This window comes from Embiotoca jacksoni, unplaced genomic scaffold (genome assembly GCF_022577435.1).
Source record: "Embiotoca jacksoni isolate LCO1_2020_lvr unplaced genomic scaffold, fEmbJac1.0.p SCAF_11, whole genome shotgun sequence".
NCBI classification, from domain to species: domain Eukaryota; kingdom Metazoa; phylum Chordata; class Actinopteri; family Embiotocidae; genus Embiotoca; species Embiotoca jacksoni.
In genome coordinates, this window is record NW_027185241.1 from 2,595,890 (window position 1) to 2,740,068 (window position 144,179).

Genomic DNA, 144,179 nt, shown 5'->3' on the forward strand with positions numbered 1-144,179 from the left:
GAGCAAGAGCTGACAAGCACAGGCCAGATCTGATATTTTCATGCACAGTCAAACCGTATCAAAGCATCCTCTCTCTGTAATCTGTCTCCTCAGGCACCACTGAGAATTTATTTCTGTCATTCAAAATGTGGAGCTACTGAGTTCATGAACCGTTTGTTCAGATAGCAGCAGTCTGCAACACAGAAAGGTTCAAGAAAGATGATATATTTACAGGGATGCACAAAGCAGAGACTCAACTTCGAGGCTCATAACTTAACTTCAGTGATTTGTGAAATCTACAATTTGCTCAGGGCAGAGCTCAGAAGATTCAAATCTGCTGGGTGCCCTGCAAGAACAGCAAAAAAAAAACTAAAACCCTGACAGTCTCTGTCGAATGCTTTCCAGTCATTATTTTTTGGAAAGGCTCCCCTCGAGTCCACAAAATATATCGCCTGAGAGGTCAGAGAGTGGAGTAAGTGAACCCTGCCTGTATTAAAATGTGTGTCTATGAGCTTGTGCGTGTGCGCTCTGTGCATTCTTCATCTCTTCCATAACACGGGAATGCAAAAACATGACTCCCTCGCAGTGGAAACCATCTGCCTCTCACTTGTAATCAGCTTGTGGAGATTCAGGGTTGTTTACATTGAAGCTGCACGCTCGGAAGAAAAAGAAAAAAAAATGTAAAAGGGGTGAGACTTCATAAATCATTTTCCTGTTCAAACCCTCAGAGTTTACATACAGTCCCATTATAGTGTGATGCTTATCACTGTTGAACTGGGTGCCCTGCAATCTGGGAAAAAAAATGCTATGCCCACATACAAAAGCTGCACAATTTACAGTTCTCCTGTGTTGGTACGTCCCCCGGATGTTTGCTGGGGAAACTTGAAATGTTATCCCGGTAGTTGATAGGATGTTTAATTGCTGACCTTTTTAATTTGACTGATGTGTAAAAGATTACTAAAGAATGGCAGATGATTTCCTTCATATGGTTTTCATCTTTTTATATTGAACCTCACACCAGCCACACACATATCTCACTTTTTTGCTCCGTTGGGTGAAATATAATAAACATCTCCTCTGAGAGAATGAAATTCCTGGGCTGCAGCTGCCACGTTCGACTACAAAAGCAGAGCAGAGCAGGACTGCCTGATTCCCCTCCTCCTCCCCCCACCCCCCAGACAGTTCTCCTCTCACAGAGCATGTAGTCTCCTGCCATCACGTTTCAGACCCGAGCTCTCCTGGATCCAATCTGAAGAGCTGCAGCATTAGTTTGTAACATGAGCATATGGCTGGTGTATTAACAGGAAATTAAATAGACGGAGTGAAACATTCCTCCAACGTCCAAGAATAATGACTATAAGTTGAACGTTCCTCTGTGTGGACTCCAAGCCAAACACTTCTTCCTGATTAGGTTTCTTCACTGAGTGTTAATTAGACATAAAGATCTGTCATGTAAGACCGTGTTTGTAGAAAATCTCAGATTGCAGTTGCCTTTTTAACTTCCAAATGTTCTCCTTATGGACTCAAAAGTATTTCTTGTGCACGCTTTCAACTGAAGATGTGTTTTTGGTAAACACGGCTGTGTATTTTTTTTTTTGCATTTTCAGCTCAGGTTGACTCACGTTCCTGCTGTTTTCAGCGGCTCAGTTTGGCCGGAGAGTGCAGTATGGAGGCAAGTGTTTAGCCCAGAGACTCGGGGAGGCCAGACGTGCATTCTGGAGAGCTTGACTGCTGAGTTCATCACAGGACATACTGAGAAGAGAAAATAAACTATTACAGCCTCACAAGGTATTCACTGGAAGCAAGTGGACCGTTCTGTGTGTGTGTGTGTGTGTGTGTGTGTGTGTGTGTGTGTGTGTGTGTGTGTGTGTGTGTGTGTGTGTGTGTGTGTGTGTGTGTGTGTGTGTGTGTGTGAGAGAGAGAGAGAGATGATGCATGCAAGTGTGAACGGGGAACAATAAACACAGCTTGAAGCCCTGGACTCTAAACCGTGGGTTGTTGTGCCAATTTTGATACACATTTAAGCAAAAACACGTCAGACACCTCGTCAAAGTAGAAAGAAAATCTACTGAGTTGCAGCACAATACGTGTGAATGTAAACACAGTGATTGCACCGTTTAATCTGTATTATAATGCTAATATTTGCACAAACACTGATCTGATCTGAAAATGTAGTTTTGAAAAGCTGCTGCTGCCTCACACACTCACTCCCTCTCTCTGGAACTGAACCTTGACCTCCCTCACTGGACTTTCATCTCTCTCCTTCCCGTCCGCTGCTTGAATCCCTGCTGCTGCACCAGGTGGTTGGAATAAAAGTCTCTTAACCTGCCACTGAGGAGTGCAGAGGGGGAGTGAGATCAGTAGGAGCTTAATAAATAACAGTCAGAACCCTTTAAAAACGGTTTACAGTAAAGGCGATGGTTTATAACAAGAAATCACTGTCGTGAGATGAAAACGGGAATCCATGTTTCATTATGACGGGGTCAGTTTCTGTTTCAATACTGCTTTCTATCATTTACAGTAAAACCAAGGACCCTGAGGCAAGTTTACTTGTATAATACCTTTAAAAAAAGGCAATTCAAAGTGCTTTACATGAGATATAAGAAGGCATTAAAGCAAGAAGCAAAAGGCAATGACAAAAAGACATAAATAGGATATAAACAATCTAAAACTGAATCAAACGCAGTTCAAACAGAAAGTTTTCTTTAGCTGTGAGAGTTGGAGCAGTTTCTGTGAGCTTGTTTGAGATATGTGGTGAAAAAATCTGAATGCTGCCTCTTCGTGTTAAGTTTTTACTCCGAGGACAGAAAGCAAATCTGTTTCTGATCCTCTCTGAGATCTGTTTGGTTCCTAATGTAGCAGCAGATCAGATTTTAAGAGCCAAAATCACTACTTAAAATCGATTCATTGAAACACAGGAATCCAGAACAGAGACCTGAGATTTGGAAGAATGTGTTTCTATTCCTTGATCGCTAACATATTTGATCCGAAATCCTCTTAAGACAAAAGTCCTTTCATTCTTAATTTATTTAGGAAGAGGTAGAAGTGTGATTTTGTAACGGTCTGTAATTATAACTGTCTCAAGTGAATGTCGAAGCTTTAATTGGAGTCCATTTGTACTTCTGGCTCGGTTTGTGATCTTTAACATCAGTGATTAAAGCTGAAGTGGAGCACTGACTCACTGTGATTCTTTGACCCCCAAATAATTATTTCTGCTTTATCATAGTTTAACTTGTGGGACTTTTGTCCAGTGATTATCCAATGATTTGCTCAATGACCTTATTCATAATTGCTTAAGAGATCTCAAATGAATAAAACCTAAAAGTGGTTGCATCCAAATCAAGCACAAGAAGGGGCACAAGGTTAAAGTGTTCCCAGAGCTGAAATGACTCCTTCAGTATCTGAATTCAATTAACACAGGAAGAGATGTTATCTCTTATTCAGGCTTCTGAAACTGTTCTTTATCCATGTTATTTCAAGTGGACTTCACGCACGACGCTCAACGTCACTTCCAGAAAACAAAATGATATAGCTATTGTGCCACATTTTGAAAATACATTCATTTTCTCAGGAGGAAATGATAGCCTGTCAGGACTTTCAGCCACCGCTGCCTTTAAAAAGAGCGTGCCAAAGAGCTCCTTTTTTTTTAAGGCATCAAATGAGCAGGTCCTAATTTTCTCAATCTAAACCGAGCTACAGAACTACCCGGGGTGTGCAGAAATTAAAGTGTTCCTGTCAAAATGTTTAATTATTTTCAAACATCAGAAAGAATGAGCTTTCTATGAATAATACATGTGACACAGCTTGAGGCATACAGGGGAAGTCTTAACACTGTGCTGTAATGATAAATGACTGCTAAATTTAACAGGAAAACATTATGTTTTATCATATCAGATAAAGTAGCTGCAGAAGACAGACAGAACATAAGCCCATTGCCAAACTCAGAAAACAGCCATGATAAAAATCCAGACTGATCCACAGCCAGCCAAACCTCCAAAATGACTGACAGCACAATCAAGTAGTGGACACAGTGCACCTCCAAACATGGACATAATCTGCGCTGATGAAAGAGTCTTGAGATTTCAGTCCTGTTTCCTACATCCTACTGCTATAACTGTTACAGCTTCACACAAAAATATGTCACTGGAAAGAAAACCAGCAGCCATTTATGGGACGGATCCCAAACCAAATCCCTAAAGAATTCACATCTTGGGCCATGACGCAGCCAGAGTTTGGTCCGGGCATGTTACAACTCCATGGGTGCCCGGCACCACTTGGGAAATCCTGGTTTAGGTTTTAGTAAGTGGCACTCCACCCATGCCTCATTGGGGTTGAGGAAACAACCGCAAGCATTGCGCCCTGTATGAATGTTTGTCACCCAGTGTCTACTACAAGAACCACTGTGCACCCACTTTACTCTGGCTGAGCGAAAATAGACCTGAGCAGTCAGTCAAGCATCGCTCTGAGAAGCCTGTAATGACTACCTCCGGCTCTATTTGGCTTTCTGCGGGGAAGACTGATGGTTCAGAAACAAACAGAAAGAAAAGATCCGTGTCGCTGTTGGAAGTGGGTTTTTGTTTCCCTTGTTTTCTTTTTCTCATTCAACAAAGTCAAAGAATGTGCGGTGTGGAATTCCGTGTTCAAAATGTAGTGGTTTGTAATCCAACAGCTGAAAATAAAAGTGTGAATCTCAGCCAAAATTTTAGTTCTACCAAGTTTTATTTTCTTTCCAACAACGTATAAATACTTTCAATGACAGCAGGTTGTTTTTCAATTTCATGCTGCAGATTTTCTGATATTTGGATTTAATAATTTGGCATCCACTTTTTCGGTATCATAATCAACCAGGAGATTTGCAGTCATTCAGGAGTGCAATTATTTTGATCAACGCCTTTTGTTACTGAGTGGTAATGTAGCTGTATGTCTGGACTGAAACCCGAGCTGCATACCTGCATTACATCAGGAAAACTAGAAAAACTGCCGTGTGGTTGTTGTGTCACCAATTTAGTATCTGAACAGTTGTGAAATATCATCAAAACCTCCTCTTAGTTAAGGCATAACGCAAGAAAGGGTCGGACGGAAGGTCACAGTGACCTTTAACCTTTGACCTCCAAAATGTAACAAGTTCATTCTTGTGTCCAACTGAATGTTTATATTAGAAGAAGTTCCCTCAGGGCGTTCCTGAGATATCGTTCATGAGCCTGAGACAGGCACAACCAAAAAAACAAACAATTGTAAACAATGCAACGGCATAATAAGGATTAGGCTGCCGTTAGTCAATATTTTTTATTATTATCAACAAACGACGTGAAAAAACAAAAAAATAAAACCACATGTTAATCTGACTTTTGATTTTTGCTACTTTCTGCTCAGGTCCAAGCCCATTCATTTATCTTAACAAGTTACACTTAGGCCCACATAGCTTGTGGTTTTTTTTTCATTAAATTCATTGACAATGCGAAAATAAATAATACTACCAGTTGTGTCACTTAAACAAACAACAACTGAAATACGGGCACACGATCAGATCCAGAATCAACTTCACACAGCAAATGTGATTGCATTTGTGATGTGCGAAGGGAGAGACGTGAGGCAAAGACACTGCATCACAATTCAAACTTCCTTTCTCGATCATAACTCAGTCGGATCTGAACAAACATACAGTCATTATGTCTGATGTCCACCGCAATTAAACATCCACAATCACGCAAAAAAAGTTATTTCCAGAACTTACCAGAGAATCACAGCGTTTCTTCAGTATCACAGTAATCCAGTGATAGTTTTTTTGTACATCCAGATATATGGCAAGCAGGAACTGCTTCTGGCTAACACAGTGTACTTTTAGTGGTGCCAATATGGCAACATTTATAAATATATAGACAACAAAAAAAAAAAACAGCTCAAGTTGCAGCCCACAGATAACTAACTGACTCCATGGCATCATTACACTTCCTGTTCCTCCCAAGGCATTATGGGAACTTGAGTTCCCACCGTGTCAGACATTGAAACCCTTAACCTGTAGGATCTGTTAACTTTTGCTTAACAGGGGCCAGTATAAGTGGTAATTAGGCCAACAGGATAACTGCACATTTTCTTTCCCTTCAGTCTTGAGATTCCCTCGAGTCATTTGTTTCTAACACATCCTCTTATGATCTACGTGAAACAAGGGTGTAGTGGCAAAACCAAAAGTGTACCATCTTTAAGAAGGGTACTTTGGGGTAGGTTGAACTTTGAACTTTTGAACTGTGCTATAAATGCTGTCTGTTTATCTGCAAACTGCAGAAATTAAATATGATCCTTCTTGCTACAAACACTGAGTGGAAAAGACATGTACCCTCTCTCTCTCTCTCTCTCGTTCTCTCTAAACTCATCTGCTTCATCCTGTGCTTTGATGTCAGACTTAGTAATGGACTTCCAGAGATTAGAGTGAGCTCTGAAGTTTGACCCTTTGATTGGAGAAAATATTTACAGCACACACAAAGAAACACAGACATGTATCGACCGCCCACACCAAAGCTCACTTTTGAACGGGCGGTGAAAGGAAAGCCGGGGGCTGCTTGCCATCACCAGATACAGGATGAAGGAGTGGGAGGCACTTGAGAGGAAGAGGAGGAGGATGTGAGAGTCAAAATGTTTTCAACCTTTTGGTAAATCTGGTATCTTTACTGGAATAACGATGAGCATAAAGCCTTGTGGTTTCAGCGTTTTATTTTCCTCAACATTCTCATATGTCAAGAGAAGTTTTATTTCTGTGAATGATTCAACGGTTCACCCACACGACTGATGCCAAAACTTCATCTAGTAAATGTAATTGTCTGTTTTTCGTGTGTTAAATGTGCTGAATGTGTTCAGCACACTTAAATATGTGGTGATGTTAGATGGAAAAGAGCCTTTACCCAAAAGTACTGAATGTACTGGACAAAAGTCCATATATTATAAACCTGGTGCAAAGGCACACATACTTTTAGTGTTAGGAATGGAGGCTCCTCTGTGCTCTGGTCAACAGCTGCCTCTCTCAGTATGTGCAACAAATGTTGAGAAACCTTAAGACAAGTTCAGTCAGAAGTTTTGTTGGATAGATTTTATAGTTTGCAGGAGAATAAACGCCGAGAGATGGGGAGATGGTGATGATGACTAAATTGTAAATAACTAGAATTACTGCCTCGCAGTTGTATGCGTCTGACAACCAGTCAAGTAAAGACTTTGAAGGACTCCTGATATGTTTGCTTGGCCAGTAAAGCTGATCGACATAGACAATGCTTCAAATATGAATGGTGTGGTAGAACAGCTTCAAATTCCAAAAAGTGAATGGTTCACACACATCACAGCACACAGCACAGAAGATCTATACAATCACTGCAGTTTCAAGGTAGACACCCAAGATTAGATTTATGGCCACAAATGTGTTCCGTGAGCTTAGAGTGACCTTTGACCCCTGGCCACCAAAATTTAATCAAGTCATTTTTGAGTCCAAGTAAACACTTGGTCCAAATTTAAAGAAATTCCCTTGAGCCGTTCCTGAGATGTTGCCTTCAATGGGTCCATGTACGGTCAAAGTGCCCTTGACCTTCGACCCCTGAATCTAATCAGTTCATCCTTGGGACCAAGTGAACATGTGTGCCGAGTGAAGAAATCCCCTGGAGGCATTCTTGAGAGATTGCTTTTGCAACAACAGGACAGACGGACGAGCTAGCAAAAACATAACGCTTCTGGCTATGATTATCGCCGGCATGGAGGCATAAAAACAATTCGTTTTGACTATTTGAAAGGATGTTATGGAGATAATATGTGACTGTTAACTATTTCAGCTGAATTGAACCTTTACTTTCCTAATATAGCCTTCATGTCTGTCCACATAGAAAAATCCCCTTGTACTCTTCAGCAATGTCCAGCATGTGATTTAATGATGTGTCTCCAGTGTTTATGTCTCTGGGTCTGAGAGAGAATGTGGTGTGAGCCCAAACATCATTAGGGACACAGAGGTGCAGACGGACAGCTGGGTTTTCCACAGCTTTTCCGCAGCATTTAACATCAGCAGAGCTCCTGCAGTTTACGCGGTGCTGACTGTGTTGAGTGGGGACATCTGCAAGAGGTGTAATCACCGTCAACGGACAGCAGCTTTTTTTTTTACCAAGTTAACACTCCCTCTATTCACAATTGGTCAGTGAGGGATCGTTTTGAGGATTGTGCACATTCTACTGAGTCTTTCTCTTTTATTTTGGAGAGCAGGTACAGTTTTCCTTCTCAAAAACATCCCAGAGGCCAGGACCTGATTCTGTCATATTTCAACATTTGGAAATTGCATTAAACCAAACAGCTTCTCCACACAGACTGCCTCTGTTGTTCTCATTTGATTGAGATCTGTTTATTTAATGTTGAAGAATACATTATATCGTCAGCATGGCTCACGCAGAGAAGGGTCCCATTTCACTTAATGATGATCAAAAGTTCCCTAAACACACAATCAGATTTTGCTCTCTTGCTGAGTTTATAATCATTATACCAGCAGCAAACACCACTTATGAAAAAATGTTTTCTTTGCAGCCTCCACCTCTAAGAATCCCAAAATTTATATTTCATCAAATCATGCACATCATTTGGGGTAAAAACATTCATTTGGGACTGTCATTGCAAGTATCTAAAATGAAATAGAGTAGTCATAACATGAAAATGCGATTGGTTGAAATTAATCCTTGTGGCAAATAAAAGGCCTGTACAGACCGTGTAATTCACCTGCCAGTCCACTAGAGGACAATGTGTCAGTGTCACAGCCTTGGCTTGCCTCGGTGCCAAAAACCCTGTGGTTTAGGACAACAAAAAGACGTGGCACAAAAATGTATTGGTTAGGAAAAGATTTTTTTTTTTTTTAGACAAATCCACATCACTTTCTTGTGGACTCAAACACTGGTCTCCTGGACAAAAGTCAGGTACATGGCCCATCCAACCACAAGAATGACCTCTGTATATTGACTTCAGCACTGTAGGAACTTTTCACACTGAGGCGAAGGCAACTGTCTCACTGACATGCTGTTCTCTAGTGGACTGGCAGGTGTATTACATGCTTCGATGTCATACCGGGATGACAGAAACTTTACTCTTGTGCAATGTTTACAATGAAAAATGAGGCAGATGCAGAAGTGCCATAAACTGCAATACCACCGAAGGCCACTAGAGGTTGGTTCCAAAAAGCTTCTGGCTCTATAGACACCCATTCAACTTCTTTTATGAAATACAAAGTCAATAATTTTTTTCCACAAGTTATTTTGGTGTTGTTAGCTAAAGTCCCTCCTTCTTATTAGTTTTCTGGTGGTCCATATAAAAAATAATTGGATCATCAATTAGAAAACAAGCTTAAGTTAAAAAATAAGTTTTTGGGGGCGTGTCTGTTTGATTGACAGGCCTGTGGTGCAGTCAGGTTTCAGTCAGATCAGTCAGCTCCTCTGTTCGTTCCTCCCCAACTGGTATAAATACCAAATCGTACCGAGATAGCAACATGCCGACGACCAAAATCTGAACTCGAGGACTTATAAAGGCAGTTAAAAAAAAAAAAAACAGTGGGCGACGTCACTGTTGGTTGCAACTTGGTAAAAATACAAGAGCATTACAGGTGAGAAAATGTGTTCTCGTACTGAGGACATCAAGCTGCCAAGTGCTATGATAATTTCAAATGGGCACATAAAAGGTATATTCCAAAACATAGGGGAGAACAGAAATTCAAAATGCTTTAATGTATGTATTTTCGTATATATTTTGAATAATAATTTTAAGATACATTGTGCACATCAAGCTTTTCTTATTCCTGATGATCTTGCTCTGTGTGTCCTGATCTTACTGTCGGTTGTTGCATCAGATGTATCTTGTTGACTAATTTATGCAGTGCATTTTGTATTGACGCCATCGGTGGGTGGCCTGACATTAGGCATGCTAAGTAAGAGCTTGGCTTGAAAGACCAGTGTGCATGAATTGCCTGTATCATACCTCTAATTACCTCTGCACTACACAGCTGAAATGATTTCCATATATATTGCCACACCTATGAAACACACATTTAGTTGCTCATTTCGAGGCAGGATTGAAAAAAAAAATATCCATTCAAATTACAGTAGCTCCTTCCACAAATACACAGCATTCATGACTCTAACTGATGCCTGCTAAAGATCATTGCTCTAAGAGCAGCGTCCACACACACACACTCACATTTATAACACACACATGCCTCCTTGTTCACCTTGTGGCGGGCTGTTCTCATAGTGTTGACAGGGGAGACAAGGGTTCCCATTGACAGGGTCGCCCTCCTCCCCGTCGGACCAGATGTTCAGAGTTAGCGGGCAGTTTGAATATGACACACTCCTGCTTGCGCCATGTTGGATTTCCCACTCAGCTACTGACAGACAAGTGGAGGAGGTGAAGAACGGCAGAGAGAAGGGAGGTAATTCAGTCAGATATAGGTGTGCTAGAGCCTGCTGGAAGACGAGAAATGGTTAAAAAAAAAAAAAAAAAAAGTGACAAGTAGCAAAGAAGTCTTCATAATACTCCCAACATCAGCTCTTCCCGGAGTCTCACTCGTTAGATTTCGGCGAGCGTGCAATCTCTGAACACTGAATATTATCCCACGCGTAGGCGAAACGTGCACGGACCGGATGGACCATCGCCCTTCTGCATCGCGTCAAATGCAAGCACAGTAACTCCAACTTAAAGAACGCATGAAAGATGTCATCTTAAGAGAGACAAGAAACAGAGGTGCTTCTCTCCCAGAAGAGGACAATGTCACAGAGAGAAACGGAGCAGCTGTAAACAATCGTCCGGCCACATGCACGCTGATGGTTTTCAGATGATTATGAGTAAGAGGGTTAATGCCCTGAGCCTGCATGAAGCTTTAGTAATGATACATCCTGGCTTGATTTATGACCACATTGCATACCAGATTGTTGAATGTCGATCTGCCACCGGTGATCAGATCAAGCCATTTGACAATACTGAATAATGCAATAGTAAAAAGTAGAATACATTTTGGGGGTCGGGCTAATTTCCTTTTTTCTCGCAGTCCGTCTCACATCTGTACACAACAAATATGCAGCTGGAAACAGTAGCCAGTTAGCTTAGCATAATGACACAAAACAAGAAGAAGCTTGGGTCTGTCCAACAATAACAAAATCCTGACTTTTGGAAACTGTAGTGCATGAATAAATGACAAATGAACTAACATAAGTCTATTTTTTTTTTTTTTTTTTTCATACAAAACTTTAAGTTTGTACTTTAATGAGTATGGCAGTTAGGGCGGGATCGGCGTTGATGCTAAGCTAAACTAACTTCCAGCTTCGTATTTACTGCTCAGCATATTCTCGGCCCAAACCTGAATGACAGTGTTTCCCAAAATGCGCAGCTGAAGCCAGGAGGCAAGTAGTGCAGGCTGGCATACCAATGGCGCAGGAAAGCAGCTGGCCGAGTAGTTGAAGACTAAAAACTTGTAAATCTTAGCAATCAACACGTTTTTATTAAACCGATTTAATCTATAAGCCTAACCAAAAAATAAAAAATAAAAAATAAATCTAATTTTGATATGTTGTATGTCAGCTTTTATAGTAGGATATATATATACAACATATATATACAACAAATTTTTGTTTCACGTCATTATTGCAGTTATTTTTCGATTTTTTTTTTTGTTGTTGTTGTTGAGGGGAAATGGTTGGTTTATCGCAGGAACTTAAAAAAAAAAAAAAAAAAAAAAAAAAGTTCAGTTCTCTGATCGCACTGCTGTAGCATCGTGCTATAGTGCCACAACAAAGCCTTCTCCTGCTGGCACCAACGTTACAGCCACACGAGTCAACGCCTGTGACTGAGTTCATTAGTGCTCCTTAATGTGGGAAGAATACGAGGGCCGGCGGTTTCGTTACCTTGTTTGTTTTACCGTTTTAAATAAAGACGTCATGTTAAGAGACCTCAACTGGAGAACACGAGCACCGGTTTCAAAGTCACACATTAGCTTCCTCACTGTAAAATATATTAAACCCGGGAACGGAACGAGGACATCCTGGCACTTCAGACAATTTATGCGTTTTTGCAGCCACTGTAAATGCGTCATTTTCAGATCTTCCGTTTTTATCATCTTGTTTTTAAACTGAAGAAAAACGGTAAAATGATTAAAAGAAAAACCTTCTGCAGATGTTTTCCCTCCTTGCTCCTCACATGGAGGCCTGTTTTGTGGACGTGACAGCTTGCCAACAAAAATGAACTTGGTTCAGAATGACCGCAGTGCACATCGTAATGCCGCTAATCTCACCTCCTCATTTCCTTTGAGAGTCTTGGAGGTATCGAGGGGGAAACATGTTTGTTCAGAGCTCTGCCTCTTTGAACATTGCTTTGACAGAATTACCTTTTTCTCCAAGTAGTAACTGGGAGCTAAGAATACCGTACTTTATCAGGTTGTTCTTTAGCCACATAAATATGAAAATCTAAAGCCGCTATTTATATGTACACATTCGTGCTCCTCAGAGGTGGAACCTTTTCCTCCATGGAAAACCGCTTCCCTCCAGCTAAAAGGTGAAATTGACCACTTTGTTTGTAGTGTTCTCCACTTGCAGGATTTACAGGACTGTTTATCGCAACGGGACATTCATATGTTTGTTGTTGGTCGACGTAGTGAAGTCGTGTTTTTAACTCGAATGAATGTCATGAATTTGTATATTTTGCCGGAGCGTCCCGTCGGGAGAGGCCGTAAAGCCTCACCATGCTTGACGCAGGTGGAGACGCGCATTCGCACGCCCAAACGCGCGTATAGCAATATGTGCGATGCTGACGCAGCTGTGCACTTGAATTCATCGTTTCTAATACTTTTTTTTTTTTTTTTTTAACAATTGGAAGACACAGTAGAGTACACACATAAAGCTATGACAACACCGCTTCATACACACATCTGGAAATGTGGATCCCCCGTTTATCCTTTGTAACCCACGTCCAGCTGCATAAATCATGCTCTTTTCTAGTGAAACTGAACACGTAACGCTCTCCAAGGTAATTAAGTAAGAACATTGCAGATGTCTGACGTAGTCTTTAATGAACACTTGTGTGAGAGACATGAATCCGGGATGGACGTCCTTGGGGACAGCTGGTTGTATTTAATGGGGACAAAGCATCGGAGGAACTTTGACCCTGGAGATTTTTTGGACTTTCCCACCCAGCTTCACATGTTAGCAGATGGGTGCAGGCTCCAGAGGAGGGACCGTATTGAGGCATGTAGGGTGGGAAATGTTACTCAGAACCCAGTTATTCTTCTTTTTAGTAAGTCCGTTTTTTTGTTGTTTGTTTTTTTTAACTACAGTAACTACTTGCTGAGCATTTGTGTTCCCGAATCATCTTGGTAAAACACCGACTCGGCGCTTAAATACAGCTGTATATCAGCAGAGCACGTGAAGGACTTAAATGCTGATTCTACAGCGTTTCATGCAACATCATCACAAACTTATTCCAATACGTCTGCCGAGTCCGCTCACGATGGGGTTTCCATATGTTTTCCGCGCGTATTTTGTGGCCAGCTCGACCTGAGGGGAGGTGTGGATCGGCCGAGCAGCCCAGAGGGTACCGCAGTGCTGTCAAGAGTCAGCAGGAGGCTTCCTGTTGGAGCACATCTACCACAATCTGGTCCAAAACCAGACTCGCCACAAGAGCGAGGCTCTACGGACGAGAAGTCCGTTTGTCTGTGTTCTGGTTGTTCCTCATGTCGGTCATCACAATGTAAAAGCACACGCGCAGGAGTACAACTGATCCTATTCTGTAGATCGAACCGTCCACGTGTGGTGGGGGAAGTACAGATCAAGAAGAACATTTAAACATTCTGCTCCAACAGCTGCTTTCAGGTTTATTTTTTACAAAACTGCTCCCCCCAGTGGGGAACTGTGAGAATTCACTCAAGGCATGACAAAAGTCCAATGTTTCCATATCAAAGTTTATTGCTGACATGCATGTAGAGATCTGATGAAGTAGAAAAATATGTTTTTTGTTTTTTTTATACAAACGTGTTTTTCATCTGTACAATTACGCAGTTTTTCCTGTATTTAGATGCCCATGTCCAACCAAGCAGCTTACAACACATTATCCCATTGGGTTTAAACTACGCCACTTTTCACATCCTACACCAAGTTTCCAGTTGAAACAGTCAGTAATATATCAGTTATATACTGACAACTTTTAAAACCAGGGTGAAAATAAAAACAACAACTGAAATGTTAGAAAAATTATAAAATTGTACTATTCATCCAGTTGGAGGGAGGAGGGGGGATTCTTACTTTAGAATTAGCTTCTTTTTTTTTTTTTTCTTTTCTTTTTTTTTTTTAAAAAGGACCCAGAAGGGGTAAATCATCTTTAGATTTTAGTTGCTCTGGCACACCTATGCAAGGTCAAAAATCATGCAACAGTCACGTGTTTTACACAGACCTTCACCTCGCACTATTTCCATGCTTTTCAGTCCACAATGCAGTCTACCAATACAACTCCGTAAAACAAACATTGAATGTGGTACAATCCACTAGCTAGAAAGTGAAACACTTTTCGATAAGGGTGGTGGTGGTGGTGTGTGTGTGTGTGTGTGGGGGGGGGAGGAACAGATAATAACATTTACTTTAAACCTCTGGTTACCAATCCGTAACTGCGTCTCGTGGAAGATGGCGTCGGACACTTTCCACAGACGATCACTTAACGTCAGAATTCGGCGATGGCTACGGTGTTCGGGGGAAAGCACCCTTTTCTGATGAACAACCTCGAACACTACAATACTGCTGTATACCCATGGAATTCACATTGAGGTGGGAGAAAGCGGACAGCTCTCTTTACATTATCGTTTTAGCCTCCAGATGTGGCGTTTGATGGCCAACGTGGCCTAAAATACACGTCAATCGGCATGTGTTGAAAGACAGTTGGTATCTAACTGGGTCGAACTACGTACAGTATGACTGGCGTAGTCACGATGGTACATTATTTACATACTGACCAAAGAGTGCAGCCTTTGTGTGGGGGATTTAAGGGATAATTACAGGAAGAAAAAAAAAAAAAAAAACACTACAAAACCCCTCCCATAAATCAAGATAAATGTGCGAGTATCGTTTTGTTTTATTTAAAAAATAGAACTATGCAAAAGTCAGTCTCATTATTAGTGTAGCTTAAGGTGACCACAGACTTTGTGGCATAAAAATGGCAAGAAAATGATTTAGTAATCCAAAAGATCAGAACAAGATGGCTAAAGTAGAACCACTGTTGGGAGTTAACAACACTTCTTAAAGCTGAGGGAGCAGAGAGATTTAGGGCCCGTCTCACTGGCGGAAGTTACATCAAGTCTCAGACAATTTCAAGGAAATTTTGTTGACTGTATACAATCAATGTCTGTTATACAAGCCCCAGTGAGTTGTGGGGGGCGGGGGGGAGAGGTTGGAGAGGGAGGGTTCTACACAAGTGAATAAATAAATCAACATGAAATTACAAGAAAAAAAAAAAAAAAAAAAAAAGAAATAGAACAAGTGCAGACATTTGAAATTATTCCAGAGACTATGTTCATGCAATCAGTTTGAATATAAATAGCAAGAAGTCTAGAGAGCCGAAAGCAGGTACCAATACGCAAAGGCAAGTTGCAGTGTACAGATGCCTAACAGTCACTGGTTAGTAGCTTTGCCAAGGTTTGAATAAACACTTAGATTATTAAAAAAAAAAAAAAAAAAAACGAGAAGAATGCATCGAGATTGCCAAGAAAACTCCGCAACTAAACTTAAAATCTATGAGTCTGTATTTAAATTTTTCTTGGAAATATTACAGTATTGATTACCAGCCACCGGCGAGTCTCTCGGAGAGCCTGCGCGGTGAGATGGTACGAGCGTGTACAAGCTGAGCTCAGAGAAAGGGCTCGAGAATGGCGATGGGACGCGTGGTCGTTACCGATCGCGTCTCGCAAAACATTCGGTCAAAGCCCCGTCTCGGCAAAGACGGCTCTGGTTTTTTTCACAGTGTCTGCCACCGAGGCAGGCCAGGTAACAGAACGCAAATGGCTGGAGGGTAAGCTTCAAGGGTCTGAGGCTGGCCGAGGCGAACGTACGCCACAGACTCTTATTATTCTGCCCGGCCCGACGCGCACAACATGCACACTAATGGATACTGCGGACATATCAAAGCGTAGAGTGACGGTTCACATTCATACTGAAAAACACTTTGTCCCATGATCTGTCTTGATAAGGAGAAACGGAGGGGAGATGGGGGGGAGTTGGAATACCTGGAAGCCATTTGATTCTGAATAAGTCTGTGGGTACCGGTTTCCTTGGCTAAGAGTAAATTTAAGACAAGATTTGTTTTTTTTTTTTTTGTTTTTTTGGCAATAGAAACATGACAGTGCCTGCTCTTCACTATAGTGGCACTGAGGAAGCGTTACCATCGATATGCCTTGGCAGGAAGGATCCAACAGTTTTCCCCATTCAGTTCTTGGCATTGTGACTTCCAGGTACCTCACACTAGCTGCCTAGATGCTAAAAATAGATTTCCACAGGAATGAGCAAAAGCAGGAGACAATGCATTCGGCAAATATCAAAGGATGCTTGTACGCGTACTTTGATATTCTGTTCTTTCTTCAATGCAAATATGGGGATAAAATGCTACGTTTTAAGGTAAATACGAGAAAAAGCTTATTCCGATTTTTTTGTTTTGTTTTTTGAAACCGCTGAAAAAGGTTTCAAAGCATTATCACTCCAACAGAAAACACTAATGCTTTATGTCACTGGTGGCATCAAGACTCAATTGTTACAATCCCTTGTCTCAGAACAGTGAGCATGGTTTACCAACAGAGAAGAGAGACAGAGAGGTAGATTGATTTGAAGTCAGAGTTACAGACAGGACCAGGATCATTTTCTATACGGGGAAACGAGAGAGGAAAAGGAAGGGGCGGGAGGAGGAAGAGGAGGGTGGAATGGAGGTATACAGAAGTGACATCTGTAATCAAGTGATCTGACTTGAGGCAATACCATTAACCACTAGGAAGAGAAGGGGTTGCTACATGACTCTGGTCCTCTATTGCTGAGGGGGCCCAGAATTGATGGGGAAAGTGTTCCAGTAGGAGGATCTCAGGGGAGGGGGGGAGGAGGAGGAGGAGGAGGAAGAGGAATACGGGGGTTAATGGTTTCTTCAACGCTCCAGGCAGAGCCTCGGGTTAGCGCCGGGTGTGACTGGGCCATCAGGGTTGTTGCACAGCGAGATGTGACTGTGGGCAACCTGAGGGCGAGGAACCTTTGGTTCAGATCTTCCTGCAGGCCTTTCCATGTTCCACTGGAGGATCCAGACACGGAGGAGTGAAGTTCTGGGTTGGTTGGCAGTTTTGCTCCGGTGCCCGCCTCACGTCTGCTCCACCCAGCCTGCCTAAAACCCACCTACATGTGGGGGCCGTCTGTACCCTAGCTGGGGTCAGGCCTCCTGTAGGCGAGCTCAGTTCTGGGGCTCATCCTCCGAAGTCCTCTCTGGACTCTGCAGGTTTCTGTACTTCCCGTGGAGGCCAGAGAGGCTGGACCAGGTGGTTGGGGGACTACTTCCGGAGGAATCGTTGTGCCAGGATGGCAGCATCTAGCGGGCTGACAGGCTGGGCGTCGTGGCCCAGACGCCTAACAGGTGGGATGCTGCCAAACTGCCGCTTGGTGAGAAAGCTCTTGGCTTCGTGGATAGTGTTCTTCTCTTCAGCCAGCAGCAGCTGCTGCCGCATGTAGTTCTCAAACTCGTACTGTGAGGACTCTTCTATCACCTTGGCCTGGAGATAGAAAACATATTCAGTTCAATGTGCTGCGATTATTGCTGTAAAAATCAATGAAATCAAAAAAAAAAAAAAAAAATTTAAACATTGTGTGAAACCAGTCTTAAACCGGATTTATTCGATAATTTAACCTCAACAGTTGCTCACGTTAGCATCTCACAAGACATCAAGCATACTCGGAGTAAACTACACATATCCATCCTTTGGGCCTGTAAGCCCCGATCTGGGATCAGATCTTACCTCTTGCAGATGTTCTGGATGGTTGACCTGGTCATCAATATCCGGAACCACCTGCAGAGGGCCACTCATCGACGAAACAGACTGCCTGCGATCAAGTAAACAAAACAACATGTTTGGCAATTCCCAACTGTCAAGTTGTATTTTTTTTTTTTTTTTTTTTTTTCTAATTTAACAATGTGCAATTAGTTCATAGCCAACAGCAGGAAACAAGCGAGTGCAGACAAACGAACTGCAATCCAAGACCTGACACCACACGTCTGTTGTAGTGGCTCAAATATCCAGCAGGGGGAGCAATTACCATGAGGCAATGATGGCACTGAGTGACTCCAGCACCTCTCCTGCAGTCAGCCTCTGCTGAGGGTCGAGCACCAGCAGCTTTCGGATGAGGCACACCGTGTTTTCTGACACACGGCCGTCCCTGCGAGGAGGTGGAAAGAGCATAAAGGGACGGATTAAATTACAAAGAATGCGTGTCACAAATCTACAAAACCAATTGTGAACGATCATAGGGTCATTGCTTTGGCTCCAAACTGAGCATGAAATGTGGTAAACTGTAAGCAAATGTATATACGTTTCTGGTATTCTTTTTTTTTGTTGTTTTTTTTCCTGCATTTTAGTGAAGATCTGTGCACCTTGTCAAGGCTACAACTACACCTTTAATCCAGGATAGAGGTTTAAAAAAAAAAAAAAAAAAAAAAAAAAAAAAAAAAAAAAATTATTATTATTATTCTGGTATAAAAAAAACCCACAAATAATGATTCATTTTGTTTGGAGGAAGAACCTGGAAAGCCATCAGTAATCAGTTCATTTCACTCCCCTTCACAGTGAATAGAATTGACTTCGTGCTTTTAATTTGCCATGTTGTCAGAGCAGTGCGACTCCAGTGCTTAAAATAAATCCCCACCAGGACAAAACACTCACTCTGGGATGGAGTACTCGGCAGCCTTGATCTTGCGGAAGAGTTCTTGAGGTATGCTGTCATAAAAGGGGAACTGGCCGTACAGCATGGTGAACAGCACCACGCCAAGAGCCCACATGTCACTGGGTTTACCACGGTACGGCCGACCTGGAGACGGGGAAGGGGATAGAGGGGGAGGAGGGGGAGGAGGGGGATCAGGATCTGTGTGACTCAGGAGTGATCAACCCTTTGACAAGCGCAAGTCCCGTCACATCACTTTCATGGACAAAATGAGCATGCATAGACTCCACATCCATTATATTCCCTAGAACACACTAAAAAAAAAAAACTAAAAAAAAAAAAACTGTTTTTATAATCCACCCGGAGACATTGAATCGGTCACGGATCAACAAGGAGAGAGGAAAAAAAAAAACACAAAAAAAAACATTGAGCTAGTGAGGGTGGAGCATCACGGCTGTGCATGACCATAGGCAGTGTTGTTACAGCCAGGGAGACGGCAGCAACAGCAGCAGGCAATTACGTTAAAGCTTGTGACACACACACACACACACACACACACACACAGGCGGGGGATGGGAGGGGAAGGGGTAGATGGGAGTAGTTTCCCTCCAGTGAGTCATCAGCTGCATGAGTCACTGAAGCTATGTTTAATTGTGCGCTTGTCACGTTATGCTGCGGTTTTATCTACAGTTCGCAACTGGTTGGACGTGAAAGACACTTCTCCTCTGCTTGCTCTGGAAATCAGCAGTTAAACCGATGGAACCGAGGTCTTCCATTGAAAAACATGATGCGTGTGGTGCTCAGGTGTGCACATTTACTCCCGACAAATAAGCATTGTGAAGCCGGACAATGAAAATGGGTTTCTGCTTCTTTTCTTTCCCCCCCCCCCCCCAGACAAAACAAATGTTTCACAAAGGGGAGAGGAGCTTCCTCTGCAGACACACACGATAAAATGCAACATCACTGTGATTACACAAACATAAGCAGCAAAAAAAAAAAAAGAAGCTATTTTTTGTTTTCCGGATTGCAACATAACCTCCTTGTTGCTTAATAACTGGAAAATCAAACCCAAGACTGACTGCTAAAACGTTACGCAACGCAATTGTAAAGAATCTCAGGATCCCGTCTGGACCCAGATCAGCATGGGTCACACTTCTAACCAGAACTTTCTGGTCTTTTGACAACTCCGTTCCACTTGCAGTTAATATACTGGACAATCCTACTTCACTCCTAACAGTGGGCAGTGATGAAGGTTTGCACACTCACTTGTGTATACTTGAGACAATCCCTGAAAAAACAGGCGAGACTGTTGGGATTGGTTTCTGTAAGTGACAAAATCTGGGCGATACACTTGACCCCCCCACCCCCTCTTCCACCTACGGGAGGTCGGATGCTTTTCAGCACTTTCTGACTGTCTGAAGGGCACCTTGCGTGACGTATCCAGTGTCTTTTTAAAAGTACAGGCGTGCAACGGCTGTTTTTGCCACTCACCACTTAACACATCAGGGCTGATGTAGGCCGGACTTCCTCTCTGGTCTTTCAGCAGGTCGTCCTCGCTCACCAGGTGCTTTCCCAGGCAGAAGTTGGTGATGGTGATCCGGTGAGTCCTGTAAGCAAACACAAAACGCACCAGATAAATATATGTTCTATACTTCTGATAATTGCCCGAAATATTCCCACTGCTTGTGGAAGTGAAACACTGCGCTGCACATTCACAACTCTAAAGAAGAAGTAAAAAAAAAAAAACAGGCTGGCGGAAAGGAAGATCTTTCCTTGTTGTTTTGATAATATTACAGTTCACTGGGCCTTAAAAAAAACATACATCAGGATCTCAGATGCCAAACAGAGAGTACTCACTCCCGGTCCTATTAGAGGTCTCCTATCTCCTTATATTAGAGAAGACACATTCAGTAGGCCATACAAGCACATTTTGTTATTCTTAAAGAACGGTAAGCAACATCTTTGACGTCCACAATGGCTTGCAAAATTTCCTCAAAAATAGCTTTGATTTAAGTTGTCCCATGTACGTTAACAGGTGCACGATTACTCGGTGGCAACCGGCACATTTTCTATTTTGAAACGAGTGTGTCGAACTTCCAGGAAAACACCTTCGTCCTGATCCTTATTTCAAATGTGAACAAAGTCAGGACGGGGAATAGGACCGAAAGACTTTGTGCAAAAGTTTTCAGCAGGACGGCATATTCGGTACGTAGCATATATACAAGTATACAACGGATTTTAAGACAACAACTGCTCTGAAAGCACAGAGTTCTCATTCAACCCGACATCTTCTAAATATCCTTCAGTTTCAACCACAGGTGATCGTTTTCGACGTGACGGCCATTTAAACTCTCGAGCACCCTGCATTGAGGGCTTATTGTAGATAAATCTCTTTATGCATTCGTAGAGAAAGTTTCACATTAAATGTTTTTTATCTGTCCTAGGTGCTCTTGTACTTAGTTTATAGGAGCTCTGATGCTCTGCATAAAAGTATTTCCGGCATGGTGGTTTTCGCCAGTGACCGTCTTCCTACAGACCTTTCGAGAACAAAACCACTTCTGTCAAAAGTGACACTTACACAAGCGATCTTTGATTAATTTGGTTTCAGTGGAAACAACATAACACTAAAAGATTTTTCACTCGGTCATCAAAGTCCATTTATTTTGCTTATGACTGAATGAAACCGAACTGTACTAAAGCGGTGAGACAATCAACTGTTCTTTTGAACAGAGAATTGGAAAAACAAACAAACAAAAAAAAAAAAGCAGCGCTTTGACAAACACGCGCGTCAACCTGTGGCTTAGGACAATCGTCTCGATGACTAAGCCTGCGTGGTGATGGGTCGGCAAATGCGCGTACAAAGCTCGAGAAGAGTTCAAACGTGTACGCGAGCGCGCGACAACTTTAGGCGCGCCCGCGCGATCGCTCCGATGCTGAACGTGCACACACGCCGAAAAAAAGAAAGAAAGAAAAAAAAAAAAAAGAACTCTAAAGCACAGGAGCGCAGAAGCAGCCACCGTCGACAGCACGGGTACTCTCTGGATCACGCTCATCACCCACATCCCCTTTCTAAAAAAAAGCCTCAGGTCAACAGCTTCCCCAATTGTCTCTCACTTTCACACCCTGCTCCATCACACACATTCGCTTGCTCCCATTACGGCGTCTGGAGCCAATTCCTGTCAGACACTCAATTTTCAACCAAACGCTCTAATCTCGACGCTCCCCATAGAGCGTTCACTCCACATAATTTCCAGCGCCGCGCGTGAGCCAATCACTTCCAACAGCTTTCGTGATCCAAGTCTCTCTCACCGTGCAGTGGCCTTGTGATCTGTACGAGGATGGGCCGGGGGGAACAGAGCGCGACGCTTCAAGGACCCTTCACATAAAAGCTTCCTTCATGGAGGAGTCTGTTCTTTTGTCTGTGTGCATCACGACCCAGGCTTCTATTCTTGCACCGGAGATTGGGTAAATTAAATTGCATGTTTGCCTCGTGAGGCGAGGGTCCCTGAGGACTGAGAGAGAGAGAGAGAGAGAGAGAGAGACCACATCATCTCTGCTTCCCGGTCATGTGACCCTGAGTAAGTCCGGAAACCAGAAATCCAAACAGGCCCCATGACTTCTCTCTTCCTCCCCACAATGCCCTGGTGAAAATACACCAGCTGACAAGAAATGAGGTTAAACGCAGGGCAAATTGCAACAAATTTCGTTTCTCAGAACTGATGGGACACAAAGATTTGAGGTGTTTTCAAAAGATCCAGACTTTATTGTTAAGATACTTTTATGTTTTTTTAATGCTAACGGGGATATTTTTACCTGATTGCACCTAAAAACACTTTTCAGAAAAGGGATTTTAAAGAAGATTTTAGCATTAATTTTTTTTTCTCCATGTTCACTGTATTCAGAAGAAAGTTAAAAAAAAAAAAAAAAAAAAAAAACTTAATATGTCCATATATGGCTATGTATCCTCACAATAAGAATACAATTTAGGAAGTCAGCACAAATCTGCCATACATCATCAATGACCCTGCAGATTGATTTATGACATCCTGCTTTTATAACAGCTGGCTCTGCGAGAGGAAATCGCATCATTCTTGCATAAACTGCTGAGCTTTTTGATGGCATCGGTGCGTTTCCCAGAGTGACAAAAAGCGACACGAGAGAAGAGGGGATTTTGTAATCGGTCTTCCTCTAAATTGAGCGTATTCTTCCCCATACTGACTGTACATTCACACATCCAGGGTGGGGTGAGGAGAAAACATGAACGAGCAAGTATGATGCATCAGGGAGAAGGGAAAAGGGAAAAGAAAAAAAAAAGGTTATGACAAAAGAGATAAATCAGAAGGACAATAGAAGCAGGAAAGGGATTGCAGTGTGAAAGAAAAAAGGCAAAGTAATGGGTAAATAAATGATAACTGTGTGTGTGTGTGTGTGTGTGTGTGTGTGTGTGTGTGTGCGAGACGTGCATTGCGGTGTGAGTCAGCTCTGAGCTATGGGGCCTTTGGCAGGCCTCTCCTTCATCTCCAGCTGGGACGGAGTGTTCCACTCGTCTGCTCCTTTCACGCCACCCTCCTCCCCTGGCCAAAACACTCTCCTGTTTCATCACTACTGCTACTACTACTGCTGCTGCTGCTGCTGATGGCATTTATGGGTGCTGATGCAAAACCCAGAGTACGCAATGGGGTAAAAAAGATGAGCCATAGAGTGTGACAAGTCAGTGCACGTGCCCAGACAAGTGGATCATGTACGAGAAGTTGCTGAACAGTCCGTGGGACAGCTCGCTCTGTGCATGACGTGACCGCTCTTCAGCGAAGGTGCGCGTAAGCGAGCGTAGGAAGGCAGAGCGCGAGCGCGTCGGCTTTAGGCATTCGGTCCTTCCACATGTTGCGGGATGGTCTCTCAGCATGCACAACTTGCATCTTTTTAAATGACAAAATGTCTTCCAATTTGTAAAGCGGGAAAAATATTTTTGCATTCTCACTGAGAAAGTAGTTTTCACCCCCACCCACTCTTTCATATACTCCCTACATAAAGTGGCTGAAGAGGGTTTACAGATGAGTAGTTTTCCATTCTGCACGGCCCAGCTGAACTGCAGCATTCTGTGACCCGAGGTGCACTCAACAGGGTCCTGTGTGCTATGTAGCATTACTCATACCCCCCCAACCCCAAAACACTCTCCCACTGAGAACAAAGCAGAAGCATACTCAGTGTTCTGTTTTGCACCAGAGTCCAGTTCGCCCTACATTAAAAAAAAAAAAAACAAAACAAAAAAAACATCGGGAATGAATCATCAGCCTTTATCCAACACACAGCCACAGACTGACAATCAGGCACAAGAGAGCCGGGCTTTAGGTTCCTGAGACTGATCTCACTTTTAGTCTAAGAATGTGCCCTCTGCTCAGGTTTAAGGGCCAAATGCACAATGGATACAGGGTGCTTGGGGCCGGTTGAGGCCTTTCGCACACGTGAGCACGGACAGAATGACTTCCTGGTAGGCTAAAACGGCTGACCCGGTATAATAGGAGAGGTTAGCGGCCAGCTGGCTGATTGAGAAGACCGAATGAATGATTGAGCAACGTCTTACCGTTTGTTCAGCACCATGTTTCCCAGCTTGAGGTCTCTGTGCACGATGTTTTTCTGCAGGCAGCAAAGAGGAGGAGGAGGGGAAAAAAAAAAAGTTTGGTCACATTGCGCTTCGTGAATCATAGTATCATACCAATCAGTTTGTTTCTGGGAGTGGCACACAAGTATGGGAAATGAGTAATCAGAAAGGATGTGCAGCTCCTAAACAATAACAAAACAATTTCTCCTACAGTTAACAAAACATTGTAGTATCCGAGGTTTCTGTTGATGTAAACAGAAAACTGTATATTCATACTTTCTTTCATGCACTCTGTGGGGAGCTTGCATTCGAGCAGTTCCCCTGCAGACTCACCTTATGAAGAGCCTCCACCACACGCACCACATCGTAGAAAATGACGATGGCCTCTCGCTCGCTCAGTCGCTTTTCTTTTATGACATAATGCTGGAGATTTATTAGATCTGCCGTCTTGTCGCTGAAGTCATGAGCACAAAGGCAGTCCAGGACGAGGCAGATCCGCTTCTTCATCTTGCGCACCTTATTGGCCTCCATGTCCTCCACTATTTCGTAGGCTCGATCCTGGAGAATAACAACAAAGGGAAGAGTGAGAAATAACCTTTGGCAGAAAGCTTACTTTGTAAGTGAACAGAGTTGCTGACGTAGTTCCGAAGCATTTCCCACCAGTATCCAGTCAGTGTATGAGGAGGCATCCACAAATGCATCAAATAGAATGGATTCCTCGACTATATCTGCTGACAAAGCTGATTCATTCAGCTCAGAAAGACACAAGAGGGTAGAGAGCATCAGTCCTACCTGCATATAGCCAATATGAATAAGACACGTCCACCTCACCACACTGGGTGGAGGAGGACAAATAACAAAGGTCATCCCTCTCCTTCCAACTCCAGCCTAAGCAGAGTCACCACTTCTTGATTATTGATTTCTGTATCAGGTTGTCAGTTTTTTTTTTGTTTTTTTTTGTAGATGCAGTCAGCACCGCTGAAAGAGAACATTAACTGGTTCTCTCACAGTGGAGATGCACTATAATAATCCAATCGATGTTTCAGGCCTAAATGAATCAAGAGTGCATAGCTCAATGCTGCTATTCTGAGAGTGGAGTGGAACAGACAGGATGTGAAAGAGAGACAAAGAAGGAAAATGGAGAATGAGCGAGAGAGCGAGAGAGAGAGAGATGAGAGAGAGAGAGAGAGAGAGAGAGAAGGCAGATGGAACAATAACAAAGTTAGAGGAGGAGGGGGATGGGAAGACAGGTGAGGGAGGGGGGGCCTCATTGTGAATGGATGGAGCTGTGAAGAGAAAACGACTGCAGATAAATATAGCCTTTAATGGTATTCCCACTTCTCCATTGAAACAACCTTGATAAGGAAAATACAGGCAGCTAGCTGGAGTAATGATAAGCTCACTGCTGTTATTAGCAGGCTGATAAGAGCGTGCAGTTACTTGCACTTGCATGATGAAACCATATTCTGAACTGACAGAAACTTCTCCATGGTGATGCTGCTGTATTTATCAAACTTAATTATACAGAAAGTTCACCCACACAGTGCTGAGTAATACACCATAAACTATGGAGACACTCTTCTTTCTTTTTTTTTGGTCCATGTTTTTAATTATTTGACTACATGCAGGTTTATAACAACATATCATAAAACCTGACATAATGTTCAATCTACCTGGAAGAGGCCGTGGTGGTGGACCACCCCGTCCTGGTTGTGCAGCAGAGAAAGGAGGGAGTACTCTGTGTGCAGCAGCATCTTCCCCTGTCGCTCCTCCTGAGTCTCCCCGGCAGAGTCCACTCGCTCCTCCAGCGTCAGGATCTACAGTAACCAAAAGCACACCAGCAGAGCAAACATTAGAGGTCACAAGACAGGAGCTCATACAGGGACAGGCAGCGAAAAATAAACAAACAAAACCAGCTGCATCCATTTCTTCAGTCACAAAACTTGAATACTAGAGACATGAGATTAAATTACATCTGCATAGAGTTTAAAACCAAATTATAGTCTGGAGCGGACATGACAAAGCTGGACTGCAGCTTTCGGTGGTTCATATCCCCATGTGAAGTAAACAAGTTGTGCAGGAGACACTGAGGCGCTGTAGTCACTGGTATAAAGAGGAGGGTTGCACACTGACTTACTACATGGTCAGGGGGGGGGGGGGGGGGGGGGGGGGGGGGGGGGGGGGCTAAGAGTTGACATTCCAGGTGGGGCGCTACCTTCCTCCCCTTCCATGGCTCTGTCGCCCCCTGCTTTGTTAACAGACATTGGATAGCCCCAGTAAACAGTTTAGCCGGGCCAAGGTTTTGCTGTTTGTGCCAGACTGAAGCGGGGGAGCAATAAAATGAACACTAGCAGAGGAAGGTCAAAGGTTCAGATGTCTACTGGGAAATCGTAGCTTTCTTTTGAATGATATGCTCAATTTTAAATCGACTTGTGTGGTTTCTCCCCCCCCCCCCCCATTGTGTTTACGAGAAAGAAAAAAAAAAAAAGAAAAAAAAACACCCCAGACAGACTTACTTTGAGCTGATAGAAGTCATCAGTGCCGTCTTTCCTGGCCAGACACTGCACTATGCTCGGCACTGGTGAGTTGCCCAGGCGAGGCCCTGCAAGGACAAGAAAAAGAAACAGCTGCATGACCAAAGGGCAGGCTACATGCTGGAGTGTGTGCTCTCGCTGAAACTCATTAAAAGTTTGCATGTGGATGTGCCCATTAACACCCCTGGTGATGAATGTTTTCTTTGGCACTCTGTATTGCAAATAGTGGGGGAGTTGAGAGGACCATACACATTTCAGAGCATGGCAGAGAAATGCATTCTCCAGTGGGAGGAAATAACCTCGCTCCAACACAGACTCAGACCTTTCAGGCCAATGTCATGAGATCAGCAAAATTCTTCACATTCTTGTCTCAGACGTGCATACACACGGAGACACCTCACAATTCATAGGCACAAATACCTTCTCCTTGTTTCCTGCACACAATCACAAACATTTTCATCCACGCAGATGTTTTTGACAGGCAGCGATTCTACGACTTTTCAACTGTTTAGCAAATACCAGTAGCTCCCTCACCAAGGATGAAGGGCCCAGCTCTCTTGGCATTACTGCCGGATATCCCAGGACATTGCAGCTTGCTGGCTCTGCCTGATGTCTCTCCAGCCCCCCTCTCCGACGAGCGCCGCTTGGACATACTGGAGCTCTACGGGGGAATAAATCTCATTAGTACAAGGGATAAAGATAGTAAAGTTAAAGGGAAAGTGCGTACACGTGGCTGAAAAGACGCAAACTCTCAATGGATGTCAAAAATACCATCAGTAATCTGTAACCCGGGGAACAGTTTTATAAATAGTCAATGATAGTATTTAAAAATAAAGGTTGGTTGAGTGCAAGGATTTGAGAACACAGGTGAAAGAAGGATAATCGCCAGGGCAGCTCCACCCTGCCTATTTTAAATATCCCATCCTCACATTTACTAACACCTCAGTGTGAATGTGAGGCCATTACAGCTCCATTCAGAATAATGGCTGCTGGCGTCAAGGGTAACACCTCAGATTCAATCTCCCCAACAGGCGACGTGAACGTGTCACAATCGGCAATTTAAATGGCTGGCGCTTTATGTAAATGCACTAGCACAAGACTCTTTAAACAGAAGCATTTTTAATTCCCTAATCTTTAGCTTTCCTGCTGCAGTGGACACGGGTTTAGAAAATCCTTCCACTCTTAATCTGCGTGTTTTTATCTCAGAATCTGTACAACCAGCTTATCTGTGCAGACCTTCCTCTGACAGGACATGCGTGTTCTGACAAGGCTGAAACAAAAATAAACGAGCTCTTTCACTATGATAGGGAACTTGACTTGCATGGCAGAAGAACCAGGGACAGTGTGACACATCATCATTACCCAAACTACTCTAACCGCCGCAGCACATCTACCTCCCAGAATTCAGAGAGCAAGAGGTATGCTTTGTTTACCAAGTTCCTATGTGATGAAACCCCATCTGTTTCCTGTAACAGGGAAGTAGTGCCCTGAACTGAGAGGGATGAGTCACCCTGCTGTCGTCCCAATGAAATGCTTAACGTTCAGGTGACGACGCTGATAAGAGAGTGCCCACAAGCCTCTGACATGTATCTTACTGACCATAGAAATAAAAACGCAGCTCATAGAAGTAATATCAACGAGCAGGGCAACAGAAAGTGACATATCTGAAGTAGAAATGTCACTGATAACCATGCTGTGTCTATTTCAGCTAACTGCATAAGAGAAGTGAGTCAGACAAACACAATCCGAAGCATCTCGAACTGTAAACCAGACACCGACATAAAAACTTCAGCGCATATAAATCAGCCTTGCAAGTGGAACAAAGTCCAGAAAATTATTTTTTTCTTTAATGAATTCGGCCGTCTTCCCGTTTCAAAACTACATCGTGCACCACCACTCGCCAGTTGGCGTTTTTGGGCAGCGAGGAGGCAGGACAGTTGGCAGTCAGTATGGGCTGGTATGAATTCTCACTTCCATGAGGCTTTTTGTGATCCCAGACAGCAGACAGTGTCATCATCATGTCTCTCGCCCATCTGTCTCCATCTCCACTAGTCATCACCCACTGAGTCTGATGAGCTGAGGTTTTCTGACAGCATTTATGGCAGAAGCAAGAGTGACACCAAGTCACGCTGCCAATAGTAAGAGAGCAGCTTACTCTAGAGAGCGCAAGACAATGGATAATCAGCTACTGCAATTCATGAGGCTCCCAGGCGTGAAATTATTTAACCTTTTTCATCCAGCGGCCAAAGCGGTTGGCAGAAATAACAATGTGCATGCATGCGGCTTCCTCTGCTGCCAAATAAATACCATTTATATTGTTGGTTGAGCGCTTGAAGGGCTGCTAGATAAAGTAAAATAAGCAGACCAAGCCAGAGCTGACAGGCACCGTCCCTCATATGCATAATCAGTGAAGAAGGAAAAAAAACATGGTAATTCATGCACCTTGGACTTATAACACTAAACTGACTCATTCACAGAATCTGCAACACAACACACAGCAAAGGGACCCAAGGCTATTCATCTACCTACTAAAAACCAGCTGCAGTGCTGCGGAGCCAACCCCAGACACATCTAAAATGCAAAGGTCAATATAACCAACTAATGCACACTGACCTAAATGACATCAGTGCGATGACAGCACACAGCTATCCTTTTCTGACACTGCTGTGCCTCTCTGCACAGCCAGTGATCTGGCAAGCAAGACTGCCTCTGCCTCTGACTGTACCAGAGGGAGGCCAAGAACAGATACAGCCCTCTGAATCATATCGCACAAAAGGAGGAGAGACACGCTGCCAGTGCCCACGAGAAATGTGGGTTCCTTAAATAGTATCAGAACAAAACAACCATGTAGGTGTCTCAAGATCCACCCACCCAGACTCCATACCACTTGTCTGGCTCTGCAAGAAAAGCTTGCATGCAAACTCAGGGTAATATCAAGATGGACAGAGAAAGAAAAAAAAAAAAAGTAAGTAGCAGGTAGTGGACTGCAAAAATAAAGCCATCGAGAGCGTTTCCAAATCAACAAATAGATCAAACCCAAAAGTCAGAAAGAACCTCACAGCGCATACTACTGCTCGGATGACATTTCAACTCGCGTCAGTTCGCAAGCACAGCGTCCGGCTGAAAGCTGCAAGTTGTTGACTACATTATCGTAAGAAGAAGGCCCTTGACCACACGACAAGGCTGCGGACACAAGGTCACGCTGTCCACCACTCGGACGAAAACTAATTACGAATGCACACGGACTGTCACGCGTCGTTTGGTGCCATTTTGGGACCACAAAGGTCTGGACACCGCTCGGTCCCCCCGGCAGCGGGCGGTGATAAAAAAACAAAAAACGACACGAGTCGCGGAGGGAAACGCTTGACGTTAATGTCCTGCATACTTTGGGGGAGAGACAAAACCCACTCCACGGACAGCTCGTAACTCGAGTGGCCGGACGCTTAACAACAAAAAAAAAAAACACACGCAGCGAACCGCGTCGCACGGCGTCAGTAGATGTGGATCTACCGTCCGACTCGAGGCGCTAAATAAATACAACGCGCACATTATTTAGTTAGTCGGTTAATAGTCACGTCGGGCGACACGCGACCGGGCTTTAGTGCACATACAAAAAAAAAAAAACGGCAAAGCCGGCTGAATTTCCTCGGTTAAATTACGCGACTGCAGCTCCGGGCTCACCGGTCACACAAAGGGGGCACGCGCAACACAACAAGGAGTTGGGCTCGCGGTGCAAACTACACCGAGCAGCTGTTAGCTGGATGATCCGACTTACTTCGGCGTCAATTCTCGCGTACCCGAGAGGTTTAAATATGGTCGCCGGCGACGCGACGTGAGCTAACGCCAAAAGCTGGAGGCTCACGGAGCAGCCGGGAGGCCATTTAAACAAAGTACATTTACAGCTGGCTAGCCGTGCCAGAAAGCTAGATAGCAACGTAGTCACCCACCTTCGCTTACCTCGAGCCAAAACCGCCGGGTAAAGTGTGCGTTGTCTCCTTAAACCATGGGCATTTCTTGCGTAAACGCCGTGGTGGATGCACGGGTCTTCTCGCTTCAACGGGAGAGCCCACAGAGGTTTGGTTTCAGGGTGTTTAGCCTCTGTTACTGAAATGAGCAATTAAGGAAAAGCCTCCGCTCTTCGCTGATCGCATCTTTCCACAGCGACAGCACCACCTGACAACGGAAATGACGCACACACTTATTTGATTGACAGCTGCCCTCGACCAATGCCGGCAGTTCTTTCCACGTGATTGGTTTGCACGCTGATGATGAAATTCTTTGCATAATAAAAGTTGCTAAATGAAACGCATTACATCATGGGTGTCTGGACGGGGGGAAGTTCATTAGATTCAAATGAAGTTTGATGCTCTACGAGAAAGACGGCACTTGCAAGTGTCAATGCGAACTGCAAATGCAAATACAAATGCAAAAAGAAAAAGGATAGCGTGTTATGTATTGTGTTTGGGTACAAACCAATTCCAGTCACACATCGTGAAACTCTAAAAAAACAGTGGTGGAAAGGAACTATACATTTAGTCAAATAATTACACTCTTAACGCAGTTGTACTTTACTTGAGTACTTCCAATTTATGCAACATATTACTGCCTCTTCACTACATTTCAGAGACAAATATTTTACTTTCCACTCTACTATATTTGTTTTTACAGCTTCACTTTTAAATTGATTGATAATTGACATGATGTGTAATATATCAAGTTTTGAAAATGCAACACGATGTTATCATCTTACGACCCCTCAGATTGGGTGACCCTGTGTACAAAACGCTGTCGGATGAAAAAAAAAACACACTTTTACATACTTCAGCTATATTTTTCTGCTAACGCATATTCTACTTAATTAGGACTTCTCATGCAGGACTGTCCCTTATAATGAAGCATTTTTACATTGCTGTTTTGGATCTGTATACCTTTTCCACGACTGACTAAAAATACTGTTGCAGTAGTGAAGCATTTGTCAATCTGGCCAGAACATCTGCTTATTTACATTTACATTGCAAACACAGAACATTTTGTTCTGGCTATAAAAACATGGTCAGCCACCAAAAAAAAAAAAAAAAAAAAAGTTTTAGATAATCATACAACAAGAAGAAGTCATCAGAAATTAAGTATTAAATATATTTACAGCAATAATTATGATTTTAAAAAAAGCAGTCTTTAATCTCACTATAGTCACACAACATGCCTGTTCTCTTCATTGAAACCTTTAAATCTACAGTTTAGCTATAGTCTTTAGAGGTAGCTATTGTAGCTGCATGGAGTTGTAAGTGCGCAGATATAGAGCTTTGACATTTTGCTTCATGTGAGGCTCTATATTGTAGATGCTTTTCATGTAGGTCAACCATATGACTCGGTGAAACTGTGTATCGTGGAATTCAATCAATACTTTATCTGATAGACACATAACATTTTTAAAATCTTTGAGACAATCTGCTCACAACGTTTCGGGACGACCTGTGTGTTGAAATTGCAGTTTGGCAAAATGACAGTTTATTTCAGTCAACAAAGAGACCCCTAAGTAAATTCATCAAAAAGTCAGTTGCTTACTCATTTACTCAGCAAGCATAGTTTTGAATGACATTGACATTTTGGAGAGCCCACCTATGTTCCCAATTTAGACTCACTGATTAACTTTGAAATCCACCCACAGCTACCAGTTTCAAATCAGTAGGCAGATGTGACCGACTCAGAGGACAACCTAAATGGCAGGGCCTTATTTGAATAGCTTTAGTCTTCTTGCCTTGACTCAGCAGAGCATATGACCCCAGCCACATGAAACACATGTCAGCCTGTGGCTTTACAGTGTCCTGGCCACACATTTTAAAGAGGAAACTGAATCATAACTCGAATGCAGAGTCTGTGAGAGAAACATGTTTTAGAGGTTCTTTTGGCCTGCATAGGAAAAGGCTGACTGGACTATTTTGTTTGTAAATTGATATTTTTGTAAATTACTTTGTGCCCCTAAGTACAATTAGTAGTGCAAACTTTATATGAAGTCAAACAAACAGACAAAAGAAAATATGTGGTGATTATTATATTTTTTGTGGCAAACAACTTCTGTGTTGTTTGTGAAAGCGCTGCTAAAAAAGGACTAACCTTTTTTGATACACAGGAAAGTTGTGGTGATCTTTTTTTTTTTCTTTTCTGGCAAGCTCTGTTGAATTCAGTGAAGAGTGTTGCAGGATGACTCGCATGAGCTCTGGTTTCTGTTTGTTTTGCAAGTAGGCTATATCCTCAGGGCACGTAGTGTTTCTCATTCCTCTTATGCCGAGCTTATTGGGAAGACCTCACCAGAATCCTCCTCCCTCAGATCAATTCAGAGAAATGTCTCAGCATGTTTTGCCTGCATGGTATGCACCGTGTTTGTTTGTGTGTGTGTGTGTGTGTGTGTGTGTGTGTGTGTGTGTGTGCGTGTGGCTGGCTGACTGGAGGAGTACAGACTATTACTTTGACTCGTCTGCAGACAGACTGCACATCTTGCGTACCACAGATTACTGTTGCTTAAGGAATTCATCTGTGCTGGAGAAGGGGAGTCTTATCATGGATGATGTTGAAGTAAATTGCTTTTAATGTTCTGGTTTATAGGTATATCACTGAAGTATACATCAAAATGATAAATCAAACTTTGTTTGTTTTTATTTTAGTGGTTCCTGCACTCGAAGGGCAAATTAGTAAAGAAAACCTTGGTCAAAGGAGCACATCTATCACCTTTTGCTGGCTTTTAAATAAAAGGAGTGTTATCACAATGTGTGGCATTCAGTTTGGACTGATGACAGAAAGAACATGCTGCCTGTAAAGATCGTACAGCTCCCCCTGCTGCTAGAAATGACTGACTACAACACACTATTACAATGTTCATGCCATTTTAACACTGTATTGCATCAGTACTAAAGCTTATGATACACTTAATGGCATAATGCATATAACAACATGTTATTATTATTGGTAATTTTTTCATCTATTCATTAAAAATGTCACATTCAACAATTGCAGGAATATACACTTCCCTATACACAGAATATGATACATTCAATGAATAAAGTATGCAATAAACATATTTACATATTGGACAATTGCTTATATTACATTACTCTATATTATAACAATACACTCATGTGCACATGAGAACATCTCTGGGTCTTATCTCAAAATTCATAGACATCACAGGGTTGTGGGATATGTCTGACAAGTTGCTCCTGATGTTAGATGAACACATTTCTTACCAAAACAAAGATTTGAGTATCTACTTCTCACCATAGAAAGAGCACTTGGGTTTCCTCTGATTCTATAACAACATCATTTAATACAGAAGAGGTTAACAAACTCTTCACACTGTGTGAATAAAAGACATACTTGTGATGCAAAATATCACGAAATAAACAATCTTGCAATTATGGCTGGAAAATCAACTAAAACTGTGATGTAATTGTAACTGTGACTGTGACTGACATTTAAGGAAAGACATTTGAAAATAAAGGAAAGGTATCTTATGTGCTGATGTTAAAAAATGCCAACATCTTGACATTATGTAAAATGTTTTGCTATTATCACATACACTTGTTCAACACGCTGACACTGTTGCACTGAAACTCTTCAGTTTATAGCAACCATACTATTACAGCATATTACAGCTTAAGGTTTGTTGTTAAATGCAAATATAAAGTTGTTTGTCAGACAACCAATGGAAACACCTGCTCACATCTGCATTTAAAAGCACCTCAAAAGCAAGGTTCTCTGTCTGCATGTGAGGTTGCTGCAGTGTATTTGCAGATATAGACAGCAGACTGGCCTTCAGTAGTAGACGATGCATTGCATCCTGGGCATTTCTGTCAAGGGGTGACCGTGTCACAGTCCGTCCATCATGGCCAGAAGGTCATCTCCTTTGCTGCTGGCACTGGGAGACTGATCTCCAGATTCTGTAAACTCTCCCATGATCTTGGCCAGCTCAGCATTGGCTTGCTGGTCCTGAAAGACAATGTTGTCCACCAATCACTGTGTTAGAGTGATCATCACAAGGACTTATACCTCATTACAGTAAATCCGGTCTGAGGCAAAGCCTCACATCCTTGATCATTGACTATATGTATTTAAGTGTGTCCCTAAGATAAGTGACGTTTGGCTCTTGTTTATCAGGGATAAAAGACAGCTTATGAGTTGTGAGGCCAACATGTCTGGGCCAGTGCACACTACAAAGTTTTTGCAGAGGTTTGTCAGTCCCAAATTTGTTAGATCCGAGTTGAAAAGCCTGGAGTTATCACAAAATCTGTGCTCATGCCTATCCCCACGAGTCCAAGCATGTCCAAGGTGGGTCCAGACACTACATTGGGTTTCAAACATGTTTGATTTCATTGCAGCCAAAAGCAAGATGCAACTGGGGGACCTTGGCGACAAGGGTAAAATGACAGGGGGTAGTAGTATCCAATCAGAGAGCAAGAGGAAAAGGGGCTTTGAAAAGGGAAGCTGATAGTCCAAAACAAAACAAATAACATGACCATGAACCAGAGTAAATCTGCTATTAATACATCTTGTCTGAGATCAGTTGTGTAGTTTGTACCCTGATAACAGGGACAAAACAGTCCTGTGGTTGGACAGTGTTTCTGTCATTTATTGTGCTGTAAAATTGAGATGACTATTAAACAAATACTGGACATGTAACTCTTTCCTCCAAAAATAATTTGTGAGGACAGCTATCGAAGCTTTACCTTTGTGGCTTGGATGTTTATGACTCCATATGAAAGATCATTGGGTCTTGATATTAACGCCTCTCTGTGATAAAGAGGAGTCACGATGTTAGTTGTGATTGATTCAAACAAGATAAATAGTATTTTTCAAACAGGAAACAGTAGCAGTTTAATTTTAGTGCCATACACCACATATAAGGATACTTACTCTTCCTCTTCATCTGTGGCAAAGAGGTTAACTCGGAAGCCGGTGTCTGTGTTTCCAGGTTTCTGAACTTCTAACCCCCCCATTAACCTGGCCAACAGGTTCAGTTCCTCTTTGGCTAGAGGGTTTGGAGCAGTATTGACCTGTTGACACACAATTGCTTGTTCACTTTACTTGTTTACAAGATCCTGTTCTTAATGATGATATGGCATCAGGAAGTAAAGTATAGCTCTGTTCCAGGGTCTCTTCATCAAATTCCTGGGCCTGTTATACACTGACTGACACCGTAAAGAGTTAAAACACATCAGAAGAACCAATCTTAAAGCTCTATTTGTCAAAAATAACCTTAATTATTTCCTTTGAGTATTAATAAAACAATTATTGTTTCACCTTTGTGTGTTGAGCAGAATTTTTAGATGTACCAGACATGTGAGTCTCCACGGGGCGGCTTACACTGTACCTGAATGAAAACATGACAAAGAGAGAATCAGTGCATATGTCCATATAACATACTGACAAAAGATGACTTGCAAATGCTTTATTTATAATACCTTGGAAATATACCGGCAAACTATCATAGCATTAATTAAGATGATTAAAGCAAACATTTGTGGGCTTTTTGGTTTGTTTAATCATCTAGTAGATTTTATACTTTTTACTAAATGGTAGATTCTCCGTCATTTAATCCCTACAGGTATTCACACCATAATATTAAGAAACAGACCACAGATGCTAAAGTGTTTTGCACTCTATGACGAGGACTGATGTGTTATCTGGACTATCAGGCCCAACTGTTGTTTATTTAATGATTTCAAAATATCTCTTGACCTGGATGACGTATGGTTCTTAACCAACTGCCACAGTTGAAAAAGTACCGAGTCATGTTCAGTTGCAGTGCCTTACATGTTTGTGCCTAGTTTTGTGACCCTGTCTCCAAAAATCTCAAAAGATCCCTCCCGGAGCGCCGCATTGTAGTTCCCTCCATTATTGAAGTGCAGCCTTTTCATTTCCCCACCAGTACAGCTGAACATCCTGAAACGACCAGAAAACACAAAAGTGCAGACAAGAAAGCTGTCAATACCTTCTGTATCCACAGCACTTCCCTTTGCCTATGATATAATTCATTGTCTTAAGTAGGTGGCTCAGCTCAGATGTTTGCATGTGAGCGTGTTTCCTCGATGCTTTAAATGTTTCACTGTGCAAATACAATCCTTAAGAAATTTGATCCAAGCTAAACATACAGCGCATCTAAAATTAGAAGTCAAACGCTTGTTCAACAAAACCTCTGTAATGCAATTAGCCGCAGAGAAGCCTACATAACATCAGATTACAGTGTCTAAGTAAGATAGTAAGCAGGCTATATAGAAGACATAAAGTCAAACATTAAAGATCACTGGATGGATCAATGGCTAAGTTAACTATGAGGGACACTTTTTCTATCTCAGTCACCTCCGTCATTCTTTAGAGTATTTCGGTCTGAGGGATAAGAGCTGTACACTGTAGTACCTTATCAAGCCAGGGACTTGTGTTCCATGGGGCACAGGACCAGTGGTGGAAAGTACAAAGCGGCCATTTGAGTTCTGGACTTTGTCCTTTAGAAAAATAGACACCTGGCATAGAAGAGAAAGACACAGAAAGAGAGGGGGGGAAAAAAGACATACGAAAGCAAATAAATCACAAAACAAAAAGGAGTGTTACTTCTGTAATTAATACAGTTCCCATAATTAAATGTCACATTTAATGGACTTACCCTTATGTGCATGTCTTGGAAGAAGATAAGAAGAGTTTGTCTAATCAACTGGAATTCACCATAGGACATCGGTGTATACATCTAAGAAGTAAAGAAAGAGTAAAGATATCTAAACTGGTGTAAAAAAGTGTGTGTGTGTGTGTGGGGGGGGGCATATGAGCATAAAGGCAAAAAAAATAATATTCTAAAATATTTACATCTATCTTTTGTATATTTTCTATCAATAAATGTGCAGTCAGTCACTACAAAAAAATATTAGACACTTCTCATGTCTGAATTGGCATTAATAAAAACATAATTATGTACTAAATAATGAAATGAGAACTAGCTTTTATGCAGTTAAAAAAATTTAGATTAAGAAGATTTAAAAAATATTATAATCTATGTATAATAAATAATAAATACAAGTTTGCGATCCTTTTTGTAGTTTATCTCTTCTAACACACACACACACACACACACACACACACACACACACACACACACACACAAAATAACAAATTTGCTACCTGCTCCTGTCGATAAAAAAATGTGGCGACAGTGAAGTCCCACATGTCGTACCTCTATAAGCTGCAGGTAGGTCTCATCGACCTGGCTGAGGATGCTGGGAGTATCTTTCACAAAGTCTTTGATTGCATCCATGTGGTTGAAGGAGACGAGGAGGATGTCCTTCGGTCGAGGACAGAGAAGCACCTGATATTTGAAAGCCATGGTCATCAGGTCATAGAGCTGTAAAGAGGGGCACAAGGTAACTGTCTCGGTCATCAAAAATAAATGCATGGTGTTGTTGTATAATAAACAGCAGGGGGAGCCACATACGGAGTGTATGTATTGCTCTATAATGCAGCCGTACAGCATTACGGGTAAACTTAAAGGCAACAAAATGATATAGTAAACTAGTCATGCAAAGGACTGATTGGTATGTAGATTAATAAAAAGGGATGCATAACAAACAGCCAGCTCTGTGAAGTTGATGAAGGAACGTGATTGATGTGTGGCAACATCTGTGTACATAACAACTCACCTTGTCCATACTAGCTTGGTTGAGTCTCATTATGGATGCATGAGCCAGCCTGTCGAACACAGTCCGCAGCGCCTTCTTGGAATAAAGCTCCTGTGGCTTGAAAAGTTCTTCCAGGAACTTCTTGTTGAACATGGTGGTGATTATGTCATTCATAACTAGTCAGGCAAACAGCACAACAGACAAGTCCACAAAGAGGTTAGACAAATGTACTTTCCACATTGCAGGATGAGAAGCAGGGAGAGGAGCACTCTATACTATATACTGGCCAAACCAATTTCATCAAGAGCTTAATCCCAAAGGCCCTAACAAAGCAGCAGCATGGCGAGCCATCAGCAATTTATCCTAATTGGTAGAAGGCCTACATCCAGATTGTAAATGGTTTGGTTACAAGATTATGGTTTGCTGTTCTCACTTCTGTGCATCACTGTCGTAGCTAATCCCAATCACTGTTAATATCTGTCAAAGGTCAAACCATTCAACTATATTCACCTTTTTACATTTTGCAGGAGCTCTATTTACCCGTAAAGCAAGCGGAAGCTCAATTAACTAAAGGAAGAGAGAAATAAAAATAAAAAAAAATGGAATAGAATAAAAAAAAGTTGGGAAAACAACCTTAGTCTTGGTGCTGACATAGATTAGAAATGGGGTGAGCCCCAGATGGTGTTCTCCACATATGCTGAAAAGCACATGAATACATTATGAAGCGCATGTATTTTTTTTTGGCACATAAAACATTGATTTTTAGACAAAAGCCAACTTGGGAGCTTGGAAGCTTTCTTTAACTTGACTCACAGAATTTGGACATATTTGACCTAATTACAACTAAGGCCTTCATAATCAATTAAGTTTGTGGCTAGGGCCTGATCACCTGAGTGGCCCAGCATCTGACAGCACATGATTAGTGAGTTGATCAGTGCGAATAAGGTCTTATCTGCTGTTCATTTACCTATTGTTAATGCAGCGGGTGGCGAGGCTGAAGCAGAGCAAAGAGCTGCAAATGCATTAGTGCATGATAGGAATACCTCTCTTTCTGTCCTCCTCTATCCAGCCGGCTATTGTGGAAACTTTATGAATTAAAAGAAGTTAGATGAAATTATGTTCTGAAACCAGACTGTTTATTACATCTCTCTGTCAAATGTGGTTCTACACCAGGGGTGTCAAACTCACTTTAGTTAAGGGGCCACATACTGCCAGACCAATAAAATCATAGCATAATAACGCATACATAACGACAACATTTCTCTATGTTTAAATCATTGGTGAAGGTTTTTGGATGATAAACCCTATTTTAAAGGTCTTTCTACAATAAACTAGAAACATAAAGACCAAAAACTCAAGACATCAGCCCACTGTTTATCTGCCTGGGCTCTCTGCAGATTCCCTCGCTTTGTGACGCGTTTGACGTCACACTATTGATGTCAATAGTCAATTGACTGTTTCTGAAGCAATTACTGGATCGATTAAAAAAAAAAAAAAAAAAAAAAAAATACAAAACGTTTGTACTCATAAACCTCCATATTCTCATAGAAATGCAATGTATGTCTTTATGTAATTTTCACACTTAGCAAAGTCATCCGGCGGGCCGAGCTGGACCCCCTGGCGGGCCGGATCCGGCCCGCGGGCCGTATGTTTGACACCCCTGTTAAATCTACACTATAGATGTATGCTGAACATGTATGTACACCATATAGCATTAAAAGTCATTCTGCGGGAGCCAGGCTGTCTACTAAAGCCCGTTATGATACAAGTGGCTTCCCATTTATAGACAATAAATCACAGGAAATAACAAAACCTACTTCATTGTCCAACAATGGTGGTCTACGCGGGTTACTTAACCAAAACACAACCAACCGACTCATTCATTTTTTTTTTTTTACCTCTTGACTATATTGACTTTCACTGAGTCGCCGATACTTACCGACACACCAACAAGTAAACAAACAAACAAACAGACTAAACTGAACGTGTACTTCTCACGGGGTGACATTAACGTTTCACTTGCAGCAGGGTGACATTTGTGTTGTTAGCCGTTTAGCTGCTAAGCCAGCTACCTTTCTTAGCTTTGTCAGCGGGTATATTCTGTGCTCGAAGCCGCTGGTCCAGGATGTACAGCATTTCGCCGCCGAGGTTAATAAAGAGCAGCGGCAGAGTCCTTGAAGACATGACGGTATCTGAACGCTTGAATCTTTTCGGGGAGAAAAAAAAAAAATGAAGGCGGCCAAGCGACTGTGGCTAGCCCGAGTGTTTGCCGTGCGATTCTGTCTGTTTGGTAAAGCCTCTTCTGGTTGCCAGGCCACGAAGAAAGCAGCCAATCAGAGGTTCTGGTGTAAGGGTAAGGGGCGGGGCCAGAGGAGCGTAAAACTTTCTTTTTAACCAGCGTGAATTTAAAGGAGCTGTCTTTGTGCGCCTACGTCACGTGCTATTAGAGCCCGTGTTTCTGGGGAATCTCGTGAGAATATAGAATAAAAAAAAATACAAACTCAGCTCATTTATTTATTATGTTTCCATCATATCAGAACACAAAATAATGTATATGTTTTTTAACTTGTTTAATTGAAAAATGGAAATTACTCATTTGTTTAACTGTTGACAACTTCATTGCTGATACCATAACATGATAAAGGACATCAAGTACGTTTAATTTAGGGGGTCACAACTTTGACAGTAGGTCAAATGATCATCACATCACCATCACATTTGGAGTTGTTACATATTTCTTTTACATTGAAAAGTAAACAAAATAAATGTACACAGGTGCATACTGAAAAATTACATTTAATGCATTGAACTGCATGTTTATTTAGCAGCTCCATCTTTGCTCTGCTTATGTGAAAGCTCAAGGAATAAACAAATTAGCTACAAGCTGAGCATAATCAAAAAACTCCCTCCTGTTATTACAGTGTGATGTCTCCATTCCTGATGTGGATTTCTCGCGCCATCCTGCACACTTCACAAAATCCGCAGAAAAAAGTCATCAAGGCATCATTGCACACTGTTCCCTGTGGTTAAAAAAATTGCAACAACAAATCAAACTCAACGTTAACCTTCTTTGAGGAAGTGTGCAGTGCTTTGTGTTTCTCAATTTCAAGGAACACCCAACATTTCCTATTTTCATGAAATCTTTAACTTTTATAAGAGCCAGGTTATTGCAGAGCCCAAGACACAAGAAAGGGCATTCTGAAACTTGAATCATTAATCGCTATGTTGGTTTGTGTAACATACCTGAATACCGTAGGTCAGTCTCATATGAGTCCTCATGGCCGTCAAGCCTCCTGGCACACAAGCCAAACAACAGTGTTCTCCATACTTATTTGCTGTGTAGCAGCTCAGAGCCATTGGGCAGGTAAAACCAAGGGCACCTGAACAACGGAATTAATTTAAGATCATTTCTTTGTGAATTTTTGACCCAGAAAACACAATCTCTCTGAACAAAACATGCCTGAGTGTATCTTTGGTGCATGGACAAATTGTGTGACATATACTCACAGACGAATATGTCACTGCAGCAGGAGCACAAGCCCGTGCTCCATTCTCCTGTTTGGACATTTGTCCCATAGCCGCCTGCGCCTGGTTGATGGGAGACCACCGGGTTCGACATTTGGATCACTGGATCTGCTTGTTTTGATTTAGCTATCTAGTTAAAGACACATTCAGCTGTAAGAACTGTGGCAAAAGTGCAGATTGTTGCAATATTCTTGTCACATTTGCTCATGTAATTTCCAGAGTAAGAAGTGTCACAGTGCTCTCAATGGGAGAATAAAACCTGCGATATCACGAATGTGTTCGACACACTCTACCACTCAATCAGCACTCAGTAAGATCAACGCAAAGCTGTTTCAACAAATGCTTTTAGAGAGTTTTTTCCTTTAACACCAAACAAGACCTGGACCTGCTTTGCGCATTTTGTGTGATTTACACAATAATAAAGTGTTAATTGTTTTGCAATCAGAAAGTCCTTCTCAACACAGTCAGCGTGTACCAATTTAAGATGTAGATTACTAATCTTGCTCAGATTTGTTTTGAAATTTGGTTTAAAGTTGAAAGACTTGATTTTTTGAGAATTTTGTCTTTAGGATTTTGTTTCTGTATCTATATTCTGTATTTAGTAGGGACAGTAGTAGATCATTATACAGGTATATTTAAATATGTTATTGAAACACATGCCATGTTATCTTTTATTAATGCTGCAGCAAATCATTTATTGTATGAATTTATAAGGTTTAGTGTTTTGATTTGAAAATATCAGTTTAACTAAATGAGCAGTAAAGTTAGAAGTTAACCTACTGCAAGCGGAAAAAAAGGTGTCACTTACCAGAAGATTGTGTGAGTCTGAACTCCTCCTGATCAAACTGACAAGCTGCACACCACACAGGAAGCTGTGACGGAGGTAGAGCTGTGAAATGCTGGTTTTCTGACAAACTGCTGTTTCTGCGGATGACAAACATATGCAGTGATGCACTGTGGGTCAATAAACGAAAACTACTGCTTTGCTTTGAGGCTGACTGATGCTAAATTCTCAAACAGCAGCAGGTCAATAGATTGCACATCGGCTGATGACTGAGATCAGCTCTGCACAGTTCAGGGAACTCATGCAGTTGTCAGAGTTGTTTAGACCACACTTTCATGTGTTACCCACAAATGCATCACGTTCTTTGTCACACGGTTTTAAGGTTTTAATCGATCAACAAGTCATCAGTGCAGTTTGTAAAAGCAGGCATGTATTTACTCAGGAGTCAAACCAGCACCAAACTACATGCAGTTGTCCATCCATACATTATCTATACCCGTTATATCCTGAACAGGGTCACGGGGGGGCTGGAGCCAATCTCAGCTCACTTTGGGCGAAGGCAGGGTACACTCTGGACAGGTCGGCAGTCCATCACAGGGCCTGCATGCAGTTGTTTTAAGATGAACTGAATCCCCCGAGGGAATTCAAGGCTTCATATTGATGTCCATGTTGTACACACGTGTGCATTTGTTGTTATTGCAAGACTGACCTCTGAAGTAACTTGAAACATTGAGAGGCAAAAATTAAGTTCATTCAGAAGGTAGTGAAGGTGATACTTTGGGAATGTATTATTTTGTTATCTTGCACATTGGGTATGAAATTAAATGATGAATATGTGATTGTATGACAGTTTGTGATGTTGTACAGGATCACAAGATCTTTTTTATTGGGACCAAAAACATCTAAATGACCAAAAATCTGTAGCAACTCCACCTCAAACCTCAACGTGACCTGTTTCATTAACATGTGGCAGTCAACAAAATTTTGACATAAGTTTTTCTATGACATTACATTACTTTTAATAGCCTTTTCTGTAAGAACGTTTGACATCATATCATTTAAACTATCCTGAAAAAGATGAATCATATTGAAATAAACAGAAATGCTCCTAAAAATTTAGGAAATTAGGCATAATGTAAACCCCAAACTTCTGCACACGGCAAACACAGTTAAAATAGTATTGAAAGAAGAAGTACTAATAATGTGATTGCTTGGTACTGAAGATTGCGCAATAACTTGCCTGTCAGTGTCCACCCACAGAATGCTGTTTAGGCGTAGTTCTCATGTGATTCACCACATGGCGAGTTATCCTTTCAGCTGCAGCTGAAACTTTGCAGTCTGGCTTCACAACTTTTGTTTTGTGCAGACACATATTAAACATATCTAACTGATAGTCAATCATCTCAGAGTGAATACATTTCAATACAACTTTGTGGGACATTTTTATTTTCATTAGGTTGTGACATTTTCAGATGATTCTGACATCAACCTGAAAGCAAACGCAAATAATATTGTATGATGGTACACATGAAAAAAAGAAAGAACCTATTTATCCACATGCCACTTCACCACATCTGAAGGTGTGAAAGTGAAGATTTCCATCGAGACAAACATTTACAATGAGCTGTTTCATTGGGTCTCAGCTGCTTTTGTCTTGTCTGCCTCCGTTTCTGTGGCGCTTAAACTCTGCTTCATCTCCATCCTCTGCTCTGCTCTCTGCTTCTGCACTGCTTTGAAAACCTGACAAGAGAGAAACACACACAAACCAGCATGAAATGTCACCCTCAACATGTTGGCATAAACAAACCTACAAGGAAGCTTGAGGTAATGCTTTAAGACACAAGTGGTAAAGTCTTGTGTTTAATGGATATCTAAATTTACGGCCTTGTCCAGCTGATATCACTGTTATACAGGACACTGCCCAATTAAAACAATACACACTATTGTGCAAAGTAAATATGAATGTAAGCAGAATAATGTGGTTATTGGTTTGCTACCTTGATGCAGAACTCTTTCTTGGCCAGCCAGCGGCGGGTGGCCCGTCTGTAGTACTCTGGGGGGAAGGTGTAAGTGATGCCCAGCTGCTCACACACTTTCTCAAAGGTGTCAAAGCGAACCAACCGAAGGTTTTTCAAAAGCTTTTTCCTTCGGTCAATGGCCATCAGCATCCGCCTCTTGTTAGCTTTGTCCTGACATGAGACAACACATAAAAGTGAACTACAAATGGGATTTAAATAGTTGTAAACAGGCAGAAATAAAGCCCACTTTATACACTCATCTTCTAACAAATGCAACAGATAAACAGTTTCCAGGTTCGAGTCTTTATTCCCTATCTGCGTCATTTTTAATAAAACTCTTAGATGTGTGATGTAACATGGAAACTTCTGACCTCGGCTGTACTACACATGTTTCGGTTTAATGTGGGGGAGTACACAGGATATCCTGTAGCACATTGCATGCAGGAAATATGGAGAGACATACTCATACGTGAAAGCTCTGGTGGTACGAGTCAACTGCCCTGAAACATGTTACATCGTTTTTATAAAACCCACCTTGTGATGTTTTTGCAAATGTTCCTGATAGTTTCGGATTCTTGCAGTCAAAACAGCCACTGAAGAGAGACAGATCAGAGGGGCAATTTAATCATCATACCATTCATTTATAGTAAGATGTGGCTTCTGTTTGATCATGCACATAGTGTGTTCACTAAAATACAAACACTGGCATCTCACCCTTAACTTCCACTGAGCTGCGGTCACTTTCGTCCCTCTGGACTTTTGCAATCAGCTGCTCCTTTTTCAGCCGCAGCTTTTCACTCTGAAGACATGAACATCATTAGTTTTATGTGTTAGTTATAATAATCTACTTGTTTATGACTCTACATTCTGAAAAAGGTAGACCAACATGCATTTCTCGGGAGGCAATCACAAAGAAATGAACAACACAGCAGGATAAACCATCACACAGTGATGTCTTACATGACTCGCCAACTCCAATGAGAGAAGTCGCTTGACAATGTCGTCACTCCTGTTAGCAGGAAAAAAAAGTGGTGTCAAAGGAGTATATGATTAATCTAATACATATCTGAATGCACATTGATCATGTGTTGTACATTTAAATTTTACACGTTTGTATGTGCGCTTACGTTTGAGCGAGGGGTACAGCTGCATAATCCATCATCAGCATTGTTGGAGGGAGATCACTGAGCTGGCTCTCCGGACCTGGAAGAAACCAGATACTTAGACGAAAACATTTAGCTTAAATCAGGTGCAAAAGGTACAAACATGGTTTAATGATGCCTCATAAGATACCTGTCTTCTTTTTCTTTGCAACCCGAGCATAATGTCTCACTGGTGGTGGAACAGCGAAGCTTCCTGCAACTGAGAAAGAAAAATGTTGGAATCTTTGTGCCTTTTCACACGTTTGTAATAGACTCAATGATGGGAAAACAAATTTATAAAAAAAAAAAAAATGCATAAACAAGAGGATCATCATTAGCTTGGGCTCAGAAGAGGACAAATAGCCAGTGCCTAAAGAGCAGGTGAATTAAAAATGAAATATTAAGGGTGGAAATGTAGTCAAAGCTGATGGTAACATGGAACTACAGAGGACGGGAGAGAATGTTTATCCTGCAAAAGACAAAAGTTACAAAAGAATTCAATACAATTATCTGTGGCACAGTTTTGCATGTTGGCAGTTTCACATTGATTGTGTATGTTAACATTATGTCCAAAGACACGCTATGGAACATTAAAGCTGAAGAAATGAGTGATACGTAAAGTAATATAGTTTGAAAAGTGACTTTCGGTGGCTATAAAATATTAGTGTGGAAGAGGGACACTTTTTGCTCGACTTTTTCAGAAAGTCACTCCAATTCGTCCAAATCCAACAAACCCACCTTCTCCGGTGAGAGGAATTTTACAGGCTGACGATGCAACTGATCATCAAGTTTAAGGTGCGTGACTGAGCGAACGATTTCAAGAGCACCATCAAGACAATCTGTAAAATGTGGCTGTCCCACACTACAGATAAAACATGCCTGCGCATGTACCGGATGATGAGAGCACAGTGGTTTTCAATATCATGAAATTATGTCATTTTCTCCAAACACTAAAGATTCAGCCCTCCATTAGAAATCCAGCCACATGTACGACGAACACCTCAATCCACTGAAGACGATCGCAGCGATCTTTGGCGAATAGAACAGTTTATACTATTGTAAGAAAAGTCAAATATTTGAAGGCAGGTTAAATTTTTTTTAATTAAAACCCTGACAGTGATTTTAGTTCTGTTTGCTAGAACTGTATAATTTATTTGATATTTCACAGACTAGAAACTGTACACCCAGTCAAATATATGATGACGTTGGCTTAAGAGTATTTCTTCACTGATATTACTGAAGTGGTCTACAAGCCATATAGCTCTGGGCAGGCCTGTGAATAAAGGGTTGGTACATTTGTGACTGTTAGCAACCAGAAAATAGGACGGTGTAAGTGAGAAAACAAGTTATCACATTCTAGTTAACTTGAAGGGAAAATGAAAGTAAAGTTTGTGATATGATGATAATAATAGTGATGCAAAACGATGCATTAGATTGAGCACGCAAACGAATACAGGGGGAAGCAAACACACACAGTCTTAGAGAATAAAGTAGCATCAATGATCATGTTTAGTGGTGTCAGCAGGACCTCTTTTATAGTTCAACCTGCACAAATGTGCACGAAACCTCAGACTTAAAGTCATTTTCAACTATCTAACAAGTCCACCAGTCAGGTTGTTGAGGATTATGTTATTAAATGCTCCCCAAAAATGTGAGAACCGGAGGAGGGAGACCAGAAATGCTGTCTGGAGTCTTGTTTCTACGATGTTAACAGTTCTCAGCAGTTATTACGCAAGAGGAATGACTATTTTAGCATAATGCAAACTCTTCAAAATGGTTTAAAATTAAAATAAGATTTGGCAAAACCTCTGAATTTTTACTGTAAGAGTGATATTTTAGAGCAATGCAACACACACAATGAGAGTATTAAATATACTTTTTGTATTTATGTATATATTTAGTTTGTAATTATGTTATTATTATTTATTTTTTAAATTGCTTATTCACTCCTCCGTTCCACTTGTGTGCTGCTGTAAAAGTACAAAAATGAGAAAAGGCCTAAGCCAATGTTCTTCCAATTCTAATTGAAAAATCACAGTTGTACTTAATTTAGTTTCAATGATTACAGGTTTTCTAAGTTGCGTGTCAGGTGCATTCACTTTTTCACCTTTGAGTTTTTACTTTGATGCCTGTATTTCCAATATAGTTTTTCTAAAATATTTGTTTTGATTGTTCAGAGACGGAAATACTCTACTTGTAAACTTGCAATGGCGATACAACTTTGAATCATAGGACATTTAAGTGATATTGCACACATAACGGTGTAGTCCTATTGAATACACTAATAAGCCACAACATTAAAAAAAAAAAACACTCACAGGTGACATATTAGGAATATTATAACAGTCCAGCACTACATTTTCAGTTCATGGGGATTGTTTAGCCGTTATTCAATTTGATTGAGAGCTGTTCATTTATTTTGATGATCATTTTGGCGACAGTAATTTTTTTTATTATTGTTATAGGGGGGGAGGTGTTCCTAATATTTTGACCCTCCCATTTGAATGAATTGGGGTTCCGAGTATTAGGAACCGACTGCTGTTAGTTAAGTAACGCCCCGGCTACCTAACATCTTAAAGGAAGGTGTTAGTGGACACTAGTCATAATAAAACGCTGTCTGCAGCTTCCACCGTTTTTCCATCGTGCCCACACTCACCGCGGCTCGCTGTCGGTGCTGAGCGTAAAGCCGAGCAGCTCGTCCAGGGTTTGACGGACGCAGCCGAGCACAGGGCACCGGCGGACGACTTCAGAGCGGCCCGCAGGCCTATTGTTGTGAACATGGCTAAGAAAGGTATCAAAATAAACTCTCTGCAATTGATGGAAATGTGAAAGGTAATCACACTCGACCCCTACACGAAGATCGCCATTTTGGGTAGGACCAAACTAGCCGATTGACGATGGAGGCATGTAAAGGCCACGCTAACAATCCCAGAGCACATCGATTGGACAGTTTGATTTAATGAAAAAAAACAAAACAACAACCAAGAGTTAACAGAGTAAACCGAGTTTTGGAGTCTTTATCCTTTTACTTTTAATTTATTTTTGCATTTAACATGGTTTACTTTAATAACCAAATCTTAGTATTTCCTGTAATTGAGTTTTTTTTTTTTTGTTAAAAATGGATCTTAGTAAGCAACCAACACAAGTTCTGACAGACCATAAACAATGGAGACAATTACAAAAAAATAATTCAGAACAACATACTCAGAATATAATCATTTGTTAGTGATGATTTTATTAATATATAGATAGTTACATTTACCAGCTTTCATGTCAAGGAATTTAAATCAATATTTAGATTTTTATAAAATTAAATGGATTTATAAAGAAGTTTGGATTACACTGTCATTTCCGAGTAGCTTTAAATGTAGCCTATCACATTTTCGACCAGCCAAATTGTCTCACTCTACTCAATTAAAGTTATGAAACCTTTTGGATAGATACTTCACTGCAGGCATGTTAAGGACTTTAAACAGGAAAAAAACACAACTTGTTGGACTGCAGTTTGTGCCAAAAAAGTGTCCCGCTTTACCTGAAAATGCCCAGGCTGTTTTGAGGAGTGCTGATTTTACAATGCCTGTTTTCTCTACAAATTTTGGGCTGCTCTTCTTCCTTTTTCAATCACATTTATCATCTAAATAGAAATACTTTCTTGGCAAACACAGGCCAGTAATGTTTTTATAAAAAAAACAAAAAACAAAACAGAAAAGGTCATTTTGAGATAGTTTACACCCGCAACAACAACAAAAAAACTATTTTTTTTTAATGTAAAAAAGTTCATTTTCTAAAGAGGTGATGAGTTTACAAAGTATGGTACAGACAAAGCATGACCATCATAATCATTCAGTTCAAAGTGATTTTAACTTTAAATCTAGCTTGCATTTACAGCTGTGTGCTATGCTGGATCAATCAATCACAATAAGTATGATCATTACACAAACTCAAATCTACATGAATATCTTGAACAGCAGTTACTCTTATAATCAGCAGAGCACTTTTAATTATTTTGAGTATCATTCATGGCTAATGCTTGTAAAAAAGGAAAGTCATCCCAAACAATGACTGGACCTGCCTCATCCTCTGGTACAGAATCATGGCAGGATCCAAAAAAACAATGCTCCCTCAGCATCCCGTGAGTCGACATATTCTGATAACACTTTGGACTGAAGGATTCTTCTGCCTCCAAGAGGGGCTGCGTGGATTCAGAGCGCAGGTAGACGTGAGGATCTTTGGGTGGTGGGCTGCTGCACGGTCCAGAGAAGATCACAGTTGCATAGGGAACAGAGTCGCTGTTTGAACCACAGTATCCGGGGATGAACGGTGACCCACAAATAGACTCTCCCAGGTCACTGGTGTCCTCTGCACTGTTTACCCAAAGATCATCCTCCACTTTGTTTAACTTCAGGGGGAGATCCAGGAAGCTGAGGTGGGACAAGTATATCGGATTGGGCTCCTCATTGTCCCAGGCAGGATATGTATCCTGCGAAAGGAAAATAAATGTATCATTAATGTCTTTAATTTGTTGCTAAATGACAATAATAAGGACAGACCCTGTGAGATCTCCTCCCACAATACACACAGTGTTAAACCTGCAGTGCAGAACTTTGTCTCCCCCTTCTGCCAGTGAGAATAATTACATAAACCCTGTCCACGTGCGTTTGTCATAGGCTCTGCCTCAGCCTACTCCATCGCTACTGTTGTGGCTGTAGCATGGTGGATAAATGAAATAAAAGGCATCACAACCCCCTATGAAATGACATTGTTGTTTCACTATTTGATCCATTTGGTCGATAAAATTTGGAAAGTCTAGATGAGCCGCATTATTTCATTATTTCATGCCCATTCAAGTTAGCAAAGAGCTAAACTAGAAATTAGCTGACTTGGTGTAAGTCTGGTAAGCAGAGCTCAGTGCACTCATCTGGCAAATGGGGGAATGTTTCACCAGACACCAGATTTAAAAAGTCTATTTACTGTGAAATACAAACAGATTTATATTGCTGTGTTAGCCTTAATCAGCCTTGTGTGAGCCCACTTGGCACTTAAATGTAACAGATGTTCATTTACATGCAATAACCTCACACCATTGCGTTAACATAAAAAATATGCAACTTTAATCTAAAAACTGTGCAAAATAAAACACATAAATGCACAGTAGATTGCAGCTTTCCACACCTGGGTTGATTCTGAAGTCCATCTTTTGATGCTGCTGTTTGCTGGATCTGGAACAACTGGGCAAAAATGCCCCTTCAGCCTTGAAATAGAAAAACAGAAAAGCATGTGTTGAGAATAAAGGACATTACAGCCTCACAGTTTAAGACAGCGTGACCATGATCTTTTACCGTTTGTGTTTGGAGAAACAAGTCAGGATGATGACAATGATCAGCAGTGACAGTCCAAAACCAGATGCAGTTACAATCAACACAATTTCCACTGCATCTGAGTAAGGAAAAACACATTTTATATTCTCACATAGGATTGGAAAAAAACACATTCTGGCCATCTGTGTCTGTATGATTATACCAACCGGAGGGCTCATTTTCAAAATGAATTGTTGACCCATTCAGGCTCCCACCAGACGTGCTAACCATCATGAAAGCTTCATACAGAGACACAGTGTTGAGGTCTTCCAAGATCACCTTCCTCTCTTCTGGGTCTGCAGTTACAACTGAAAGAAAAGTCAGACATTAGAGAGAATCAGGTACACAGGAAATATTTGAACGGTAAAATTAAGGTCTTTGACCTACTGTGAACGGATCCTTTTTCAACCCAGTAGAATATTTTGTAGTTCTGGATAATTCCATTCGTCTGCTCTAAGGGTATTTCATCCCAGGTGAGCTCAATGTATGACTTCCAGGTCTTTTTGATTTGTAGTTTTGGAACCATGGATGGAGCTTTAAAAAGAAATATCACCATTATTACAACTATAGAAAGCTATCAGAATTTGACATTCTATACAACAGCTGCTGTGTGGAGGCCAATTAATATTTCTTCATTTCTGCCCACGAGAGGGCGTTATTCCATTACATATTAGCTGTTCCCTGAGAGGTTGCACAATATATAATTTTTTAAGTCATGTGGCAACTCTTTTCTCACTTCTTCAAAGTTGCGGTGGCCTGACTCTGCTCTTTGCTTTTTGTGTGATCCTCCCTGTCTCTTTGGTGACTTACCCTTTTGTCTCAAGTAGGCATTAACAGTCTGAGGAAGGCCTATCCCATCCTTAAACCTAGGATATACACAGATCCCATAGGGCTTGTAGGGCTCAAAGCTGCCTATTGATGAGAGTGAAGAGGTTAGAGTGGATCAGTGCCCACATGCTCCCAACTGTGTGTAAAGGCAGGTTGTGCACAGGAAAAAAAAAAAAGAAGATCTTGCACCGGCGCAATTGTTTGAATCCTTGTAGTAAAGGATGATCACCCGATTAGGAAAACCAAATAAAAGGTGAGTCAAAATCAGAAGCACATGGATCCTAAAACAAGTGATACAAATACTAGGAAACATACCTGTTATTATGAGGCTGGACTGGTTTTTGTCTACATTTTCAAACAGGATATCGGAGAGGCCTGTTTTTAACAAAGGTCTCCATTCCACCACATAACCGGTGAGATCGGAAGTAACCACACTTCTCCACTGAACCATCAGTGAGATGTCATCACAAGGAACGGCAGTGACATCTAATAGCCCACCACGAGCTGCAGACACAAAAGCAGAATCGTGCAAGTTGTCCGTGAAGCACTGTCTGAGCCTTTTTCTAAACCAATTGAAGCTATTTTTTGTGAAGATGTGAGTTACCTTTAGGTTGGTAAATTCGAACTTCAGTGGGGGAGGATTTCCCTGCTGCATTTACAGCACTCAGATATACTTTCTTTGCTCTCCCAGGGACCTTGAAAGTACAGTAATTTCCTCTTGTAGAGCACACCTTCCCCTTTTCACCTGGCAGCTTTTGCACGGAGACGATGTATGACACATTTTGGCTGTTGGCACGGAATTGTTTCGAAGGCTAAAACAGTAAAAAAAAAATAAAAAAAAAAAAGAAAAAAAATGTGAAAAGGTGTTTTAAGGGCAGACCTCACACACTCCACGAGAACTGTGAAAGAAAATACATCAGTTTGTGGCAGGTGTCAAGCAATATGTGTGATGTGTGTACCTTCCAAAACAAGTGTATGTTGAGTTGTTTGAGCATGTGATCCCTCGATAACTTCATCCACGAGTCTAAGCGTCCAGTGGGAGCTGCAAAAGAAAGAAGGCTGTCAGCGCGGCAGCTTGTCAAAAGCCTGCACTTCTCCTCTCACTCTTCAGAAAGTAAAACTTTTCCATACAAGACAGGTCTATGGATTTAATGCGAGAGAGTGCGACAAAACTCAATATATCCATTCAACCTGCGCGATAGAGCAACGCAATGGGAGATGCAGAACATGACATTAGCATATATTGAAAAGAGCTGGAATTGGAAGAAAAGGCAATAGATTAGAAAATGGTCGAGTGACTGATTGTGTCACTTTGAATTGATCTCAGCCCTACCTGTCTCCAAGGTGACTCCAGACTGGCTGCTGCTCCACTCGCTCCAGGGGCTCTGCTGGTACCGGACTCGAATCTGGGCAAAATACTTAGTCCCATGAAGGAGACGACAGTGGTCCACAGGTCTGGATTGTCTGACACGGCTCACAAGGATCTGAAACACGCCCCAGAACACACAATACATACAAACGTGACTGCACATATACACATTAGACGGGGTATTCTCCTGTATGGATGCTTCTAGCTACTGGGTTAAATGTTAGGAGACATAATTATAGGCGCTCACTGGTCGTTCACTCCACTGGCTTCTGTCAACACTTTTCAATCGGACCTCCAGGTTCAGACGGTAATAGTGCATCCAGACTTGGTGCTTGGACAAGCTCCAGCTCAGCCTCAGGCAGCCGAACCTTTTAGGCACCGCTTGAATCTTCAGAATCTTAGGTGGATCAAATTTAGCTGAAATAAAACAGTCAAATCAGCAGAAGCTCCCACTGAATTTTATTTTATTATATAGTTTTTACAATATGTGCAGAAATAAACATATATTCATGTTCTCTATGAGCACCAGTACCATGGTACCTGTAGATACAGATTTTGTACCTCTTGTGCAAAACCTTTATTTGAGGGTCACAAAGATGATTATCAAGCTATTAGAAACATAGACATGACCTTTGGAATACACAGGAGAACCCTTCTTGTCATCCTGAAGGTATTTCCATAATCTTCTTCCAACCATCAGGATGAAAAACAAAATCCCACCTGAGGCATAATAATGAAAACAAAAATTCTTGTTCCACCTTTTCCTAATCCAAACAAAGACAGATGCTGCAAAATCCTCTTTGTTTGGTTGTACTTCATTTAAACGTAAGGTAAACAAAAGGCTTTGTTTTCAGGGGAATACATGTCAATATTTATGTTACTTTGCATTATTTTAAATTTTCACACAAAATAATATTTCATGCACCCTATATCGCGCAAAACTCGTAGTAGATAATGTAATTTCTGGCAAACTGTATAGAAAATACATATATTTTGCAATGGAGAAAAACTGGTTAAAAGTCTTTTTTAATGCGCAATAGAAGAACTATTTTCATCTGGATGGATTAAAAAATGTTGAGTCTCGAGAATCCCCCAAACAGCACAAAGCGTTGTGAACATAATAACCTTCTGTTGCTGGATATTTACATATTTTGCGAGATCCTGAGCTCTGAGACTCAAATGTAAAGATTAGATACATAACTTGGGTCGACATTAGATTGTGAAAGAAAATTAGAGTACAATTATTGTTCAGGACAATTGGCTTTTCAGTTTTCATGTTTCTCACCTGCACTAATGGGCTCCAGAGTGATTGGTGCTGAAGTTGCCTCTCCAAGATCATTCTCAGCCTTCACATATATTTTCATTTCAGAGAACAGAACAAAGTCCGAGCGAAGGATGGTGACGCAATGGACTCCTGGTGGCAGCTCATAAGTGTGGTTCTCATTCGAGTCCCTGAAATGATGAAAGCGTAATGTGGGAAACGCCGTTGTGTAACCTCACAGACATGTTTTGTAAATGACGTTTGAAACTTTTCTGAAACCAACATGATGTTTGCTTTCTCGCAACTGTTTCAGCATATTCCTAGCAAAGACAGAGTTACCATATTTCCGTATGGAGGGTGTACTTGGTGAGCAGGTGGGTCTCCTGCTGCCCAGCGTCCCAGCTGCAGGTCAGGGTGTTCGGAGTGGTAAGGTTTGTCTGGCAGCTGAGGTTTTGTGGTGCTTCTGGTGGATCTAAAGAAAAAAGGTGAAGGTTTTTATTTTTATTTTTTTAAATAGAGCTGTTGAAGAAGGTCTTATTCATGTACTGTCTATACAACCGCATTTTCCCAGCCACACTTGTGGATTTGACCCACTGGTACCCGAGGTTCTGTGGGACTAGTGGTGGATCTATTGTTAAATAACACTTCACTGCAGCAGCCTCTGTGCATTGTATGGGAGTCAGGTAGGGGAGAGTATTTACATTGGCTAGGGTCAGGTGTATGATGGAAATTTCTATCTATGTTTAGTTTAATGATTGCATTTAGTGTTTACTATGTGTGGGACATAATTAGTTGCATTAGTAGAAGCGATGCTGTTTGTGTCTACCTGCAAGAAGACTGCAGATGGAAAATAGCTTGTAGCTAAATCTGAAACAACACATCTTTTCTCTTTGCTGGATGCTTTTTATACACAGCCCCTGACAAATAAATGTAATTAAAATAAAATGCAAATGGTGATGCAAATCAGTTAAATCCTGGAAAGAAATTGCAGTTTTCTTGCTGTACTGTATGAAACATTACTAATGAAAAAGTTGATATGTGCATCTTTTATTTGACATGATGCATTTATCTTCTGATGCAATTTTTGTTTTAGCTTCTAAAAATGTATTTGTCCATCTATTCAAGTTTGCCAGCTATCTTACACTGGTTGATAGAAAGGTTACTTCTATTTTTTAAGTTCAATACTCAACTTCCATTCTCTCATTTTTTGACACTGAGCTTCAACAAACCCATTAAAAGTTTGTTTACTGCTTCACAATGTACCAAATAATTCCATTCATGTCCGTTTTCTTCAACTGGAGACAGATTAACCTGTAACACATGCAAGTCGATCACTGAATGAACAAGCCAAATAACTTAAAATCTTTCTCACATCCAGCTCTGATCTCAACTCCCGCAACCACTTGACTCTTAGTGGCCTGGATGCAGCAGGTGAGTAACGCCCTGGTGTGATTGAAGCTTGATATAAAAGCCTCGGAAACCATGTAGCTCTCATTGGCCACATGTCTGCTGGGAATCAGGCGGTCGCCGAGGCGCAACTCAATATGAACAGCTTGCCGGATGACCAGAGAGCAGTCATTTCTGATGACACAGGTGGCTGTGACAGGTGACCCCAAAAGCACCACTGAGCTGGACGTCTGGACCCTCGCACACGGCTGTATGTCATTCCCTTAAAATGAAAAATGAAAAACAATTGAACTTGTAATGTTGAAGAGGACGTTAATTCTAAATGCCCAGTCTTTCATTGGACAGAATTTCAGAGGCAAAGGAAGCAAAGATATAACACTGATTTCCTTAACATCTGTTGGTTAGGTATTTCCATTTAAAATGTGCTGTTTCAGTCGGAGACCAACACTCACCGCTCCTCGCTCCATCCACAAACACCACCAGCATGACAATCACTGACACCCATGTGGATATCATGATGACAAAACCTGTTCGGCAGCCAAAATGAAATGCATTAAATGTAAATTACAAACTTTCATGTCCTATCGAAACAATATTTGAATTGCCTTTTCTTTCCACGCGCCACGCTGCATTGTGTGAGGCAGGAATTGAGAGTGATAATGCGTGTCGCTTCAAAAGACATCATCACCGCGGTGTTTCAAGTGTTTGGATGGGATCTACATACTGCATAATGGTTCAAGATAGACAGTGTGTATTTGCTGCTTTCCGGAGCTCAAGCAGTGAAAAATCTGCTCTGTCTGTGTTTGTAGAGCACATACAGAACAAATCTGAACACTGACACATGACACTCTCTGGAAAAATAAAAATCAACATTCATGGCAGCTTGGATCCACATTTGCGCAACATGATTACACAAAGGATGTGACATTTAGAGCACTGCTAGCTGATTCAAATTAAATTTAAATTCTCTGAGGATAGAATAAATAGATACCACCAGTAGCTGTTTACTATGTTTCTCCTCTTACATTGTTCAATTAGAAGGATAAAACTCCTCTGAGGAGTTGGGGAAATGGTAATTGCCAGTTGTTAGAAGGTAACAAGCCTTGTTGGGTATTCACTCTATAGTTGATTGATCATGTATAATAAGCAGAAGATGGGAGATGGTAGGCTAAGCAGATGGAAGCAATTCTTCAATCTATTGTACTTCTGATATTAAGTAAATAACCTCTTTCTTAAATTCGAGAACGATTTGAAACCTCATGTCACACAAGCACAGGTGGGAGGTGAACTTAAAAAGGATTTTAAGGACTGACATACTCACCATTACATGAGCATTGAAGTCTAAAATTCACATAAATCTGGTTCCTGGTTCATAAAGCACCGCCATCAAGACCCAGACATGCCTTCACAGCATGACTGTCTCTGTGCTGTAGAAAAGGAGAGACAGAGTAGTGTGAAAGAAAGCCAAGACCATCAATAGATCAGTTGAGTAACAGAAAAACTATGGACAACAACTTTTGCCTTGAAAATAAACAACATATAAATTAATCAATTGTGAAACACCACTATACATTTGTGTACAAATGTATATATGGCTATGTACAGGTTTTTCTGCTTAGACAACCCCGTTTCTGAAAAAGTTGAGACGCTGTGTAAAACGTAAATAAAAACAGAATGCAATGATATGTAAATCCCATAAACCCATATTTAATTGCAAATAGACCAAAGACAACATATCAAGTGTTGAAACTGAGAAATGTTATGGTTTTATGTAAAATGTATGCCCTTTTGGAATTTGATGGCAGCAACATGTCTCAAAACAGTTGGGACAGGAGCAACTAAAGACTGGAAAAGTTGTGATATGCCAAAAAAAAAAAACACCTGGTGGAACCTCTCACAACTAATTAGGTCAGATGGCAACAGATCAGTACCATGATTGAGTATATAAAGAGCATCTCAGAGAGGCAGAGTCTCGGCAGTGAAGATGGTGAGAGGTTCACCACTCTGCAAAAGACTGCCTGGGAAAATAGTGAAAAAAAAAAGTAAAAATAATGTTCCTCAATGTAAAATTGCAAAGGTTTTGGGGATTTCATCATCTACGGTCAATAATATAATTGAAAGATTCAGAGAATCTGGAGAAATCCCTGTACGCAAGGGACAAGGCTGAAAACCAATACTGGATGGCCGTGATCTTCAGGCCCTCAGGCAGCTGTGCATTAAAAACAGACACAAATCTGTAATTTAAATCATTGTCTGGACTAAGAAAAACTTCTAAAAAAAACATTGTCTGTGAGCATCCACAAATGCTGGCTAAAACTCCACTATGCAAAGAAGAAACCGTATATAAACATGATCCAGAAACACTGCAGCCTTCTCTGGCCCGAGCTCTTTTAAGATGGACTGAGGTGAAGAGGACAACTGTCCTGTGGTCTGATGTATCAAAATTTTAGATTCTTTTTGGAAATCATGGACGCCACGTCTTCCAGGTTAAAGAGCAGAGGGACGACCCAACTTGTTATCAGCGCTCAGTTAAAAAGCCAGCATCTGTGATGACATGAGGGTTCATTAGTGAAAATAGCATAAGTAGCTTTCACATATGGGAAGGAACCATGAATGCTAAACAATTTAAACAGATTTTGGAGCACCATATGCTGCCACCCAGACAACATCTCTTTCAGGGAAGGCCAAGAAGAGCCAGTAAAACCTACATTTTAAGTGTGATTTAATGTATCGAATCAAGTATCATTAATCTCCCTCTGTCACTCCAGTGAATCGAGCCTGAAGAATTCATTATTTTGTGCTAACTGATAACATCATCAAATGCTAAATGCATAATCATGAAATGCTACTAAGACCGCAGCAGGGAGGACAGCTCTTGTGTGTCATCTGACCGTGTGACAGAAGACGCGTATCGATTTCTCCATCAGAGATACATTTCACACAGACACGCTCACACACACACGTACACGTGACACACCAGCACACACGCATACATACACACATACACAGGACCAGTGAGTGAGATCACAGCATTAAGAAACTTTCTTTGGTCTAGTAACAGTCGGTCACGGGTTCCCTGCCTGATTCTGGAGATAAACTGAAGAATCTATACTCCACTGTTCCTCAGGCTACAACATGTTGGCACCATCTTCATCTTTATTATCGACAGACTCTGGGATAGTTTATTTCAACTAATTCTTGAGGCTAAAGACACAAATTGAAAATATTTGTTATCCCATTAATCCTCTTTTCTCAGTATTTCAGATCCAGAACAACATACTGAACAGTTATGTCTAGACTGTTTAATTGCACAACCCCATAGGATGAGGAACTGTTATGATTTCTATAATTTGTAACTATCACTCAGACTGTCAGATCGCTGCCTTCAGTCCACAATAACCGACTATTTGGTGAAGTCTGTGTTTCGCAATGAGAGAGAAATGGAATTTCTCCCTGTTTCTTATCAGCAGTTTGCAAAAAGGCTTCAATTCTCCCCCGCTTTCCGTTTTAGAACTCCTGCTTACTACTAATAGGTAATTGCCTGTGGCTCTGACAAAAGGCAATTCAGAGAAGGGGGGAGCAAGGGAGGGGGGCAGGAGAGAGTATTAAACTTGGAGTGTATTTTGTCAACAAATGCAATGTGACACACTAAAACTAAAGACAGCATCAATCAAGTGAGGCTATTCTGTGTGTATTGGGCAATTATGTTCCCAACATATAGATGCAAATATGTTATCGGGATTCATTTTTGTGTCACAATTGAGCCATGAAACTATATGTAGGAAATGTTTCGCTCTAGCCACCGAACATTTCCTTTCCCGTTGTTGTTAGGGGTTACAAAACACCCACTTTCAGGATTTGGCAATATCCTTGACAGGCTGCAATGACAAGCTCACCACTGTTTCCTCTTTTTGGTCTTATTTCTCACACCAGGCATTGTGTTTTAAATACAGAATTTAAGAGAGTTAAAGAATCAATTTTTGATTTTGTTTGTTGACATTTGTTGGGAATAAAATTCAATCTCAGACGTTAGACCTTTTGCGGAAGCCATAGTTTAAAATCTCAGAAGAAGAAAAGCAATCTGTTTCACGTCTTTTTTTTTTATAATGGAGGATCAGAAAACAAATCTTTTCCATACTTTAACATGCTGACACTGCTTCCACAGTCATACTCTGATCTGAAAATGATCCCAATCAAACAACTGATGTAACTGTCAAAATAAATATTGACATGAAATAAAAATAAAATTACTGTATGTTTTTATCGTAAAGGTCTAGGTGAAAAGGCTTCTGTAGAACGGCTCCAATATGTTTTAATTTTACACGTCTTTAGCATTCAGTTTACTTTTATCTTTATATATGCTACTTAATCCTACCTTTTTGAAAAGCTGATTTAGTACAAATAAATTACAAATTAAATTAAATTAAACTAAGTTGTCAACAACTGAGGATTCAACTGTCCAGCTTGATCCGGTGTCATTCAAAAGTTTTCCTTTTCAATCTGGCACAAGTATCAAAATGAAAGGTGCAGCAAATCGCCTGATGTGAAGATAAAGGAGAGCCCATCAGAGAGGCTTGCCACTCACCACACAGTAGCTGCAGCAGACCCAGAAAGACAAGAGGCTCTCATCAGCTCTGATAGCACCAGATGAAACAGCGCAGCTCAGATTGAAGGATGTGTGTGTGTGTGTGTGTGTATGTGTTAGCCAGGCAGGAGCAGCAACAGCAGCAACATCCTTGTTTTGAATTTGTGAAACTTCACTATTTTCCAGGAACTAACACATGACTGCTGGCGCCGTGTTATGGGAAGGGAAAGTAGGGTGTTTAAATTCAGGGGTTATTTCATTTTATTTTTTTAATGAAAGGAGTTCAATAGTTAAACTGAAAATGTTTAAATCTGGAACACATTCTTTACAGCATGGGTGTTAATATTCTGTCATAACATACAACCTGGAATCATGCCAAAGTGTGTAATTTACCCATCATTCGAATACAGGTTACCAGTTCAGTTACATTTTGCCTCGCCGAGGCATAAAGAGTTAGGAGCCTCAAACCTGGAACACACTGCCTGCGTGGCGTCTGCGTTACCTGTTGCTAAAGGGCGGGGTTTTCAGTGCTGCATTTCCTCCATCTCTGTATCGCACCTCTGTCTCGGTGTGTGTGTGTGTGTGTGTGTGTTTGTGTGTGTCTGTGTGTCTCGCTCTGTACGAGGGTGAATAAAAATCACGTGCCTACTTTTTGGTTACAACTCATCACTTGTCGGACCTCAAACATTCAACATTGATGGCCGTTATCAAAGAGAAACCCATTTAGTCAATGTTACTGCCTGCAGCCGCAGCACCACTGCTGACACACAGTTGGTGCGGATAACACGCAACAAAGTGTAGATGAGCAACATGTGAAAGGTAACGCACATGCCAGGCAGGCAGTGTGTCCCAAGCTTTATGTTTTTTGAACAAAAACCACGTGGTAAGGTTTAGAAAAAAAACACATGGTTGGGGCTACGCACCAAAAGCAGATGGTTAGGAAAAGTTTTCTTGAAAGAAACCTGCATGGCTTTCTCACGGACTTAAAATATAGAACGTCTTGGGTTTGATGCATCCAACCACCCCCAACCGGCCTTCCTACTTGGGCTTTGTCACTTTTTGTAAATTGCCACATGACCTTGGGTACTTTTCACGCTTAGGTGGACACTAACACGGTATCCTCTAGTGGACTGACAGCTTTATTACATGCTTTGACGCGATAACGGATGGAAATATTGCATTGTGATCGTTGATGTAGCAATAGGAACAGTCATTACTTCTCAACTCAAAGCAATTCAATTTCAATTTGTGGACTGGTGAGGTGCCTGGCTTTGCTCCTTGCATGACAGTATAGAGGGATTTCAACCTCATTCAATGGTTTCCTCACAAGGTTTTAATATGGCAGCTGTCAGATGCCCTCCAATATGACTCCAGGGAGCCTTCTTGCAATATGAATGTGATAACTCTGGTTCGGGCTGACCCCTCTGTGTTGAGTGTGACCTTTGAAGGAGCAGATCTGATGTATCACCGAGGCTGCTTCAAAATGCAGTCATCTCCCTCTCTGAGCCTGTCTGAGCCTTTAATAGAACAAGCTCTTAAATGGGATTGTAAACTGTGCCTTAACCCCCCTCCCCCTCGACTTGTTCCCACTCCCCAAGGGCACTTGAAACTAGTTGCCGTATCATGTTTATTAGCTTATTAAATCGTAAAATGATTCCGTGGCTAAGGCCTCACTTCAAATGGCGTGCGAGGCGAGGCTAGTCAGCTCACCCACTCAACTTTTAATCTAACAGCTGCATCCTGGCCCGGTCACTCCGCTGCCCTCAAAAGCATAATGGATGCTAACAGTTAATCAAGAGGCCGCTGGAGGAGAAATTAAATACACAGTGGTAGGTTTTTGAATAGGAATCAACGGAAGAAAAGAAAAGCAGACACTAATTAAAAATACATGAACTGGTTATCATGAGTTGACATATTTTGCTTGATCTTTTCTTCTAATCAGCAGTAATGAACGAAGTGCCCTCCATCCACTGGGTATTACATGGTACGTCTCAGTGAGCAGTAAAATTAGCTGAGGGCCCCGAAGCAAAGCTGAACTGAGGTTTGATTACAGTTCTTGTACTGTACTTAATAGAACGCTGTCTAGTCTTTAGATTCTTATTCACATTAGAGATGTGAATAACCCCAAATTAGTCACTGCTGGAAATATCATCTCATATCTGTCAGCTTGCTGTACAGGGAATTACTGTTGTTAACTGCAATCCCAACTGCTGTAATCATGGCTTCTGCTAATCATGAATGCTTACATTCACAAAAATATGACCTGCCTTTTGTTCAGCCCTCCTACTACTGCACATTTAGCCTTGTAAATCCAAATTAATTTGCCATACGCAGACTTTAACTATCAATTAAAACTCTGATTGCATCAATAAATAAATTATTGTTTTTCTTTCCCTAACAATACCTGAAAAATATCATATATAGGCAAGATAATTTGTGATATATGTAAGCCTTCAATCACCACAACAGAGCTTTAATTACTGATGCCAGACCACAACTACAGTTTGCCAGTGAACATACAAGCAAAGACCAGGCCTTGTGGAATAATGTGCTCTGGACAGACGAATCACAGATAGAGTTGTTTCACTGCATTAACAGGCGATATGTTTGGCACACACCAAAGACAGTTTTTCAGGAGAACAATCTCACTAACCGTGAAGCATGATGGTTTGGGGTTGCTTCGCCGCCTCAGGGCCCGGCCAGCTTGCAGTTATTGATTCAACTATGAATTGTGCATCATATCAAAAGTGCTTGAAGATTATGTTCGGACCATCTATCCGAAAGTTGAAGCTGAACGGGAAGTGGATCTTTGAGCTGGATTGAGTGGCTCAAGAAGAAATAATGGAGGTTTATGGAATGGCCAAGCCAAAAATAATCTTTTAATCCCAATTAAATGTTGAAACGGGCAAACCAGTCAAGAAAAAAAACCTCAAACATTATGCAACTGAAGGAATTTTGTATGGAAGACGGGTCAAGACTTGAGCAAGTCAATGTCAGAGAGTAGTGGACGATTATGCAAACTGCCTACAATAACTTATTTCTGCTAATAGGGGCACGACTCTGTTCCGAGGCCACAGAAGAATATTACTGCTATTCATATGTTTGTTGAATACATGATTGAAAAACAGATTTTTCTTGTGGTTTGAAGTATATCATCTTTACCAGTAGGCACTTCAAAGAGGACCAACTGCTTGTCCAAATATGTTGAATAGGTAAAGAAATACCAGGATGTATTTATTGTTTCTCATGACTGTATAATTTTGTGCTTCATGAGATAAATTACCCTCGTTGGGAAAATCTGGCCATCACATTGAAAAACATAAATGAGATGAACAGATTTAGCACAACAGCATAGTTTTAGGTCTAAAATGTGATGGGTAAAAACTGTATTAATCAAAGTATCAGCAGGGTTTGAACAACAAAGTGTAATTTCTAAAATGTTGTGGTTAAGAAAAAAGAAAATTTGTGAACAAAAACTTCATAAAATATGTTCTGATTTCTGAACAAAATGAATAATAGATACACTTTAAGGTGCCAATTATAAATACATTTCACAGTGATCTTGTCCAACCATAATTTATTTAGTGTAGCCTGCATGCTCTGCTGTGAAGAATTATTTTGCTCTCTATGCATTTGTATGGCATTAATGCATGTCACTAACATTTAACATTGATTTTAATGTGGTTGTCAAATCATTTCAATTAATATTATAACTGTAGCTGTTGCTGTATGTTCTGTATGTTAACATCGATGTTTTAATGTGGTTGTCCTACTTTAACTTTTATTGTTTAATTTACTTCCGGTATTATCTGGTCTAAGCATTCTATATAACTGTAAATTGTAATGGGAAAATGTTGCTTGCTGAGTCGACACTTTGAATAAATTATTTGACTGATTGTTTATTTGACTGATTGACAGACTGATTAACTGATTGCACGTTATACGTGTTTAAATAGTTTTACGCATCATGAAAACTCCCAGATGGTGAACCTACATATTCTGAAAAGTGGCAAAGTGGAATAAGCGTGTGCATGACTTTCAGATGCTATCGTCACCATTATAATAAAAACAAGAACATGTGGATGCAGTTGGCATATGTACTGAAGTGTTCTGCCATATGTGTATAATGCACACCAATGCAGTCTATTGTAAAAGTCTGTTGCACTCATGGTACTGACACAAGATAACTCATGAGTTGTTGCACTGAGGAGTGTGGCCTCTTGCGCTTTACTGCTGTGTCCACCGTGAGTGCTGGTCGAGTGAGCCAGTGAGGACACTGTGTGTGTGTGTGTGTGTGTGTGTGTGTGTGTGTGTGTGTGTGTGTGTGAGACAGGGAGAGAGAGGAGAGGGTCAGACAAGCTCCGACTCCCGCTCCCGCTCCTTACATGCACCCAATCCACTCCTATCTAGTACCTGTCACACAAGCGGGCTGAAAAATGGAATTGACTATTGATTTCCCCTCTTACCACAGGTCAGTTGTGCTGGCAGGCCATAGTGGGCTCACTGTGAAACTCGTGCGGGACAACGAGAGGCGGGGAGAAGAAACACGAGAAGGAAATACACACTTTACAAAACACACAAGCACCTCTACCCATTCTTATTAACCACCATATTCTCTGAGCTGGTGTAAAGGAGGACAATCAGCTATACTTTAGGAAAGGTGCATGTCACAGCTTACGTAGCGGAACACACCCGAGACCTGGCAGAGCTTTGGTGAAACTGTGATGGGATTTATTCGGCAGTATAAAGTCAAAAAGCATGTGTGTGACATATTGTAAGATTTTGCTAAAGTGAAATAGACCAGTGGTTCCAAACTTTTCTTTTTTTTTTTTTGAGTTATGAGTTGAAAAATAAATTCACATCTTTTTGGGATAATTTTTCCCATGTTGGACTGTTTCAGCTGATAGTTTTCAGTGACCTGAAGAAGTGAAACTATTTCACAAAAAGAAAAGTTAGAACAATTGATTTCTCAGATTCATCTCCTAGATTCAGCAAATTTTTACTGTTATATTTGTTATAGTATCCCACCGGAAGGAACCCAACTAAACTTTTTTGTTTTCATTGAACTGTGCAGGTCTCAGGTCCTAAAACTATGCAGGATGTGGTTTACATGCTGTAGTAGCTCTGTAAAGGTTTACTGCTGATACAAATGAACATATTCAGACCGGTGAAAGTTGGTGTTGACTTGCGAAGGTAAAAAAATATTGTTTCTACAGTCCAACAAACATCGGACCACCCCACTGCAGAATTCATATATATTCAAACCAGCAGCTGGTCTTGACTGTATTACCATCAACAATGTATGCAGTTAATAGGTCATATCAAAAACGTTTGACTTTTTGAAGAAATTTGTTCGATTGTGTTGAGGGGGCCAGCGCGCAGGCAGTTCCAATATTTGAAACCAGGATTTAAAGCTTTATTTAAAGATAAACTCAAACAAACAACAGGAACCTGAGGGCTGCAAATGTTGCTGTGGCTTCTGTTTGCGTTGTCTGCAGTGTTATTTCTTATTTGCTGCTGTTCATTGCTAAATGTACCCAAGAGCTGATAATTTAGCTACAAAGCTATTTAGAAGTTCATTGTTTCATTCGCCAATTAAAGAAATAAAAGCACAAAAGTTGCCATTGTTCAGTACAGTAAGGGGAAATAAAGAACCTCAATGTGTGCACATTTTTCCAGCATGCAGACATGTCCTCTATAGCAAACATAATAAAGAGCACAGACTGTGAGGCACTTTCCAAGCAAGGCTATCTGGTTTGCAGACAAAACCTCATGCACAATGGATCGTGGTAAAGTCAGCGAGGAAAAGAGTCTGTGGATTCAGCAGTGCAGATAATTACAATGTGTGTACAAATGAAAATGTGCGAAACATGATTCAATACAAAAGTACCAATGCAATAAGTACCTGTTAGGCTGCTGTTGAGACTGTCAAGGAGGTGCTCATTTAAGTCTGTCACAGGACCTCAACGCCCACCACGTCACAGCGACAGAAGAATCCGACAGTTGGAAAAATAGATGTTGTGGTGGTGATTTCCTTGAATAAATAAGAACAATAGATAAGTACAACATCACAAAAATCTGGCCTCTAAAATTACCATAATTCAACATAAATTAATAAAGGTGCTGCAAATCATTTCACTTGGCTGTAACGCTTTCAAGTGTGGATGGGTGTCTGCTGTCTTTTGTATATGTAAAAGTTAAGTGAAACAGTGTATGAAGACAGATTCAGAGAGATTCAGTCTGATGTATTTATCATTTTATTGAAAAGTCTTGTATGTTTTGACATAATATCAGAGTTGCTGGTGATAGGTTCTTGCTTCATTAAATACAGTCCAGGTTCATCTCAGCAGCCCACTTGTTGTTTACATACAGTTGATTTCTGCCTCCTGCTCCCCCATTCCCCTTGATTTTTAAAACTGTAACTAAAGTTATTAATCGAGGTAAACAACTGCAGGGTATCATAGCATGTGTGTGTAGCGTTATTTGACAGTGAAGACTATCTCAAACCTGCTTTTAAGTGTTCTCTCTCTGACACCGTGAGATCAAAATATCTAATGCTTTACTTCTAGGTTTGACACCACTAAATACATGGTCTCCAGGTGGGCTTCAAACTCCGTGCTTGCAGCATGGTCCTCTTTTTTTCTGCCCACCCTGACATCCGCCAAGATGTACGGCCACTCTTGATTGCCTTTCTTCCTTCCAGCTCCCCATAAACAGTTGATTGTGCTTTCTTCTGTCACTCATTTCCTTTTCCATGCTCTGCATGAGTGCTCATAACAGACTCCCTCTTTGCCTCCTGATTGATTGATTTATGGGTTGATTAGTGGATAACCTTACCCGCCTACCATTTCACACACCGAGACTCTTTATCCGTGAGCAATCAAAGCCAGAAGGGGAAAAGTGAAGCTTTGCTTCAATTAATCTTGTGCAAGGACAAAAAAAAAAAAAAAAAAAAAATCCTTTTAGTTTGAGTTCTGAAAGATAAATGTGCAATACTTGCACACAGTTAACCAAATACAAAATGTAAACCTGCATTTTAATAAGCCATTTTCTACTATTAGAAATGCCAGCCCACCATTATTTGGAGAAATGAGCATAACCACTAGTACTACTTGCAAACAACAGATTGTAAACAGATTATGGGGTTTGTCAAAGGCTGACCTTCTGTTAAGCAGCACCTGTGTGAGACAATGTGAGCCAACAGGACCTGTACCCATTAGAACCAACAGATGGCACTCTGGTAACATCTAGTCATTCATAAGGAGGAGGAAAAAGGAGAGGCACTGAGAGTGATAAACATTTATGAATTTTATATTCAAGAAAGAACATATGATGCCACTTCTTTTTTGGTGTTACAGGTGAGGAAGCAACAATGCAGGAGCTTTTACACAGAAGTTGGACTCTCTCTTTTTCAGTAGAGAAAAATAAAGAACCACAAAACAGATTCTGAATCATACAGTTTTTTTCCTTCACAAAATGCTTTCCTGTTAACTTCAGGAACATGTCACAAAGACACTAATCTGAAAAGACAGCAGAGCTGAATGTCAGGTCCTGAAGTTCACCGACCCATTAGCTGGACCTCTTTTTGGTTCTATCAGACGTTTAAGAGCGGCTTTACCTTTAACAAACGGTTTGACATAGAGGCTTCTGTGCAGATACGGAGCAGGACGGACAGGAAACCTAACCCTCTCCGTCCTACCAAACACAGGACCTCGGCTCGTCATCTCTCTGGCGCGGCCTTTGTTGATGAAGCGAGACGAACCGAGGACAGGGACTTCTCTTCCCATGCTATATCCAGTTAGACCCCTCTGGTAGGTGCCATGACCCCTGCTGTGGGGCAGGGGGAGTCTAATCAGAGACATGCCACGTCTATTTGGGGCAGACTCATCAACAACAAGGTCGTGCTCATTGTAGACAAATGAGAGCGGCTTGTTGCGACCTTGAGGATCCCCATTCACAAGGTCAGACTGGCCGGTGGCTTCAGCTAGTGTTGGTAGGGCAACATGCTTGACCTCCTCAAAACTGGACTCGTGGTTACTAACGAACTGTCCTCTGGGAAGGCTGAGCACTCGGTCGGTGCCGTACGCACTCCGAGCTGGTTTGTAAGTACCTTGGCTCTGTAGGAATCTGTCAGAACTCCTGCGGTGAGCTTGGTTATGGATTGTGTCATCAAAGAGGCTTCCTCCTGGCTGATTTTGTCTGTAGGAGGCCATGTTAGATTTGGTCTCAGCCAGTTCAGGATCATTACTATAGTACGGTTGAGGGTGCATTCCACGGTGAGCTGGTCCAAAGAAATTAGGGGCTCCATGGACTCCAGGATAATCCAATCCCAAGGTAGCTGCACGGGCTGCAGCAGAACATTCACAAATATTTTGAAACTGTAGTTATTCTCTTGTTTGCTTTTTCATTGTTTTGAAATGTCAAATATACCCATTAATTGGTAATTATAAGAAAGCAGTGACATCAATCAAAGCACACTACATACCTCTTGCTGTTTTAGCACAATACACACCTCCAGCTGACACAGAGCGGAGCACAATACTGCTGCAAAAGACACACAAAAAAAAGAAGACTAAGCCAGAAAGCACAGCTCTGATTGTTTTTTTTAACCACATGAAACCCCTTCAGGTTGACAATACCTGAGAAGAACCAGCAGAGGTACACACATTCCTGCAGTTATGTCAGCATAAACTTCATGACAATTACTGAAACACTTATCACTCTTGACTTCTTTTGCAGCCACTCGGACTGCCTCAAACCTCACCCCGGTTTGATTTACTAATTACAGACAGCTGGTTGTCAGAGAGACCAAATCTCAACCACTGAATCCTGTCAGCCACTGGCAAACTGCTTCATTGTTGGAAATGAGTAAAAATGCTTGCTCACAGCAGAAATGAACAAAACAAGTCATTTTGACAGTTTTCATTTTAGAGAAGTGAAACACATTTAAACATGGTAGCGTGAGTCATGCATGGTTCAGTGCAATTTCGTACCGACTTGTAATTTTGCAATCCTTTATTTACAAGCAGCAGCAACAGTTCAAGGCTTGGTTAAAAAAAAAAAAAAGAACAAAAAAAAGAACAAAACTTAAGCATGTCATTGAAATTAAATCTACTTTCCAATCCTAGTGCAGCTATAGCATCACCTTAAAACTTCATATGATCCAAACAGGTTGTTAATTAAAACTTTTAATTTACTAGACCTTAAAAAATGCTGATGATATACAGTTTCATGATTACCATAATCACCACAAATTTAAAACTGATCTCATTAAACTTGACCTTTTTCATTAAAAGGTTCAAAGAACAGAGCACACGTGGCAGCATACATACAGCAGGAGCAGTTTTTGTGATGTTTCACGCAAACATTTACGGTTTAAAAAGTACGACTAAGTAAGCAAAATTAACTGTTTTATTTTTGCGAGAAAAGAGCTTAAGTTGGATTCCTGCAGCCAGTTATGTGTGAGGCAACAGTGAAGCAGCTGAGCACAGTGGAAGCATTTAATAATTCACCCAAATTATTTCTGTCAGGACTGACAAGCTAAACAGGGGCTTGATTTAATTCTGTAATTGCACGTTCACCTTTACCCTGAACCCATAGTTTGGTAATTAATAGGCACAAGCTTTATATGAAGCGTAGCACGGCAAGTAATGGAATTCAAATTGCAGGTGAGGTGAGACCAAAGATGTGAATACCTGCTCGGCTGGGGGAGCTCACGCTATTTTCCTGCCACGGTATCACCCAGAGGAGAGCGATGCCAAGAAGTGGCACCCAACGCTCAATCAAGCCACAGGCCTAATCCTCTGCTCCTGCACGTCCAAGACCATCTGTCTTCTGTCAAGGGTGGACTAGACCTGTGGTTGAACTTTTCTATTTGACTCGTGGACACAGGCCTGATAAAAACACACATTCAAACAGTCTAAAACAGTGGTGGTGGCGTGTCCATCAGCAAAGTGACGGTGTTGGTCTTGTGTTGGCGGACATTTCTATGGACTCTAAAGCAGATTTATATTTTTGTGCAGGAGATCGGATCGCTTGACACACACCCTCTGGAGGCAGTTGATGGTATACAAGGTCAGCAGCAGAGGATCGGTGCTCCGCCTTTCAACCTCAGGGCAACGGTCAGCCCTCACTCGGCTCCCATCACCTCCTCTGGGCCTCATTTGTGACGAGCAGGAGGTCCAAGGTGTCATCTCCACAAGATGTTGACACAGACAGAGCAGCCTCAACGGACTGCTGACAAAATGTCCCAGTAACGGTTGTTTCAACCGAAAGGTGGCATGCAATGCTGCGCTATCTACATTCCTGATGAAACCACTCACATTTGTTTTGGGCTAATTTTCCAAACTCGTGTAAATATGTATCAGAATCAATTAGGCCTAATAATATACAGTCCTTAGAGGATTCACATCAAAGCACATAAGCACACAATCCAATTAAGAGTGTTTACTGTTTAGATTGAAATGCTCAGCGTTCCGCTCTTAAACCCAATCCGCATATCAGTAAACAGTATTTGCCAGAGTGTCTTTTCCAGTGCTTGTGTGTAGGCGTACGTGTGTGTGTGTGTGTGTGCTTGCATGTTCGCATGTACGAGTCGAGAGAGAGAACGAGATAAAGAGTGAGAATATATGCGGGCTTGTAATCTTTAATATGGTTTTGTGCATTTGTTTTGCATGCAAGTATAGCCTAAAGAATCCATTCCTGATACTCAGGCTGCAAGACAAGACAATTGGTAATTGGGAATTACAGACACTTTTATTATTTCAAAATATGTAATAGTGTCACAGTGACTTTTCTTGTAGACAAAAACAGCTGAAGGCAAAGTGCGAACATTAATATCAGAGCATTTTTGTCATTCCTAAACCAAGGGCATGCATGCGTGACAAAAAAAATTAGCATTTAGAAATGTTTTTCTGTTATAGTCTTTGTAACATATGTCATATTTTGCAGTGGTACATTGGTCCTATGTACTCGAATCGTAAAAGATGAAGTGCCTGAAATGCTTGAAGCTCTAACATGACATCCAAGTTACACAGAAAGACACTCAGTGCTGTCTGAGAAATATACAAGATAAGTTTGAATGAAATAAAGGTTTACAGTGTGAATTGTAGCCTAAAAAAAATTGAGTGATTAGGGAACATTTATTATTTTCTTACCTCTAGCAACTAATGTTACAGATGAATAAGAGCATAAGGACTAGTTCAACCTTCATTTTAATGTGCAGGACCCATTATTTCATACATAAACTGGATTGTAGTGCTTATGTAACTGTTCATGAATTCCAGGCTTCTTTTCCTTCACATTTCTACTCTGTTATTGGTGCGTCCTCATTCTTCCGTTATTGGTGCGTCCTCATTCTTCCTCTCACCACTGTGGACAACCGATACTGAACTCTTTGAGCTCTAGGGCTCGGGCTGGCTCCCAAACACAAATAACAATCAGCACAGGGACCGAGGGACAGGAGAAGAAAGAACACATACGCACACACAAAGAGCAACAGTTTCCTTAAAGAAAAAAATGAACGAAATGCACACTGAGTGAAATATCTACAAAATTGGCAGAGAATGATTGTGTACAAGAGGAAGCAAACCATTTGTTTCTACTTTACCAAATTAGCAAGCCCTCCAGTTCATCCCCTGTTCATACAACATTCATTATAGACTCTTGCTTGCACCAGGCATGCTGAGCCCGCAATTTGAGACAGCAATTAATTTAGTCTTTTTTTGGAGCCTGCCTTTCTCATCTTTTAACTAACTCAACATAGACTGTTGCTTGCAATCTGTCTCTCTCCCCAGGCTTTCCAAAACGACAACGAATGCGACAACAAGACGCTGTAAGGCCTGAAGTATAATTAACAATGACACCACTAGGACGGCTCCTTTAAATTCCATACCAATTAGGAAAAGGGAGCAGTCAGCAGATATTGCTTGTGATATCCCAAACAAATGCCCCTTGTGGCTGGATCCAGCTTGCATGCAGGGGTTTGTATTGGGAACACAGTCACCTGTCAGCCTTCATTTCAGTGTTGTGGATTCCACTTTGCATGGTGCTGTCCCAAACCATCGCCCCGTGCACACTCAGCTCAGCATCAAGGATTAATTAGCTGTGTCTGGTTCTACACAGGCTGAGAAACTCAAGCAAGCTAGTCAACAGAAAGAGAGAAGGAGCGTAATGATGAATCAACAACGGTGGCTTCTTCACAGCTTTTTTGCTTTCCAAGCAAATATCTCGGGGATTGCCATAATGCTCAGCAGCATATTCTGACAAGATGAACTGTATAAGCACATTACATTTCCACAATACATTCACATGCAACTTTATTGTACAGTATAAGTCAGATTAACTAATTGTGTGGGTCAATTTATAGTTTTACAAAGTCTGCGCAAATAATAGATGTTTATGTTTTCGTGAAGTATGTCCTCCTATGCTTACCGTACACATTGTGTATCCACACCAGGAGTCACTATTACTTTTCATTGAAGGCAGAATTAAGTTAAACAAAGCTACCAGTATATAACCCTCATCTAATAATAGTCGTATTATTTTTACACATAACAATAGGAACAATTACGGCAGTAGTTTTGGACGGAGGTCATTTTAGCTTCCCTTCCCTAAATTTACTTTCTATTGTGTTTTAGATTTTATTCATTTCATCGTGTCTCATTTGACCCAAAGCATGATCTTTTCCTAAACCTAACCAGATGTTTTTGAGAGCCTAACCCTAAGGCCCCTTGTTTTTCCATTTCATTTCATATCTCTTATATTTGTTCCTTCTAACAACCTATTGCATACACTAAGTAGCTTCTGTCCACTGAATTAAACCTCATTACACAGTTGGATTAAGCAGTTAGCAGCTAAAAATTGTTAGCAGTATGTGGCATGATTAAAATAGCAAAATTTTTCTTCAACTAAAATCATAAAGGTTGTTTGAATGGATAATCAGACTTTAACACTGTTATTGTTCCAAGAGCAATAGCAGTTACTCTTTCTATGTTCATACCTTAAGCCATTTGAAGTATGTGTTTGTGGGAGATGCCAGATGGTGACAGACATTTCTCTTGCACAAAAGACATCAGTGATGAATACTGCACTTGGTCATAGTGGTGTCACACTTTGGCACATCAACTGCCAGCTGAGGGAACGATCACAGTTATATAACTCACCATCTGTACAATCCTGTGAAACTCACTTTGAGTTTAGGGATGAATCCAATGTTTGGTTCTGCAAAAGAGGCAATGAACTCCTGTGAGCAAGTCAGCAGGGAGGAAGTTACTTGGACATGGATCAGCTTTGAATGCTTCATCACTGGGAGGCCATGTATTCTCAGGCAGTGACAGCCTGTGGATCAGCTAAATGTCTGCGGGTGTAGAGCCTCCTGTTAACGCCAGTCCGATCCATTGCACATCTGGATGTGCCCTGCAGTCATAGCCATGCTGCTGGTGTGCTTGGTTGGTGAAGTTCTGGAGGCTTTAGAGCTGCACCAAGTGGTACTCTGATGGAAGCAGAGAGGGGGAGAGGAGAGGGTGCGAATAAGCCAAAAAAGGAAGAGAGAAAACTGAAAAAGACAGAGAGCTCTTAGGCTGTGATGACTGATTCCTGAGATTGCTGCAATGCCTTCATTCCTACATCATCTCTATCTCGCTGAAAACCTGCCTCTTTTGTCGGAAAAGAAAGGCTAGAGAACTTTTTTTTTTTTTTTTTTTTCTTTTCTTTTCTTCATTGAAATCTGCCTTGACAAAAGTGAAGTGGTGGCAAGTCAAGGTCAAGCACTCCTTCCATTGTCTCCTTTTTGGCCTGCAGACAAGGAGTGTGCTTTTAATGAATGAGTGGAAGGTGGTCAGGGTGGTAATTGGCCTCCGCCTCATTAATAAGAGGTGCACAGATGCTGTGGAAGGCAACACATCGACTGTATTGATTGTATCAAGAGAAGCATGCATTACAAATAAACCTTATGACACTCACATTCTGCTTTTTCTTTATACTATTTGTCTTATGAGGGCTGTATTCAGGTATCAGCTTGATCTTTGATACTGCAGGGTAAAATGTTATTGTTAACAAGCTTCACTGATTCACCTGGTATACAAAATTAGATATTTTCAACAGAGGGACTCTGCGTGAATCGGAATAGGATTTAGCATGTCTTCTGAGAATGCCTAATATGGTTGCCATTGTTACAAAAATAGATATTCAAATTCTCCACTTGCTATCGCAGGTTCAGTGCCTGTTTTTCACAGAGCTGCCGTGTAGCAGGAAAAGAGGATGAGATGACGGCAAGTGGAGAAGGGTGGAGGGATTTTTCAGCTGTACTCCATATGTTGTGTCATTTGGGGGCTTGCTGGTGTCTGTGTATGCTTGGCAGGTCTTGGCTCCTTTCGTCTGTTCATGGTGTCTGCACACCCGTCTCTGTCAGCACCCACCTGCCCCTCTGCCTCTAGACCTGGCACAGTGCAGTGTTTTACCGCTTAGACACCATGAAAGTGAAATGAACAGAATTTCCCAACGAAATCATAAATGTGATACGCTTTTATGGTTCCTGGTTACGTAGAAATTCTGTGTAAACCATTTATTAGTTTACTTTGAATTTGATTCCTCTCTAAAAGAGTTCTTCAGTGATTTAGAATTCCATCATGAGTCCGACAATTCTAAATCACTGAAGAACTCTTTTCTCTTTACTTCCTTTAAAGCAGTTCGCTTTAAAGGAAGTATAAAAATCGATGCAGCAGAACCAGAGAGATCATCTTTTTCTTCCTGTGCACTCTTCTTCCTTGTTTGTGAAAACCAAACACCAACAATGCAACTTGACAGTTGACAGTTGAATCCATAGACTGTATAAAAATGGATGTACACTCCGGGTCTAAAGCAGAAGTGCAATACTTGTGGAGCTCACAAAGGGCTGGCTCAAAAAACCTCTGTTTCCAATAGACTCCTATTCAAGAAGCGCCAACTTCACTCATGATTCCATTTTTTTGTCATTTTGTCATCATTAGCAAAACTCACTCCTTCTGATCAGTGTTCTGTTGGGCAGTCTGAAAATAATTTGTGCCTGTTATGATCGACATACCTGGGGTGGGTTTGCTGGTATAGTTGGGTGGGAAATGTGTCCTTGGATTCTCAGGAAGATCCACCGCTCGCTCCTCTCCAGCTTCAACACTCTTCTCTGAATTAGGGATGGGTATTTCAAGCAAAAATAGTATTCGGAAAACACGCCTAACTATTCAACTATTCGACAGCTTTTAGGTGCATTACCGCCACCTTCTGACAGGAGTAATGCATTACAACCAAAACAGGGGAAATAAGGAAGAATGATAGTTGCATAAACTAATGCTTTTTTTTGTATTTTAATGATTGTTTGAATATTTGAAAATCATCACCCATCCCTGATCTGAATATGGTTACTTCTGGCTCCCAAAAAATTAAGATGGCCACTGTCTAAATCCCAGACTTAAAAATTCGAAATGGTAGATAACAAAGACGTGGCTGATGTCATGGTGGGGTGCCACTCAGTTGGTTCAGAGATTTGGGTGTATTCTGCGTGTAGCTGCTAATGCAGCCTCAAGCTGCGAGCCTCTAGCAGCGATGCTCTTTTTTTCTGATTCCATATTCCTGTTTTTTTATTTTTTATTTTTCAAACTTAAAAGTCTTCTGTCAACTAAACTCAAATGATACAAGTTATATTTCTATCTTTCAAAGGGCTTTACACAACTTTTTTTTTTAGATGTAGTATTGCTTATGTTTAAAATTGACGGAGGACCCCTTTAATTCTTCAACAAGGATCATTTAAGTCATAAACCAAATTCAAAACATTAATCAAATTACAGTAATAGCCATAGTCAGTCACAGTTTCCTTGTAATGCTGAGGGCGTGTCATGTGTGACCAGTGTAATTTTATTGCAGTGGTAGTCACATTCTCCCCTACAGTGCATTAAACAGATCTGTCGACCATCTGGAAGCCACCCCCTAAACTTTTGAGGGGAAGTTCAGTCCTCAACGCTGTAGGCTTCTGCACAGCAGTCAACAGTCATTTGGTTGTGCTGAATAACACAGATTTGGAGTTTTTAATTGGCCAGCATCCTTGCAACGAAGGGAGACAGTACTGCAAATACAGCTGAAATCTACTCCAGGAACAAGAGCAGCTTCATGGGGGCAATGCCTTATCTGTGCTGACAGGACGTGTCAGTGCTGCTGTAAGACCTGCACTAAAAGTCGCTCTGATGGACTGGCGTTCTTAAAAACAACAATACTACAACAAACATCACTCAGCATAAATCCAGACCAAATGTATATCTGCTGCCCGTCTGGGGCAGATTGACAGGTCAAATAAAACAGAAAGTGGCTGCATGGCTGCGTTGGATGGACTATACGTTATAAATGGATTACACATTTGACTTTTTGCCACCCCTGTCATGCAGCATATAGTGCAGCTCCGCCCTGACTTTGGTATATTGTCTACTGGCTGGGGGATGAAGAGCTGCCCTCCAGGTGAGGCAGCACGGTATAAGATCATCCACAATGTGTGAAATATGGCCTGCTCAGGAAAGCTAGCCATGAAGTCATCAAAACAAAGTAATATCTAATTCCGCTATGCCCTACAGATGCAAAGGCTTTGTCTGTGGAAAATGATTTTGTGGCTGTCGGGTGGCAACAGCCGATCATAGTGAGTTCCATGAGACCAGCAGGTCAAATAAATCAAAATTTAAATATTGGTCATATTGATAAAGCTTCTACAGCCTGAGCTTGTGCTCATAGCACTATGGCAACAATACCTTACATTCTTTCATAGGCTATATTTAATAAGCAATATCATATAGTCTTGTTTAGTGAAGCGTTTAATTGACTCGGTTTGAATTACCATATGCAAAGATGCAAGGAAAATGAAACGTGATCTGAGAGAGAGAAATGACACCGTACATGGAGTCGCCTTTGGTTCCCATGCATGTATACAGTGCATGCCACAGGTAAAACAATCAAACTAGCGGGAAAAATAATGGGATTAATTTATTTATTTATGGCTGAAAGAAGGTATTCTGCTACAACGCTCCCACATACACTGCTCTCATTTCTAATCAGGTGGTTTGTTGTGGTAAATTGATTCAGCTATAAAAAAAATACAAAATTCCTCCCTGATGAAAAAACATTTCAAGTCAGCAATTTAGGATGGCACCTTGCTCACCACAAGTTTGTGTTTGTAGAAACAGACAAAAGGGACTAGCTGTTCTTAAAAAAAAAAATAAAAAAAATCACAGCAGACAAAGCTGGAGATCAGACCTTGATTGCTGAGTGAACACTGTATGTATGATGCCTTAAAGTGGAGCCTAATCACAGCTGCCACTTTGGCAGTCACTGCATGATAAAGCATTTCAAATTACCCCCAAATAAAAAAAAAAAAAGAAAAAAAAAAAAAAGCTGCCAATTGCCTTTCATCATTCAGTGGTACTGCAAACACTTTATTCAGCAAAGCAAAAATTGCACTGGACTGAATAGACTGAAAGTGAAAAGTTATTCCTCGCTGTATTCAGACTATGACAGGAGTGACTTCGGGAGAGGCTCAACATGATGTTGAACTTTTTGGTTTTGCTTTCATTCCTAACCTCAAATATTACTTTTCTCACAAATTATTGATTTGTTAAAATCATTTTAAGCAAAATTAGGGTCAGTTGTTTATTTACAACGGTTTTCATTTTTAGTTTTAGCTTTCATTCTTAACTTAATTGTCGAGACACATGGTTCATGGGATGTGTCGAGATGTAAAAGACAAGTTACAGCTTGTTTGGAAGGAAAAACAAAGGTGAAACTTAACATCAATATCCAACAAGGATAGCTTAACTATTATTTCGATTTTCAGAGGAAACTTGCTCAACAGCATGAACATACAATTTCATACGTATTATGAAATCCATGGCCAATTATAATGGCAGCCCATTTGGGAATTCACCTTTATATTCACCTCCAAATCAGTGGTTCCTGAGTATTTTAACACCGGAGAGTTCACAGAGTAGAACACGGCATCAGTAAGTACTGTACTATGAGCTAAACTCAGCCTGCTCATACAATGTTAAAATAATCTTGAAGACTTTTGTTTGAACAAATATCTGTTGAGTCGCTATCTATTGCTAAATGAGGTAACCATTGGGTGATTGAGCCTGTGGCCCAATAATAAAATCCCTTGCATTTGCAGTAGTATGAACTGAACGATCTGGATGTCTGTAGGGGACATTCCCAGCAAAAATCACAAGCGGCGCACAGTTAGTGATGTGTTTTTTATCAACCGGAAGTGGTTGTTCAGACAGAGAGGGTAGGCAAAGCTAACATAAAAGGGCTTGCTCTTCAACTGCCAACTGCCTGACGACACACCGTTTGAAGGTGATGTAAAAAAAAAAAAAAAAAACAGAGTTGCAATTGTTGCATATCCCCATAGGTGGCGCCAAAGATAACAAAAAAAAAGAGATATTTGCGACTGTAACTTTAACATTGTGTGGGCAGGCTGGCGTTAGCATTTAGATCATAGTAAAATGTTCACCCTCATTGTTCAGTTGGCTGGGATGCTAACATATCCTAAGTTTGACCAAACAGAATGAGCTGCGGCTCGCGGAAATACCATAAACCAAAACACTGGACAAACTCAAATGTTAACTTCATGGCACAAATTGAAAAACAGGAGGTCATCAAAGCTATCGAATTCTTCCATCTCACAGCAATCCATTCAATCGTTTTTTTAAAAAAAATTTTTTTTTATAGATTTCACTCAAGACCACAAACGTAATGGTGCCACTAGAAGAAAAGTCAGAGGATTTCTCACAAAATTCAGAACAGATTCTTTCAAGTGGAGAATGTCTGCACAAAATTTCATAGCAATCATTCCAGTAGCCATATGAGATATGACTAAAATTGTTGGAAGGACTATAATACAGACCAACTGTCATTCCCAACCCTGAAGCCAAGCAGCTAAGTGAATAATCTTTTTAAATTTGGTGCTGCAAATCATTCCACATGCTTCTTTGCTTTGCAGAATTTCAGTCCTCATTCGTCTTTCAAAGTGAAAAGCTGTCATTGGAGATTTTGCAGTTTTGATGTTCCTATTCTGGGTTACAGACCGAATACAACAGCATGCCACAATTCACTTCAAGATGCTGTGTGCATTTGTGTTTCATTAACAAGTGAATAACAAACTCCAAACAAACAATTCAAACAACTGCTGGCTCTGGTTGCCTAGAGATTTCATCAGAGGAATGATGGAAAGGTGTTTAGTAGACAGAAATTAGTATTCAAATACAGGAGTATGTGTGTGTGTGTGTGTGTGTGTGTGTGTGTGTGTGTGTGCGTGGGTGTTACAAGCCAGCCAGAGAAGGGAGAACCAGTGACATTGGCTTCAAGTGAAGTTAATGCTGAATATTTCAGCTAGTCTTTCTACACTGAAGAGTGGGGGTTCCCTGGAGACTGCCGTGATGTGCTCTGATTCAGAATGGCGATACCTGCGCTTTCACATCAAGGTAAGTATGAGAAGTATTGATCTGAGAAGGAATCAATCTCACTCATACAGTCTGTTAGTGTATTATTCATCAGTTCATCTGTCAGTCTGTTTATCCAGCCACATATCCGGTTATCAAAGGGTTTTTCCCTGTCACTAATTGAAATCATCTTTAATTTTTCATTGGCTGCTGCCTTTCTTGCCTGCTGACCCAACTGATCAAGCAGGTGTTAACACAAAGATGTGTTAACCTTTGCAGAGGTCTCGCTTCCTCATTGTTAGGCAAAGTTGTAACCTTCCGGAGCTCACCATGTAGAGAAAAGTCAATTACAGTGGCTCTGAGATAATGATAATAATGAAAAACTGAAAAAAAAGAAGCTTTTTGCCAGTGGGGATTATAAACATTATTATTGTATATTTAAACTGACTTCATGTGGTTTTAGATATTGATGGTCTTCAGCATCACTAGGAATAAATAAAAAAAATAATAAAAAAAAAAAGCAATTGATTTTGTATTTACTGCCAACTTATTTGACACCGGAAAAACTGATGAAAAATTATTCAGGAACTACCCCAAGCAAGTTCAAACCTTTACAACACTAATAGTATGCAAATTCCATTTGACCCAGGTATAATTAACATGTCACACTGCATACATATTCATAAAGTATTCCTTGCTTAGAGGCACAATAACCAATATATTTATTGTCTGATAGAGTAAAATGACCAGCATGTTTCTGCAGAGCTGGTCCCCTGCCAGATGCTGAAGTCTGGCTTTTAAATCTTTTTTTTTTTGTTTTGGAACACAAACATCACTTCACCTGCTCATATTTTCATCTGCTCAGTCATGCCAGACTATGTCTGCTACAAATGAATAACTCCTAACCAACACGTTCTCCAACCATAAAAAAAAAAAACATACAGTATTGTTCATTTAAAAGAATTATTATTTTACACAGTAAATTTCAAAATGCCATATTGCCTCTTTACTATGCATTTCTCTTCAATGTCAGATGAAATTAAGCTGTATTTGACTTAATTAAATCAATGAGAGTACATTGGACAGGAGTTGTTAAAGATGAAGTGCATAATAACAGACTTGAATATTTTTGTGGCACAATGCGTTGATACTCAAGATGTGCCCACAGTCCACCGAGCGTCCCTTTCGAGTGGACTCAAAGAGAAATAAACAAGCTGCTGCACTTCGCCATACGTGCACAGGAGCAGCGACTCTTTCATGTGAGAGAATGCAAAGTAAAACATTGATTAGAAGCCAAAGGAGTTGGCAATCAAAAAGGATATTACTTTTCCTGTGAATAAATTGCATATCAGGATCAATTAATGCTGTGGTGTCTTAATTAACCCACTATGGGGAATGAATAAATGTGCTGGAAGTAGTAGGCATGGCTGGAGAACTGGTGCACAGTAAAATGTTATTCTATCACAGAAATATAACATTTTCATCTTAAATGTTGGAGACTTGTAACACCAGTAAATTTAAGGATTCATCTCGATGAATCTTGCAAGATAAACCATGTAACATCCAATTTCCCCTGAAAAATATCAAAATTCTTTCTTTTAAGAATTAGATTATGTGAGACTGATTTTCACTGATTATATGTCAGGATCTCTTTAAAAGAACAGATGGTTAGAAGAAAAGTTGTAATTGTTTGTTTTATCAGATATTTGTAATACTGAATACAGTAATGTTTTGAGGGAACATGTGAACAATAAAGTAAAATGCTGTTTTACTCTGGCTCATCTCTCTGTTAGAGATACAAAATGTTACATGAGTTTTGATCTGCAACAATTGAGTTCAGTTTGTTAGGTGAGAACTCTGCCATATGGCGCACGCTACAAGTGAGATTGTATTATTTTTACATTTACACACCATGCTGTCACGGCTCCAATCTGATCCACTCTAATTAGATACAATAAAAATAAAAGCAACACTATGAAACCACAGCCTAAAATGCTGAGATACAAGCTGACTGCAATGGTAATGTGTCCAGGGCTCGTGTTGCTGAGTTGATGCTCCCTTATGCCCACCTGCTCACAGTGTGCTCTCCAGAGGAAGGCCTCCCATCAACACTGTGCACGCACCTCCATGATTTATGAGCCATCTGTCGCTTCTGATGTTCCTGTCGCCTAAGACAGGATGTTCCCGGCTGGCATTCTCCACCGCTCTGCGTGGGCACTGCCTGGGCATGCCAAGGTCCACTGTAATTAAATTACACCAAGTGGGAACAGAGTGGTCCCCATAATGCGAGAAAACCTTCAACAAAAGACACAAAGACAGCAAATCAAAGAATATCGCTGTTTCATGTTAACGTGAATGGAGAAATGGAGGGTTAAATAAAGATCTCGACTGAATAGGAAATCAAATGGCACTAAAATAAAAACAAAAAAAAAATCTATCAAACTAAACTCCATTACACAGAAGTTGCTGGGTTTTTCTGGAGTTTTGCTGCCGAGGCAGACATGCGTGTCCTCCTACAGCAAGATGAGAGACACATCAGCATGCACAACATGGCAGCTAAAGAAACACAGATTGGAGAACACAAACCCCTGAGAAATACAAACACTGATACACACTCCTCTGCAACAGCAGCATTGCTCCCTTTCTCAAGCTGTTGTACCTGCTGAAGCTCAATAGAACCGGGCAACAACTGCCAACATATGGAAATTAGAGTTCATCTTGAAACTAGGTGAGCTCATGTTTGTTAAGCTGAGGTAAACACAAATGATAAAAAAAAAAGGCTAGTCAGCAATCATAGGGAACAACTGCATCGGTCTGTTATGTCCGTGTCCTGTCTGGTGACATCCCAGCGTGTTGTCTCCTGTCCTGCTCAGTGATACGCTGGATTTTGACCTGCTGTTTGCCTGTCTTTCCCTGTCATGTCGTGTCCTGTGCCTTCCTGCCTTTTGTGGAAATAACTTGGACTGATGTAGAAGAATCAATGCCACAGTGTGAAAATACTCCTGCAGTCAAAGCTACACTGAACATTTTTTAAAATACAAGTAGTCAGAATGCAAATTTGTCAGATTTTTGTTTTATTGTATAACAAATGAATTTTTTCTTTTGTCATTTCAGCATTATCATTTAAGTCGATCGAGGTGTTGTCTTGTTAAAATCATTGTAAAAAATGTTTGCCAGAAATGATCCTGTTCCAAGATTTTCTTATAAATGAAGCTCAGTGAAAGTTCAATCAGAAAGTGGATGCGTCATACTATGTATTTTCTATCTCTTTTCATGAACCTAAATCCTAACATCGGCTCACTGACAGCATTCCTCCTTCTGTTTAAACCAATAACATTTTGCCACAACCTCTGTTTCCGAGTCAATAATGTCTGTTTTGTCATTTTTCAAACATTTCCTTTCTCTGCTGGCTTTCGCCGTCACTTCAGTCAGATCGATGCGACCATCCTCCACCCCATTCGCATCCAGTTTTCATCGGGACCAGCGTCAACGGATCCTTCCACCGAGCTCGTCTCTCGTCCTGCTCCTGCTCGTCCATTCAGCATTATTCTTTATCCTTGCTTCGCCATCACCGGTGGGGGATACTTGTGTATCCCCATACCCTTGTCTCTGTGGGGTCAAATCACCAAAGACTCCTTGTGTATTTCATTAACTCTTCCTCTTTGTTGACACACCATGTCAAATACATCCTAATCTTAAAGATGTCTGTGCTGTTTGCAATTTGAGAAGTAAATCAAGCCTACAGACAAAAGTAGTGGAGTAAAAAGTACAATATTTCTCTGAAAATTAGTGGAGTGCAAACATAAAATAGCTGAAAATGAAAATACTCAAGTACAAGCACCACTCAACTCTACTTATAATAAGGTCAGTACTCTTTTGGGATGCCCAAAAGTATGTAATTAGTACAAGAGAGAGGATGTTGGAATGAAAAACATATTTTTCCTTTGACTTTGTCACTCTACAGAGTTTCAGACAAACATGATAGACACGGTAAAAATAAAATGCACATGCTCAGAGCCCCAGTTATTAAAATATTGATAATAATTGATACCTACTGGCTAAATTCACAAATCAGGAGAAATAGAATAATGTGACTTGATTCTTTTGGAGGAAATGAAACAGCCAGCTGTCTCCTAGTTTATAAAGGTAAAAATATTCTCACAATAAATGCTAAACAAATTGTTTGTTTTACCAGAGCATGGTGTGTCAGCCAACTCTGTTCTTTCAAATAACAGTAAAAGCAACAAAACGTGGGTAACTTCTGGATTGATTTTGGTCACGCTGGCTAACATCTGGCAGCCATGTAAACAAGCACCAGATTGATAGGTCCACCTGTGCACATTCAAAAACAATTCTCTTAGGACAACTGAAGTCAGCCTTCAACAGCTTTTCCTGTGAAAATTCTCTTTTTTTTAATTTAACTTAATTTTTTTTAAATCCTTATTTTTCTATCAAACTGCCATGTGGCTACATTCGGCATTATTCATCCAAAACATCTTCCAACATATACGCTGCTAGTTTTACTGTTTAGGTTTTGTTGAAGTGAGAAGTAATGTGTGGTTAAAAAAAATTCTTCTGTGGTAAAAAAAACAAAAAACTTTTTTTTCACATTATTTTGTGTCCTGACATCTCCTGGCTTCAGAAAACAACAACAACAACAAAACAATCTCTGCAAAGGATTTAAGGATTTATTTACAGATTATTGTGTTTTTTTCATGGCTAAAGACTGAAAAACTGATACAAGATGTTTGCGGCGGAACATGGAGTCCTCTCTGGAAGAGAGGTTAAACATTTTTGTACCGGAGCGGAGGCGGTCATGAAAGGCTCCTCCACAGAGCTGTGCAAAGCAGCGCAGTGATAGGTTAAGCTTTAGAAAGTGACTGAGGCTGAGAGGAACGGCCTTCACCGGCAGCTGCGGCACTTGGCATCAGATCCACCCTCTCTGCCCTGCTTATTCCCTGAATAACACCCCATTCATCTAAGATCACGGAGTCTTCAGGTGGAGTTGCTTCACTCTCCTCACCCAAAACACCAGACAGGCTCTTTATTGATGCTATATTTATAAGGATGTTGCTGCAGAGTGAAAGGGGACGATGTGCCTCAGCTCTCCTTACCTGCAGTGTCAACCCGCAACTTCCCTTTAGCACAAGAACTCAGGTTATCTGATGTGAGCGGCTGCTTAGATTCATGCCGAAATGCATCGTGTAAGAGGATGTATGTGTCGCGTGTGATGACACTGGTATAGGTGCCATGCAATATTAATGGTCTCCTGAGAACGAGACATATGGAGCACACTGCTGTGACCTCTTGCTGATCCCAACATTAATTAAAATGTTAATTTGACCTTTTGGCCTTTTACTTTGAAGGTTCCTCTGTGTCAACTATTGTTTCAGGCATGTTAAGGAAAAACTTCACGAGCTGAAATCAGGTACAAACCTTAGCAGACCATGCATTCATCTATCGATCCATCCATCCGTACTAAAAGACTGACCGTTGAAGCTACTGTTGCATGGTGATCACAGATTGCAACACGCAGAAGCCATATGGCGTACTAAATTCTATCGCTGAAGTTTATAATTTTTGTTGCTGGCTGTGTGATTTAAAAAAAAAAAAAAGTTGACACATTTTGCAGTGTAAAAGCTTCAATATGCTTAAAGGAACAAAGTGTTGTCGGATTACTTATCAAGGTAAAGGTGTTAAAACCTGTTCTAAATGGAAACACTCGACGTTGGGGTCAAAAGTCTGCAGTCACAGGGAAACACAATAGAGGTGCAAAGTGAGAGGAGCTATTTTGAGTTCAACAGCTTTCCTAAGTCAAAATCCCATTAATTTTCCCCAATGTTACGTGATTCACAATTGAAGCACTTCTGTGTCTTAGATCCGCATGAACGTGTGGCTCATCAGTACAAAGATTAAATACTGCATTAAAAAATGTCAGGTTTTTCAACAAAACCTGAAGGCGCAATATTGTCAAAATAAACAAAAAAAATATTAAAAAGAAGCTACTTAAATGATTTCACTTTAAATTCTGGGTCGATTTTGCATTGATTGAACTGTAATGAAAAAAAGCATAACAATGCTTTTGCTCATACAATGTGTTTTTAGCTGAAAATGATTTGATTGTTCATATAAATGAAAGTTTCTAATTTAAGTTTTTGGCTGAACCTATTTTTTTTTTAAATTTGTATGCAATATAACCTGTCAGCACAACACAATGAGTCACAGTCAAAAATGGAATGTGATTGATTACCACAATTCCTTTAAGTCATGAAATATACATTTTCTTCCAGTGAATGGCACTGTGTAACAACTAAGGGTTTCTGTTCCACTGCTTGGATTAAAGTCTCTGAGTGGACTTTTCGCCATGACAATTGAGACACAGGCTCTTTGGTATTGTCGTATTTAAAGCGGTGCACCATGCATTTTAAAAGTTTTAGTTGAATTTCACAAACCACTTTAAGTAAACTTTAGGATATTAAAGAAAGAAAATTGATTTAGTAATAAAGAATGGAAAGACTTTTGGAACCAGTATCACTCTATTCGATTTGTTCACTTTCACCACACACCGTACACACAGTATATCACACTGGACCTCTTCGGCAGAGAAAACAAGATTGCGTTGTAATCTATGCAATAATACTTATAAGTTCTTTAGGTCCAAGTTTTCCATACACAACGCTTCAATTTCAATTGGTCAGAAAAATATTTTCTACCAAATAACTGTACGTTAAACAAACGATAGTTCAACAACAACAACAACAACAACAACAACAACAACAACAACACTAAAGTTAGCAGGCTGAGGAAGAGGAGACATTATGATTCAATGAACTTCTTCTCAGTGTCTCTTTGTTGTCTTGCCCGAGGCAATATGAGAAACTCCTGAGGAAACATCTGGCATATCAAGGAGACAGTTTTCTCTGTCTCACTTCTACACATACCCAAAACAAATCCATGGACACTGAGTGCTGATGACTGCCCATAGCGCTTCTTCTCTTGCACCAAAAATAGCCTCAGCCACATGATAGTAGTCAGCCTTCTACGGCACAATATTTCTAAATATCACTGTTGCCTAAAAGCTTCTATTTTGCAGAGGTATTTGACATTAATGTGTATGATTTTTTTGTTCTGTGGGCTGCGAGGCCTAACGAATGTATATTTGTCATTAAGTGTTTGACATTTTAGCCTACCACAGTGCCATTGGAGTTATTACACAGGTCAGCTATTGCACTCAATACTGTGAGTTATATGGAAAGACTGGATGGTCATCCCTGACACGGACCCATGTCTTCATTTATAAGGCTTTTATTGTCCAAGCTGTCACGATATTTAACATCTTTAGTTGAGTTCAGAGTTAGTAACCATGACACCAGCACACGAGAGGGATTGGCTCACTGTTAATACACACCTTGCTGGATAGATATATTCCTAAGAGACTTTTTCAGTTTTACTGGTTCATATTTCTAATGTTACTGGTAGCTGTTTTGATTAATGTGGCTTTGTATGTAATGGTTGTTTGGAATGAATGATTTTCCCTGTTGTGATGTATATATAATTTGCTTGCAGGTCTCTTGAAAAGAGATCTTGATCTCAACAAGATTTCTTGAACAAACAAAGAAGCTTAACTAAATAACTGATGGCCATAAAATCTATAAAACTTGTTCCAAAACGAACAAATAAACAATATTTTTTCCACAAAAATATCTGCGAATCGCTATAACATTAACAGGCTGCTTGGCAGGAACATCTTTGCACTTTGTTTGAGGGGAAGTTTTAGTATGTGGGATTTGCAAGATGGATCAATATGCTGCCTCCATACTGAGCGAGTGACATGGGAGACAAAGAACAAAGATATTCCCTTAAGGACTTGCCTAGAGCATGCTGCAAATGAACTTCAATAATGTTTCAGATGAAACACCAACATATAACTGACACAACATAATGAGAACATCTCCTGTATGGCGATGCATACAATAAAAAAAAATCTGGGACATCCGTAGCATGCCCTTGAGACAGTGTGACAGTGAACCCCATCACTTCACATTTCCTCAAAGGTTCAACTATCTTCAAATCACTCAGAAAATGCAGGATAAAAGGTTAATAATTTAGATGCCGAAATGTGTTTTACACACTAAAACACACTTCTCCTTGAAACTAGAAGTCAGCTATCACTTGTTGAGATGCTTCACTCAAAATATGCATTCCATCATTGAATTAATGTAGAGTAAAACTATATAGCATATTTGCCTTATCCACAGTTGACGGTTGGTCAAACAGCCCTTATTTTTTTTAATCTATGAACCAGTTTCAATGTACTGAATTAACAACAAAAGACACCCAATAATGTTCCTCAAAACCTACAGTCTCTTTTATGCCTTTGTTCAAGTCGTGTTGGTCAGAGAAGATGTTGACAAGGTACATGACATTTTCCAGGTCATCTGTCCAGGCCGTAATAACACAAAGTTATCCAATTTTAGGCTGTGTTAACCTACTAGAATGATGTCCAATCCTGTCTGACCATGAACATCCGATGGATCTATCACACTGTGTTTCCTTAAAAATCTAATGTAATCATAATGTGCACACACAGGCGATAAGAGACCTGCAACAACAGGGGTACTATTAACATTAAAGCCAAATGAGCACCTTAACTTCACATGTAATTGCTCCAATCAGCATGAGCTATAACATTTAGAATATTTGCTTTCAAATGGCATACAAATGAAAGCCAGTGAATTTCCCTATCTAGCACCAGCTCTGTTGGCTGAATATTCCTGTCATATAAAAGGGACACAATGAATAAATCCACAACCATGCCAGCAGCTCTGTGGGAGTGTAGAGTTTGACACAAATGCTGATGTCATAGTTTAGTGTTTAAAATTGTGGGCACATATTCTAATTTAGATCAGATGACATTTCTGAATGTACAAATAAATGAGAATCAGAGTTAATACAATTCATCCTGATGGAGAGCTGAAGGTGTCTGACACATTTTATGGCATCAAATATCATAGTTGTTGTCACATTTCACTCAAAACCAGAAATATCAACCTCCTTGTGAAGCTTTAGGGTAAGTTAGGGAATGACCAAAGTTGTAAGGATTCATCCTCAGGAGAGAATGAATGGATGTACCAATTTATAAGCCAATCTGCAAAGTAAATGCTGAGATATTTCACTGTAGAAGTACAATGTTGACTTGCTGATGTTAGAGAAGGCCTATTGCCAGAGTCATTAGCAGTCTTCCTGTCGACACCATGGACATCAGTACCAAATTTCAGGACAATCCATCTGATATTTGTTGAGATATTTTAGTCCAGACCAATCCATATTGCCTTCATTACAGCAACAATGTTTGTGTGGTTAAAATCCTATCAAACATACTTTCAGAACAAATGTCACTTATTGACATTGACAATGGTTGCATTGAATTATGGGTGTGGGCCCTGGCAACTAATGTTATTATATCTAAATATTAATTGTAAGAAATATCTATTGTTTTTAACAACTAGTCAGAATTTAAAAAGTATGCAATATGTCATGCTATGCTTTTGGTTTTACAATTACCCTCTACAGACACTGGATCTAGTTCAGAAAATAATTACAGTGATATTTCCAAGGAAAGACAGAAATAGGTGTATGGCCCAAAACATGTATATATAATTATTTCAGAACAAATGTAAAAGTCCTAGAAGGATCCCAAATTTGGAATATTTTAACAGTGACATTGGTTAAAGTCATAATAAACCCTGAAGGAACTTTTTTTTTTTCCGTCGAGAATGAGGACAAGAGCTCCGACAGCTCCAGTGACCTCTGTAATCATCGGGTGGTGAAATTGAGGTTACATTTGCTTTAGGTGTTGGCAATTAATTCAGACTGGGGCCCACTCCAGACTTCTGTCCCCATTGTTTCATCTAGAATATGGTCCTTCTCACCTCATCTCATCCACCCACCTCCCACCCACTCACCTTCTACAGCACATACTCGCAAATGATTGCATGAAAACAAAATCAATTGTATGCACTCAATCACTTGCTTTTGTACTCATTTATCCATCTGTCACTCTAATTTTCAGACTCTACAATCACATATTATTGCACAAAATAAATGGACCTTTGCTGGCCACATAGTCTCACAAAGCAAAATGATTTATTTTTCTAATAATTAAATAATCGGCCCATGTACTGGGTTTTTTGCTTCAACATTATCCTGATAGCTTCGTAACCTGGCTCAAGGACTGAGGAAAAAACGTCCTCCACTGATATAATTAGCTTGCATTTCTTTGTCACTGCTGCCCATGTGCAACTAAACTCATTTCATACCTAAGGAAACAAGTCATTCTCGAAAATGCCACCGTCACAGCAGGACCAAACCTTCAGCACTGCAAAATTAGGTTCTTAATTGCAAATAAATACCAGCCTTAGTACAAATACCACCTCTTAACCTGTTATTTTTCAAGCAGTGCTCCATTTTGACACAGGACACGGCGGTGTTTGCTGCTGTAGTTTTTCTTTTTCAAATCTCTCGGTGCAGATAACAGCTAAAGTTTATGTTTGCATATCTGGTCAAGTGAATTGGTAAATTTCAACCGCAGGAGAACACAGGAACAGCGAGGTTTGACTTTTGTGACAAGGGTGTACGGAACATGAACAATGTGTGCTCAGTGGGCAGGAAAATTGATGACAGCGTATATCTGGAGGCTGTATACCTGCAGTGTTAAAGATGTCACACTGCTGCTGGGGACAGTAGAGCTCGAGTGATTAAAACAGAAAAGGACAAAGCACTGCTACTGAAATCTGTCTTTAAATCTTATATTTTTGACAGCTCCCCAAACTCAACACGTTTCACGATACTCTGCATCTTTGGATTTTTTTTTTTGTCTTTGCTTTCTAAGAGGCTGGGTCTGCCCTGCTAAAGACATTCCTGTTCTAGTTTTGGTTGCCTCACTTTTTTTTTATTTTTTTCCCAAATAGGATCAGTGAGGGATTAGTTATGTGGGGAGAACAGAATCAGCAATCACAGTGACATGTTGCCTGCTTTTCACCTGGAGAGCATCTCAGTGCGTGCATGTGCTGGAAACAGATATCACCTCTCACCATCTGATACCCGGAATGCACACCTGCAGAAATGTGGGTGACACCTGCATGAGACTCGGGCTTTTTCTCTAGTTTTTTTTTTTTCCAGTCTATTGCCAAAGTTGCCTGAACGCACCTCTAGATGGCACTGTGCAGCTGTTTGTGAAACGATTGTCAGAACAGTGATACTGGCTCGTCTGGCTGGATCCACTGCTGTGTTCTGAGGAGCATTTGAATGCCTCATTTCACTCTCATGGTGTAATTCTTTCTCTGGTTATTTTTGTTTTTCACAGCCAATTGTACTTTGAGAAAATGGCACTTTGGTCAGTCAGTAGGTCAATAACAGATTGTGCAGTAGGGATTTTCAGCCGGATCAACCGAGGCTCTCGATAGTTTGCCTTTATATATTTTGTCAATAACGACTGAAGTTTGTCTTGCGTTTTACCATCAAAACACTCAACTCCACGATAACTGACAGAGACATGAGAAAAGCTTAAGCTAAATAACCTTGATGCAACCTCTGGCAAAATACCCAAAGCTGAGCTCCAAGTCTGGTCAAGGTCACTACATTAGTTTCACAGGGGGTGGGATGCGGTTCCTGATCCGTCTCCACTTTCAAAATTTGATCCCATTCTGCTTATTATACAGCCAGCAAGATATGACCCACCTGGATACATTAGTCACCACTCTGTCCGGTTCTATATGTCACACAAAGGACAAAAAGGAGCCATGCAAGCAGAGTGAGGAAAGCCTGAGCCACTATTTTATCTCTGCTAGTGAAATTAATCATTCAGTATCTCCGCCTCTTGTTGAGAGTTTAGGGTATGAGTGAGAATATCTATTAGATTGATATTTCTTTTTGTGTATAATAATAATAATAAGAAAAAAATTATAAACAAACTGAAAAGGAGCAGATATGTTACAAATCATCCCAATATCATGTTAATAAGGCTCATTTCCAAGCAGAATTACACACATGGTTTCAAGACTGGCAGCAGTGAAATGTAACATTTGTTCAAGGGCTGTGCTCGAGTGTCTTGAGAACAGCTTTTGAGATACTTTGACTGTACTTGAGTCCTCCTCATTTCATGCTATAATTAAAAATGTTTCAGTCAAATAATATAATTTAGCATGACTGCTGATGGAAGTAGTTACAAAAGCACAAACAAAACCTTTGATGATGGTTTATGAAATATGATGAAAGTCTACAGTGTGTTGAAGTAACTTCCTTTTTACCAGCCACAGCACCAAAATACTGTTTACGTGTTAAAAAAGCTGACTTTTAAAGTTTCTTCTCGACCTTGCATTCGCACCGAATGCAAGGTCGAGAAGAAACTTTGAAAGTCAGCTTTTGAGCCAGCGTGAAGGAAGGAAAATGTGAAACTCAGTCTATTCATGAAGATCATATGAGATAATTAACAGCTTCAGAGATTAAATGCTGTAAACCAGGGGTCTCCAACCAGAGGCTCGCAAGCCACTGGGTAGCTTGCAAGCTATTGGTTGAGTATCAATTTGTTATTGTTAACATAAAAGAAGCTTATTCAGCTGGTTTGGTGGAGCTCCGGCATGTAAATAAATGTTACATTATCTACACAAGTAGCTCTTGGACACTTCTAATTTTGTCAAAGTAGACCCCTGCGTCAAAATGTTTCAAATGTTTAGAAATAACTGCAGATCCTTAGATAATACAATAATATAACACTGACTTTTCGGCTATTCCGCTGCATGATGAGCACTTTACTTGTACACTTTTACTAACAGTGATGTGTATAAAGTGTTATATTGCAATTGAAGATTAGAGCCAGACTTGACCAATAATGGATTTTTTTGGGGCCGATGTTTCAATGCATCTGCCAAAATGTGGCTATCAAATACTCGTGACAAAGGCAGAAAATTTCACAGTTTAACGATATACTTTATTGTCCAGTACTGTAACAGTGAACTGGGAAGGTAATAATTGTAAATAATTAAATAAAACAAAACAATGTCTAGATTGTTCCAAGCATCTTTTTTCTGAACCATGTTCTATTAAAAAATATTTGTATATCTATATCTGACAACTTATATACCAATACTGTTATATCTCTGATAGGCCAATATCTGCAAATACAAACATCCAAGCAATAAATCAGTCAAGCTCTGCTGAAAATGGGGACTATACATTTTTTCCATAATGCTGCGTTGTCATATTGTTAGTTCTTGCCAAATTGTGCACGCAGTATAGATATTAGCTGCATGTGTACATTAGTGTTAGAGGAAATAGATAATGTTCCCTGCAAAAATAAAACACAGTCTCCTGCTGGGTCAGCATCTCATTACATAGAAAACATTATCATCTGAAAGCACATTTTACATTTTCACTGCGGTGTGGTTGTGCCAGATACGAGAATATGTGAGTAATGTGAAGTACAGCATTTCACGCATGAACTATAGTCACTATGTTAAGAGGCAAAACAGAATAACTCTACAGATATTTATCACTGCTATCCACTCCTGTTCAAATAATTTCACCTTTTCTCAGCTATGACAACATTTTTCAATGTCAGCTGCTACATTTACCTTCATTTCAATTACTGGAAATCGTAGAAAAAACAGTCAGCGTAAAGAATAATGGAAATGTAAAATGCCCTTCTAATGTGTCTATGTCAGTAACACCTGTAAAGTTGAGTAAATGTATTTGAGTTTCCTGGAGTTCTCTCTGACTAAATGACGGAAGATAAGTGTTTAATACTGGGACTTGGCAACGGCTTTCAGACTTTAAGATCCCGCAAATCCTTCTGGAGAAAAGGCAAGGGTAAGAAAAAAAAATATTTTGGTTGTTATTGTCAATTCCCACTGGAGCTGTGGCAATACTAAGACTGCAGAGGATACTGATAAGACGGCAAAAGAGACTCTACACCTTATCTCGCTGGCGCAGTCCTTGTTCACTCAGATTCCTTCCTTGCTGTACGTGGAAAAGAAACAAAACAAAAAACAAAAACAAATTTCTTTCTTTTTTAGTTAATACAACAATTTCTTATTGTAAGAATTCAGACAATCCTGTTAATACTGAAAAAGAGAACACTTTGACAATGATGATTACTAAAACGGGGGAAAAGATTTCCTCGTTTACATTTTCAATATTTTTTAATGATGTCTCTCAGTGTTTTTCCCCCCACATCTTTTCAAGGCGTACACTCATTGCAAAATCAATTATCTGAGATCATAACCAAGTGCTTCTGCTGCTGATGATAAGAGTGTCTGCATCAGGCTGACAAATAGAAGAATAGACACCATTTTTAGAAACACATTTTGACATCTTACTAAAGCAATCTGACTTTATTAGGGAAGACTAATAATGGTGTCCTGTGGCTTTTACAGGCTTGTGTTGTGGGTCATTAAGCCCACCGGGGTAAGAACCAGCGCTGGTGACAAACAGCGCAGCTGGGAGAGTGACAGTGACGAAGTTGGTGGTTGTAAACAAAAGTAAAGGTCTCTTTCTACCATGTGATCTGAATGCTACATCTCTGACTTGGGATTTAATGGGCGTTTTCTACAGACACATGAAAAGTCACCTTGCTGGAGCCTTGAATTTCTCCAGCTCAGTAATCTGGCAGCGCTTGTGACACTGCGAGGGCCTCTAGTCATATACGGAACCCCCTGCAGCTCTATTGCAGACAGTTTAAGCAGTGTGACATACTCTTATCTGCCAGCCTTCAATGAGTGACTGTGTCTGTCCAAACCCTGTGTAGCTCATCAAGTATACCGTGGCTCACACATTATCTGGGTCCACTCATGCTAATAACACACACACTTGCTATAAGTCACTTTGGGTAAAAGCAATACAAATGGTGTGTATCGTGTTTCACTCAGAATCTACTAAATACCCTGTCGCATAGAGGAAAAAAAAAGGTTGAGAATCAATTTCTGCCGGCAACAGCATATAATTTCACTCCCCCTCAACATGCTGAAGATAAGAGCAAACAAGTGGGTCAAGCTGAGAGGAGATGATATTTTTGGGAGGCAGCCATCTTCCTGTCGGGATCAAAGTGAAGTGGCTCTGTCTTCTGCCCCCTGGGCTTTCTATCAACAACTCTTTAAGTCTCAAAGGGGTGTAATCCGAAAGGTAGGTATTATGCACGCAAAGCCATTTCACTCTTGTGGTGTAATTTCCTGTGAAAATCTCTAAGACGCCACACGCGAATCTCATAGATCTCAAAGATCTCCACAAAACACACCATCGCATGCTCAACAGCAGAGTGCCACAGGAACCCATATATTTGTCATCAGGAATGCTTCACCTGATGTGGTGCCATTCATTTCATTCTGAAGTGACACTAGCGGTGAGCATGGTATGTATTACCACAAAGGGCCGCCGCGTTATTATCATGTTTACTAGAAGACTATCCCTGTTGTTCATTAACAACAGCAAGAGTAAGCTGCTCTTGTTACAAATCCACAGCTGTCACACATTTAACAGCACAGCGTTGGATATTGTCAGTTGTGTGAAAGGGCTGCACCGCGCTTCAGGCTTAATGAACTACACATAGCGATTACTTCTTGCAAAATTTACAGCTTACACTGCAGGCATTGCTGAGACTCTTATCTGCTCATTAATAGATAAACAGATCTGAAACGTGATTGGCTACAGCTTCCTGGAGGGATGTGTCTAAGTCTGCGGCATTCATTAGCATCCCCCCTATCTTTATCATTAAAGAAGGGTATTGGAAATTGATGAAAAACAGTTTTCAGGTGTATGCTCGTTGAACTCCATGAATAATCCTAATTGGATGGCAAATAGCTACCTGCTGCTCCATTTCCCTTTGTGGATAAGGACAATCTTCAAAAGGTGGAAGGCACAAATGTGTCTCGGCTGTGCATGTCATTCACCGCTCCTTTCTCTCTGTGCATCCTGAGTTCTAAACAATTATGCTGAGACAACAGCTATTACTGCCTGTTATCCTTTATGATTGGTTTTCACATACAATATGACTTGTTAATAACAGTGCCGAGGACATCAAAAGGACACCTGCCCTATCCTATCAGCATCACTGTCAATGAGCATCAGCCCCTACAGCAAAAAAAGAAAGGAAAAAAAAAAACATCCCACTGAATCACAGACGGCTTGAGGTGGCTCACGGCTCGAGGCAAACTTGTTTCAGTGTTGGCTGGCTAACAACCAACAGAACATACTGGCCAATGCCAACACTCTTAAATGAGCAGCAGCGTCATGCGTTTCCTCCCCAAATTATGTCCAATAATGAAGTTGCATTACATTCTGATAAACTACAATATACTTGTGTTTCTAGAAATAACAAAAAATATTTTTGTAATATATATATATTAGTATCACTAGTGTGATCCGAATGTGTTCTTTTCAATGAAAATGTAACTTGCTGTTGTTAACCAATTAGTTTATATACAAGTGCATATTGTAACGACATTTTTTTGTACAAGCGTGTGTTACTAAGTTTGGTATCTTCTTTTCTTTTTTTTTTCCAGTAGTTTGGTAAAGTTTGCTTTTGTACTTGTAGAACAGCTCAATGTTTGAGCCATTTAACCATTCATTTATTCTAACTTCACTTGCCTATAAATCTGAGCAGAATCTCCATATTCCCATCCAAAGTACATTTACTACAAGTAATTACTTCTAATTTCTAGGTACTTTCCAAGTGGCAACCAACCGTGACGTCACTCATTGGTTTGTGAACTGCTGTTTGGAAGCATTGAGTCTGGCATCTGGTTTTTTTTGGAAACAGAAGTGACCATTTTTAGATGAGCTGTAGAGGAGCGTGGAGTGGACTTGACTATTTCATGAGAAAAGTTGTCTCTTTGAATGGGAGTCTGTAGGAGCCAGAGATTTTTTTGGAGCCAGTCCCTTGAGGTCCTCAGTGGTATTGCACTTTAAGGCACTTCTGCATTGGCTTAATTTTTCAGACCCAGAGGCTACTTCCATATTTATATACAATCTGTGGTACTTGCGCTTTACTTTAGTATTTTTATTGTTTTTAAAACTTTATACGTCCACCCCACTGCACTATTGAGGTAAATATTGTTTTACTGTAAAGATGGTTATGTGAAATGCTAAATATGATGCGTCACTTAAACTGCCCAATTAAATTTAGAACAACTGACAATTTAATTTAGCTCACACACACACAAAAAAAGGTTTTCTTTTGATACTCTCTAAAAAATGTAAGTGCATAGAAAAAAATACAGTCACCTTATCTAAGATGGGTTATTACAGCATATTGTCAGAATGAATACAAAAACTATCCACCTAACCCAATTTGTAATCCAATTTTTGTGTCTATTTTCCTGTTAAACACAAATGTCTCTGTTCCACCCATGCATGTCATACATATGGGTCCAAAATAGACATGGCTGGCAGGTCAGAGAGGGGCAGTGGCCTCAGACACACTGGTACAGGTGACTGTGAACAGGCCACAGGAACAAAAATGGGAAACAGCTTACTGGCAGGCAGGCTAGACCATTATGACAAGCTTGGGAAAGAAGACAATCTGGCACAGGACATGTGGTAACGAGCTGATATGAATACTGACAAGGCTCAAGAGAATAGGGAACAGGTGTGCAAGTGGGTGGAGAAGGTCTCTTCATGGGAGAAGGCAAAAACACAGGGATTAATGCAGGACATGTAGATGTGACAGTCAGGACATGTAGGTGAGGCTGAGGGAACCTGGTGGGCAGATGGAGAATGGCACTGACTACAGAGCCTCACATGAATGCAGGGATCGGAGGAAGTGTGAAGTGGCTGAAGAAATGGACAGAGATAGAATGGACACAACAGGACTGAGACAGCCATAGTGACACAAGGTTGTGATGATAAACTACTTGGTCCGACAAAGTTTGAATTAGCCGTTTCAAGAAGAAGAAAAAAAAAACTCCAACTGTGCTTTCTGACAGACATTACAAATATTTTACAGAAACATCTATTACTGGCCGAGTTTCAACCTTTGGGAAGGTGGCTTTGTGGGCAACATGGGGGGTGATGTATGTCTAGTGGGCCCTTGTTGTGGGAAGTGAGTGACTGTGAGAAGTTTAGCAGCATGCAGCCACAGCAGCCACTGTGAAGTGCATGTCGGCAGCGGTGATTAAATTACTGTAATCAGCCATAAATTGTCCAGATTAGCCAGTTATCCAAATGTTGTGCATCGTGTTCACTGCCCCAGAAAAGGAAATGAAGGCCCGGTTCATACAATGTTATGATGCTGTCTCTGCCTTTCCTCATCACTGCAGAGTTGGTCTGGACAGTAGAGGCCAGTTACCACACACACAGAGACACACACAAAGACAAAGACAAAGACACACACACACACACACACACACACACACACACGCACGCACGCACACACACACACACGCACATGAGGGTGCAGGTCCTCCCCCGTGCTCTCTGTCAATAATCTGTTGGGAATTTACATTACTACATCTCAGGTTAGACACATTATGACAGTTTGGTTTCTCTGTAATGTAGCACAGTGTTAACAATGTTACTTATTCCTGTCTTTGTTAACTCTGTAACATTTTTGTTGCCCCCCCCCCCTCCAAAAAAAAAAAAAAAAAAAAAAAAAAAAAATACATATTCAAATAATTAAATTAATCTCATAAGCGTGCGAAGACTATTTGCTTGAACCAATGACTATGAGTTGACAAGGAGAATCTTTTGTTGGGGGCAGGACTATAAAATACCATGTTTTAGACAGTGAAAAGGAGTAACCACCTCACTCTCCCCAGCTAACTGGTTAGTCATGAGATTAAACTCTCAAGTGTCAACTCAGATGTGGGTGTTAACACTCAACACTGGAGGCTCAATGTGAACTCCAGGCGCTGACGGGTGGGAGAAAGTCTCTCTCTTGATTTCCCTGTGCTGCTTTTGAGCCACAAGCTTGACAGTTTATTGATCTCCCTCTCGTCTAATCAGTAGCCTTGTCACATTATAACAAAGGGGAGCTAGCCAAAATGAAAGCAATTTACTTCAGCCCGGTGAAGATTGCAGGGCATGCTGTAGTAGTTTTCTTCTCCTTTCATAGACAGTCTGCTACAGCTAGTAGTGTGGGTCGGCCTGAAATCAAAACAATGTCTCAGCGTATTCAGGCTGGCAGGGTGAAGCTCGGGGCAAACAAACACTCCAACCGATTGTCCGTCTTAAAGTCAACCGTGAATGCTGTTATTCAGTACAACCAGGTTGCAGGGACGAATGTTAAATGAGTGAAAAACATGGCTGAAACCTTTCGGTGAGACACTGCTGGCGAAAACATGTTGAGACTCTGAGCTTCTTTGCTTGTAAAACATGTGACTCGTGGAAAGAAAGTAGCCAAAATGCACATTAAGGTGTTTGTTTTACTACACTTTGTGTAAATGCATCTGTAGACGTCCTTTAGATTTCTCCTAAAGTTAGCACATATGAAGAATATATCATATACACAGCATGTAGATAACCTATAAATATATAAATATTTACAGACAACCCTTTGTAAAATCCTTCAGAATATAGATGAGGATAAAATTGGTGGATGTAAGTGCTACTGAAGTGGAGATTTCTGGCTCAGAATATGAAAGAAACATAATTTTTTTGTTTTTCTGTTCAAACCTCAGCCTTCATTTTATAACACATCTTTAAAGACCAATTTCTTCTTTTTTTTTTCTTTCTTTTTCTTTCTTTTTTAAATGAGTTCATTTTTCATACTCCAAGCCATAACTATCCACTTGAGGAGCACTTACATCAAACTTTTCAGTTTTATTCCTATCTATCTTCTGAAATTGTTTACTTTCACATATTCATAGCTTAATATTTAAAAAAAAATATAGCTAATATAGATTCTTTTATGGATGTTAACAGTATTTTTGGATTCAGGGGGTGATAAACAGAGATATCCAAAGATAATATAATATGTTCTCATATAATAAAATGAGGATAAAATGAATTTTGAACCTGCTTTTATCCAATGTTCAGATTTATTTTCTGGAAAGTTATCCAAATTAGCACACATTTAATTTAAACAATGCCCTCTTTGAATATTTAAATATAGAAATTCAGAAAAGTTGTAATACACAATATGTATTGATAAAAATGGTGAAGTTTCACGGTGACATCTATCAGTTACAATTTTTAACCTGTTCACCTCGAGTGTCTTAAGATTTTATGACGCAAGATGACAAGTAAATGATGCCATTAAACAGTAACTCATTTTGAAATAAATTCTAAACAATTACAAAAGGAGCATCAACATCAGTTACTATGTCTCCTTTAATCTTCAAATGACTCTGTATTTGTGCCACTTACAAAGTGGTGGCTGCTTTACCGGGAATTAAACAGACTCATTATGTCAAGTGTCCCGTGAGATAATGAAGATATGTTGGTTGGAAGAGTGTCCTCACAAGGTACCTAATACGACACTACTGTTACAATCTGCAGCAAAAATAAATAGGTTCGAGATTACCATTTAGATTGTGAAGCCTGGCCTGCAGGCTAGATACATGCACAAATAAGTAATTGAATTTGCACTTTCCTCTGTACAGGAGAAGCAAACCTGTCTGGAAACAGTTATACTTCCCAATTCCAATTTCTCCATCAGCCTGGTGTCATGTTCCTGAAGCCATCACTTTAGTCCTATAGGCAGTATAAACAATAAGTCGATGCTTAGACTAAAGAGGCACTCATATCTCACTCTTCATGCCCATTCGCTGATTTTCTACTTTCAAATGAAGTGTGCTCTCGAAATAAATGGGCCAGGATATGTGGTCATCCTAAGCAGCTCTAATATGTTCTAACTGGCACTGCATGTTGTTATTATATTGAACCAACCAACACCTCACATCAAGTGCACGGTACTCTGTGTAAAGGCAAGCTCAGCGGTTTGCACATCACAGCGTTGTTTCAATTTAGAGTCTCTGTGGTAACAAGAAATTATTTACTTGTATCCCTCAGGTCATCACTGGAGTCTTGTTTACAGGGATACACAAAGTTGAGTTTCCAAAAGCGTCACAATGACATTGAAAGCAGTCGCTACGCAACCGAGGGGAATCTGTGCTTTGCTGTGACCTACCAGGTGACCGAGCCTTTCTGACTCTGTAAGCAGAAATCACAGCAAGTGAGCTGACACTGCACCTTCAAAAGCAGAAAAAAAAACCTTCAACACAAAAATCGCCCTCCTCAACGCCTCCTGCATTTGTCTGTGCTTTCCCAGTGTCATATGTTCCACCATTAATAACGCTCCCCTGTGAAAATGTTTACAGTGCATCCCATTCATCACAGCCTCCTCACACTCTAATAAAAATGCCCTTTAAGGCCTTATTTTCACTCTCCGGATTTAAAAGTGCTTTTGATTTTGATAGTCTGCCCTCTAGTTTCTCTGGAGTCCTCCTCTACTCCTTTGAGACTGAGATCTCTTTGGACTTTGGGTTCGGAGAGCAAATGCTTAGGGATCGCTAGGAACATAATAAAGTTGGTGAGTTGAAATGTCTGAGCCGAACAAAAAAAAAAAGAAAAGAAATATGAGGTCTATTGGTTACAGGTGTCTCTACATGTGCTGCTGGGCTTAATGCAAACTGACAGAATAAAAAAGCCAAGAAGAATGAACATGAAGACATGGAGATCATCATATGAGCCATTTCAACAGCGAGGCTGAATATAGTAAACATATGCAGTAATTCCATGTGTCTGCAATGTCAGAATTAGCACCAGGTTTGAACCATAGTGATCAAGTCTACCAGCTCTTTTTTAGTGTGCAATTCAAAGACTTGATTTCTCAAGGATTTGCTATTCTTGTTGATTTTAATATTGTTGCATCTATAATGCTGGCGAGACTTCACCCCACACGTCCTGCTTCTGTTCGCAGAAATGATCATTGCAACAATGATGCCATTCAGATAAATAACTGATGTAATGTGTGTTATTAATGGATCTGTAATATTATTGCTGATTTTTTGTATGGCTGGACATCCAATAAAAATGATACTCTTTTACTATGTCAGTGCCATTTTGTCTTTAGATTGGCCTGACCATAAGGGAAAGTAAATGTAACACTCTTCTCTTGCAGAAATATACGCTCTGCTGGAAACAGTTTTACAAAAGCGCCCAGTGGAGCCAAGAAAGAAACAGTCTTAAACAGGTCCTTTCAGCAACAATAAAACCTCATAATGCTTCATTTTAAACCTGGGTTGGCCAACAATGTGCAATGCAGAGCAAATAGTAGGAAAAAAGTAACTCAGTATGCTGAGGTGATCAGTCGATGACTGTTTGCTCTCAATGCTACATGACCATCGTGATTTTCTTTGACCTTCAGTTAAAGTTGTCACTATAAAGAAAATCAACTTGGAACAAATTCAGACTGACATGTCTGGTAATTCTCATGGGCAAAACTACAGCAACAGCATAGAATTGGTATTCCATCCATCCACAATGGCTGCCTTTAATGTTTGAAAAGCTAATGTTCCCATGAGGCAGCAGCATTTTTAAAAGTCATCGAACAAAAACAAAAGCATTTCAATCAGACAACTCACGTTTGAAATGTTTATTTCAACAGCAGAACACAGTTTGAGTTTGACGTCTGGGCTCCGGCCTTATCACTCCCCGTAGATGGCATTACACATATATTTGGGGAGTGATGAGAAAATATCTTAACCCCACTGGAGCGTGCAGATGGATGCTGCGGTGGTGGTGGGGCCGAGCAAACAGGCAGCAGTGCTGTTGACGGGCAGAAAGGGGGAGATGGGACATTTCCCAGTTTAAAAAGACCACCAAATTTGGAGGGCGTGTATGTTAGATAATTATGGGGTATGTGGCATATCACGTGATGCAGAGCGAAGCAGCTCGAGTTGACTGCCTGAACTAGTTCGCAGGCGTCGCACCATTAATCATTAATCACTATGAAAATGAATTTTTAAGGTGGCAAATAATGCACTGAAGGAGATGCATGAGCTCTGGTTAAATGTAAATCACCTGAGCATCTCTGGGAATTTTGACCACACTGGTGATTCTGCCTCTCATGATTTAAGCCCAGTGCAAACACTCAGTGACAGTCCACAACACAGTTTCCCTTATATGCAGCGAGGCAGTAAAGAAGGATGTAGATCAATCTGTCCATAAATGGATGCATTTATCTATCCATCTACACATGAATTTTCTCTCCCTGAACACTGCCATAAATTACCAACATCCATGTTCGCCATGTATCTCTCCTCCCTTCTTGCATCTGTGAGCCTCTATTTCCACATTCATGTGTTGTTATAATCCTGGTAATGCACAGAGGGTAATGAAGCATCTGCTCATCTGCCTTGGGGTCACATATAAGTACATCACTAGCATGCCATAAACATGAGCTGCCTTCACCTCTCCTCTTATCACAAAACAGCGGCTCCTCCAGAGCTGTGGGTGTTGCACATCTGGCGAGGGAGACGTGGAGTGACTCCAAGAAACACAAGACCCTGAAAATATAGTAATATTGCACCACAGATGCCTCTGACTCCATATCAGAGGAGAGAATCCGCTTTAGACCAAGAAAAAAACAACCTCAATGTACTCAGGTTTGGAGGCTTGATTCTTTCAGAGGAGGAATATGTGGGTTCGTACAAATTTACATACAGATTTTTCTGCCAGATCTGATGAGGAGATAGAAATATAATTTTAGATTCGACATCTGGTCTTGAATGACAAAGAGATGGATTAGAACAAATGAAGGCTCCCTGTCGATAATCCCTTGTGAAAATGGGAGTCACTGGACCGTGAATGGGTTTCCAAATCAAATGTAATGGAACAAGGGACATGGGTTCAGCAGGGAGGTGAAGAATACACGAGCAGGATGGGATTTTCTCCTCAGCCCATGTCACATATCAAAGGTTGTGGGGTTAAGGCTTTTAATTAGACATAACACATATCTATATGATGTTTACAGCTCTGAGTTTCAAAGCTTTATCGAAACGGGTCATTTTTCCAGAACTGTAGTAACATGATTTTGAGGGTCAAGAGGCTGACCTCGGGATTGTAAGAAGCAATATTGGAGACTTCTTTTCATTCAAACATCCTAAATGTTCAAACTGACTCTATTAATCTGTGACCAATAAGGCTTTATGTTACTCTTGATGGCCTTCATCAGTTTGATCTCATTAGAGCCAGTGTAATTGACTGCTTACATTAAACAATGACCCGGGCCTTTCATTCTGTTCCCTGTTTCACAAATTAACCTAAATTAACTGCGTTTCCAGACACTGAAAGCAGACCTTGAATAACAGCAACTGAGAGACTCGATTGGATGAAATAAGGGCTAAAAAAAACAACAACAACCGTCATCATGGAAACATGGGTAACGGTAATTGAGAAATTGCCCATTCATAGAGAAAGCATTGTTAGAGATTGGATGTCACTGGAGAAAGCCAGTGCATCCAGCAGCTGTTGGGAAGAAATTTCTCACCATCTAGTGTATGAGCTGCATGCAAATTACACCAGCATGCAGTAAGTAGGTGAAATAAAACCATCATGTCTTCCCTCTGTGCACCAGATAGATTTTCTTTGTTTTTGGCCTGGAGGCACAGAAATAATCATGGAAATGTGCAGTAAGGAGCATTAAACCCAGTGTTCCAAATTGTCCTATTACTTCTTAAATGCAGCATTACAAAGACTTACCTTACATTTTATTTATTTTAATTTGACCCTGTAGTTTTATTTATTTAAATTAAAATTCACGCAACAATACGATCTACTCCTGTTTTTGCTCATCGGCTTAAATAGAGGGTTACTAAAAAAGTGCTGCGTTGATGAGGGTGGGAGCATAAAATTCAGCTCTGCAACAATTTCACATCATTTGACATTTCATATCATTTGGTTTGATATTATGGAGCCTTTGGCATTATCTTCAGTTCAATGCCTTTTCCAATTTGAGATCCTCTGCCTTCCTGATTTTACCCTCATTTGTAAATGTCACTTAAGTAGAAGTGATGGAAATAATTTGCAGCAGTGTAAAAAGAAAGATATAAAAAAACATAGGATGAAAAAAAAAGAAAAAGGGGATGTGGGGTGATGCGGCGACAATAGCTGTACTGTGAAAACCGTGCATTTCCATGTTTGATGGTTTCCTTTTGAACATAAATTGGAGAATCATGTTTATGGGTTAAGAAAAATGTCCTAACTGCTAGCCTGTATTATTTTTTGTTTCGTTGAATATTATTTTAGTTTTAGAGTCACTGGCAGTTCTGTTTTCAGTTTTGGTTTAATTAGTTGATCGGCTTGAGTTTTTTGGACCCTGCCAGGCAGCTGTGTACGCAATATCACATAGAATCCATCTGGGTTCAAGTTATGTGAATGTGACTGAAAAACCACAGTGATTCGGACCAATCAGCATCCTACAGGGACTGACAGCTTCAGGTGTGATTTGGCTGTGACCTAAGCAAGAAGCAGTTGGAAAACAACAATTTGATTGGTTGAAGTAATTGACTGATAGACAGATGGTTCATCTAATCACAACCACGTCTTTTTTGAAAGGGCCTGACATTTTCCAAACAGTTTTCAGGGTCGACTTCTGTGTAACAAACCATCTGGCACGTCCAGTTCAGAGATAGTCTGACTCACTGGATGTAGAATATTGCTATAAGCCAACTGTTTCAGTTAGCATCCTCCTCACCTTCTGCAATCTGTGTTTTATAGTTTTATAAATCTCTGTAGCAATGGTTAACAACAACAACAACAGCGACTTCTGTGTTGGCCACTGATTCTGAAAAGTTTTGATGAAGCAAGATGATTGCGATTGATTTAAGGAAATGCAAATAAGCCAGAGCATTTTTCCCAGACATGGGAATGATACATGGCTGGAACCAGACCATTCAACGGTGCTGGTACAGCACAGTGGAGACAGGTCTGGCCATGCAAGACTAGTTCAGGGGAGGAGCGCAACTCCAACGGCACACTGTGTGGCATGGTTAATGCCTTCTCCCTCTTTTGTCTTTTTTTGTGCCGTGACTCCCATTTCTCTTATATTTTCAGTGTTTTTTTTAAGTATTTGATCCCACATTATCAAACCCGATTTTAACTGCATCAGCCTTGTGTCATCTCTTATGTTTTAGGTTCCTTTGGGCCATAGGTAGATTTACGGGCCGTAACAGATGGGAAAGTTTGTCATATTGTCAACATATTTTGCATTGTCTAGCTCACAGGAAATAAATCAATGCCGATGCTGTCCTCTGACAACAGTTAAGTCCTCCGGGAAATTTCCAAGCATATGGTGGGGGAAATCCTATCATAAAAAAATAACTGAGTGCCAAAACACAAGAACAGATACAAACTTAAAATCATGTTTTCTTTTTTTCTTTTTTTAACAGATACGAGGACCACTGCTTTACCATCGAACGCAATAGAGATCGCAGAAAACACCTAAATGTGACCTAAACGTGTCAGTCGAATGAGCACAGTGCCTAACTAGACAGTCGTAGCACATCCTAATGCTTCTGTGCATCTCATCACAAGCAGAGCCAGAAATCCTGAATGAGCTGCCTCTTCTTGGTGATGTCAGGCAGAGGCGTGACCTTCCGTTATTAGCCTATTGTTGCCGGCTTTTTCAGTCAATGTGTCACACATACTCTCCTTCCCAATTCTCCACAGTCACAGCATGTCCCGCAGGGTTTTACTTTGCCCTTCGTGTCTTAAACAGGGTTGGGGTTAGAACTGGCTATTATGCGGCACATAATTGCACTTCGTCATGCTGCAGATTGTCCCAGTAGGGAGAGTTGCAGCGAGGGACATTCTTATTTGAAGGGGATATACCGGCAGAATACAACCCAGTCATAGCAAATCCATCTTACTGTCCCCAGAGCAATTTTATGCATTCAAGCAAAAATGTTCTCCAAAGATATGTATTGTATGCACATACTAGCAGGTGCAAATCAGGGGATTGGTAGTCTCTATAGGATCATAATTGGTAGGAGAGCTCCTCAGGGCCGTGTCAAGATTGCCTGATGGTGATGATGGCGGAATGTTGGACAGAAGGATGTGACATCGCTCTGCGACCGAGAGGGGGCTCTCAGCAGCAGTCAAACTTCAGAGGTTGTGCAAGGTTTTTGACAGGCTGGCAAATAGGACTTCCTTTTCCATTCATTTGACCCTGTGTTTACTCTGCCCTCAGTCTTACTTTACATCAAAGTTGACTATATTAATGGCAGTATGATTCTACTCTATCATATATTTTAGTTGATATGCTGTCAGATAATATATAAAAGTCTAATTAAATCATATGGGTAGCTGTAAATCAAAATGTAAACATATACAATGAGTGGATTCTTTTCCATACCTTAATATTTATATTTCCTTTCATTGTTCAAAACGTGCAGATGAGGATTGGAGACTCAGGGTTAGATTACCAGATTAGATTTCCTCTCTAGAAAGACACAGTGCTGCACTTGGTTAAACCTTTTACTTGGTTATACAAAAACCCAGTGTACTTTCTCACTGCCACACAGTTGGCCAGTTGTTGCGTGAAGTGGGTGTGAATGTGGGATTGTTTTTTTTTTTTTTTTAGGTATCTGAAGCTCCATGACCATCCAAAAAGCAATTCGGAAAGAGCACACTGTCCTCCAAAATTGCCCTTTGATTTAAAGCACTCTCCGTCTCTTGGCTCTGTAACAAACTGGCTTTCTTCCACGTTGATGTACCGGAGTAGCCTGGTTTTACCAGACCCCAAATCACGCAGTGAACATTTGCTCCATTATGGATGGTTTTTGGTTATTGCATCCAGATGCCAGGTGCGTAGACGACATGAATTTTGAAACTCACAGTGAAGCCTTTAACCAATCCTCATTGACCATCACATGCCGTGGGTTGTGCGCTGAAACTGTACCACTGCTGCCATTGTTGGAACTACTTTAACGTCATTGCACCTAGCCGCCCTAACTGGTTATTTTTCTGCCCTTCAGGGTGGCTCTGTGAACCTTAAAGATGCTGTAAAGCAAATTCCATGATTTGCTTGTCAGTACATTATATACGTGTAAAATGAGTCGCTGAAAGCACGTGCAAAGCTGGAAAACGTTGTCGCACTGAAATGTGGAGTTAGACCGTTAAACAGTTTCTCACCCGTTTTCAGCTCAGGTTTTGTTTAGGCGGAGCTAAAACCTAACCTATCTACCTCACAACAACCCATCTACGTCAGATCACAGCCGGTTTATATAACCTTCTGCACGGCTCCTCCTCTCACAGGGCGGAAACGTTATAAAAGCCTGCAGCTCATTTGCATAAGAGGTCATCCCACTGGACTTCAGTTCTACTCCTGCCGTAGTCAGATTGTTATCATACATCAGCTAGCTGCCACAGGATGTCTCCCTCCACCCGCAAGTGCATCGTTCCTGGAAGCAAGAACCTCCAAACTGGCGCTGCATCGCTATTTAAATGTCCTACTGAGGAAGAAAGGAAAAAGAGGCGGATCGATTTTGTCAAGAGCCACGCTGATGGAGAGCTTCGCGTCAACAACAACAGCCGCCTGCGCAGGGACCATTTCACGGCGGATTGTTTCACCAACTTCCACCGGAGACGGACGGAGTTCACGGACAACACCGCTCCTCCTGCAGCGCGGAGCCGAACCGAGCTTCACCCTCACGGCCGTTCATCTCTCGGTCGCACCGGCACCGTCCGCTGCCGGCAGGGTCCGCCGCCGCCGCCGCCGCCAGCAGTTCACCACTCAGCGTAAGTTCTGTGTGCTTGTTATAATTATACTAGATAACTTTTCCACAGTAACTCTGCTACATTTAGCCCGCGGTGCAAACCGCTAACGTGATTTCACTCGGTGTCGAATAACTTTATTTTCATGAAATGGGAGCTAACGTGCTAATTAGCTTCTATTGAGCTCGTAGCAGAGTTCAGAGGAAAAATGCACCGATAACCGCGGATTTTTGTATGCGTCTCAATATAGCTCCGATAAGGAACTATGCTATATGTAACTCTGTATTTTACATGTCGGGGTGATGGTGAACATGGACCAGAGGATATCTAGTCCTTCCGATTAATGAGGGTTGTTGTTTTTGTACTCTGGTGTAACGTTACAATCAGCGACCCTCTCGGTTACATGTACCGATCGATACCAGTCCGGATAAACGAGCCCGACTACATGTGCAGGAGGCTGCAGAGAGCAGGTGGAGGTGGAGGTGGAGGAGGAGGTGGAGGTGGAGGGACATCAGTGAAAGAGAAAGACTGTCGGCTCGACCTGAGCAGGTTCAAAGTTTGAATTGATGTGATATAATGAATTGACGTGATATAATGAATTGATGTGATGTAATGCAGCGTTGTTCATGTTGCAGTCGTTGCAGAACTAAATCAACTCCTCCGCTCTTATTATCGCCACTATTGTAATGCAGCTGCGTCAGAAGTAGTTGGAGAGCTCACCGTCTGCCGTCTCTGGTGTCCAGTTTTACTCCTGTGTTGCAGATGGATTTGATTGCATCTGTATGTTTCACTCATTGGACAAATAAATTCTAATTCTATTCTGTCCTCCCAAAGCAGGCTGCTCCATCCACCAGACAGACAGAAGTGGGACATCATGCATAAAGTCACCGGAGAGGTTGGATGTCAGATGGACCGCTTAGTGGGGAAAAGAACTGCAGCCACAGGACTGTCCTACAGAACACTGGACCCCTTCCAGGGAGTGGGTGGAGCTTCAGCTCCTTCAGGACACGCCCCGCCAGTCTCAGAGCAGAGAAGACTGATGGTTTTCTCACTATTTCAAAGCCTAATTTAACAAACTTGTCTGTATTTGTTTTCATTCAAATTTGGATGGGTAGTTAACAACCCATACTTCTGTGGTGTGATGAACTTAAAACTCATTTTCATTTCTAGTTTACAGCATCTTTAACACAATCCGGGTTTTCAGACTATAATCGCATTCAAGACTAAAGCTGTGAGAAATAGTTGGATAGAGCCCAGTACTTGACCAGTACTAGTAGGGAGCCACCCCTAGTATGGTTCGATCCCCAGCACCTCCTGTCCACATGCTTAAGTGTCCTTGAGCAAGACACTCAACCCTAAGTTGCTCCCGATGGTGTACCATCGGTGTGTGAATGTGCTCCTGATGGCAGCGCCTTGCATGGTGATCTGTCTCATTAGTGTGTGAATGGGTGAATGGAAAAACCATGTTAAAGCGCTTTGAGACCGAAAGGTGATAAAGCGCTATACAAGTACAGGCCATTTACCATTTAGTATTGGAGCGCTACTCCAAAATGATCTCAGCAGGCAACACTATAAATGTGTATTTCCATGGCTCGAGACTGTCATTGTTTCTGATTTGGAACTAAAACATCTCCAACTGGTGGCTGCACTACTGACACTGAATGCTGTTCTGACGCGAGGTTCAAAATGTTTTTAACTATTTAAATTTGTATTTCTATTTAATCATAGGACTACGAGTTATTAGGTAGGGGCGATTCTCTAAACATTTGAAAAGACGACTGATAATTATCACAATCATCTTGTCGCAAAACAGTTTTATATCTTTTTGAATCCGTCCTTTGTAATTTTTGTTTTCACCACAGAAGTGTTTTGGTATGTTCACCAACAGAAAATATTATGAAGATGAACGCTGGCATTCAGTGGCATTCCTCTTTTAACATAGCAGATTGTTGGCAACTCAGGTAATTTAGCTGCGTGTACTCATAATTAATTTGAGACAAAAACATTAGCATTATCATTCAACATCACGTACATTTTCCAAACTGTACCGCCAAAGCACAGCTCGGCCTGGGACAGGATAGCCAACAGTTTCTTGTTGATGCCCATGTTTTTTGGCAGAGCATGATCTGAGTTAGTTACAGGAGAGAGTTGATTGATAGAATGCTAATTGTGTCCTTGGTAAGCAGCAGATGCTCCGTCACAGATGCTACAGACAAATTAGACTTGCTCATGAATCAGGAGTACAATTGGCAACATTTTAGTTTAGCATTTGTAAGCAATATTTAAACAATTAAGAAATGCTTTGTCCCAGTTTATAATGCAATTTCAGTTATGTATACAGACTTCACTTAACATGTACAAACACAATTATTTGCATTAGGAAAGCAACTGCTTTCGGGTCGCAGAAAGTCAATAATGAGGACCCAGCGATCTTATCTGGAAAAACTTTACTGAAATGGCCACGGGACAAAAACAACCAGGTCTTTGTGCTCATGTTCAATGTGGGCTCCTGATTGTAGCCAGTTGATTGACCCATAAGGAGTTAGCAGAGAAACTGTGGTCATACTATTACACCCTTAACAACAAATGCAAGGGTGAGCTCAGAGATGTTGAAGAAACACATTTCAGCATCTGTATCCGTACCAACATTCTCAATCTTCGGTTAACTGATTAAAGCTTGTGACGATATGAGAGTGTGTAATTAACTGGTAAACTGTCAGCTCCCAGCCTCTCCTTCCTCGCTAGGTTGGTGCACTACAAACACTACGGTGGACACCACGACAAGCCCGTGGCCCCGTATAAACTGTGCAGGCTGGAGATCATATAAGATAGAGCAAATGAACAAAATATAAGCAAACAGGAAAAACTATGAAATGTTCCCAGCATTTCTGTTCAGGAGTCCAGAAAGAGTTCCGTCCACTGCTCAATATCATTTATCCTTCATTGCCGAAAACCGCATGGGCAAATTCTGTGGTTTGTCAAGAGCCTCTTTGGGAACAATCCAGCACCTTTCACCTCTTCACACACTGTATTTTTGACCTCATGACCACAGGAGTTGTAGCAATACCTGTCTGATGATCTAGAAGGGGCATTTTAACAGCATTGAAAGCCTCCTTTTTCTTGACATTTTCCTTCACCATTGATTTTCATTTGTGCATTGTTGGGTTGCTGTCAGCCATTGACCACCTTCTGACCACAACTCAAAGCAGCTACCTCTGGCTCTGGATATGCCCACTGTGATTCTACATGGCATCCCCATGATGGAAAGAAAATATTCAAAGAGATGGGAGTTTTAGACCCTCGAGTTAGGGGCCTAAAGCCAGATGTTCCCAGTTCACCCTTACTGCACATTTGGGTTTCAGCTTCCCAAGCCACATGATCCTGCTCGCCAGTCGGTAATGATCAGTTGATAAATCATTACTTCTCTTTAGCTTAATGTCCAACACATGCATTGAGCTCCCAGTCTTAAAAACATGAATCCGCAGGATATTTCTTCAGCACAGTCCCACCCAGAGATCTCGAGAGTACCAAAATGCTCCAAAATGCCCTTAATCCCATATTACAGTGGCCTGAAGCTTCATCATTGCAAAATGCTGCCGCATAGAAGCACCCGTCTTGTTCCCGAGAGAGAACTCAAACACAGAGCCGATCAGTGAGGGATTCATGAGTATCCCCACACTTGCACACCGCAGTGCTGTAATTTTTCTGTTGAGAATGAAATAGGCAGATGGGCAACTGATTTTAAAAGAATAGATTATTTAATCAAGGATGTAATACCAACAACATAGAAACTATTGTACCTCTAAATTATTAATGTTGCTAGTGGTGTCTATATATATATTAAAACAATTTACAGCATTTATCCCTCTACGCTCTGCCAAATGTTACATTAAAATTTATTGTAGGCACCTTTGCTTTTGAGTGTTCGTCTTATGGTTTCTTTAATCGCTCGCTGGCAGCATCGACGTAAAATTTGTTTACTGTTTTCTATTAACGTAAATGGTTATATGTAATACCTCTGCAATTGTTAACCGAGTAGTAGTATTGATAACTGCCTTTCATTTCTTCTCTATTTTATTATTTATTTTAATTTAATAAAATAAATGTAAATCTTATGGAACACCCGTCCCATGTAGCTATATAGTATTACGTGAATATATAGGTACAGTTTTAAACGTAATGGCGCGATTACCTGTTTTTATACACTAATAAAATTTGTCTTACAACTGTTGTTCCCTTATTATGAAAACTAAAATAACTGGCAGTGCCTCCAACAGAATTAAGGCAGTAAAATAAAAGGTCTATGCCTCTTATTAAGTCCTTTTATCTTGGGTTTTAATTGTATGTTACCCCTTTTAACCAGCTCTTACCAGAACATGAAGGTGCTGAACTTTGACACACCAAACATACTTCAAAGGCATTTACAAAAACAGTTTGGCATTTATTACACGTGAACATCAATATACGGTGCACCCCCACTCTCACACATTCACTCAATACACTACTTCATGCCGATCTAGCAATAGTTTGTTTTAACAACTGGTTTCAAATGCACAGGTAAATAAAAATGAAAGCAAAGCTAACGGATATTATGCTTATGCTGATGGCTACTCGCGATTAGCATCACAACTTGTGACTAAACACAACGTTTAGTCACGAGTAAGTTTAGTCAATATAGAAAACAATACACAAACTCATATTTACCTCTTGCAGATCACAACAGTCCAATGGTTGTCAGCCATTAAGTTATGAACATTATTGCTCTCTTACACTGGTCACTGTTCACTTGACGGTGATAACTCGCTTCTGCATTTCCCCCGACATGCTGATCCTGGCCGCATACGACTAAGCCCCGCCCCTCTACCTGAGAATGGGGTTGGATTGGCTGTTGGTATCAGGACAAGCCAATTAAACAAAGACAAAACAAAGATTGACATATTTTACAACTACCAAATTAGACTGTTAGGGAGAACACACGTGCTGAATCATGTACATATCAAACAAACTATGCTCATTTACATAAACTGAAACCTTTGAACTGTAAAGATTATGAGTCTCTTATTGAAACACATTTTATCCACCTGTATCTATTTTTAACCATACTTATACACTTTTAACTCAGTTTTAGAAAACTATTTACATCCTGATGTCGAAATGAATTTTTAGCCAGGGCTACACTTATAAATGCAATACATTATTATAGCAGCTAATTATTAGTATTTTAACCTCTTGAAATCTATGAATTGCTGTTGTGTCAATCATTTTAAACTGTGATGTGAGAGCAGGGTTTCCTTAAATCTACAGAACTTCCGTTTCAAATGTTAAAGGTCCCATATTTGACACTTTTCTGGTGTTTTGTTTGTCGTCTTGATCCTGACCAAAAATATCAAAAACTGTCAAAATATGGTGCTCCATCTCCTCTCTCAAACTTTGCTGTCGAGCTCTACCAAGAACAGGCGGTTTTGTGTCTGTGTCTTTCAGGAGTATTGCTATTGATGACCCTCTCTTCTAATTGGCTGGCTCTTTTCTAAGTGAAGATTAGCCAGGTCAAACACAGTTTTTGCTCAGTCTTGTAGCTTGCTAGTGATGCATATTACATGAGCGTGAGTTTGTGACATTACAAATTTACCCAAGAAAAGTTGCTCGTTTAAACTGAACAGCTGCTGAATACAGCCTGTTTTAATTTCTACATGGACTGAAAACATTGACACTTTTACAGTATTTATATTGCACCTAGACCTGCTCCTTATAAAAAAATAAAAATAAAAAAGCAGGTGGGACTTTTAAGGAAGATTCTTTAAGTTGTATGTTAAAGTTGTTCTGGGTGAAAAATGTTGTTCCTTCCATTATGGCCATTTATGGGTATATTCTACAGTAACCGATTCTAGGTTCAAATCTTCAGCAAATATGACACAAACTAGGTAACATTTCACTGAATTCCATGTTGAATTCATTCAATATGATTATCATGTGCAAGACAAAAACATCAGCCTGCTCTCCACACACTGTAATCCAGTGCAAGAATTTGCAAGAAGAGTAATTCTGTCATTCCTTTTTTTTTCTGGCATTAGAAGCTAGACTACTTTACATGTAAAAAGCCTTTTTTGAGGTGAACATAAGCCCATAATCTAATGTACAATGATATGACTACAACCTAGCAACTGTGGCCTTAAATCATTCTTTCCCAGAGGTTCTAAATTAACATTAGCATAACAAGCTAGAAACAGAAACAAACAAAAGGGTATTACTGTGTGTATCATTTTAAATTTAGGTCGAATCTGAATATTATTACATTCTGTTGAATTTCGATTGTAAAATATACGAGACAAATTATTGAAACTCCAAGACCGAGACTGTATTTAATTAAAACTTTACTAAAAATCCACAGTCCTTTGCCAGTTCAAATATTTGACAGTTTTAATCAAATAAAGTGTCATACTTGTGTACGGATGCCCCTCACTGCTCCCCAGTTAGCTTTGAGTGAAGCTGAACAGAAGGCGTTAGATAAGGAAGTGATGGTGGTGAGTGTACTTTTATGGCTCACTCCCTTCATATTTTTCTCAGACGAAATTCTTTCTACCAACATACAAAGGATTATTTCAATCAGTCTCTTTCTTGTGACTGAAGTTATGCAGGCTTTGATGCCGCATTCTTTGTGAATGATATTTATATATTATTTATATATCTTTCACATGCCAGAATTGGTCCAAATTAGCAGAATGCTCTATTTCTTAAGATAGTTTTTATTTATTTATTTTCTGGGGTGGCGTGGCTAACAGTATATGTATTTTTAAAAAATTTTTTAAACTATATGTATAAAAACAGAGTTGCTACTTTTGGTGCATTCTATAATTTTCAAACTAAATCTTGAGAGTTTGGTCTGTCTGTATTAACCAAAACAAGATACCTGAAGATAGCACCGCAAACTCTCACAATTTACTGCTGAGGGGCAGTTTTCTATTTATTCTGTTATTTTATAAGATTGGCTGTTCAATTTCCAGCAGAAAGAAAATAAGCAATCAATTTATTGAGATTATTACAAAAAAAGTAATAGATAAATAAGTAATGCAAATTATTGTTGGATGCAGCCCTATATGCCTCATCTATACATAAAGTAAAGTAAGTGCATGGGTTAAAAATCATACTACTACTTTAATACTATTATAAGTTACACTTATTACAATAATAAGGAAAAGGCATGCGGAAAATACTGCAGATCTGCAGGATCTCCATATCACGATGGAATGCTCTTCTCTCCTGCAACCCCAAGACTTCGATGCTTTTTGCATATAAATCGCTTTAAAAAAAAAGAACTTTTTCATGCTGTCAAAATCATGGAAATGTGAGTTTTTGTTGGATATAAAGAGCAGGAAATGAGATGTAAATAGTGAATGCATGCAATCAGTTTTTAACTTTGCCACCAGTTCTTGAAAATCAGTGACGACTCAATAGCAGCTTTTATCACGGGCCATTCAGCTGCTGCCTTCTTTCTGATGAAATGTGCTGATTTCCTCTGTGCTGTACTGAGCATTTGTGTCCTCGGCCTTTGGCTGCTCTGAGCTTCCAGGCAGCTGGAGGTGTCTGCAGCTGCTCTGCCCTCTGCCCTCCGCTAGCTTTATAGCAAGGCTTCAAGTCACTTGTGTCACTCACTTTTCCCTCCAAAAGTTAAATAGGGCATGTTGAAATACTAACACTAATATCCTATTACTGATTGTGCTTTGAGCTACGAACAACTGACTGACTCTGGAAATGGGCACAGACCCACAGTGTAAGTCAGAAGAGATTGGAGTGTCAGTGGAGTAATGGAGTAATAGTGCTTAAATTTCAACTCGGTGTTCCTTTCCTTTTAGATCAGAAGGGAATGAAAGTAATTCTGTACTGAGTGCTGCTTGGTTAAATCAGAGACCACTGTGATGCAGCAAGACTTTGGTCATTATATTTCAAGCCTGTGCAATCATTTTGAAATTATACATTTTACAACTCAGAAAATAGAATATAGACTTTCCTCTGACAGTAAATTCAAGGCAAAGGTTACACAGAGCAAGGTTTCACTTCATGAAGCTAGATTTCTACCCTGCCCAAAATGAAGCAGAGATGTCATTGTTTTTAATCTTTATATACTGTATATCACTAATATCAATATTTGTTTCCCTCAGGTACAGAACCTGCTTCCTCAACTTTCTGTTAAAAATAATTGTCATTGTAAGAAACTGTCCCAGCCTTAAGTTTGGGTTTGTTGTTGCATAAGTGTAGATTTAAGGGCTTGTCTTTTGCAGTTTCAGAAGTTAAAAAGCATGGCACTGAGCCAAGATGCCCTTAAAGCTGCTCTACTTCCCCATCCTGAACAAACCATGGACGAGAGCCCCGAGACCTCAAAATGGCCAGTTATAAAGATACAAATAAATAGAAGCTGCCAATCAGCACAGCGTCTCACTGAACTGTACTATCCATTGCATACAGACCTCGACAACAGCAGAAACTGATCTGGTCGGTGTTTATATGTGTGTCTCTGAATGTGTTTCTAAAGGTAGTTTTTTCTTTTTTAAATATCAAAACGTAAGTCTGGTAAAAAAAATGTATTCTGAAGAAGAGATGTACATTTTTAGGGGGGTAATCAATGCCGGGAGAGCAACTTTAAGTGAAATTGTAAATGAATTGTCATGTCTACAAACTTATATCTGCATTACTATTCTCTGGGGTGCAATAGGACAACATTTTGTCCCAAACTCTTTGCTACAGGATGTAATTGATCTCAAATCACGTTAATACTCTAGTCTTTCCACACTAGTCTTTCCACACTAGTCTTTCCACATATAAACATGAAAAATGTGGCCTGCAAATCACTCTGCATCTGTGCAACATTTCATTATTCTTCACAGCAGAAACAACATAAGTCACAACAATGCATAAGGTGACTGGTTGATGTCTCAGAAACTCAGAAAAACCAACGTCCTTCCAAAAAAATACAATGTTGCTTTTTCACATGACATCATGTCAAACCACCAGGCTAAGCAGAGGCAAATTTCATTCAATTTTTTTTTCAAAAGACTAACAATCAATTTTTTACATTGGACAGTAGGAAGACAATTGTTAGGCATTTCAGCAAGGCTCTGTGGAACTAACAAGTATCACAGTTTTGGAAATTACTGCCTAAGAAATGAGCCCCTCATCTACATAGGGAGCAGGTCCTCTTCCACAGAGCCCAATATGTTTCCACAGTAGCCTATAAGGGATAAACCAAACCCGGCTTTAAGGCCACTGTAGATTCTCCTGCACGCTTGAAAAGGAAGCAGTGACGGTTTCCCAGCAAAATAAAGTGGAACATTCAAAACCTGTATGCTGTCAACCTGCTGAGTTTGCTGAGATTGGGTGATTTTATATCTCTAGGCAAACAAAACAATGAAGCCAATATCCACAATGTGATCACAATACAGGGCATTGGCTTAACAGCACAACAACCTGTTTTTCTCATGTCAGTCAATCACTCTGTTTTGCCTCCATTAGTTAAACACAAATTGCAGTCATCCAGGAATTATATCCTGCTCCTGCAGTCAGTACTTGCTGCTATCTTGCAAATAATACTGTCATGCTCCTAGGATATATAAGATGTTGAGTTTAGATCATTTCATTGAATTTGTCAATATTAAAGTGATCTATAAATACTGAAATCACCAGGATCCTAAAATGTTCTGTGAGCTGGTGTTTCCTCTCAGGGCTTCAGACACAGTGACACGGTGTGAGTCCACTGGGAGTTGTACAAGTCCTCCAACCTGAGCGACCATATAAGTTGTCTGTTCCTACCTTCCAGCAACAACCAATAGGAGTGTAACACAGCACAGACATTTTTCACCTCTGTTTGGTAAGGTTTAGGCACAAAAACACAACTTGTTGAAGTTCAGGAAAAGATTAGGGTTGGAGTTAAAATAGAGGCATTTTGTCATCATGGGGCTCTTTTATACATCTTCATTGGGACAGACAGATATCTCTGTTTGGAAGATCAACATGCAGAACTCCTTTTCCTCAGAACCCAAGAGAGATCATGACTGACAGCTACTTGTAACTTGTATTTTGTGTGTTGTTCGTGTTGTGTTTTTTGTTGTTGAGTTGTGATACATTCATATTAAGCTATTTTTTTTTTTAGCTTTGAGCTTTTCATTTGGGCATTAATAAATTACATTGAAAATAATGTAATTAATGAAATGTATTTAATTTCTTAAGAACATGGCAGTGCAATTTATGAGTTAGCAGGCAGCAGTGGAGTTTGTAACCCTGCACATACATTCATCTATTGTGAGAGTGACTGCAGGCACATTATATTTTTCTTAGCGGCTGCAGATTGTGTTATTTTATATAGGGCAGGAAAAACAGACAGTGATTGACATGAGTGGAAGCAATATTGCAGAGTTAAAGCCCTTCCAAAAGTAAAATTTGATTATGCCATGATAATGTTTTTGTCTGTTTGATTGTTTTGTACTTGTATTATGACATAATAACTTTCAACTTGATTCAATTTTATTGTTTGATGATAGCACAAAATGCAAAACTTGCTTTGAGTATAAATGCTGCAGTTTGTGGTGTTGGTTCATGCTATATACTGTAATGCCTTTGTACAAAAAAAAAAACTTGCAATAATAACGTAGAGCATATCAACCATATTGACTTGTTTATAACCATATGCCAAAGGCAAGCGGTGTAATTTCACATTAATAATGATAATGTTTTTTAAATTTACACTTCATGATTTACCAGAAACCTCCCAAATACTGGGGTACCACAGCATACTGTGTATTTACACCACTATTACTCACGTTGTTAACCATGCAATATCATTATTCCACATTTATTTGAGTACAGTAGAACAGTAAATTATACTACAGGAGGGTTTTGAGAAGTTTCAATTGAGGCTTTGACACCTTCCACCAGAATTTACGGTTCCTCTGCATGAGGGAACACCGTTTACCACCTTTCGTTTACCACCTTCACCACTTTTTACGTCGACAGGAGGAGAGTATTTGATACAAAGACCATAGATCTTGGGAGGAGTGTCATTTTATATCAAAGCAGAAACCTTTGTAATGTAGCTGAACATTGAACTGAATGATTTCAAGGCTGTGGGTTGTTGCATCAACTTACATCTGAAGTAATACATTTCCAGTAAAGTGAGGATAAAATAGGGTCTTTAAACACTTGATAGATTATGTTAAAGCCAAATGCACCACAGCTTATCTTATATTTTATGATTATGGTATTTAAAGGGGGTGGGAGTGATTAAAGTGGGTTACAAGAAAAGGGGAGTCCTAAACACATTGCACTGTGAGCAGTCCTGGTACACATTTAATTCAGTCTTAATGTAATCTGTGTCACCACATGAAGGATTAATATAATAGCAAGATACAGATGTTTTACTTATCAAAATTTCTTACTTTGCTGCTCTCCTATTTTCTCAACTTTCTGAATCCAACTTCTCTCTACATCATCCATGCCTCTTTGTTCTTCATCCTTCCTCTTATCCAACCTTCTACATATTCATCCTCTCATACTCAATTCGTCATTCCATTCTGCGCATACCTATCACAAGTCTCCATCCTTCTTAAGGCACTCGAATGTCTGGGGAATCAAGTAGGCTCAGGTGACTTCTGGATGTGAATATTAATATAAATGTGGTTTGAATATGGGGATTTCTTTAGGAAGGCTGTTGTCTCTGACTGGTGGCATTCTTAAACGAATGGTTCTCGTAGAAATTTAATTGAATGAGTTAAGTAAAAACTAAAAGTTTCCGGTCAAAAGACTTCTATTTAGAAGAACTCATGTTTATTAGTTTACTCACTTTTAAATAAGAATTTGCCCCGAATTACTTCACTATCACTCAAAGCTTTGTTCTCAAATGACTGTAGGTAGTTGCGTTAGACTTATGATATGCTAGCTTTACCTCGCAGGATTGCACGGCATCTCATTTTTGTCTCATTTTGTTCCACACAGAACTTTGTCGTCTTTGCAAATTTCTGCTGTTGTTACCGTAGCATCTAATCTCACAGCGCCACACACATCTAAGCAGAGGCTGGTAGTTATACGTTCTTCTCCTTTTGATGTTTTATTGCAGTTAGAAAACAGCTTTTAGGTGTATTACTGCCACCTTTTGATGGTAGGAACGCATTACTACCAGGCACCAATAAAATCAAGGTAAATAAGACAAGACAATAGATGCTTAAACTATTTAATATTTTCATTTTTTAATACCTATTCCAATATTTGACAATCATGACCCATCCCTAATATTTATAAATGGGTTTGAAATTGAAAACTAAATACTCTAGGTTGATTTGAAAATGATACTGTGACTAAGCGGGATTTTGTAGTCATAGTGTTACGAATAAGTCATCAGAGTTAACAGTGCTATTTGTAGTTTTGCCAATGTATCATTTTAAAAAGTCAAAATGCAGAGCAAATTTCTTAGAAATAATGGAGTAGAAAATAATGCGATTACACATGATCTAACATTGGCTTCGTAGTACACACTGTAATTCACGTTACAAGACAGAAATATCCACTAAAGGTCAAGGCGACCATAAGTAGTACTAGCAAGACTTCGGAGGAGAAGCTGTTTGAAACTCCAATCACGCTGTGCTATAGCGGACTGCGTTCAGAAAGAGAGCAGACAATACTGTTGTTTCAGAAGATGATTTCCAATTTCCATCAGCCAAGTATGAAATCATTGTGCTGCCAATATTGCCTGCCAAGTTAGAGCGACGGAGAAACACGACAGCTAAATCTGCTGTTTGTAGTACAAGGAATGAAATCGTCACCTTTCTGTATAGTTTAATCACAGAGATTAATTTAGAAGTCGATAGTGAAACGTCGATGGCTGGAGGAGAACAGAGCATGGGGAAACAGGCATCAAAGTCAAAAGTCTCTCAAATAATTTCCTATGCATGTTTGGCAATGCATGTCAGTGTAAAGTTGAACACCCAGTGTTTTGCTATTTAAACTCAGTGGAACAAAGGAGGCAAACAGAAGCTGCCGGTCCTTTTCAAATGTTATGTGTGGGCTTGAGTGAAGGTTAATACTGCAAAGAACTGTGAAATATTTAATGAATGATAGGAATTTTTCATAGTGAAGCACAGTAAAGATTAAAAGAATAGGAGATCTTAACATCAGACTCCAAATCAATGCTATTCATAAATAAAACTCTATAAATGAAACAAACTGGGGCACAATTGTTCAAAGGGGAGTGTGTTTTTCTGTGTATTTGTGTATGACGTGTGTTTGTGTGTGGAACACAGGGAGAGAGCGTACATATGTGTAACTGTGCACATGACAGGAAGGAGACAGAGGCAGAGAGATGGGAAGGGAAAGGGAGAGTCTCTGTGTGCAACCTTCTGTTAAGATTTGGCAATGGACGATTCGCCTCATCCACTCCTATCTCGTTACTGTGACACTCCAGCCCATTAAATAGAATAGATTATTGATTTTGCTCTCTGCGCCTGCTCTGAGATTTTCCATCAGACTCAGTGCAGTAAGAGAAGTGCTGAAGAAAAGCACAAGTCATTATGTGTACTGCCACACAAGGATACATCCTTTATACAAATGGGGAGGGTTACATGAAAAAACCTTGTCATTGCAGCAATATACTTCTCAGGGAGGCTGAGGGTTGTCATGGTGCTAATGCAGAAATTAAGTCTAAACTCCTCATGTGGTATAATGACTAGGATGGAGAGCAGGGTGACTGCAAAATGCACACGCTGTTTTTGTATCGATCTTGCGTCACAGAAAAGACAAGGTGAGCCCGTTTGATAATCGACAGAGGAGGCACTAAGAAAAATCCCTGTTCATCATCAGACTTGGATATTGAGTGATGACATCACATCCCCAGGTGCCCATCACAAGACTGTTCACCTGGCTTTGCTCTCCATGAGAAGCCGCATTGATTTATTACTCTTATTCAGCTTCTGTTCTTGTCACTGAATATTTTGTCATCATCTGTCTCTAATGCTTTTGACCGCCAGATGCTCCATATACTGCTGCAATGCTCAGTAAGACTATCATTATTCAACGTTAATGTACTCTATGTGTACATTTCTTCGCTGTTAAGTGAGAGTGTCACTGATATAACCTTACTTTTACATTTCACACTACTATATTACAGATAAAATGATTAGCCAATTAATCCATCATCAAAAAATGAATTGAAGCCATTTTGACATTTGACAGTTTTATTTCAAGCAAAAAGCATAATTTTTCATCAATCGAGCTTTTCAAGTGTGTTGATTTGATGGTGATCATGGTGACCTTTTTTCTTGGTCACATATATTAGAAAACATTTTTTTTTTTTTAATTTTTTGGCAGTTGAACAATACAAAATAATAAATTACCAAACATGATTATGAAATGTATAAAAAACATTGCAAAAAAAAAATTATAAAATTAAACAGAAGGAAGAGGTAACACTATCTTATCTAAGATGTTATTGTCTTTCTGGCTTTGAGTTCTGGTGAAACGCGTGTATAATTGAACAGGAAGGTGAATTATTCAAAAACTGGTCAATAAGTGCTGTGATTACTGAAACGCTGTGGATCGAATCAAAACCATGGAACCTAGTCTCAGAATAAAATGATTATATTATTGTTAAATATGATGTGTGGGAGCTCCTTTAGTCTGTTTTTAATGTGGGTGGCAGCCAAATTCTTGAAATAAGTCAAACTAAATCAGCGGGGGATTTGCAACAGATTTGCGTCGTTAAACAAAAAGTGACTATTTTATGCTTAACAGAATAACATTCAAATTTCTGTATTGTTGAGTTGCAGGCATTTGGGTCTGTGTGGCATTAGCATGCTGAGAACGAGATCCAGAGAGCAGCTGGTGCAGTGCAGCAGTAGCAAACAAGGACACACACTGTCATTGATGTGAAGCACCTGAAATCAGGACCAGCCAATTTCATACAAGAACAGAACCACAGTACCAGCAGCTTCACACATGCACTTAACCAAACCAAAACAACAAACAAGCTAGCAATGAGGACCGGCTAAAAAAAAAAAAATTCAGAATCAGATACAGAATTTAAACTCTAGCCATAACATTTTTACACATTACCCAACAATTGAGTAGTCAAGACAGTAATCTTATCTGACTTTGTGCCTGAAAAATGTTCATTTAAAATCTGGCTCGCAAATGTCGAGGATGAAATACAATGAGTTGAACTGACAAATAAAATGAAAAAAAAAAAAAAAAAAGCTAACTGATACAATCTTAGAAACCTAACATTTGTTTAAATTCAAGAATTTCAATTATACTTCTCTATATTTTTTTCTTTATTAGTTGATATTATTATATTTTACATAGAATGTCTTGCAAGTGTAAAATGTTAAATAAACCAACCATTTCTTTCTTACACATTAACACGTGTCGAGGGTTTAAACTGCTGCAGCTGTTTCTTTCTGTACAGACTCCATGCACCACCATGCAGGTGGTGCAGGTGGCGAGTGTGAATCTTACAATGTAAATCTGCCGCCTGCAAACATGAATGAATGAGTGGATCTTGCTTCTATGCTTGTGAGTGAGTAACAAGCATAGACTTAGGATCATTCGAGTGCAATACCACCGACGGCCTGACTAGAGTACTGACCAATGTCAGTTGGTTTGTAGATGTGGAGTTACACTGTGAGGATTTTGTTCTAAATTTCTGACACTTGCAACAACACTGTTGTGAATTTCATTAATGAAAAGACAAAATTATCCAGTCAAGCGCATAGTATGATTTCTGCATGGAAAGGTGCATATCTGATCAATGCCATTCATTAACCTGGCCGGTTTTAATCAGCACACTGCAAGCACCCGATGAGCAGGTTGGCGCTGACAGCTGCAGTTACCTGGTGGTTCTGCTCCTGTCTCATTGGCAGAGAGGATTGCTGCGTTGATTACCCATAATTTACAAAATAAACAGGACTCAAATTGCTGACATTTGTCAATGACAGACTGATTTCTGCTCTCCCCAATTGGAATGCTCTTTATCGACATTTGGAGGAAACAGGATATGTCTTATCAGTCCCTCTATGATTTCGCAGAGTTTTTGTTGTGATTGTTGCGATCAAAAATGCTTTAATTATGTGGCGGATTAAAAAAAATATTCCGATGTCATTTGTAGCGTTTTAAGTGAATTTTTTGCATAAAATTGTGGGAATTAGAAAAAATTGCAAGTTAAGATAGAAAAAGGCTATTTTTTTTAAGCACTACCCGATGAAGGAATAAATATGTAATAACTTCCTGTAGTAATAATGATGCTGCACATCACCCAAATATTTTAGTTCTAATCTTTTTATTTATTGAATTTAGAAAACCATGGGGCTAAAAACTACAAAAAAGTCCTAAAAGTAATGCAGCTTTCCAGAACAGACCGTTTGTGACTGTAATATAGAAACAACGACTATATCAGCTGTCAAAATAAGAACTTTAGATGCTGTTTAATTAATATGAATTCAACACATACTGCCTACTGTATTCACAAAAACAGTGCAGACTGTTACAAGCGGAAGTGTGTATACATTTTCTGTAGTATACAGTAACATGTAATCACTTCCATTGATAATAAGCATTTCACCAGATTATTTTATTGTGAAGGCCACATTTTCCGCTTGTTCCGTTTTTTCCGCTTGTTCCATTTTCCTCTTAAACTAATGTTTATGTATATGATAATCCTCTAACATTTTCTTCCAACACCAAATAGACTTGAGTGTTCATCGTATAGCAAGTGGCAAAAAACCTGGATGATTAATTCCCAAGACGTATATGTACTAAACCAAAGGATGATCCAATATTTTCAATTTAATAATCCTGGTCAGTCAAACTCCAACAAAACCACCTTGAATTGAACATGATCTGTCGTATAACATTTCGTTTGCTCATTTTGATTTCACGTGTTGGCACTGAATGTATTTGAACGACAATCTGCAACAGTGAAGTTAACAAGTTACATGAAAGTTTGTCTGTGGTTCGAGGGATTCTTGACTGATCTTGCAAATCAAGCTACCTTGCAAGGTATCATACATTATATACGATAAGATGTTTTTTTTTTTATATAATTAAGGTATGTAAAACATAGTACTACTCAAACCTTCCACCTATGAATAAATTAATGACCTCTCTCCTCTATTCATCACCTTCTCCTCTGACTTTACATCAATACATCTGTTGTAAACTATCTCTGCGCCATTGTGACCTGATTTCTGTTCATTAGCTTGCACTTTCCCTTCCTTCAGCATCGGGACGGTGGAGTCCTCTCCCTTCACTGACTTGTCTGATAGGATTTAGCCCCCACTATGCTGATGCAATCTGGGCAGCACAGCAGCTGTGATTCTGGACCTGTCTCCTGGTGATATATAGCACATCCCTCCATCCTCAGTGGTCAAACACCAACTAGTCAGCATTCTGGTGGTGATATTGCCACTGTCCTTACACCGACATACTGAATAAAAGCAAGGACTGTGCCGCTCATCAAATGTCAACAACAGAAGCTCCGCCAACAGTCGTTATCAGCTTTGGAGGAAGTTTGCGCTAGAGACAATTTAAGAAATAACATAAATAAAAAAGCACACACACTATGCAAGTAAATATGGATCTGGAGCAGCATTGAGTGTGTTTTTTCTTGTGTGTGTGTGTGTGTGTGTGTGTGCGTGTGAGTTAAAAGAAGAGAAAGGGAGAGTGTGAGAAAGGAAGCAAGAGTGGAGAACAAGACAGAGAACTGAAAAATAGAGGGAGTCATTATGCAAGCTACAATATCCTGACCACAAGCAATTCCTGCACAACTGTATGACAAGCATTGCAAAGTGTAAGGTGATAGATTTTTCATGGCAGCATTTCACTTTTTCTTCTCTGTTCCACTGCCACTTCCAGGGGTTGCAAACCAGCCTGACTCATTTTTTACGGTGCAAATCCCCTAAGGAAAGCCTGTGGTCTGCCTCTGGCTTATAGTGAAATGCCACCAGTAGTGAGTGCTACAGCCTCACATTCAGCTTCCAGGCATTACAGCTACAAAGCCCAGCAAAGCATCCCAGAGGCTTGGGATTGAGGAAATAATGTTAGCTACTCGCACACTCTACCACTACCAGCAAAACCAGCAGGTCACATTTGTCAGTAATATGGGAATAGTGTTTGTACATCAGCTCTGAGTGCCAAGAGTGCAAAGAAGTGGATATAATGTGTTTAAATATGAACATCCTGACATCCTCTCCTCTCAAAACACATTTAAACCTTTTTTACTGATATATCTTGACACTTCCGGCTCAGCCATTATAGAATGGGGTTCTTAAATACAAATAGTCAAGATGGTGTGCAAGCAGTTGCCTTTTTAGGAAATAGGGAATTTGACTTCATACCAAATTCACAACTCTAAGAGTCCCTTGTTGATTAAATGTCATAGCAATAATGTGTCAGATTGGGGGGGGGGGGGGATTAATAAGGAATTCAGAATTCACTTAAACTGTAATAGTGGTGGAATACAATGCAGAATTGCACTTAATACAATCAATTTAACATTCATAATGCTTGAGGATTATCTAACACCAGATACAACCATTATAAATAGTGAACCAACTATGTTAGCCAAAATATGCTTTTTACCATGTCATTCAAATTATTGCTGATTTTCTCTTAAATGAAGAGAAAATATTTAACAATGTGTATGCTTTTTTTTTAAAGATCAATCAAAAAGTTGTCATGAATTACAATTATGAACAAAAACTCCAAATAGGCTTTATTTTCATATAATTGCAGGCTTTCCTCTTGCAGGTTTGTGGATTCCACATTATGCATATTATGACAGCGCTTGCTGTGTCCTGACAACTTGACAAATGTCGGGGAAACACGCTGATTTGATGATGTGTTTTCTATCTAATTATTGCTGAGAGTCAAAAATGTGTTTAAAGATTCTTCCCGGTCATTTGTCAAACAAGTGAGGGCCTTTACAAGAACCTACAGAACAAGGATATATTAATACATGACATGCAGGCTTAGAGAAATTACTTTTCAAACATGAAACATTCCTACTGAATAAATACAAGTCTAGATCTCTAGTGAAGAGTCAGGGAAACTACTCTACAGGCGACAATTATCATTCATAATGTTGTAATGTTTTTAATGAAAAGACCCTTCTGAATAACTGTATGAGAGCATTTAATGTGAAAGCAAAGTGAGAAACACAAATATGCTGTCTTTTCCATTGCATGCAGAGAGCTACGCCTGGGAGGCAGAGTGGAAATGAGCTGGTGCGTTACTTGGGCCAGGTCAAATAGTTTGAGGTGATGAATGACTGCAACGGTTCAATTAATGGAGAGACACAATGAAGCTGGAAGAGACCAGACATATTGACTTTTAACTCAAAACCGCCCACAGAAAGAGATTTTCTTTTAGCCGACCACCATTTTTCAATTACAAAGGATGTAAAAGTTTAAATGATTACATAATATACGGAGCTCTGTTTGACATTACTTTTACAACTCTGCATAAAGTCCTAGATTGGATCCACATAAAAGTGGTGACATCTTTATAAAATGATCACCACCAGTGATTAAATATGACTAATTTGGAGAATTTACAGTCATATTATAAGTGTCAAGGGACTATCATTTTCATTTTCATTGCTTTTTGACTCAGGTAATTATTTTACAGTGAATCTCCGATTATTAAAAATTTACTGTTTAAAAATTTGGAGCTTGTTGACACAAATAGGGACATACGGTGGTCAGAAAGCTGCATCTAAGGGGAATATACCACAATCATTTCCACTCCTGTACTACAACATGAGACAGTGGCCATCCACACTGCTACACCACATACACAATGTTGCAGCTAATATATGCAAATACAACCCAGAACCACATTCAAACTCTATCTCTGGGGGAAGCCTTTCTTCCATGACCTTGATCAGGTCACTAATGCCTGCACACTGGCAACATCCAATCTCCTTCCCAGCTGAAGTCATAACGTACAGTCCACTGGAAATTATTCTCATGGTAAAGGGGGAACACAAATGTTTACTACTTCCATTTAATGATGTATCCAATACAAGGTGCTGTTCATTAATGCTTGAAAGGAAAAGGTAATTACTAGTGTTAGGGGACAATAACATGCTGTTTACAGGAAAATGACAAGAAACACTATGGAGAGTATTCCAAGTAATTAAAATGCCAATTTCTATTGTTAGGTTTTAGTGTCTGTCAGTATACCATATCAGCTTTTTTTTTTTTATTTTATTTTTTTTATTTTATGAAAATAGGCTTGGGCAGTATTTATTTTTACATAAATTAACATGACAACATTTTCTAGGGTACAGCAAACATTATGTGAGGCATTTGTGAAAAAAAATTATCAACTTCAATTTATTGATGCATGTATACCCTACAGTCTTGTCTAATACCAAGTACTTGGTCTTGCTAGGACGAACAGCTTTTGAACTATTATGCTTCTGTACTGTGATTAAAGCAAAACGCCGGTAACAGCATTGTAATAATTCATTTAATTTTCAATATTACTTTTCCATCAATAAAGGCATACTTTAAAAACATCAATGTTTTACATAACTTTGTCATTTACATATTTACAGCTTGGAGGCTTTGAGGAGTGACTGTGTTCCCTGCTGTGCTTAATGTTTGTTCAGATGCTGCACTTGAAGCACACATGCTGAGGTACAGTATTTCATAAGCGCCAAAGTATACTTCGATATCATGAACAACAAGTAACATCTCAAGATAACTTGTAAATTGCGGATTTATATTGTATTAGATCCATTGTGTCATCTAACTGCATGACCAAGTAAAATCAATAGTACCTTCAGATAATACCTAGGCCCTTCATTCCCTCTATGAGACCACAGCGTCTTTAGATAGTTTCATCATCTGTGCTTAATATGCAAAGCTTTCTGTTCTGCTCACTGAGGAAGCAATTATGCAAAGAAATTGAACAAATGACATGGCATTTTCAAATACAAAGCTCGATCCTGATGGGATGTCGTTTTCTTTCATTTCTAACAAAGTGTATAGATCCACGCTACTAAAATTACATGTATAGAGGAGCGAACAAATGCCAGCACTGAGGTGGAATTACATAGTTGCCGTTGTTTGATTATGGTGAGTAAACTGTCAAGCTGAGAAAGACATAATTCCTGAATCCCGTGAAGAGGGGCCTCTTGACGCCAGTAATATTGTAATGCTGGAGTAACTGTTCAGTTTGCTCGCTGTTTTCTAAAGCTGTAAGCTGGAACATGCACACATTCCTATTTGCTACCTGAAAGGCAGCCATATTCTTAATATCCATATTAATCTATTGTATACGCAACAACCTTTGTTAACAAATAAATGAATGGTATATTCGAGAGAAAAAAATCGAATTGTGCAATTCAAAAATTAATGACACTGCAAACCAGAATCCCCTTGCAGCTGTTAATGGGAAACCCTATAATGACACACAATAGGAATATGTATATATGTAGTTCTAGATTCTATACAACCTGCATAAGTAGCAGCCATATCGATGCCAGATGTTCCCTAGAGCTACGACAGAATGTGCTCTGGCAGTTGGTCTAAATTCCCTCTCATCACGTCTCCCCTCCCTCCTGCCTGCCTCCTCATTGACAGTCGTGTCACATTCGAAACAATCCTCAGGCAATAATTGCCATAAACAAAAAAACCCTGTTTATCTGGTCGGAACAGCAGTCCCAATGAATACACGTTACCATGGGGAGTGAGGGGAAAAAAGAGGGAAGAATGAAACCTTGATATTCATACAAAAGAATGAAATCAATTTGAACCAAATACATATCTCCCTTTTCTCTCTCCTCTGTTTAGCTTCTTTGATGTTTTTGGGTAAAAAATAATGGTTCCCGCACTTTTGAATGTACAGGCAGCACACCCTGGCTGCTTGATAATTAAAGATAGGCTTGGCACTGGCTTTATCAGTACCTGGGTAAGCTGTTTCCTAATTATGTGGGGAGAGATAGAAACCCGGCATTGCACCTACAATGTAAGAAGAACAGAAATGTTCTTAGTCTGGTAAGTGAGGCCTCTGATAGTCCACAATATGTCAATATTATATCTCATGGTATTAATGTGTGTATGAAGGGTTAGCTATGGCTAAACACCATAGCGCTATTAGCCGAAATAAGAGCTGCATATGAAGATTGGTGTCTGTCTGTGGTTAGGAGAATGTGTCAGTGGATCATAATGCTATGCCAGTTGAAGAGCTGAGGCAGTTGCAGGTGAAAAAAAACAAAAAACAGTCAAATATGTTATAGCAATTTAAGAGGAAATGAATCATATTCTGGTAGGCTATGTTTTTATTAGGTGTGCACAATTCTGACATGATAACAGCACCCATACAGAGCTTTATTGGCCTTGACTTGACCTATCCACTTCAAATAGTTTCTTTTCTATAATAGGATTCAGTGTTTCTACTATTCAATCAGTCACAGCAGACTGCTCTTTTGTAACCAGTGTTGGGAAGGTTACTTTTGAAATGTAACGGGTTACAGTTTACTAGTTACCCTGTTGGAAATGTAGTATTACAATTTTAATTACATCATCAAAATAATGTAACTAATTATATTTGATTACCTTTCTAATAAATATTTTTAAAAATGGGCAATAAAGCTATAGCGTCATAAAAAAAAATAGATGTAAACTAGTCCGTGTAAAGCTCCCAACAGTACTCAACAGTGATTACTGTCAAACAAATTAAAAGCTTTTCAATATAACTTGAATGAAGAGCTTTTGATTTTAAAGCATAACCACCAAAACAAATTACAACAAGATCACAACTGACGGCTGTAAAGACAAATGTTCCCTTAACCTTAAACCAAGTCTACATTCACAGCAATTTCATGCTGAGTGATGATAGAACTATCAACAGGGCCTGGGACTGTCCGCAGTTTTTTGACACCGCTTCCTGAATGACTCTTTTTAAATATCTTTTCATGTTATCCAATTACATGGCCAAATGCCCTCGTGTGGTTATTTAGAGCAATGCTTTGATATGACTGGCAGACAAGAGGCCGTGTGAGTTCCAACAAGAGAACCAGTCAAAAACAAAGCTCAAAATTACTCCCTAACACTATCAGGCCATATCTGGCCTCATGTTACATTACATAAAAATGGCTCCAAAGAGTTCCACACAGGGAGGTACACCAATTTTTATTTATGAAAAAGGAGGCCATCAGTACAGAATCTGTACTCAGTATCAGCAGATGATATGTAAAGGTTTCTGAACCTGTAGTGGGTGCGAAAAAGTAGCACTAGTGTATCCCCAGTTTTTATAGAGTTGTTGTTTTAATTATTCAAAATACTGTTTATCCATCTCTTCAGGGTCTCAAAAGGGCCTTAACCTGTCCTCGCACACATGGCTGACCTGTCCAAAAGCACATCTGGACAGTGTGTCATTGAAAAATGTTGTCAGGCAACCAAAGTCACAGATATCGATATAAACCTGCATGTCTTTAGACTATGGTGAGGCAGAAAAAACACGTGTGGGGATAAACTGGTGGATAGAAACTGAGAAACTTTCATTTATGAAGCAGGAATATTAAACATTCAGCCATCATGCTGCACTGAAGTTGTACCTTGCAATTTAAAATTAATACAATCAAATATTCCAAAAAAAAAATGGTTCATATCTTTCTCTTATACAAATGAAGTCCAAAATGATTTTAACTCCCTTGATTAGTTATTTTAAATAAATTAAGAGTGTACTTAATTATGAAAATAAATAATAATTGCAGCCCCCTTAAAGAGACTTAAAGTGATGGTAAAGTTAATTTAATCTTTGGTCGTTTTTACAAAGGAATATGGTGTTAAGTACCAAAGCACTGATGGAGAACTAACAGAATCAGCATTGTATGTTGAACTTTTATGGAATTGCAACACTACAAATAACATGCCAGTAGGTACCCAGAGTGGGAGCCAGGAGAGCTCTTTACATGAGAAGCGAAATTACATTTTTGTGACATTTATTTCCCTCTCCACTGTTGCACAAGGCTCATTTGGTGGTGTCATGGGGCTTGTTGATTTCCACTGTAGTGATGTTGGGTCCATTAGAAAAGACTTTCACTTTAGTTGTTGAGAAAAACGCTGGCTTGTTGTGAATTGCTGGGTGTTTTGCTTGGTGTTTTAGGGACAAGCCTCAAAGGGTGGCTTCAAAGTACACTTTATCACCTCAAGGAGTAAGAGAAAATCACTTTGTAGGACGATTGCTTTTCCTTTTTAGAAGAGGATTCTGGGACAGAGGTGGTGAAGAAAGAATATACGATTCCATGATACTCAACTTACTAGACAGGTCATAAGGACGCTGTTACATTTTGTTGTATTTAACACCCTTGTCCTCATGGTGATACATTTTAGGATAGATAATGCAACAAAGTATAATTGCTTAATAGGGTTTGTGCAAGCCTTGAAGACGCTTAGACGCAGGGACTTAACATATCTGAGTGAGGCCACACATTTTTCCTGTTCATGAAATGCATTCTTCACACTGACTAGGGGAGCAGAGTAGCACATCTGTATGGGAAAGCCGTGCCATATTGGTCAAATTTCCAACTGCTCCCAGGCGATGGCACCTCATTTGGTGGCATCATTAGATGAAGCCTTTGCAGCCACCATGGAAGAGTAAGAGACACTAGTCAGCTGGACCAGTCCCAGGGTCGCAGCACTGCTGTGGGAGCATCTGACTGCAAGACACTGATGAATGTCAGGAGACTGAAGCCCACAAGCCATCTGGCAGGTTGGAGACACTGATGGTGGAGTACCATCGATCTGTGTCATGTCTACAGGCTTGGAGATGTGGCAAATGACAGTGGTCGATTTGTGAAATCTTAACAAAGGGGATAGTGGCATGCGCAGGCATTTGATAAATACACGACCTCATACCGAAACAAAAGAATTGATGCATTACCTATGACACCCAAAATTATACGAGTGTTTTCAGAGCCCTATATCGAGCTAACACGTTTTCATGTTTAAACGACAGTGAAGGACATTTGCCAAAATGACACACGTGTGTTAGTGATCATTCAAGAGTACCAGCACCAGGCGTACTAGAACTTTGTCATCATGGTAACAATAATAAACATGTGGTTAATGTGACACAGTTGCAGTTTGGTTAGGTTAAGGCACCAAGACTATTTGGTTAGGTTTAGGAATAGATCATGTTTTGATTTAAAAGAGTATGTCAGTGGCAAATGTTTGGTAGGTTGCTACATATATGACATGAGTTAAATATGTTACATCATTTTAATTTGCGTATGTAAATAACTCAACGTTGACCTACATTTTCACACAAGGCACGAGCAAGAGGGTGAAAGTCTTCTGTTTCACCTGGTCAACCTTCTCCGACCTGCTACTTACGCAGACCTTTTCACTTTTCACACAACACATTACCCTACTTCCTCCTTTGCTCCCGTCATATTTACTGCGGCCATTAGAGGGCACTATAAAGGCAAACATTAGTCGTATTAAGCTTTTTGCACACACAACTTATTTGACTGTGTTTTCAGAGATCTGTTTGATAGTGAGATGTCCCAAATAAGGCTCAGGAAACAGCCAACTAAAGAGTACAGATAATACTAATATGACAAATGAACACAATTCATACTCGTTCTCCATTATGCCATCAGCGTGTTTCCAGCGCCCATCAAATGTCAGACCTGCACATAAAGACTTCTGCTATATTATTTGAAAATTAATGATAAATTTCTTGCACTGTTTAGTAAATCTTATTCAGAATACATACCCTGTTTGAAACAAGAACATCTACATTTAGATCGGAAATATTACATTTGACTTGTGTTTTCCAGGCTACCTTTATAAAAAAAAAAAGCTTTTCCTGGCTTTTTGAATAAAAACATTTTTTTAAATCACTTATCTTGGTTCGACATGTCTACAAAAGAAGATCATTTTTAAAACTAAAACTAAAACTTTCTCTTTTATGTTTGGTTCTTGCACTTAAAATGGCTTCTTTTCTATTTTCAACCACAATGGCACATAAAAGCTGCCACATCAACATCACAACAGACGTATAATGATATCTAATAACTTTTTTTTTTTTTAATAGCATTGAATAAGTATCACTGTTTGATTAGTTATAGCCACGTTGTCAAAAGCCATAGTGTTATTCTAAATAATTTTGAGGTGTTCAATTTATAAATTTACTTGTACGGTTACAGTATTGACAAGTAAATATGTAAATATCCACTTATCTTGGGACATAGATAGAATACCTGCATATCAAGACTGAGCTTTTCAGAGACACTGATGAGGAAAGTCCCATTGAACACAGTCTGGACTTTCACTCATCATGCCTCCTAGTGGTCACTAAGATTCATTTAAATATTCACCAATCAAATATGGTCTGTTCTGGATCAAACCAAACATCCCACAGCAGCACACAATTTTGGCAGATATTCCGCATAACAACAAATACAGCTCTCAAATATACTTGATAAGACATCATATGCAATTGGTGGGTGGTGTTATTACACATCTGAAATCTGTATCTGTAATTTGTTTGTGTGAAAAAGACAAAAAAAAAAAACATACTGTAAAATTAGTGTAATGTTTGTTTTTATGAGAAAAAGAAGCCGTTTGTTCTTCATATTGGATCACTGTCATTGTGTTGCTAGATCATTTTGGGCCACATAGGGAGAAGAGACTTGGAAGGCAGAGAGGAAGACATTAGCCTCTCAGCATGGGTGAGTGGACTGAGGGGGAGAATTCAGGAAGAAAGAAAATGTCTTCTTCACCATGTATCTTTTTGTGCTGTAAAATATTCTCACAAATCAGGATATTGTTTTCACGAATGCTGCGGCTGAATGACTGCACAGTGATGTGTAGCTCTCACATCAGTTATGTCAAACACAGTAAATCCATATTCAACCTACTGGCTTTGCAACTCCTTTTATTATGACAGTGACAACTTGCTTATTGTCAACATTAAATGTATATGTCATGTCATTTAGACAAATGACGACAGAATGAACAGAGCGTGATAGCAAAGCTTTCAGTATGAGAATATTTCATTGGTATGTGTAAAAACAAACACCAGGCAGCCAGCTGATGTTTTGTTATTTTCTCACAAACCAATGTATCAGTTTGTTGTTTGGAATGGCTTGATTGGAGAGTAAGATTTACTGCAAGGTTTTCAATATGACCTGATAAGAAAAGACAAAAACATCTATTTGATCCATTTAGTAGTCCAACACTATTTTCCACTATTTTCTGACATTATACATTGTTTATACATCAATTAATCAAGAATGAAATTCACAGAGCTCATCCGCTGTTTTTTGTAGTATTTGCACGTCTTACATAAGGCACAAAAATCTCTCTGTGCATATCCACATCTTTAACCTGACAGCACAGAAGGTCTACACAAACACCACTGGATTTCAAGCTGGACACCCAAAATAAGTGTCAACAATTCAGTGTCTGACCACATTTGAAATATGGCCACAATCTCCCCTTCTGTTCCTGGGATATGGTGTTGACTAATGGCCAGAAAATTGTTTTTGCAAATCAATTTGATGTCAAGTTGACCTTTGACATCACGTCATCATTTTATCCTGTTAGACATTTGTGTGAATTGTTTTCACAATTAGCAAGCTAACTCTTGACTTATGATCACAAATGTGTTTTGTGTGAGATCACCAAAATCTAATCTGGACATTCTGGAGTCCAATCAAACTTCTATGCATGGGAGGATGGCAATGTGAAAACATAATGCCAAGAGAAATGGCATGAAGAAAAATGAATTGTCTTAAAATAAAATGAGGCAAACCACTGTAGAACAGTCTTACCAAATGTTTTGTCAATTTGAAAATGACAAACTACATCTTAATTTCATGATGTCTCCCTTTATATTCATTGGAATTATGATGTGAAGATCTCTTTCTTCACTTTGTTCGTTCCTCAAGTTAAACGTTTCATGGGTCTTTAGTGTCACAGAGATTTTGAAAAGCACAGGTGTTACTAATAACACTGTGTCATTGTCTACAGCGTCTCTGTGAGCCAATACAGAGTGACAGTGACGCAGCATGAACAACACCAGGACCCAGAAGCTGAAGCAGCCAAATTAAATGTTGCCATTTTATTATTTACACCTGTGACATGTCAATGTGTTCTTTGAAAAAGGTCTTAAAAAAGAATTAAGCATTTTCCTACTAAGATAGTCTATCCCCAGGTGTGCTCGATAATACAAAGGAGTGGAATATGCAGCGATATAACATTCACCTAAGGCTCCGTAATTAAAAAGTCCCATTCATTTTTTTTTTTTTTTTTTATACTATTAGTATCAGTTCTTGGAACAGCTCCTGATTGAATCATCATTGCCACCATTGGCCCTAAGGCACATATGACAGACAAGCATTGACAACAAAGACTTGTGAGATTAGCTGGGTGATCAAGGGATCAAACCAGAACTGAATACACAACCAAATCTAGCACCAACACACCAACCCATACAAATCTGGTTGGACCCTGACAAAACATCATGAAATACAAGGTTATCTACAGCCTCATATATATATTAACTCCAAAAGCAGGCATAGCTAGTGAAACTGAGACAGAGTGACGGAAACCATGTATATTAAAGCCACTGCCATCAAATGGTCGACTGGGGCCACTGGACGGTTAAAAAGGTTACCATTGTTTGCTTCATAGGTACAGTTTTTGATACAGATTCCGAGAAAACACTGCAAACATTTTAGACATGCCACTTCTTTGACTACCATGGAATGAGGCTGAAATGGGCTTAGGGTTGTTCGATAGATTCTAAAAACAGTGGGAGCCTTTAACTTCCAGCTGGTAAGGAAAACCCGCAGCAAAAACAACAGTGGGAACATCGTTCTGTGGCTAATGTGTCGCTGAGTTTAGTTCTATCTTGGGCACTCACGGCAGTAGAAAAACAAAGGAAAATACAAGCAGATTTCAAAGCAAAGAAAGTGCCCCAGAAAAAGTACAGAAAAAAACCATACTCTCCAATACTGGTTGTTTGCCTCATTCAACACTGATAGAATGGATCATGAACCACTCTAGCAGATAAACACAAACATGCTGTGTGCAATTACAGACTCAAATTACATTGATCCTGGGCAAGAAAGTAAACTTTTATCATGTGGAGCGATCAATTTGATTTGTGTAATTCTAAGAAAAGGACATTTTAGAAATCACAGATTCTAATGTGGCTCAGGTGTTTTTTTTTTTACTTGTTTGGAAAAAGTCATTGTTAAATAACATGAGTTTAAGCCTTTCATTAAGTCTTGATTTTGCGTTATGAGATTGTAGCTTACTTTAGTGCAACGGCAGCTCAATCATTTTACCTCTGCTCATCAGACAAGTAATAAGCAAAGATTAATATCTGCTTTCCCAGCAGTGACACATATTACTACATAGGAACAGCAGAGACAGCTTGAACCACAGTGCCCTTTGCTGCTAAAAGTAGCAGCAAAGCACTTTTCTTTCTCTCAAGAGTCATTACATACAAAGATTAGAGGACAAATTCCAGGAAAAGCATTAGCAATTAGAAGTCCAGCAGCCGTCAAGGTATGTAATTATAGGTAATGTGTGTGATTAGGGTAAGAGGTTCAATAAATTACATTAACATACTTTTAAAATCACAAGGGAGACTCTACAAGGACCCTAAAAGAGGCAGAATGCACATATTGATTTCCTTTCCCCCAATGGAAATTTATTTGGTGGCTGCTGAGCAACGAGGGCCATTGCAGTGCTCAATTTCCTGACACAAACAGTTGGAAAATCAAGAGTGAGTGGGTGCTCTACAGAAAATGACATGATTTTTTTTTATTTTGTTTTGTTTAAAAGCTCCAGACGTTCTGTCATCAGCTATTACTGCATTTTTTTTTTTTTTTACATTTCTACAATTTCATGCAGTGTATTTACTATTCTGCTACAGTCTGCACCAATACAATGTAGTAAGTTACAGTTTGTCTTCCCTTTTCATTCACTTTATTTTGTTTGACTGGAAGGGCCCATAAGTCTAAGATGCAGGAAAAACAATATACGACCATGTCGGGGGATTCCAAATTTGCAGGGCTACTGCTTCATCTACTGCCTCAGTAGTCTCACTAATGAATCGGATGAAGTTTGTTGATAAAGTGCACACAACTTGCTGACAAGAGAGCACTTATCGATGGGACAGAGTGATAAAGTCTAAAGGCTGATTAACTAGAGTTGCCTTCATGTTTGGGCTCAGTTGAAACGTACAGCTGAACAGCTCCAAACATTCTTGATGTCGAAGTGTGTGTGTGTTTGCGTGTCTATTGCACAGTTGCCTGGCAGCACCTGAAACGCAGCTGTTGGCTTTAATCGACTTTTCGGATAGGGACGATTTTCCAGTCCAGGGACACACACCTTCAAATCGGCTCAGAAGCTTGCTGGCAGGGAAGGGAGCCCCATCTCCATGGTCAAATGGCACCTTTCAACCCGTCTGCTGACGGGCTGGCTGCAAGAAGAGGTTCAGGGTCCAGGGGAAGGGGCTGGCAGCACCAGCACGGCAGTCTTTTACGGTGGAAGAACCTAATTGCACAAGGCATCTCCAAACCCTACGGAACTGGCAGCTGTCCACACCTTTCCCTTGAGCTGGCTTAGAGGAGTGCATCCTTCGTTTGAAAATCATGCTGGAAGCTCAAACCAAAGGTTTTTGAAAACTTCACCTGAAGTTTGGTTCTGCGAACGGCATCTTTTTCTCCAGTCCAAATTCAGTTTTCTTTGCAAACTGTCTGGCAATGGAAACGTTCCAATGAATAGCTCAAATCTCACCTAAAAGATGCATAATAATAATCAACAAACCTCAGGTCAGAGATTATGTAGAGAAAGCCATGATAGCTTCCAATTCTGCATGCCAAGATGGTATGTAAATAGTTAAATAAATAAAACTATATTTAACACTGATACGTATGACACTATAGTATTCCATGGTCATATGTATTAACTGACACTGGACATCTGCTTCTTCTGTCCCATATCTATAATATTGATACAAGGATTTGCTCTTGGCATTCTCAATTGTGTGTGAAAACTGTGTATATTTATGTTTCAGCCATATCATCCCGTCATCCATCTTCCAGCTGTCTGGTATGTGGGCCCTGGTGCTCATGTTAACTGCTTGGAATAGCAGTTTAAGTGGAGTGTCAGAGTCCACAGCAAAATGGTTGCCATTCTTCAGGAGGAAAGCATGCAGCACATGGCATCATTAAGTGGATGAGACCCTCAAGGTGATGTAGGCAGTCTCCATGATACTTCTTAGTACCATCAATTCTACTTATGGAACCACTTACCTCCCAATGGCCCCGTAATCTATTTTTAATATTTGCCAGATAAGTGCACTCGCAGACATTCTTCAAGTAACGGTCGGATTTTCACCATTAGTCACTTAAAAAAAATAAAAAAGAGACATATGTTCTCTTAAAGGTTTTGGTTCCAGACACTAAATGTATCCAAGGTCTTTGTGTTTCTTTTCATTTTTCCACTTGCACTGTTATGATGAGATGCGCGCTGGCAGATGGAAGAGATATTATGAGTCAGGTAAACACAAAGAATTAGGAAAGAAGAAGGTCAACCTCTGGATCTTAATGGTCCTCATGTTTTTATGTCTTATTCCTTCTTTAATGTGTGCCTACGTATGATGCAAAGGCTCCTGCATTAAAATGTATCGCAATATTATGCCCATAGTAAGCTCTAAAATACAGAATCATTCTTACATCCCACCGTATTACAACCACTGTTGATACACCAAATAAGGAATTAATTCATGTTTTACCACTTATCCTTTAATTTTGTTAGCCAAAAGTACATCAAAAGCAAAGTGATGTACAGTATGTTATCTAACTCCCTGTTAAAAATGTAATAGTAAAAATTCAAATTGACTTACTGCAGTGTCAGAAATATTGACAACACTATTCACATATACAGACAGGTATTTAGCTACCTTTGAATACAACCAGATGAGGGCTCTGAGGCCCCTACAATATGCCATGTTATCAGTTTTAAAATACTTTTCGAAGCAGTTCTTATAATATAAGGACATGTATTCAATTGATAGAACAATATCAAGTTGATTTTTTGAGCACAGGATCCCAAACAAAGCATTAGGGTTCAGTGCGAAACCACATTTCATGTCATTGACATCACGACAACAGGCATGCACAGGCAAGGGGTGGGTGGATGGGATGAGCCAAAGTGTGCATTTTCAATTACTTTTGCACCGAGCCTTACCATTACCAGTCTTTTAGAGCCAAAAGTATTTCCTTAGTGACACCAAAAATGGATCCAATCCTGTACTCCTGTGCATGCCGAGGGGTTGCAACTGTATCAACAGGAGATCTGCTCGTGCTTCGACCAGGATTAAAAAGCATCAGCAGCAGAGCTTCTAACGTGAGCATCCTTGCCACTGTAGTCAGATTCAGTTGAATTTCTGATGTTTGCCCAGTAATAAATACATTTTGGGCCTTCATTACACCTTTTTTTTTTATTTTTTTACATTTAACTTTATTTCACTTAAATTAACTCAGTAACATGAACAGGTTGTCAACTGGAGTAACGTTATCTTCACTTCACACCGATCTCTTCTCCGCTCCACTCTGCTATCAGTATATGTAGCAGGGGCTGAGACCTGCCCTTTGTTACTACACAGAGAACAGAGGAGAGGAGAGAAACACAGGAAAGAACCTGGCGTGACTATTAGTGACAGCAAAGAGCAGTGGAGACTGTCAAGCCTATTTTCTACCGGATCTGTCTGAGTCGTCTTGCAAATCCGACATGGCCACGGTCACTGGAGCTGATCACTGTTTTGACCGAAGTGGGACAGAGATCGCGTCAATCTGCACTGCTCTGTGCAGCTGGGAAGAATGTCCGACAGAGGAAAGAAGAGACCATCCGGTCACTTTTCAAAATAAAACCCCCTGTGCAATCATTTAACACATCACTTAATCAATGTTTACTCCCCACCTGAACCTCCCAACCCCATCCCGCTTTCAAGTAGGACAAGAAATGTGTTTTTCTTCTGCTAGAGGTACTATCTCAATACTTAAGAAATAATCCATCCATCCATCCATCCATTATCTATAGCCAATTTATCATGAACAGGGTCACGGGGTGTTAGGCTGGAGCCTATCCCAACTATAAAAAAATATTATGAGGATAAATGTTTTTTTAACAACTAAAACACAGCAAACTGTATTAAGTTTGTCTGCAAGGCTACAGCAAGTATAGGAAATAAAAAATAAAAAAAACTTAAAAAATAAATAAATCCATTTAACAACATTTAACCACACAAGAAGCACAAAAATCAAAGAAAAATTTACAATTTAGAAAATCCCCCCAAAAAACAACAAACTAAATGCTGAAATGTTCCCAGTAAAGTATGCAGCTTAAAGCCGTGCTGAAGATGGAACAAAACAGTGTTGATCATGCAGTCCGCTTCCATATATCTCCCTGATATACGTTCCTTTGTGTTACCATTAATTATTGTGTTCAGGCTAATAGAAATGAGCATGCAAACTAGTGAAAGTAAGACACGATGATCACTAAATGAACCAGGGGATATGATGGCGGCCCTGAACACCTCACTGCTCACTATTGTCAGATGCCTTTGCTTCTCTCCTCCCTCTAATCAGAGCTCTTAAGTGAGTGCAGATGTCACAATTATTAATCTGCTCAAGATGAGCCACTGATGATTGATGAGAGGCACATCCTAATCAATGGCGAATGCATGATAAGTGTTTACTGTGAAGATTATGGCAGCGGCACCTCAGGTGGAGTGGCTTTTCTCCTCATTATACCATCACCACAGCACCAGCGAATAACTCACTGACACTTAGACCTGATCTTTAATCAGGGATTATCTAGCACTTGACATTATTTTCAAGAATATCTTATTCTGCCAGATGCTTCGAATCGCAGAAGAGAATAAATGAAGTATTTCTCCCTCAATGGCTTTGATGGTAATATTTCATCATGCACAAGTATTTTGGATGCCTGTAAGGCCATGTTTTTCCAAGATTACGTGTTTATGGATGGAATAACACCATTTTGGGTCCAGACTTTAATTGAGACTTTGTGTAATTTGGTCTTGGACGTTGCTGATAACGGAGCCTTCTGTTACGTTCTACTGTCGTGGTTAACATCCAATTTCGGCCTGAATATTAGTTAAGTTAGTTTCATGTTCATTAAATCTGTGAATCATAAGGCCTCAGTACTGTGAAAAGGGAAACAGCAAACACTGTCTCCACAAATCTCAGCAAGAGCTTTCAAAGTCTGTCATTCCTAACAAGCGCTCAGTGCAGAGACCAACAAAGCACAAGCAAATGTTGGCCCAGAATGCAAATACCTTTTGTAAAAAGCAGCACTCAAGCTTGTTTGGAACTACTCAAGACTCTTTGAGGATGAGAGAGAAAGAGGTGGATTTTTGGGTGTGATTGTCTTGGTAAAGCTTCCGTCAATCACTCTCCTGGGAGAATGGTTGGACGCAGAGGGGGAGACGAGATGGCTGTGGCTTTCCATGCACATCCTGGCACGCAGACCTGCTCTTTGTTTCAGCCATAACAGCGATGCCAGCAGGACAAAGTCTTGTCATATCCACCAAAACCAACTGTCATAATTAAGCTGCATGTTGGCCAACATCAAGTCTACTTGCTACTGCTCGTGTGATATGCTCCAAGGGTATCCATATGTTACATGGCTTGAATCTGTGAAAATTGGGATGAGTACAACAAGCTAAGACACATTTGTATGCTTGAATGAACAATGAACGGCCCCATTTCTAATGAATTAAATATTTCAATAGGCTCAAATGGAGAAACCAAATGGAAATTAGAACTGTCAGAAAATCATGTCTTGTTCATTTAGACACATGATTTGGTAGCGAGGAAACCAAGACTCTTCGACAAAGATTTTTCTTTCTTTTATGTTTAACCGGTTCATTCACTGTTTTTACGTTATTCTGTCATGTCCAGATACCTCAATTAATTTCAAACAACTCTCAGTGTTGCTAATTGATTGCATTTTATGTA

General features: G+C 40.1%; 5 protein-coding genes across 6 annotated transcripts; all 5 read right to left on the minus strand.

Annotated features, from left to right (window-relative positions):
• Window positions 1–13,910: 13,910 nt before the first annotated feature.
• On the minus strand, window positions 13,911–31,192 carry stk40 (serine/threonine kinase 40). 2 transcript variants are annotated; one of them, XM_069142093.1, is made up of 11 exons: window positions 30,999–31,192; window positions 27,576–27,702; window positions 27,024–27,109; window positions 26,181–26,324; window positions 24,841–25,065; window positions 24,490–24,542; window positions 20,400–20,515; window positions 18,911–19,055; window positions 18,288–18,407; window positions 17,990–18,074; window positions 13,911–17,746 (listed from the first exon to the last, which is right to left on the minus strand). In XM_069142093.1, exons 2-11 carry the CDS (start codon window positions 27,691–27,693, stop codon window positions 17,528–17,530), a joined length of 1,311 nt encoding a protein of 436 aa, XP_068998194.1. In that variant the 5' UTR covers window positions 27,694–27,702; window positions 30,999–31,192; the 3' UTR covers window positions 13,911–17,527. The 2 variants fall into 2 exon arrangements, with proteins under 2 accessions (XP_068998194.1, XP_068998185.1); XM_069142084.1 differs by having other exon boundaries at window positions 30,989–31,192.
• Window positions 31,193–33,607: 2,415 nt separating this feature from the next.
• Window positions 33,608–40,996, minus strand: oscp1b (organic solute carrier partner 1b). The gene is made up of 10 exons (XM_069142106.1): window positions 40,771–40,996; window positions 38,720–38,874; window positions 38,257–38,424; window positions 37,696–37,776; window positions 37,452–37,555; window positions 36,849–36,977; window positions 36,336–36,405; window positions 35,949–36,088; window positions 35,762–35,825; window positions 33,608–35,024 (listed from the first exon to the last, which is right to left on the minus strand). The coding sequence occupies exons 1-10, from the start codon at window positions 40,880–40,882 to the stop codon at window positions 34,905–34,907; spliced, it is 1,143 nt and encodes a 380-aa protein (XP_068998207.1). The 5' UTR covers window positions 40,883–40,996; the 3' UTR covers window positions 33,608–34,904.
• A 203-nt stretch (window positions 40,997–41,199) lies between these two features.
• LOC138191882 (cornifelin homolog) lies at window positions 41,200–43,136 on the minus strand. Its single transcript, XM_069138946.1, has 4 exons — window positions 43,032–43,136; window positions 42,206–42,353; window positions 41,942–42,078; window positions 41,200–41,718 (listed from the first exon to the last, which is right to left on the minus strand). Exons 2-4 carry the CDS (start codon window positions 42,315–42,317, stop codon window positions 41,614–41,616), a joined length of 354 nt encoding a protein of 117 aa, XP_068995047.1. The 5' UTR covers window positions 42,318–42,353; window positions 43,032–43,136; the 3' UTR covers window positions 41,200–41,613.
• Window positions 43,137–44,424: 1,288 nt separating this feature from the next.
• On the minus strand, window positions 44,425–49,051 carry mrps15 (mitochondrial ribosomal protein S15). The gene is made up of 8 exons (XM_069138959.1): window positions 48,824–49,051; window positions 46,319–46,387; window positions 46,153–46,228; window positions 45,986–46,034; window positions 45,740–45,824; window positions 45,560–45,618; window positions 45,005–45,196; window positions 44,425–44,747 (listed from the first exon to the last, which is right to left on the minus strand). Exons 1-8 carry the CDS (start codon window positions 48,945–48,947, stop codon window positions 44,637–44,639), a joined length of 765 nt encoding a protein of 254 aa, XP_068995060.1. The 5' UTR covers window positions 48,948–49,051; the 3' UTR covers window positions 44,425–44,636.
• Window positions 49,052–49,387: 336 nt separating this feature from the next.
• Window positions 49,388–61,043, minus strand: csf3r (colony stimulating factor 3 receptor). Its single transcript, XM_069142116.1, has 17 exons — window positions 60,975–61,043; window positions 57,711–57,816; window positions 56,842–56,916; window positions 56,355–56,651; window positions 55,322–55,454; window positions 55,007–55,173; window positions 53,969–54,138; window positions 53,686–53,836; window positions 53,312–53,394; window positions 52,957–53,164; window positions 52,668–52,856; window positions 52,335–52,436; window positions 51,912–52,058; window positions 51,692–51,832; window positions 51,507–51,603; window positions 51,340–51,418; window positions 49,388–50,647 (listed from the first exon to the last, which is right to left on the minus strand). Exons 3-17 carry the CDS (start codon window positions 56,903–56,905, stop codon window positions 50,165–50,167), a joined length of 2,511 nt encoding a protein of 836 aa, XP_068998217.1. The 5' UTR covers window positions 56,906–56,916; window positions 57,711–57,816; window positions 60,975–61,043; the 3' UTR covers window positions 49,388–50,164.
• Between the last annotated feature and the right edge of the window lie 83,136 nt (window positions 61,044–144,179).

Coding starts and splice junctions, on each gene's coding strand:
- oscp1b (XM_069142106.1), bottom strand. CDS start 40,882: ATGTCTTCAAGGACTCTGCCGCTGCTCTTTATTAACCTCGGCGGCGAA. Junction 36,978..37,451: donor CAAGTCCCTGGCTTGATAAG/GTACTACAGTGT, acceptor TGGTCGTTTCAG/GATGTTCAGCTGTACTGGTG. Junction 35,826..35,948: donor GCCACAGATGAAGAGGAAGA/GTAAGTATCCTT, acceptor TCTTTATCACAG/AGAGGCGTTAATATCAAGAC.
- stk40 (XM_069142093.1), bottom strand. CDS start 27,693: ATGTCCAAGCGGCGCTCGTCGGAGAGGGGGGCTGGAGAGACATCAGGC. Junction 26,325..27,023: donor ATGACTTCTATCAGCTCAAA/GTAAGTCTGTCT, acceptor TGGTTACTGTAG/ATCCTGACGCTGGAGGAGCG. Junction 24,543..24,840: donor TGGTGGAGGCTCTTCATAAG/GTGAGTCTGCAG, acceptor TGCTGCCTGCAG/AAAAACATCGTGCACAGAGA.
- mrps15 (XM_069138959.1), bottom strand. CDS start 48,947: ATGTTCACAACAATAGGCCTGCGGGCCGCTCTGAAGTCGTCCGCCGGT. Junction 46,229..46,318: donor TGCAAAGAAAAAGAAGACAG/GTATCTTATGAG, acceptor GGTTTCTTCCAG/GTCCGGAGAGCCAGCTCAGT. Junction 45,825..45,985: donor CATTGGAGTTGGCGAGTCAT/GTAAGACATCAC, acceptor TCATGTCTTCAG/AGTGAAAAGCTGCGGCTGAA.
- csf3r (XM_069142116.1), bottom strand. CDS start 56,905: ATGATATCCACATGGGTGTCAGTGATTGTCATGCTGGTGGTGTTTGTG. Junction 55,455..56,354: donor AGTTGAGATCAGAGCTGGAT/GTGAGAAAGATT, acceptor TTTTTTCTTTAG/ATCCACCAGAAGCACCACAA. Junction 52,059..52,334: donor TGCCTACTTGAGACAAAAGG/GTAAGTCACCAA, acceptor TTCTTTTTAAAG/CTCCATCCATGGTTCCAAAA.
- LOC138191882 (XM_069138946.1), bottom strand. CDS start 42,317: ATGTCGAACCCGGTGGTCTCCCATCAACCAGGCGCAGGCGGCTATGGG. Junction 42,079..42,205: donor CTGCAGTGACATATTCGTCT/GTGAGTATATGT, acceptor TCCGTTGTTCAG/GTGCCCTTGGTTTTACCTGC. Junction 41,719..41,941: donor GACTGACCTACGGTATTCAG/GTATGTTACACA, acceptor TTTTAACCACAG/GGAACAGTGTGCAATGATGC.